This window comes from Equus quagga, chromosome 6, assembly GCF_021613505.1.
Source record: "Equus quagga isolate Etosha38 chromosome 6, UCLA_HA_Equagga_1.0, whole genome shotgun sequence".
Taxonomy (NCBI): domain Eukaryota; kingdom Metazoa; phylum Chordata; class Mammalia; order Perissodactyla; family Equidae; genus Equus; species Equus quagga.
The window spans coordinates 101,337,379-101,459,274 of record NC_060272.1 but is presented as its reverse complement, the minus strand read 5'-3'; the positions used below and the strand labels follow the sequence as shown (position 1 = coordinate 101,459,274).

Genomic DNA, 121,896 nt, shown 5'->3' with positions numbered 1-121,896 from the left:
AGGATTGGCAGCAGTTAACTCAGGGCTAATCTTCCTCAAAAAAAAAAAAAGTAGATAATAGAAAAAAAGACAGTGAAATCATGCCCAATTGTTAACAGTGTTAATTCTTGATTGTAGGGATATGGATGAACGGTTGCTAAGTTCTGCTTTGTGCCTTTGGGGTTTTCAGACTTCCAAAAATAATAACAAAAATACAAATACAATTTTAATTATAAAAAAAGCTTTATGGCTCCCAATCAAAGCTGTGGAAGGAAACTTAAACCAACAGGTTTATGGGGGAGTTCAGCAGTACCACAGCTTGTTGAGAGGCTGGCATGAAATGTCACTCTTGGTGACCAATGCCAAAGAACTCACTTATTTTATAATTTACGTAGCAGATTTCGACAGATTTTAACACAATTCTGACAATTCCCAACTTTCTTTCCGTTGGGAAGTAACGGTGTGAGGGGAACACTGGCCCTCCCGGCAGATCCTCCCAAAGCTCTGCTCCGCACCCGCCCTCGCCTGGGCCGGGAGGACTGTCAGTTCACTTTGCAAGGACTGGCAGAAAAGGAGATCGCACACAGCCCCTTAGCGCCTTGTTCGTGATCTTTCTGAAATTGAAGGTAAAATCCTTCTGGAACAATTTAATACTGTTTTCTCATTTTATATCCTCAAAAGGAATGAAAGCCTGTTTAGCTCTAGGCTTTCTATCACGACAAATCACAAAGATATTAATTCTTGACGATTTTTAAAATCTCTTAAAATCTTTTGGGATGGAAATTTTGGGAAGAGGCAAATCTGTTGAGACATTGATCCAGAAGATAAAAATGAAATATGAAAAAGGGCTTAGAACAGTAGCTGGCATATGGTAAATGCTGTTAGTATTAGCTATTTCTACTAATACAGAGCTATTGCTACAACCAGTTCCAATACTCACATTGGATCCAATACTCATATTTTGATTGTTTTAAACATTTGTGTGATGTTTGAAAAATATTTTTTAAAATTAAAAACTTTAAAGCGCCCTTAGCTCTAGCAGAAGCTTGCTGTAGGGGTTTTAGTTCCCCTGTGGGAGGGGCGATGGTTCTCCTCAGAACCCCTCATCCCTGCTTAGATCTTCCCCAACAGTTCTTGAACTAGGTTGATTACAAAGTGGCGGGGGTGGGGGGGGGGGGGGGTGGGGAGGGGAAGGTCTGGGGGAGAGGCATTGTTCCCGAATGCCAAGGACTTAGGTTTTAGCATCTGACTTCTTCCCTTCCTTTCAAGCCATGAGGGTTCACTTTGCCACTTTCTGAATTTGCCAGAAGCAAAAGCAATATTCCCTCTCACGTGTTATGTAAACCAGAGGAGATTATTCGTGTTAGCCTGTGAGGGTTCTTGTTAGAACTGTAATAGTAAAACTGTCAGAGATGGTTTCAGCTGAGTCCCATTGCATGCATCTTGCCCCACCTTCCTGCTATCGTGGCATCTTTATCAAGGGCTTGGGGTGAAGTCAAGAAAGAGAACACAGAAGATGGTATTCTGATGGTGAGGTGAAACATATTTATAACCCTTGACTCTGCCCCTTTCTGCCAACCTTTTGTTTGTGTCAGTTTTAATGTTTCTGCAGAATTAGAAGGCTGTCACTGAAAATGGCCGTCACTCACTTACTCCTTGGTCAGTATAAAGTTAAATACAATTGCTTTGCCACATCTATTAGCTAGCAAAGATGGCATGATGAACTCAGCTGACTGGACTTAAAACCCTAAGAAGCATAGGATTAGCTCTTGTGGCTCATTCATTAGCATCAGATCCTGGTTAATTGATATTCTGCTCCCAAAACCGTCTCCCTCTGCCTCTTGAACAGCACCCTTTTCAAGGCAGTTTTCACCAGTGGAATTAAAGAATCCAGAAGTAGCAAGACAAATGTCTGAACTAGAGTAGTCTGCCAGAGGATCCTCAGTTCATGCAAACTTCCAGTCATACAGTCCAACAAAAAAAGAAGTATTTAAATCAATTGTAGTATATCTGTTTAATGGAATACTATATAGTTACTTAAAACTATGTCACAGAAAAATATGTAATGGCATAGAAAGACATTCATAATATATCCAGTGAGAAAAAGAGGGTTAAATAACAGTATATATAATACAATTTGTACAGTATGATACTTTTTTTTTAACAAAAGGAGCATACCACACATATACAAGGAAAAATACATAAAACATACCCCAAAATCTTAACAGTGATTAGTCTGGTTAGAGGAATTATGAGTAAATTTTCCCTTTGTGTATGTTTGTTTTTCTGTGCGTATTCCCCAAATTTCTGAATTTAACATGTATTGTTTTCATAATTAGAAGCAAAACCAGTAATATTTTCCTTTTTAAAGGATGGTGATAGAGTGTGACTGTCTGGCTGTTTAGACTGGCTGTGTGCATCTGTGGGGTCATCACAAGTTCAGGGGTTCATTCTAAACTTTCAAGTTTATACGCACAATTTGATTAGTTCAGTAAAGAACTGATGATGGTACAGAAATGATCAGACTGGTTCCCTGCCCTTAACTCCCATTACTACTGCCTATATTCTTATTTTTCCACTAGGATAGATTCCCCCAAATGTAATCACTTCCTCAAAGAATTTGACTCTTCTAATGCTCTTCAAGCAGAGTACCAAATTACTTTGCAAAAAATCTGTACTAGCAATGTTGGGAATGACAGCATCATGCACTCCTAAGCACTGACTATTTTTGTTATTTACCACCATGTGAACAGTTTTAAAGCTGTTCATTTGCATTTGCATTTTTAAAAATTTCTAGTAACCACGCCAAGTTCACACGCTTTTTACTTATTCTATTTTCTTTGGTTATAACTTTTAGAGACAAAGGATTCCATTTGTGTGAAAGGAAGAAGCAGACACCTGGGGCAGGAGCAGTGGTCCAGGAGTCAGGAATCCAGGTCCTACTGCAATAGTTTCCTGACTGGCCCCCCCACTTCCAAGCTTGACCCCTGCAAATAGCAACCAGAGAGGTCATTTTAGAACTTCAATCAGATCATGTCCCTCTCCTGCTTCAAACCATCCAAAGGCTTCCCATCGCTGAAAAATAAAATCCAGCTCTGCCATGACGGGCAAGGCTCTGCTGTGCAACCTGGGTCACTTCACCGCAGCCACACTGGCCTTCCCTTTGTTCCTCAAACATCCCACTTGTTCCACCTCAGAGCCTCTGTCCTTGCCCGGCAGGCATGCTCTTTTGTCATTTATGCGCGTGGCTCCTTCTCCTTCAGGGTTTAGCTCAAACAACCCCTCCTCGACAGGCCTTCCATGCCTCCCCCATCGCGCTCATTCTGTTTTATTTTCATAGCACCTATCACAGCCCGAAATGATCCTGAGCAATTGCCGCTCCACTTGTTCTTTTTCTGCCTCCCACATCAGAAAATAAGCTCCAAGACAGGCAACCCTGCCTGGCTCTTTTCCTGCCGCGGCCCCAGCCTCCTGCAGACGAGACATTAACTATTGAGTGAATGAAGATCTACGTGGACCTCAGGGCGCGGCATCTTTAACGAGGGGGCTATCCTGATGAATGTGAGCAGATTTAAGGGGAAGCACCCACTCAATGAAGCCAGCGCACTCTAGCTCGGGGATTTCTAGAAACCCCAGAGGAGGAAGTCTTAATAGGGAATCAGGGAGCGAGGGCGTGGAGAGTCACTGAGGGTCCGCGCGGCGTCCTCTTTTCCCAGGTTGGAGAGCGCGGGAGACCTCGCGCGACGCTCTAAGGGGAACACGGGCGTAGAGCGATTTGGAAGAGTTTTCATTTTTTAGGCACGGGGACCTGATGGGAAGCAAACGGGAAGCAAGCTGAGGAGACGATGAGCCAAAGAGCGGCGAGCGCCGGCGCACTTGGGCGGGCCCGCGGGTGGAGCGCGAGCGAGGCTGGCCAGACGTCGCTCGCCCCGTGTCCCCGGCCCGCCCCAGGTGCCACCACAAACGCCTCCTTCCGCCCCCTTGCGGGTCTGCTTTCTCGGAGCAGTTAAAGGGCTTTCAAAATACTAAATGCAACTGACATCTTTTCCTGAGTTAAACTCTGAACCACGCAGAAACAGAGACAGCAGTCCCAGCGCCCACACCACGAGACGCCCCACCACCTGCATTCTCACCCGCTCAGGCCACCGAGGCGCGGGGCGGGGCCTGCCCGCTGACGTCAGCGGGCCGGGACTGCGCAGGCGCGGGGCGGGCTCGCAGGCGCTGTCGCGCGCGGGGCAGTTCGCGCGGGAGCGGGGCGCCTGGGCGCCCGTGCTGCAGGTCGGTGGAAACGGAAGCTGCTGCGGGGCGGAGAGGAAGCCAGGATGGCGACTCCGAGTAGGAAGACGTCGACCCCAGGCCCCCTGGCCTCCAAGAGACCTCTCCCGAGAGATCCTTCATCCGAGGTCCCGAGCAAGAGAAAGAGTTCGGCCCCGCCGGCGCCACGGCCACTGCAGTCGTCCGGGCCTTTCGTGGAAGGCTCCATCGTCCGCATCGCGATGGAGAACTTCCTGTGAGTGGCTGGAGGCCGCGCCGCGGCCGGGGGCTCGGACTGCGTGCGTGGGGGGTGGGCGGAAGTGTGCCTGGCTTGTGGGGCTGGCCGTGAATTCGTGCCGGGGCTACCGGGAGGATGTTTACTCGTAGGCCGTGGAGATTGACGTGTGTGGTGCGGTAGGAGTGGGTCTTGAGTGATGCGGGTTTTTTTATTCATTCCACTAACGTTTTTTGAAGGCGTCATATGGCGGGCAGTGGAGGCAGTAGGGATTAGATCTCTGCTGGCCGGGAGTCAGGGCCTATAGAGGGAGAACATAATCTGTAATTCACAAAACTGTGGGCCCTGGGAACTCAGGAAGCAACAGTTAAAGCAGAGTGGCAGCGATGCTGTGGCAGGTTCGTAAACAGTAGGCAGTCGCCAGGTAGACAAAGATGGTGAAGGTTGTTCTGGATGGAGGTTGAAGTGTGCAAGAAAAGTAAGCCTTACTCTCAATTGTTGGGCCTCCCAACATGCTCTTGACCCCTCCAAACCCAGCTTTCTTCTCTGGTTTCCTTTCTTTCTCTTCGGACAACTCATAATGGTAATAATCACTTTAGAATTTAGTAAATATATTTTGACAGAAATACCTTGTGTCTGTCTAACACCTTACAGTTCATTTGGTCAACGTCTTTTTTTTTTAAAGCTTGCACATAGTGTCGTAGGGGAAACAGAATCTCAATGACAACCCCAATATTTTTTTTCAAGTATCTATCGTGTGCCAGGTGTAGAAGTAGGTACTTTAGTTACACGATGCTCTCTTACTGTTCTCATAACAACTCTGTATATTATCTCTATTGATGAGATAAGCTCAGAGATGTTGATTTGCCCACATATACACAGGTAATAAGTAGCTGAACTGCTGTTTGAATCTCGATCAGGAAAGATAAATATAATCAAATAAGGTATCTATCATGATAACGTATATATCAGGATGCCATGGGGGGCACAAAGGATGAAGTGGTTAATTTTGTCCACAACTGTGAGAAAGGGCTTTGTACAAGAGGTTATGAAAGTCTTAAGAGAAGAGCGTTGTAGACAGAAGGAACAGCCTGATGCAGTTTATTTTTAGGAAGTGTCCAGTATTTCAGTAGGGCTAGAACGTAGGATGTGTGTCAGTAGGTGGACAGAGCTGATACTGAACAGGTAGGGAACTGTTGAGGGTCTATTTTTTCTGTGCTGAGGAATTCCAGCTTCATCCTGTAGGCAACCAGGATGCATTTGAAGCAGGGAACAACATGTGATTTATATTACTCTGAAGGCAATGTGAAGGATGGTTTAGAAAGAGTGCAGGATTGGAGGCAAGAAGACGTTTACAGTGTCAAGGCAGGAGATGATCAGGGTTTGAACCTAGGAGTAGCAGTGGGGAGTAGGAGCAGAAACAGATTTGACAGCATCTGGCTACAAATTGTGAGGGATGAGGATAAGAGAGAAATGCAGTATTTTTCTCAACTCTCCCTTGACTGATTGGTGAGATATGGTGCCATTCAGAAGAGGGAGCAATTTGGGGAGAATAGTTTTAAATGCCTTTTGGATTGTGTGACTTGAGGTTTCCTGTGGGGCATCTACAAGAGATCTTCTGTAGACAGTATTTATAAGGGTCTGGAGCTTACAGGAAGATGTGAACAGGTGAGAGATTTGGGAATCATGCATACAGGTGGTTTGTTGAAGTTGCAGAAATGATTGAGATTGCTCAAAAGGAAATCTAAATAGAAGGAATAAAACATTGAAGGATGAGCAGAAGAGGAACTCACAGATTGAGAAGAAACTGTTCAGGGAGGTAAGAGGAGAACCGTGCGAGAGTATTATTTAAGAAGCGAGGGAAAAAGAGTGTTTCAAAGATATCATCTGCTACATTGGGGTCAGATAACAGGACTGAAAAGAGCCCATTGCATTTAGCATTTAGGAAGTCTGACCCTTAGATGAAGCAGTGGAAGCAGGAAACTTTGCAAGTCATAGAAGAATGAATGAGTGTGAGGGAGTAAAGCTTGGACAGGAACAGGAGAAAGAAAAGATGGCTGGAAGTGCAGCACTGGGTGAGGTTTGGTTTATTTTCATGGTGAGAGGACTTTGAGTTTAGGAATGAAGTAGGAGGAGTAGGCTTAGAGCACTGAAATGGCCTGGAAGAGAGCAGTCAAGGGAAAGATTTCTGAGTGAACCAAGTTGAATGGGATTGGGAGTGGAGGGAGAGAGTTCTTGGCAGAAGGAATAGCATATGCAAAGGCTTGGAGAAAGAAGGAAGTATAAGATCGTCAAGAAGCTGAAAGAAATTCATTATTGGTAGAATTTAGAGGTCTGATTAGAGAATAGGGGAAGGAGACAGAAAGCAGAAAAAGGTGAAGCTAGAGCTGAATTATGAAGGGTCCTATTTTTTTCTTAGTTATTCTTTTTCTTTCTTTCTTCTTTTAACAAGTCAGGTTGCATGTCTACTTACATGATTTGGTGATTGATTGGATGACTGGGTAGCGTGGGTAGAGGTGAAGGAGATGGTAGAATCAAGGATGATGCAAAACTAATGCCTTGGTTTCTGATTTGGGCAATGCGATGAATGATGGTATGATTCACTAAGAGACCACAAGGGTGGTTTTGGATGGGAAAGATGGTGGATTTAGTTTTGAATGTGTTAACTTTGAAGTGACTGTTGTGGGAGATCCAAATAGAGTTATTGAGGTGGTAATTGTGTCTATAGGTCATTTGGGCCTGCTTTTAGCATGTAGATGGTACCTGAGGCCATGGAGAATGCTTGAGATACCAGGCAAAGTGTGTAGACTGAGAAAAGGGTGGGCATTTGACAATAGCCCTTTCATGGGGAGCTCAGAGAAAAAGAAACTCACAAAAAGAGAATTCTCAATAAACGTATTATAGAATCAGAACAATTAATATTTTTAATGCAGAGGCTTTGTTTTGTTTTTGGCAACTCTTCCTGTTTATAATATCTATGTGTATGTTGTAGGCCAGAAATTCTCATGCTTTTTCTTGTTGTTTTGATTGTTTTCTTAAATACCAATTGCATCACTATTTTAGTAAGACAGTTGTGCAGAGCTTTCACAGCAGGAAGTTCAAGTGTTAAAAGAATGAGGCTTCATGTGTTGAGATTAAGAAGTTCCGAGTCAGGTAATTTTCTAGATGTCTGACGTTCCCAAACTGGTTTTATTTTAGTGGTTGTAAAGGGTTTCTTTAAGACCCAGCTGTTAACAAAACAAAGCATCTGAAGAGATCAAGTAGATAGTTGCTGTGTAGAGCTGTGAGGTTGGAAAGCTGCCAGAAAGTATTTCTCCCTTACCATCTGTATTTATTTTTATTACCACCTGGAATTTCAAAATTATTGATTTTTTTCAGTATTAAAGTTGAAGTATGCTTGGTTACATTATTTATATACTTAGCAGGTTAGTAGCAAGCTAAGCTTTTATTCTTGGGAAATTAGTTGGCCCCTAACTGAAACCCTATGGGAACAGGACATTATTTCTGGGTTCCAGTTAAGGGTATTCAAAGACAAGGCGGAAGAATATCCGAGCGAGAGTTTGCTTCCCATTTTGCCATAGCTGTCCCGGCAGCTAATAAGGATTAGATGCTCCTGGTGCAGGTAGGTAGAGTGCTGGGTACCATGCAGCTTTCTGGTGTGAGATCTTACTAAAGTGCTTGGTGGTAAGGCATTCTTGTTTCCTTCCATAGGAATAAAGTTTATTTGAACATGGACTAACAGTAGATCCTTTGGTGAATCTCTGGCAGCATGTTAAAGGAAATGGATGTTATTTTTAAAAATTAATAATAAAATGAAACCATGGAGTTGATATATATCTTCAGTTTGCTGATTAGAATGAAAATAATTTGGATTGTTTCAAATATTAAAATATGAAAGGTTGCTATTAAGCATTTTAATTCAAGAGAAATGTAAATGTAAAATCCACAGATTTAACATGAGCCATTGCTTCTCTTAAATATAATTTGTTTTAAAATTGTTTTATTTATACAGTAGGTTTAATATGTTCTCGCATGTATTATAATTATTAAAAAAGAATAAATAATATCAAACTTTGCTTTATTCCACAGACAATATTTGGAAAAAGCATATGAAATCTTATTTTCTCACTGATGTTCTTATTTTAGATACACATTATCACTCTTTCATTTCTTCTACCGATAGATTTTTATAACGACCTATAAATAACATAAAACTTGTAAGGTTAGCTAGTTTTTAAAGGAATTTGAGGAAGCCTATAGATAATGATAATGTAAAGCAAGAAAAAGTGCTTTTGTAAAAAGAATATTCTTCATTTCTTATCTCTGCTTAGTAATTTCCCTTCTTTATAATTCAGAACATATGATGTCTGTGAAGTAGCTCCTGGACCCCACTTGAATATGATTATTGGAGCTAATGGAACAGGGAAGTCCAGCATCGTGTGTGCCATTTGCCTTGGACTAGCAGGCAAACCTGCTTTCATGGGACGGGCAGATAAGGTGAGTTAACATAGTGCTTTTTAAAAAAATTCAAAGCTGTGAATTGCTTTTAGTAGCAGATCAGTTTCTGTTTCTCAGTTGCTTGGGTATAGCAAATGTGTAGTGCTTGAATATAAAGAATGAAGTTGGCAAGTGGAGACGCTGGGAGATTGCCATTTCTAGAAGTATTTTGGACTGTATACCTAGGGAATTCTCCAAGTACTTAACACCTGCAATCTTAGAAATGATGTAAAATATATCTTTTTAAATGTATTGCTGGACTTGTGGAAAGGTGAAGTAAATTTACCAAGGGCAGAACAAAATAGTGTGAATCTGAAGACATAAGCAAGCTCTTCAGTTGTTTCCCGAGGAGAATTTGCTCACCTTCCACCCTATAACTTGGCTTTGAATTGGTTGCACAGGATTGGGGTCCTGAAGATGGGGAAGGATTAGAAGATGAAACTAGAAGACAAATATTGTGTGTAACAGAAAAAACAACATCACAGAATGAGAAAGTGGGTTACTTACTTATCTCATTGTTAGCTCAGAATGCAGTGGAGATAAAAAGAGAATCTTCCAAAGAATTCCTAACCACAAACCTTAACACGTGTTTGGGGCCAGAATTCGTATTCCCTATGTGGCCTAAATATCATAAATTGTAATTTTAGTTTAAAGCAGTCCCAGTTAGTAATATTTCCAGGCACCTGGCAGAAGCAAATGCAAAGCATATGAAGGAAAATACCTTCAATCCAGTCCTCAAAAGGATTCTGACATAAAGTCCCAAGAAATTCGTGAATCCGTACCTAAAAAATCACAAAAGATAGGGGAAATAAATCACCAAAAATAAGAGCTAACAAAATCAGCAGACTGCACAATCAGAACTACAAAGCTTGTAGATGTAGAATGTAAACTAGGAAGATTTAATTTATTTAAGGAAATAAAGTAACAGGTATAACAAAGGAATAAGTAACAAAAAATCAGGTAAATTTGAAAAAGAATCAGAACTTCAATAAAAATATATTACTTAGAGAAAGTTGGCGGATGGGTAAAACAACAAAGCAGACACATTTGAGAAGAGAATTTCTGAACTAAAATACTTGAAAAATTTTCTTAAAATGCAATATAGAGTTAGAGAGCAAAAAATATAAAATCAAAGTTGAGACATGGTAAAGAAAGATAATCCAATATACATATAAGTATCTGCAAAGGGAGATAATGGACTGAGGAAGAGGCAATATGTGAAAAAAGAATGACTAAGAATTTTCCAGATATGTTGAAAAACTTGAATCCTCAGATTCAAGAATCCTAATGTATCCTGTGCAGGATAAATGAAAAACATACACAAGTAGACACATTGTAGTGAATTCCAGGATACTAAACACAGTAGTAATATGTTCTCAGAATGGGAGCACAGGAAAAAAAAAAAAAAGAATAAAACCTGAAATCCTCACTAAAGAATCTTTGAAAGTATATAATTTAGGAGAAAGGAAAATGATTCCAGAAGGAAAGTCTGAGATAGAAGAAGAAATGGTGAGCAAAAAAATGGTAAAATAAACATATAGGGAAATTATATGCAAACTGTATAAAATAATACTGATGTCTAATTTGTGAAGTTTCAATCAAACAAGATAGAACTAACTTGTCCTTCTTGGGCAGCAAGAAGAAAGTGATCAGAGTTAAAATATTCTATGGATTTGTAATGTTGAGAGGAAGTTAAGGTAATTGGTTAACTTCAGAGTTTATTAAGTTAAATATGCATGTTAAAATTTCTAGGATAAGCCACTAAGAAAATTTAACTACATAATTCTCAAACAAGAGAGGTAAAAAAGTAGAATGAGAAAACTGAAGGAAAAAACAGCCACTACCCAAACAACCCAGAAGGGATCTTGAGAAAGGAGGAGGAGAAAAGAAACAGCAATACAGAAAATAAGATCATTAAAAAATGTAAAATAAGATGGTAGAAATACATGCAAATATAGTCACAATAATTATAAATGGTCTAAATTCTTGTTAAATGAGAAAGTCTGTTAGAGTAGATAAAGTTCAATTCTCTTTTGTTTACAAGCATATTGAAAGTAAAAGGCTACAGAAAAGTTGAAAGTAAAAGGATGAAAAAATACATACTAGGCAAATATATAAAAGAAAGTAGATGTAGCTGAATTAATACCAGGAAAAATAGAATTTAAAAAGTAGTTTTAGAGATAAAGATAGTTGTTAAATACTGATGAAAAGTTCAGTTCAGCAAGAAGATAATTTAGTTCTCAACTTGAATTCACATAATCTTGCTCCAAAATATGTAAGCAAAATTGCAGAACCCTTAATAAGAAGTTACAGATCCGTAATCATAGTAGGAGAGCTATCAGTAATCAGTAGATTAATCATGAAAAATTAGTAAGAATACAGAAGATATGAGCAACATGTTGAACAAATGGACATGTTGTAAACACCGCAGTCACCAGTTGGAGAGCGCACATTCTTTTTAAGCACAAATGGAACATTTCTAAAAATTAACCATATAGTGAGCCATTAAGCAAGTATGAAAAAATATCAAAGAATTGGTACGACACAGACCATATTCTCTGACCACAGTGCTATCGAGATAAAAATAGTAACAAAAAGATAACTAAAAATTTCCCATTTGTTCAGAATGAAAAGTATACTTCTATATTACACATAGGTCAAAGAAGACATCTTAATAGAATTGAAAAATAAGAGCAGAAAATAATAAGCAAAATAAATAAAATAATAAGCAGTGATACATAGGGACCACAAAACCAAAAATTGCTTTTCAAAAAGACTAATGAAATCAGTAACTTCTGAGAAGATAAAGGCAGTGGGGAGAAAAGAAGAAAAAAATATAAGGAATGAAAAAACTAATAGTTAAGATACATTATATTGTGATCCAGACAACCCTAAAATTTTAAGTGGTTTAAAAATACACAGGATTAATTCTTACTCTTGCTACTTATCCAGTGTAGGCCCTTTGTGGTCACTTAAGTATTTAGGCTGATGGAGTCTTCATTTCAATACATACTTCCATGATTGCCACCTTAGGGAAGGGAACTGGCTGTTAAAATTTCCTCCAAAAAGTGACACATAGATGTTCCACCCACATTTCATTGGACAAAGCAAGTCACCTTGCATCAGAGATAATGAGCAAGTGCAATCCAACTATAGGCTTGAAGGAGAATCAGAATATTCCTGAACTGCCCTAAATACTACCACTGGATCATTACCAGAATGCAGCAGAAGTTTAAAAGAATATGAGAGCATATTATGAACATCATAATAAAGTTTAACTTTTTTTAAATAATGCCAATAAAGTTTAAATTTTTAAAAAGTTGTAAATATATAGATTTCTACGACTATTGTAAATTATCAAAACTGACTCTAAGTAGAAAAGATAAATCATGTTACATTTTTTCTCCTAGAGCACATCAGACAACAACAACTATGGATTAGTTCTAGCAGCAATAATTTCCTATTTTACAGAGATGATGACTCTAGATTCCGAAATCAGTCAGGGATAGAATGAGAAAATTACAAGCCAGTCTCATGAGTATAGAAGCAAAAATCTCGAAAAGAGAAACTTTAGCATGCTGTGTCTAATAATATGTAATTTGCATAATACATCCTGCCCAAATTGAATTTATTCAAGGAATGAGAGATTGATTCAACACTAGAAAAAAATTAACATAATACATCACATTTTAAAGAAGAACTGCATGATCGTCCAAATAGAGAAAAAGCATTCAATTAAATTCCACAGTAATTTAAGATTTAAAACTCTTAGCAAATTAGGACTGTAAGGGACCTTTCTTAATTTCATAAAAGATACCTATGAAAATGTACAGCAAGTTAAGGAACAAGTCGAGGTTACCTACTGTTACTAGTATTCAACTTTGTACTGGAAGTTCTAGGTAGAAGGTAAAGTAAGACAGAAAAGATGAGTTGGAAAGAAAGAAAACTCATTCACACATTATGTGAGTGTCTGAGTAAAAACCACAAAGGAAACTCCAGATAGGCCTTCTGATGAATCAATATAGGAATTTATCAGATTGCTAGATATAATGTTATATAACAAAAATCCATTGCATTTCTATACACTAAAAATGAACAGAAAATGCAATTAGAAATGGATACCGTTTACAATAGCAGTGAAAGTACAAGTTACATAGCAATAAATTAACAAAAGATATGTAAGACCTATATATGCAGAAATTATAAAATTGTATTTAAAAATGTTAAAGTTTGGGTAAATGAGAGATGCACTATATTAATGGGCAAGAAGACCTAATATAAAAATGTCATTCCTCACATTGATTTACATATTCACTGTCATTCCAGTCAAAATCCCAATGCTGTATATAACAGATTAAAGCTAGTTGTGAAATTTAGATGGAAGAACAAGGGGCCAAGAATAGCTAAGATACTTCTAAAGAAATAGAACAAAATGGGAAATCTTGGCCTACCAGTTATCAAAACTTGTAATATGAAGTTATAGTAAATTAAGACATTTTGGTGTTGGTGTAGAAATACACGATAGACCAGTGTGATGTGACACAATAGAGTCCAGATATAAAGCCATCATTAATAGAAAGTTGATTTATGACAGAATTGACATTGTAGATGAGTGGGGAAAAGTTGGATAAATAGTACTGAGACGATTTGTTATCTGTATAGGAAAAAATGAAATTGAGCCCTATTCTTAGACTTTAGCAAAAATCAATTCCAGGTGGATTGAAGATCTGAATACGATTGACCAGAAAGTTTTTGGCAGATATAGGTAATAGAGGAGAATATCTTTGTGACTCAAGGTTAAAGAAAAATTTCTTAAATAAAAGTATAGACCGAAAAGGAAAATATTGATAAATTCAGCTGTAATACAATTAAGAAACTTTTGTTTTTCAAAAGACACTTTGCAGAGAAAAGACCATCCACAAATTGGGAGAAGGTATATATAACACATATAACAAAACAGCAGTATCTAGACTATATAATAAGGAAAACAGTAACAACTCAGAAGAAAAATGAGCAAAAGATATGCTCAGATGTCTCACAGAAGAAGCAACCCAGACACCCAGTAAATATATGAAAAGACACACAACCTCGTTAATTATCAGAGAAATGCAAGTTAACACTGGTAGGATATATTCGTCAGACTCACAAAAATTCTGGCAGTGCTGTGTGCTTATAAGGCACTTACTGAGCAATGGGAACTCTGATGTATTTTTGATGGGAATATAAATTTGTACAACCTCCTTGGAAAAATGATATGGCATTACCTAGTAAATCTGTAGATTTACTAGTTACTCAAAAGTTCTGCTCCTAGATACCCTAGTAAGCTCATATACATTTATACTAGGTGAAATTATGGAAATATTTCTGGCAGTATTGTTTACAGTAAATTCCGGTATAGCCAAAGAAAATTGAATGTTATATGGCAGTGAAAATAAACCTTAGCTCATTGGTTACATCTCAAAAACATAATTTTAAGGGAAAATGCCATCTTGGAAGACTACATGTAATGTGAATTTATTTATGGAATGGTCAAAAACATATTTAATGTTTAGAGATAATATATGTATATAGTAAAAATAAAAGCAAAAGAAGGACCAACAAGTGGGTTTATAGATTACATTTGTTGAGGAGAGAGAAGGATGCAATGGGGGTGAGTTACCCAAGGAATGTCAGATAGGAAGGTCTGATGTTGATAATGTTCAGTTCCTTAAATTGGAGGTAGATATGTGGTTTTATTATTCATTAAACAGTACATGAAGTTTGTATGTACTTCATGTACATATATATATATGCTATTTGGTATATATTTCACATAAAAACATATTGTGAAAAGAAAGAGTTGAGTTTTTACCCTATTGTAAAATATTTTTAAAACTTGAAATGATTCTTTTATTTTTCTAAAACTGTTATGAATATCACAATATTATCAAAATGATATTACAAGTTTCTTAGCTAGGCTTAAAATTTAATATAAAGTTACAAGACTGAAGCATATACCCCTTAAGATTATAAATAAACCTATTCAATTTTTTTTTAATGCCATATAGGTGCATTTGTGAAATAGAAAAGATACTGCTTTATTATTACTAATTAGCTTTGTGACCTTAGTAAATTGTGAGGACCTTAGTTTTTCTTTATTTCAAAGATAAAGGGGTTAGAGTGGATACCTTCCAAGGACAGAGTCAGATTTTTATAAATATTAATATAAAGTTTTTTAATTGTCAGAAATCATTTATTAAGTCTTTATCTTTCTGTAATGGTCTGCTGGATTGTACTCCAGGGACTGTACAGTCAGAGTGGATTGGGCTGTAACAATTTTCACCAGTCTTCCCATTTCTTTTGTCATAAAGAAGACGCATCTCTTCTCTTCCTTGAGTGGTAGGTTTCTTTACAGAGGCTGTGAAGTGCAGTGTTTGTTAGATGACAGATTTCAGACCTTTGGGTTATCCACAAATGTGTTTGGGGGATGCCCAAGTTCTCAGCAAAAATATTTTTAATATTCTATTTTTATTTAAATGCTAAAATGAAAATTTAACACAAGCATGTTCTGTACCACCTGCGTACCACCTGTATGGATACTATATAATAAAAACTGCCTCCTGATTTGTGTTTTCTTCTGATTGGTACCAAGTATTTTAATTGTTGCAAGCTAATGAGCAGATACTGCTCCTATACAAATGCCATTGTTTTCCCTATATATGAAGAACTTGAAACAGAGGTTAAGTAACCTGGTCAAGGTCAAACAACTTATGTGTGGCAGAGTTGAGATTTGGACCTAGACAGTGTATGTTAAAGCCTCTACTCTTCGTCATTAGGTTGTACTTTCTCATTACAAGAACAGGCTTTCTTTTTTATCTTTCTGGGCCTCTGCTTCATCATCTATAAAATGGATGTAATATATCCCTCATAAGGTTGCTCATGAGTATTAAGTGAGAAACTTATATATAAGGTGCTTAGCACAGCAGCATACAGTAATGCTTAATAAATGTTAGCTGTTGTGGTTATAATTGTTATCATCACTGCCGTTACCACTATTAGAAAGCTAATTATTTGCAAGGTGTATTTCCCACTTTTTTTAGTATTACTTACTTATGGCCTGATTTAAGATCCAGTCAGATTTTTTTAGACTCAGGATCTGTTTTCATGCTTATGCTCATGTACATATAGAAACTAGCTCAGATATGTCTATTTTACTATGTAAATTGTAGTGGGTAATATTAGAGTAGTTGTTAATAATATTTAATCTGTGCAACTTTATAGAAGTCTCCAGTGGTAATAAGGAGATTTGGTATAGTGCTTTATGATTGCATTCATGCGTCGCTTAATAACGTGGATGTGTTCTGAGAAATGCATCATTAGTCAATTTCATTGTTGCGTGAACATCATAGAGTGTACTTGCACAAACCTAGGTGGTGTAACCTATTATACGTCTAGGCTATATAGTACTAATCCTATGGGACCACCGTTGTATGTGCTCCATCGTTGACCAAAACCTTATGCAGCGCATGCTTGTGGGACCTATTTTCCTAATGGTTTTTTCTCCTTTTGAGCGTGTGTTTGGTATAGAGGCTAAGTACACAGGCTCTGGAGCCAGATATCCTGGGTTCAGATCCTTGCTCTGTACCACTTATGGCCTTTGTCATGAGCTTTCTAAGAGGCTCTCTGGCACATAGAAGATTCAGTAAATGGTAACTAATATTACTATTGTTATTTGTGTGTGGAAACAATGGAGGGGCCCAAATCTGGGAAGGATAACTTTAGAAACTGATGGGAATGGATATACAAAGTAGTTACTGAAAGAATCTTGATCTGAAAAATAATAATGACTTTGCTAAATCTCTTATTGTTAACCTGGGAATGTCACCGTACAGCTCACGTTGTCTTTTTTATGTCTTAGGTTGGCTTTTTTGTGAAGAGAGGATGTTCCAAAGGCATGGTTGAAATTGAATTGTAAGTGTTAAAAGTGCTGAAACCACTTTTCCCTGTATAATTTCTTAGTTTTTGGTCATGCTTCCCTGATGACTTTAGGAAAGAACAATATATAGTATTATGGCATAAATATTGGAAATAATATTTAAAGAATACTTTATTCAGACAAGTAAGTTTCTTTTAATGCATCTTTTAAAACCTAAATTGTAAGAATTTTCTTTTTGAAAAATTCTTAAGTAAATTATAAGTTTATGAGATAATTAAGTAGAAATATGCCACTGTTAAATATTCATTAAGTTGCAGTGTTTACAAATTTAAGATGTCTAATTTTTTTTTGTTGAATTTGAAAGTAATACTTGCTTGTTAAAAAAATGCAAACAGTATAGAAGTGTATAAAGTTGAAAGTGAAGCCCTTCTTCCCGTAATTCTACTTTTAGAAATAACCACTGTTAATAGTTGGTGAATCTCATGTATGGCAAATACTTGGCACTTACATCATCATGTTCTGTTCCCTCCCTCATGATAGAAATCAATAATTCATTATGGTATTCTTTTCTCTGAAGCCTAGAATGTTCTCACTTCTCCACTATTGGCAGCCATTTCTGATGGATCAGAGTTAATACAAGATGAAACCAGTTGACTATCCTTGGTGTATATGCTTTCAATCTTTTATACATGAATATGCACATTGTTTAGATGATTTTTAGAGAGTGTTACTTTTTGGAATTTTTGAGCTAAAATAGCTCTTAAAGATTATCTGATAGTCCTGTGATTTATAGGATATGAGGAAATAATCTTTTTACTCAAAAATTGTTGGGAAATTTTTTATTTATGTAGAGAAGAGAAATACACATGGAAGTAAAAAGAAAACAAGAAACTATACTCAACTTATTAAAATATAATGATAGTATTTTACTGAAGGATATAAAACCAAGACCTGAGTAAATGGAAAAGCGTATTGTATTCCTAGAAACATAAAGGTACTATCATTATTAACATGTCAACCCTTTCCAAATTAATGTATAAATTTGATACAATTCCAACGAGAGTCTCAACAGGTAAGTTTACAAGTTGATTCTAAAGTTCATCTGGAAGAATAAATGTGGCAGAAAACCCAAGAAAATTTTGAAAAAAGCAGAATCATGAATAAGATATTTGTGTACTGGATGTTGAAGTGTACTATAAAGCCATTGATAGTACGGTGTTGGTGCAGAAAATTAGAGCAGCAAAATGGAGAAAAAAGGAACAGATCTACTTGTATATGAGAATTTAATTTATTGTAAATGAGGCAGTTTAAGTGTGAGGTATAAATTACTCAAATGGAGTTGAAATAATTGGCTATTAATTTTTTAAAACAAATTTAGAGTTTTATCAAACCTCCATACATAAGTAAAATCTAGATGTGTCAAAGATTTAGTGAAAAAATATGTAACTTTGAAAATAATAGAAAAAATGTAGAATATTTTTTAAATCTTAGGAAAGAGGAAGGCCTTTCTAAGCAGAACAGGATACCCAGTAACCATCAAAAGGAGGATGGGAAATTTAGGTTCCATAAAAATTCAGCTAAAAATAATGGTACCGTAGTAAAAAATGAATGACCGATGGGAGAAAACATTTTCAGCACAGATAACATGTACACATCTTAAAATTACTAAAATACCAATATCTCATGCAAGTCAGTAAAAATTAGAAATAGCTTAATAGAAAATAAGCAAAGAAATTTAACACAAAGTAAAGCAAATGGCCAACAAATATAAAAAGAGGCTACACTTCACTAGTTATCAAGGAAATCAGAATGAGGATTTTTTTTCCCTCAGCGTAGAAAAGTTTAAAAATGAAATTCAGGGGTTGGCCCAGTGGGCAGTGGTTAAGTTCAGCGTGCTCTGCTTCAGTGGCCCAGGGTTTGAGGATTCAGATCCTGGATGTGGGCCTACATCACTCATCAAGCCATGCTGTGGCAGCATCTCACAGACAAGAAATACTGGAAGGTGGGCACAGATGTTAGCTCAGTGACAATCTTCCTCAAGCAAAAAGAGGAAGATTGGCAACAGGTGTTAGCTCAGGGCCAATCTTCCTCACTAAAAAAAAATTAAAAATCAGTATTATGAAGGTATAGGGAAGTGGATCCTGTGATGTACTTTTCGTGGGATTGTGGGCAGTATATCCTATTTGGCAGTATCTATCAGATTTTAAATATAAATATTCTTTGATCCAGTTACTATTCTAGAGAAAGTTTACTCATTTTCACAAAATTAGCTTTTTTCTAATTTTGATAGTAAAAAATTATGAATAACCCAAGTGTCCATCATCCGATAAGTGGCTAAACAAAATGTGATAATCCATACAATGACATATTATGCAGTCTTAAAAAGAGGTGAAGTCCTGATAGATCCTACAACGTGGGTGAGCCTTGAAGGCATTATGCTTAGTGAAAGAAGCCAGGCACTAAAGACTGCATATTGTATGACCATTTAAATGAAATGTCCAGAATATGCAAATCCATAGAGTCAGAAAATAGTGCTTTCTGGGGAATAAGGGGAGGAGAGAATGGGGAGTGACCGCTTAACAGCTGTGAGCTCCTTTTTTGAGTGATGAAAATATTCTGGAATTGTGGTGGTGATGGATGTACAATCCTATGAATATATTAAAAACCATTGTTGATACACATATTCTTTCAACCGTACACCTAAAAATGGTTAAAATGGTAAATTTTATATTATGTATATTTTACCACAATAAGAAAAACATTGAATTTATACACTTTAAAATGATGAATTATCTGATAAGTAAACTATCTCTCTATTAAAAAAAAATAATTGCCAAAGATACTCTTGGGTTAGCCTTGGTACCATTGATTGACCACAGTGGTTTCTTAGGTATTGAAAGTGAAACAAATATATTAAGCCAGGTATATTTATAAATACAGAGGGAGTAAAAGTCCATTGTGGGTGGTTGCAGGTCTTAAACACTCCTGACTTTCTCCTCGGAATCCCCAAGGCCTAGTTGTTTTCTTAGTTATCTAAAGAGGTAAACTTCTTGGTATGCAGTAGCTACTAGCTCTGATAGTCTAAACAGTGACTACTAACCAGAGTTCTGTTAACAAGTCTGGGACAAGGGAAGGTTTCCCTTTCCCCAGTCTTAGCATGGTTACATTGTGGTCACTTGTTCCACTAGGGTCCACATTGCCTTGAGAGTACCCAACAAAAAGCACCTCATCATTAGTTGAAGAAATTGCTATTGCTGTTGAACAAATGCATTAACTGGCCACGTACTCTTTGAGCGGAATGGTGGATAGAGTAATCTCTGGCATACATTTACGCAGTCATTTTTCAAATATTCATTGAATACCTATATGTTGGGGGGTACAGCATTCTGTTGTCATGGAATTTGTGGTTGGGGCATGAGGTTGGGGGACAGATAAATAAATAGGTTAAGTATGTTTTATATTAGATGGTGATAAGTGCTTTGTAAAAAAAATAAAGCAACAGAGGAGGATAGGGAGTGCCAGAGTGGAGTTTACAATATTAAATAGGATGATCAGGAAAGTTCTCACTGAGAAAGTAGTATTTGAGCAAAGATATGAAAGAGAGTGGGGGATGAACATGGAGATATTTGGGGAAACAGCATTTCAGGTAGAGGAGCCTGCAAATGCTAAGACTCTGAAGTGCACCCAATGTGACTGGATTAGGTTGAACAGGAAAGTAATAAAAGATACGGTCTGAAAATATCAGGGAGCCAGCTCTTAGGGTCTTGTAGGCCAATATAAAAACTTTGCATTTATTTTAAATGAGATATGAAGCCACCAGGATTTGGGCAGAGGAGTGGCATGATCTAACTTAAATTTTAACTAGATCATTTAAGTTGCCATGTGAAAACTAGACTGTAAGAGAACAGAGGCAAAAGCAAGGATATCAGTTAAGCGACTAATGTAATAACCGTAAGAGAGATGAAGATCACTTGGGATTTGCTCTCCAATTGGATACAGAGTATGGAAGAAAGAGAGGCATCGAGAAGGACTGCAAGGTGTCTGACATGCTTAAGAGTGGAGTTTCTGTTAACTGAGGTAGAGAAAGCTCCTACAGGAGATTTGGGGGTGAGATCAGAAGTTTGTTTTGGAATAAATCATATGTCATTAAATTAAGATGCCACCACTTTTAAAATGTAGCTTCCAATTTAACTGACACAGTTTGAAATGTGCATCCTTATTTCAGAAATGTTAAGATGTAAAAATATACCAACAACAGAAACAAATGCTTTTGAGAGTCAAAAAAACATAGGGTAAAGTTTGAGATGCCCAGTAGACATTCAGGTAGATATGTTCAATGGGCATTTACGTATATAAATCTGACTTTAGGAGAGAAGCGTGGGCCGAAGATAATGCATTTGGGGAGTTGTCAGTAGGGTGGATGAAATCACCAAGGAAGAAGATAGAGATGAAGGAAAGAAGTCTAGGAACTAAACCCTGTTGCACTGCAGCATTTAGAGGCTGAACGTAGGAAGAACTTGGAAAGAAAACTGAGAAGAATTTGCTAGTGAGTCAAAAGCGTGTACTAGCTGGAATGCAGTGCTTTCAGTAGTTTGAGGAGGAGGGAGTAAGGTGTGTCTGATGCTGCTGATAGGTCAAGTAAAGTGAGAACAAAGAACCTAATTACGTTAGCTCATCTTGGGCCTTGACAAGGTTTGGGGGCGCTGGTGCTTTTATTTATTCCTATTGAATATTCAGGAAAGGCCTGTTGAGAATATTTGTGAGCTGAGAACTGAATTATGAAAAGGAGCCAACCTTAAGAAGAACTGGGAGTAGAGTATTCCAGGCAGAGAGAATAGTTTGTGCAAAGGATCATAGGTGGAATTAAGTTTGTTGTTTCTGAGGAATAGAAAAATGTTATCCTGGCTGGAGTGAAGTGAAATATTTATTGTAGATTTTGGAATCCTCCACTCAGATTGTAGGGTTTGACTTTATCCCCAATTTGATCGGGGATATTCCCTTCTGTTCCTTATTGGGTGTGCTTTTAATTATGAAAAGCAAATTAATTTTATCAGCATGTATTGAATTGATCATATTATTTTAATTGATAAATCAATTAATTTCCTGATGTTCACCCAATTTTGCATTCTTAGAATAAACGCAGTATGCTTATAATTTTTTGGATACATTGCTAGATTTGGTTTTCTAATGTTTCATTTCGGATTTTTACGTCTGTATTTTGTGAAGTATTTGTTGTTTAAATATTTGGTTAAACTTACTGGTAAAATCATCTGGGCCTTAGAGTTTTTTCTTTTAATATTTTAACTATAGATTTAATTTATTTAATGGTAATGAAATTATTTGGTTTTTCTATTTCTTCTTGAATCGTGGTAATTTATACTTTTCTAAATTTTTCTTAGTTTTTAATTTTATTGGCCTAAAATATGTTTATCGTATTATATTGTATCGTATGTATATTATCTAAATATCTTTTGTAGTTGTAGTCCCCTCTTTCATTCATGTTTCTTTTCCTTGATTTGGAAAAATTGATTTGTCAGTTTTATTAGTCTTTCTCAATGAATTAACTTTTGCATTGTTGTTTCTGTCTTATATCACGGTTTTCTATTACATTAATTTCTTTCCTTTTTCTTTTAAGAGACACAGTGGTATGGGTGATAATACCACAGAGACTCGAGGAAGCTTAGTGTTATTTGTGGGGTTGGTTTTTTTTTTTTTTGGTGAAGAAGATTGGCCCTGAGCTAACATCTGTTGCCAATCTTGCTCTTTTTTCCTTCTCCCCAAAGCGCCAGTACATAGTTGTATCTCCTAGTTGTAGGTCATTCTAGTTCTTCTGTGGAGGATGCTGCCACAACATGGCTTGATGGGCTGTGCATAGGTCCGTGCCCAATATCAAAACCCGGCAAACTCTGGGCCCCCAAAGTGGAGTACATGAACTTAACCACACTATTTCATTAATTTCTATTCTTACCTCTACTAATTCTTCTTTAAACTTTTGGTTTCTTTTGCTTTTTCTAATTTCTTGAAATGGATATTTATTGTACTAATTTTCGTTGTTTGTTTTTCCTTAAGTGTTAGAGTTAAAAATTTCCCTCTCAGTATTGCTTTTAGCTCCATTCCCCCATTTTTGTATATAGTATTTTCCTGTTTTTCAATTCTGAGTATTTTCCTCGATTTCCTTTATGAGTTCGTAATTAGAAGTTGTTTCAAATTTGTATGTAGTGATTTTCTTGTTATATTTTAATATTGATTTCCACTTTGATAGTAGTGTGGTAAAAATGTGTGTGTGTGTGTGTGTGTGTATATGTGTGTATGGTCCTTATGTAACTGGCCCTTTGAAACTTGTTGAGGCTTACTTTTTGTAGTGAGCTTTTGTAATTGTTACTTGTTTGGTTGAAAGAATGAGTGTTCTGCTGTTGTATGTGCAGTAGTCTGTATTTGTCCTTTAGTTCAAGCTTATTAATTATATTGTGAAATCTTCTACATTTTTGATGATTTCAGTTGTCAGATCAATTCCTTAATTACTGAGAAAAGTGTACTACACTATCCCTCTGTGTAGATTTGTCATTTACCCCTCTCCTGTCAATTTTTGCTTTATGTATTATTAGTTGCAGCTAAGATTCAAATTGTTCTAGCCTCCTAGTGGATTGGATTTTTTATTGTTTTGTACTGACTTCTTTATCTTCTAAGTCTTTTTGCCTTAGAATCTATTTAATTTGCCATTAATGTAGTTAGCAGCTTTCTTTTTAAGTATTTTCCTAGTTATCTTTTTTCATTCATTTAATTAAAATTTTTTGTGTCTTTTGTATCTCATTTAAACAAGTATAGCTGGGTATTGTTTTTTATATAGTCTTTTTAAATGATACATATATTCCATTTACATTTATTGTAATTACTTATATGTTTGTACTTGTTTGTACTTATTTGTACTGCCTTATTCTGTACTTTTTATTTGTCCCACTTTTCAATATTTCTTTTCTCTCTTACCTTCATTGGATTTTTTTAGTCAATTTTTCTTTATTGTTTTGGAAATTATGCATTCTTCTCTTGTTTTAGTGGTTGTTAAAATTTTTAACATAAATAGTGTCTAGACTGAATTAAATATCTCTGTCTTCCTATTGAATAAAGACCTTGGAGTGCTTTTGATAACTTCTCAGAACTCCTATGCTGTTTTAATTCTATCTTGTTTTTTAAACAAGACATAACAACTATTATTAATTTATACTGTCAGTATTTAGACGTAGCCCACATATTTTGTTTGCCTTGCTTTTGATCCTTTCTTGCATTTCTGCTCTTCCCTGAGATCTTTGTTCTGCCAGAGGACATTCTTTGAAGTTTCCTTTAATGAAGATCTTCTAGTGGAGCACTCAGTTTTTGTCTCAAAAGATATTAATTTGCCCTAAATCTTGAAGGATATTTGGTAGATATCAAGTTCTACATTGATAGGTCTTTTCTCAGCACATGCAAAGTATAATTCATTGTCTTCTAATGTGAATCTAATCTTAGTCTCTTTGATAATAATTCTTTTTCTCAGGATTTTGAGATGGTATCTCTGTTTTTGGTGTTTTATAGTGTCACGTCACATCATTTATTTAGGTGTGGATTTGTTTATTTATTTATTTTGCTTGGGATTTAATGAGCTTTTTAAATCTATGGTTTGGAAAATTCTTATCTATTATCTCTTCAAACATCGCCACTGACCCATTCTCTGTCTCTGTTCTAGAACTCTTAACTACACAGGTTTAGGCTTTCTTACTCAGTCATCCATGTCTCTTAACATCTTTCGTATTTTTTATTATGTTTCTGTGCTGCATTCTAGATCATTTCTCTTTGGTTCTTTTTCAGATCTGCTTGTTTGCTTATATTTTCAATCTTTTATTTCTTAAAATGTAGTAAACATACCTATTTTATACTTGAGTCCATTGATTCCAGTGTGATTTTGCTTTGCTTTTTTTGCTAGTACTTACTCTTGATGGTTTGTTTGTTTGTGTGTGTGTGTTTCCAGTGAGCTGCTCCTTTCTCTTTGAACTTTATCTATGTTAATTCTTTGAGGATAAAGGTAGATTCCTGTGGAGGAAGTTTTTATTAGCTTCTGTCATAGACCAATGGAGGATACTTTCAATCTAGTGTCAAAATATATAGAATTCTCAGTTTGAGAATTTTTGAACCTCCTTAGGTATGTCATGTAACTTCAAGATATAAATGTGTTTGAGACTGACTTGTGGTTAGTAACTCTTAGGGGAGTATTTTTGTTTGTTTCATAGTTCAAGGCAATTTACCTACTGTCTCTAGTGGTGATGGTGGTGATGGAGTATTTCTGGTTCCCTTATACTGAGCATATAGCATTTTGGGGATGGTTTCTATTAGACTCTCCACTTTGGGCAGCTCTGGGCTTTGTCTGCAGCTCCCGTCTCCCAGGAGATCATGAAAATGAATGGGCAAGGTTGCCTGGTTGGCTAAGTGCCCTCAGAGTGAAAGCTGATTTCATTTTTCCATTTCTGGATTTCTGCCTGCACTGGGATTTTGGCCAGAATTCCTTACTTTCCTGCTAACTCATAAATGCATTTATGAAGATATTTTAATATTTTATTATTTTTTTAGTTTATAGCAAGAGTATCAAAAAGGGTACTTTATTAGTCATTCTGCTGGAAATGAAAATTTAAACTACTTTTTTTAAGTCTTAAAATTTTTACTGTTTGAAGTGTTCTTATTACGGTATAATCTATATATACAACATTTACAAATTATCCTTGTCATTTAGCTATTGGATACCAATAATTTATCTTTGTACCACATGCTCCTGATTCCCAAAGAAGAAGATCGATGAACAGATGGGAGGTGTGGAGCAGTAGTACTTCTAGAAGCAAGAAATAAGTAACTACCCTTCTTTCAGATTCTCTACTGTTTAATGTTCATTTTAGCCACATGATGCAGTCAGCACATGTGATTAGAGAATAGGATAATGATTAAAGAATAACTCCAGATATGGAAATCCTCTGGCAGTGTTTGGGAATTAGTATTGGCATTTGTTTTAATGTTACTTTAACAGTTTAAATAATTTTGAATGTTGAAAGAGTAGTAACTTACATGTGGTCAATTATGTATTATTACTCATAAAATGTCAAGGTTTCCTTCTTTGGAGGGGCCAAAAAATCAAAAGGAATCAAAATTATAATGCTCCTATCTGGCAACTTTTGGTACAAGAGAATTTGGGAAATTATTATTAAAATTATTTTTTAACTAGGTTCAGAACTTCTGGAAATCTTGTAATCACCCGTGAGATTGATGTGGCAAAAAATCAGTCCTTTTGGTTTATCAACAAAAAATCTACAACCCAGAAAGTAGTAGAAGAGCAAGTTGCAGCCTTAAATATTCAAGTGGGCAATCTTTGCCAGTTTTTACCTCAGGTATGTGAGAATTAGATGTAAAGATGGGTAAATTTTGTACATAATGTTTCCTTTTTATGCTATATGAGAATGTAAATTCTTTTCAAGAGATATTGTAATGGTTATTATTTAAGCTGAGCAATAGCAGTCAATAATCACTAATAGTTCTTTGTAAAATGTAGTGTCTCATCTCTTATAGCATGGTCTTATTAATTTGTGGTAATTTGAAAAATTTCAATTAAAAAGTCCAAGTTACAGAGTATTGTAAAGGAAATAAAGTTATATTATTTTTAAGTTCAGAGAGTAGCTTGAATAGCTATGTGCTTCCATTTGTAGGCTTTTAAAATTTCAATAAACAACTTCTTAATCAGTGTATTTATGTAAAATATTTGATATACTAAAACTCTTAAGTCTGTAGGTGTGCCTTCTAAAAATCTTGTTATATTTTAAGTTTGTTTAATAAAAATAAAACATCTTGGGGGCCAGCCCCGTGGCCTAGTGGTTAAGTTCAGCGTGCTCCACTTTGGCAGCCTGGGTTCAGTTCCCTGGTGCGGACCTACACCACTTGTTGGCAGCCATGCTGTGATGGTGACCCACATACAAAATAGAGGAAGATTGGCACAGATGTTAGCTCAGGGTGAATTTTCCTCAAGCAAAGGGGAAAGATTGGCAACAGATGTTAACTCAGGGCTTATCTTCCTCAGCAAAAAAAATAAAATAAAAAACAATTTTATAATACTGTTATGCTGATAATGCATGTTCAATATTAAAGTCAAATACCTTTTAAATTTGTCACTGAATGCCATCTGGTGACTGAATTATAGTTCATTTTCTTTCCTCAGAAACGATGATTTGATTACATATGTCCAAATTAAATAAAAATAAAAGTTTGAAAGCATTTATCAGCTGAAGTCAGACTTTTTTTTTTAAAGATTGGCACCTGAGCTAAGATTTGTTGCCAGTCTTCTTCCCCCCTCCCTCCCAATTCTTTTCCCCAAAGTCCCCCAGTACATAGTTGTATATTCTGGTTGTAAGTCTCTCTAGTTGTGCCATGTGGATGCTGTCTCAGCATAGCCTGATGAGTAGTGCCATGTCCGCCCCCAGGATCTGAACCATGAAACCCTGGGCCACCCAAACAGAGCGCACAAAATTTACTCTGCCATGGGGCCGATCCCTGACATTTTTTTTTAACTTTTAACATTCCAGCTGATGTGTGGTAGATAATGATCATTTCAATCCAGGGGACTATTTTTTTTTATTTCCAAACTCTTTATTATGTGTATATAAACATTTCAACCTGGAAATACTGACAGACATTTTTTAAACGTTCTCAGGCAGATGACAGTTTATACCCTAAGTTTATCTTTATTATTTTAAAGAGTAATATATGAAAGGACAGGGTATATATTAAAATTTACTTCTCAAAATACATTTTTTTTTTAAATGAGTTTCATCTTGACAGGTGTGATCATTGAGTGAAATATGTTTTGAAGATATTTATAAATGATGATAGTTGCTGATATTTAAGTTTTGTGCTCTAGGATAAAGTTGGAGAATTTGCTAAACTCAGTAAAATTGAACTCCTTGAAGCTACTGAGAAGTCAATTGGTCCTCCAGAAATGCACAGATACCACTGTGAACTTAAAAACTTCAGGGAGAAAGAAAAACAACTAGAGGTATTTATAAATAGATAACTCATTTTTTTTGTCCCTCATTGATTTCTGTGTCTCAAAATGTGGAAGTAGTTCTGATTCGTTGAGTGAATTCATATCTTTGTGATTTTTTTCACCCAGGATTCTATCGCTGACATTAATTAAATTAGGTGACAAAAAGTGAGAATGGATACGATAATGTAAAGTTTGAAAACATTGACTATTGTTTTGTTAAATAGATGTTATTAATTGAATTTCTAAGGAACCAATAATAGAATTATAAAGTATTTTTTTTTCTCAGGAAGTTTCATTATTATTATTTTATTCTTTCAGTATTTGTTAAACACCTACCATGTGCCAGGCACTCTGTAAGGCTTTTGGTAATGCAGCAGGTACCAATGTAGCTGTTAATATAACGTCTCTGTTGAACCAGTTCTCATATTTTTTCAGTTGCATGAGGGTAGACTTTAAGAGAACTATACATTTAGTTGCAGTGTTGAATTTTTATTGTCACCTTTAATAAACATATAAATTAAGATGTCCTTTTATAGCATATCATTTGAAAAGGTGTTTTATTTAATGAATCATTTTCCACATCTCAGCAACTAAAATAAATTCAGTAAATTTTTGTAATAAGAAATCTCGTGAACAAATGCTTTCTCTTAAACTCTGTCATACTTGATAATATGTTTTATAATTTAATATGTTTGTTATACTTATTCAGAGTGAATGACCAAAAGAGTTGTAATTATTTTGTCATACTTCAGATACTCCGTCAGTCCTTTTAGGCTTCCCCACATCAAACAATCTAATATTCCCCTCTGAAACCCTCATGGAAACTACCTGCCATCCTCTGAAAGCAAACAAGCACGTATTCTGCTAGGTTCTCACTGTGTATTTGCATTTGTTAATTCACAATATAAAGGCTGAATTTTAGCTTTCCCCTATCTCATTTCCTTAAGCCATGGGCCTTCATAACATGCTACATAACATAATCATAATCATACTACCTTGACTTGTATGTCATGGTATAGCTTCTGTTGAACTTTCATCTGCAGTAAGTTGAAGTGCTTCCACCCTGGAGGGGAATGGGGCAGGTATCTCTCTTGCTTTAAGCAAGAAGAGTCCAGGCTCAGAGAGGTGGGAGGCCTCCCTCACAGCCCTGTGATTAATAGATTGTCGAGCCTAGGCAGGAACTCAGGTGTGCACGTTAGTTTTACACAGTTCTTAAGAACTCCTATGGAATTCTTTATTGTGAAATTTTGCTAGCATTGTACATTTTTTATTAAAAGATTTGACCTGTTGTCTTTTTTCAGTTAAACTAATTATTAAATATTTATTTTAGACCTCATGCAAAGAGAAAACTGAATATCTGGAGAAAATGATTCAGAGGAATGAAAGATATAAACAAGATGTGGAGAGGTTCTATGAACGTAAGCGACATTTAGATTTGATTGAGATGCTTGAAGCAAAAAGGCCATGGGTGGTAAGTCTTAGTTATTAGAGGCAAAAATAGTAATTCTTTAAGTAGCGGAAAAGTTATAAAGAAGACATTAATTAGTTTGAATAGTAATTCAAATTAGCGCTTTTGTTCATTTTTCCTTTATATATCATACATAATAAAATTTATCTTTCTTACTTTTTATTGTCATATAGCTGTGCTGTTATTATTATTATTATATAACAAATAACACCTGATTAAGCCAGTGCTCTTAATTCTTCCAGATTTGAGTCCTCAACATATAGTTTTGTTTTATAAAATGTTAATGAACTAAAAATATTCGCACGTGTAAAAATTAAATCTTTGTTCTCAGGTCACTGAGAATTTGCTTGGAGTGTGCCACTGATATTGACTTCAGCTACAGATGTAGCTGAAGAATATTAACTGGAATCTTCTACTCATATGCGTTATAAGTTTACTGAGGCAACTGTTTTCTTTCTGATCACTGCATGATATATGTTTTATTATTTAAGACCACAGTTTGGGCCAAAGATTCACTTCCCTCAATGCATTACTTTACAATAGCTGCGACGAAATAAAACAGTTTTATAATGTTTGTTCCAAGGTTAGGATGGAAATAATTATTAGATTAGAAAAATAAGTGGCTATGTTTGTTGCCTTCTCCCACCCCCACTTTACCCTACCCTGTCCCATAATTCCATTATTCTTAAACTTTTTTCTTTCTTCAGTTTGTTTTGATTACATTTTTCCTTTATTCATTATTCTTGAACCTAATTTATCTTTGTCTTCTGAAGTCTTTCGTTTCCCCTAAGATTGATTTCAACTTTTTTCCTTTTTTTCGATTTATGCTAATGTTTGTGTTCTTTTCTCTTCATCCCTTCTGCTCTCTTAGCACTGCACTTGTTTTTTTTAGCAAATATTTATTAATTCCTCTGACATGACAAGCATCATTTTCATTGGCATACTTCTTTTTGACCCATTTTCCTTTTGTTGTGTTTTTTTCGTAACAGTTTCTTTTGCTTCTTGATACATTCTTGTGTCTCTTCTTTATTGGGAGACTAGAGGACAACCTCATTTTAGTAGCCATTAGGGTATAAGTTTTAGAAACAGGAAGAGATGGAAGTCAGAGAGTCCAGCTTAGTGATAGAGGTGAATGCTCTGTGAGTATCAATCAAGATTCTTAGTGAATCATTATGTTAGTGTTTACTCTTTCTGAAGTTGTTTCAGAGGACAGATTTTATGTTAATAGATTGCCAAAAGGATGTCAAAATAGTCTTTTCATAGGTTTGGTTTCTGACTGTACCTTGATTTTACTATACATGTTAGTTTAAGCTAGTAGTGCATTAACTTCTGTTTTTTGTGTTTGTTGCAAGGAATATGAAAATGTTCGTCAGGAATATGAAGAAGTAAAACTAGCTCGTGACCGAGTGAAGGAAGAGGTCAGAAAACTTAAAGAAGGGCAGATTCCTATGACACTTCGGATAGAAGAAATTGAAAAGCAGCGGCACAATTTGGAGGCTCGAATCAAAGAGAAGGTGCTTTTCTGGTTCAATTTTGGATTTCCTATATTTTATTTTAGCAAATACAGAAAATATTTTGCAGGTCTTTTAAAATATTTTGTAGATTTACTTCTAGTTTTGGCTCCTTAAATTCTTTAAGAATCCTACCAGCACAGGGCTTTCAAGGTGCTGGTTATTACTGTTCGAGCGTACTACTTTATAGAAATTGCAGGATATAAAAAGAGAAAAATGAAATGTGATTGTTTCAATTAAAAGAGGATTCAGAGTAGTATTCTTAGAAACATTGAACCTCACTTTTTGTGAATTTTTTTATCTGCTTTGTAATTATTTGCCCTTTCGGAGGAGGGTGATAGAGAAAGCCTGATGTTTCTTAGAATAAATAATACAATGGCATATAGAATATTCTCTCTATTTTGAAAATATAACTAAATTTTTTATGGTCATGGCTTTTCACCTTTAGGGGAGATTTTGGAGTCAGAGATTATTTTGAGAATGGTTTAAGTTATGGGCTCTGCTATCCTGGAGGATTGGTTTTATGATCAGATAAAATAACACAAGAAAATAAATGTGACCAGATAAACATATGTATGCATATTGCTGCAGCTATTTTTAATATCAATAGGAATAACTTTTTATAACAGTTTTAATACAGTTTAATAACAGTTTTGCAAATAACTGTTAGTATCTTTGGTGACAATTACCAAATTTAGTTATTGATGGTAACAAAACAAATATAATAGTTTGGTTTGAAAGAGATCATGGAAAAGCATGGGTGGGGCCACATCACTGGCTTGCTTGAGTTTTTAACTAACTTCCCCCTCTTCTGGTTCAATCTTACAGGCAACGGATATTAAGGAGACATCTCAAAAATGCAAACAAAGGCAAGATGTTATAGAAAGGAAAGATAAACATGTAAGGTTTTGTATTGAAATTTTTATTATGCTAATTTGTCCTAACTTTTGTGTTCAGGTCTGGATTACGAGGCAACTTCTTGTTTGGGAATTGTCTAAAATCCTCCTCATTCTTTATTTTTTTGTCTTTGTGAGAGAAACTAAGATTGGAAGTATAGCAGTTGCCCAGTGGATAATTGGGAAGAATTGCTCAAAACTACTCATAGATATGCCTTATGGTCATTGTAGCTGAGTAGCTGTAGTTTTTTAATAGGGTAATGGTAAAATTGGATTTAGTTATCTTAATAGCAGAAATTAAATTATAAGGGATTTTTTCTGTTTGTTTATGTTAAGAATAGGGTATTAAAAAGCTGATTACAAATTCTTTGTACATAGGTGGGGCTTGATGGCAAAATTATTTTAGGATGATTGGGCAAGAAAGTGGACTTTTTAACTAACCAATCCCCAAATTATGTGGGGTTCTATTCTCCAGGACCATTCAGAAACAATTTTGAATCACCTGTCTTGGGGTAGTTACGTAACGTGAGGCATTCCTTGGTGGTTGAAGCTTTGTGTTAATCTTCCAGTTGTCAGCCTCACTCCTTTTTTTTGTGTGTTTATCTTCAAGTCCCAGGCCCCTCTCATTTAAGATGAACCTTAAATTTCCATGGCAGAAGCTTGGCTGCCAGTGTTATGTGCTCAGGGTGTGTGTATAGAGGGGGCGTGGAGGCAGTGGGGTGGGAGGTAGGGTAGGGGTAAGTCTGTTATGTGATGTCTTCTTTTTTTTGAAGGCTCAACAATATTTTAATTTATTTATAGCAAAATCTTCCTTCTCCAGATCCCTGTAAAGTATGTACGGGGCAATCATCATTATATCCAAACTGCTGGTGGAGAAATAGCGGCTCAACAAAATTAAATGACTTAAGGAACTCAGAAGTAACTCCCAGTGCCACACTCTACTTCCTCCAACATAAAAAATTACTTTTTCTGCAAAAGTCTTACTAAATATGTACTGTCTTTTATACTTGACATTTGCTAGTTCTAAGAGTCTCTGGGATTAATTTTTTTTAGAAGAGTTAGCTCTTGTCCCTTACTCTTTGACCTCCCTTTTGCACCATAGTTCCTATAATATGCTGCTAAATTAGTTCTCCCTCTGCTGTCTTTTATCTTCTGAATATTTATTGAATTCTCCAGTTGCTGATGTCTCCTCCCTTATTTCTTTTGTCCTTGTGGGATTGAACCCATTTTACTCCATTTCTATTATTTAGTTAGAGTTTAGGAGGGAAAAGGCATAAAGATTCACCTTTAAAACCCCAGACAGGAATACCAGGTTGATAGGTTGTCTAAAGTTGAATCATCCTTGCTATCCTGTCATAAATCTTACTTGATATTTTAGTATATTGCTTGGATTCAAATAGAGAATCTCATGTTTAGAATTTTTTGCATCATGTGAGATTGGCCTAAAATTTTATTTTAGTCCATCTTTAGCTGGTTCTTTCAATGTTATGCTGATGTTTTAAGTAGTTTAATACTCCTTGGACCAATATTTTCTTTTTTTCCCTTATAATTGCCAGGGTTTATCACTTTTATAAATTTTTGAATTTTTAGCTTAATGTTTCTTTCTTTCATTTTTTTTTTTTTTTTTTTTTGGTGAGGAAGATTGGCCCTGATCTAACATCTGTGGCAATCTTCCTCTATTTTGTATATGGGACACCACTACAGCATGACTTGAGGAGCGGTGTGTAGGTCCAGGCCCAGAATCTGAACTTGTGAACCCTGGGCTGCTGAAGTGGAGCATGCTAACTTAACCACTACACCATTGAGCCAGCCCTCTAGCTTAATTTTTAGTAGGTAGATTTTAGGATATAAATTTTTTTCTGATTATCATTTAGCTACATCTCACATGTGTTGATATGTGCTTTTATTGTTTTTCAGGTCAAGATTTTATAATTCTCATTTTCATGCTTTTATTCATTTCAGGTTATATAGGAGTTCTTATTGTTTTAATTTCTATAGATAATGGAATTTTTAAGTTTTTTTAATGTAGAGTTCCAGTTATATTGCTTTATGGTTAATAAATGAGGACTTTATGATTATTTTAGAGTTTTTTAAGACCTCTTTTGGACTTTTATGTTTGGTTTTGTACACGTTTTACATATATTCAAAAAGAATGTGAATTCTGTCTTTAGGTGTAGTTTTATGTATATGTATAGCAGGCTTACTGTAATTATATTATCCGATGTTCTACTTCCTTATTTTTTTCCCTACTTGACTTAGCCATTCTTAAAGTGTCAGTAGCTCCTTCTGTGAGGATAGATTTGTCTATTTTTCCTTCTAATTATGTTCTTGCTTCCCAGGTTTTAAAGCTTTATTGTTTTGTACTACTTGTGTCATGTTTTGATTTATTTTATCTGCTGTAGATAATAGATCCTGGGTTTTGTTTTGTAATTTTTTTTTTCAATTTGGTGTGACACACTTTTTAATATAGTGAAGGAGCTTAACCAGTTCACTTTTACCGTTGTTTTCTGTTTACTATTGTTTTTGTTTGATTCCTCCTGCTTCCCTTTCTACTTTCCGTTGCTGTTGATCAAGGTTTTCTTAAGTTATATATTCTAAGCCTATTCTACTCATTACTCTTAAAGTTTAAATAACAAAAAAGTTAATCAGTGTTTTTTTCTTCCACTTAATTAAGATGAAAATCTTAGCAAGCTTTTATTTTCTGTTCCTCCATTCCATGTCAATGTCATCAGAAATTTTACTTGTCAGTTATTTAAAATGTATTTTTTACTGTCTGTCTTTATTTAGACTTAATAATATGTTTTATTGGCTTATTTGATCATATTACTTCTTATATTACACTTCTGGCTCCCTCTTTTGAGGAGGTACAGATTTTTTTTTTCTTCCTGGATATATTCTATAGGTGTTTTACACAGGTTCTTTGGGTGATGAACTTTCTGAGTCCTTGTATGTTGGAAAGTATCTTTTCTACTCTTCACTCTGGAATATTAACATGGCTGGATATTGAATTCTAAATTACAAATTATTTTTTCTCAACACTTTGACAATCCTGCCCCAGTGTCCTCTTGGGTTCCTGAGAAGTAGCAGCTATGAGAGGTAGGCAGAGACTATTTTGGATAGATCCTTGAAGAAAAAAGAAAGGAAATTGAATTTGATTTTAGCTGCAACGAGAATCTATGAGAGGAAGTTTTTAAGCCAGCGAGAAAAGTATTTCATATATATTTTTAAAGCACTCTGGACTGCCTTAAGAAGAATGGACTATATGGGGCAAAAATAAAAGCCAAGAGTTTAGTTAGGAGGCTGTTGCAGTAGTCTAGGCGAGAGAGAATGGTGGCTTGAACTAGGGTGGTAGCAGTTGATAAACAACTTTAGAAAATTAACCAACACAATTTGCTCAGGGAATAGATAATAAAGATTATGGGAAAATCAGACATCACATCCAACTCTTTGACTTCACAATTGATGGATAGTAGTGCCTTCTACTGACTTAAGGATTGCTAGGAAAGGGGAAATAAAGAGTTCTGTTTGATTATGTAAAGTTCCATTCTTTTACTTTAAACCTATTTATGTCTTCAAATCTAAAATATATTTCTTGTAAACTGTACAGCCATGCACTGCATAATTATGGTCTGGTCAACGATGGACCGCATAGACGACGGTGGTCCCATGAGATTAGTACCATACAGCCTAGGTGTGTAGTGAGCTATACCATCTAGGTTTAAGTACATTCTGTGATGTTCACACAACGATGAAATCACCTAATGACACATTTCTCAGAATGTATCTCTGTTGTTAAGCGATGCATGACTGTATATAGTTGGATCATAGTCTTTTTTCCATTCTGCCTATTTCTGCCTTTTAATTGGAGTGTTTAATCTATTTGTATTTGATGTAAATGCTAATAAGGTAGGATTTATATGTGCCATTTTGCTAATTTGTTTTTAGTATGTCCTATGACTTTTTTGTTCCTCCATTGTTGCCTTCTTTTGTGTTAAATGTTTTCTGTTGTACCATTTTAATTCCCTTGTTTCTTTTACTGTGTATTTTTTGAGCTATTTTCTTAGTGGTTGCCTTTAGAGTTATAATTAACATTATAAGTTATAATAATCTAGTTCATATTAATACCAACTTAATTTCAGTAGTGTGCAAAACTTTGCTCTCATATATCTCCATTCTCTTCTTCCTCCTTTGTGCTGTTATTATCTTGCAAATTATCTTTTTAATCAGTATAAGCCTATCAGCACAGTTTTATAATTATTTCTTTATACAGTTTTGTTTTTGTAACAGTAGTTGTTTGATTCTCTGACACATATGGAGTGTCCTACAATTCAATTCAATTTTGATACTACCCAGAATTAGAGCAGACTACAAGTTAAGGGCTCAGTCTCACGAGATAGCCCTTACTTCAGACACCAGTCTCAAGTCCCCAGGCTACTTGGACTTTTGTCTGACTTGGCTACACATTCAGGGGTTCCCACAACCCCTCCTTTCAGGTTCAGAATTTGTTAAAACAACTCACAGAACTCAGGAAGACGTTATACTTAACAGTTACCAGTTTATTATAAAGGATACAACTAAAGAACAACAAAATGGAAGAGGTGCATAGGACAAGATAGAGGGAGTGGAGCGACACAGAGCTTCCATTCCCTTCTGAGCACCTCACCTTCCCACCATATCAACATATTCCCTGACCCAGAAGCTCCATACCCTCATGGTTTAAGAGTTTTTATCGAAGTTTCATTTCATGGGCATGATTGATTAAATTCTTGGCTGTTGATGATTGAACTCAAATCTCCAGTCCCTCTCTCCTCCTGGAGGGCAGGGGTTGGGGTTAAAAGTTCCAACCCTCTAATAATTTGATTGATTCTTTGGGCAACCAGTCTCTATCCTGAAGCTATCTAGAGGCCCTGCCAGGAATCATATTAGCATGAAATCAGGTATTGTCAAAAAGGGCTTGATGTGAATAACAAAAGACGTTCCTGTCACTCAGGAAATTCTAAGAGTTTTAAGAACTCTGGGCCAGGAACTGGGGACAAAGACCAAATGTATATTTCTGTTATGCTACAACAGTTGTCTTTTATATCAGATAGGAGAAAAGAAGAGTTATAGACAACAAATACATTTTTACTATCTTTTATATTTACCTGTGTACAGGCGTACCTTGGAGATATTGCAGGTTGGGTTCCAGACCACTGCAATAAAGTGTCACATGAATCTTTTGGTTTTCTAGTGCATATAAAAGTTATATTTACACTATACTGTAGTCTAAGTGTGCAGTAACATTATGTCTAAATAAGTAATGTACATAACTTAATTAAAAATACTTTATTGCAAAAAAATGCTAATCATTATCTGAGCCTTCAGTGAATCATAATCTTTTTACTGGTAGAGGGTCTTGTGAAAGATGAAGTATCTGGAAAGTACAGTAAAGTGAAGCACAATAAAATAAGGTATACCTGTAGTTACCTTTACTGGTGCTTTTTATGTCTTTCTAGAGATTGAAGTTACTGTCTTGTGTCCTTTCATTTCGTCGTGAAAGACTTCTTTTAGTATTTCTTGTAGGGCAGGTCTTCTAGTGCCAAGTTCTCTCAGTTTTTGTTTATCTGGGAATGTCTTAAATTCTCCTTTGTTTTTGAAGGATAGTTTTGCTGCATATAGAAGTCTTGGTTTTCTTTCAGCACTTTGAATTTGAATATGACATCCCACTTCCTTCTGGCCTCCATGGTTTCTGATGAAGAATCAGCTGTTAATCTTATGAGGATCCCTTGTACATAATAAGCTACTTTTTTCTTGCTTTTGAAATTCTCTTTGTCTTTCAGAAGTTAACTGTGAAGTTTTTAGATGTGAATCTCCTTGAGTTTATCCTGCTTGGAATTAATTGAGCTTCTTGGATGTGCAGATTAATGTCTTTATAAAAGTTGAGATGCTTTTGGTCATTATTTCTTCAAATATTCTTCCTGCCGCTTTCTTTCTCTTCTCTCCTGAAACTCCTATTATGCGTGTTTTGACGTACTTGATGACGTCATGCATTCTCTTTATTTTTCTTCATTTTTTTTCCTTTTCTGTTCTTCAGACTAGATAATCTCAATTGACATATCTTCAGGTTTCCTTATTCTATATTTTGCCTGTTCAGATCTCCTGTTGAGCCCCAGTAGTGAATCTTTTATTTCAGTTATTGTACTTTTTAACTGCAGAATTCCTAGTTGGCGTTTTTTCATAATTTCTATCTCTATTGATATTCTCTATTCAATGAGACATCATTCTCTTCCTTTCCTTTGTTCTTTAGACGTAGTTTCCTTTAGTTCATGAACATTATAAATAGCTGTATTAAAATCTTTGTTTTTTAAGTCTATTACTCAGGTTCCTTGGGGACTTTTTCTTTCGACTGCTTTTTTTTCCTATTATGAGTCATACTTTCTCGTTTCATTGAATGTGTTGTAATTTTCTGTTAAAATTGGACAGTTTGAATAGCACGATGTGGCAACTCAGAAATCAGTCATTTTCCTCTCCCCTAGGCTTGTTGTTGCTGGTTTTTTTTTTTTTTCGTTACTTTCCTAATTAATTCTATGAAGTCTGTATTTGTTGTATGTGACTACTGAACTCTCTGCTTGGTTAGATTAGTGGTCAGCTAATTCGACAGATATTTCTTAAAATGACTGGAACCAGTCTGTCTCTCAGTTTTTGCTGAAGATGTCTGCATGCATGTTCAGTCACACCAACACAGCTGGACAGTGTTTTCACTTTCCACCAAGATTCAGTCATTTTTTTGTGAGTAAATGCTCTCTGAATTGTTGAACACTTTGGTTAATTTCCACTGCTAGTTCACAACTCTCTTTTGACCTTCACTTCCTGTTTGTACAGAGTGTCAAAGTGAAACAGTCTTTGCACAGAGGCTCTGTGAGAGCTTAAGACCTCCTTGAGTCTTTCTGGAGCATGTGCACGGCCCTGGGCATGTACACAGTCCTACTCATGCATGTGGCCTTTTAGAGTCCCAGGAGCTTCCAGAGCCTCCTGTGGGTTTCTTATTCTCCAGCTTTTCCTTTTAAGTTTTTTGGTTAGCTTATTGTTTGTCTCAGCCCTTATTCCTCAGCAGCTAGCTGTGGTGCTGAACAGTTGCCACTGATTGTTCTTTGACAGATGCCTCCAGGGAAAAGAGTGTTTTGCAGTGAGCAGGCTCTGGAGTCAGGTCAAATAAAGACAAGCCTTGCAAGTAAGATTTTCCAGGACACTGCTAAATAATGACAGTTCTCTGAGAATGAGAGTATGAAAGAGCCCTAACCCTGTTCTGACTTCTCCAGTGGCTGCTAGGCTGCTCATTTCACTATGATTGTGGGCTGTTGGTTTTCAAGGCTGCCATGGAACTGAGGAGAGGGGAGTGGGAATAGGGTGTATTAAAATGCCACAGAACTTGTTGATTTTACCAAGATTCACACATTTTTGTTAATAAACTCTCTGGGTTGTGGCAAGCCTTTGTTAAATTCCAGAGTTCTGAAAATATTAATTTTGACAATTTTTGTGATGTTTTCATTGCTTTTATGGTGGAGAGGATTTTCAGAGCTTCTTACTTTGCCATACCTCATAACATCCAAATATTTTCTGTATCTACAGAAAAATGTTGCTGGGATTTTTCATAAGAATTGCATTAAATGTGTATATCAATTTGGAGAGAATTGATACCTTTACCATGTTGAGTCTTCCAATCTATGAACATGACGTGTCTCATTTATTTAGATCTTTCATTTCTTTCACCAGCATTGTGTAGGTTTCAGTATACGCAATCTCTTTGTGTTTTGTTGGATTACAGCTTAGTATTTCTCTTTGATTCCTTCAGGTTTTCTGCATAGGTAATCATTGTCATCTACAAATGGGGACAGTTTTATTTCTTATTTCTGATTTGTATGCCTTTTATTTCCTTTCTTGCCTTATTGCACTGGCTAGAACTTCTAGCACTGTGTTGAATAAGAATGGTAAGAGTGGACATCCTTGCCTTGATCCTGATCGTAGGAGGAAAGCATTCAGTTTTTCACCACTAAGTATAATGTTAGCTGTAGGTTTTTTATAGATGGTCTTTATCAAGTTTAGGAAGTTATACTCTATTCCTATGTTTCTGAGAGTATTTATCATAAATGAGTGTTGGAATTTTGTTAAATGCTTTTTCTGCATCTATTAATATGATCCTGTACATGTTCATCTTTATTTTGTTAATTTGGTGGATTACATTGATTTTTGAATATCAAATCAAGTTTGCATCCCTGAAATAAACCCTGCTTGGTTTGGGTGTATAAATATACAATTCATTTTACATATTGTTGAATTCTATTTGCTAACAGTTAAAGGATTTTTGTATCTGTATTCATGAAGGATATTGTTCTGTAGTTTTCTTTTTTACTGTCTGCTTTTGCTATCAGTAATAACTAGCTTTATGAAAAAGCTAAGAGTGTTCTCTTCTGTTTTTTGGAAGAGATGTGTAGAATTGGTGTTAATTCTTCTTTAAACATTCTAAATAATTCTCACATAACACTGGGTCTGGAGATTTCTTTTTTGGGAAGTTTTAAAATTACACATTCAATTTATTTGATGGTTATAGGGCTAGTCAAATAATCTCTCATTTTGGATGAGTTGTGGTAGTGTTTCTTGAGAAATTGGACCATTTTTTCTAAGTTTCCAATATATGTGTACATAAATTCTCTTATTATCCTTTTGATGTCTGTAATTTCCTTCTCATCACTGCTATGGCTGTGTCCCACAAATTTTAATACATTTATTTTAATTTTTGTTCTGTTTAATGTATTTTTTTCACTATTCTTGAGATCATAATTTGTTTATCCACTCACCTGTTAATGAACATTTAAGTTTTTTCTGGTTTGGGGCTATTACCAGTAAAGCTTCCATGAGTATTCTTGTACAAGTTTTTGTATGAACACATGCTTTCATTTCTCTTGGATAATGATTATTAATATTTTATTGTAATTGATAAAAGTTGACTTGTTATGGCTTAGAATTTTTTGAAAAGTGGTTCTTCACCATATATAATTTGAGAAACACTGCTTGGAGTAGCCTTGGAGGTGTTAGATTTAGGTAGCTGCAAGGACTCTCCTTACATTGTACAAGATAAAGCAGAGTGAGTACACACGGAGGGAGAGGGATGGATTTGAAAGCTAGAAAAGTAGTCTTATCAGAGTACTCTGATTTTAACTGTGCTGTTAATGAGGTGTGAGACAGGGTCATTAGCTGAGTGTGTAGAGGGCCTGCAGCAATAAAGGACTGAGGAAGGAGGAAAAGATACGAGCTCATCTCAGAATGAGAGCACACATCTATTAGAGAAATGCAGTAAGTTTGCCTGGTAGTTCTGAGTGCCTGTTTAAGTTTTGTGGTTGTGAATTTAAAGTCATATCTATTTTTGAGAGTTTCTCCAATTAGTTCAGTTGCTTACGTATAGATAGATAGAAGGTGTATAATTAGGTTAAATAAGGACTGGGCTTTTTCCTAGCTAATGTGACATAGGAATGGTTGGAAGGTCAAGAGGTCTTTGTAGGGGAGTGGTTCTAGTGCTGGACTGTGAAACCTCACAGCAGGTTAAGGAAAGAAATGAAGGGGATGATGGTTTGTGAAGAAGGTAATAGGGTCAGTGGATGGCAGGACCCCATGGGGTCAAAAGATAGTTGGAATAGGATATCATATTAAGTAAAATGGAAGGGAAGGAAATGGTGATCAAAGAGTAGGATTGTGGAAATACAGTTTTCAAAGGTGGTATGACTTTTGGTGATTTACGTGATTAGAGTATAACCATAGTAAAGTGGCTAAGGAGGGGTTTAGGAAAAGATGGTTCAAGTTGAAGAAGTCAAGGAACACAGAGGCCAAAGAGGTAGATTGATTTTCAGTTTGTGTGTTGAAGTCCCATGATTACCGCATAATAATGGAGAGGAAGAGAGTGAGTCAGATGCTCAAGTCATCAATGAATAAAAAGGGTGAGGAAGGATTTGAGAGAGAGAGTTAACATAACAACAAAGATAATGGGTGGCAAAGTCTGATCCCATGGTCTTCAAAAGAACTGAAGTGGGGCTCAGTTAATGGAAGAAGTAGTACAGTGGGGACTAATGAGGACATCTTCCCCAGCTCTGAGTCCTGAAGTACTCTGAAGGATTATGGCAGGAAAAGGTCACCAACTTGAGAGGGCTCTAGTGAGAAGTGTCTTTCAGGAATAGCCAAGTTTTAGTTAGAACAAGAAGAGAGAACATTCAGAGAAATTGAAGATAGAGAGCAACATTGGGATGATATCCTAGTGAAGATGGGTGATCTAGGAAGCTTAGACTTACTGTGTTTGAGCTAAACATGGGTATGATGGGATTAGTTATAATAGTTTCATAGATGAAGATGGCAGATGAGTTAAAGTTAGAGCTCAGAAAACTTAGCTGGAAGGACAGGAACCATTGGGCTGTTTTTTAGTGTTTCAGGTCGATGTCAGACAAAGACTTTCTCTTGATATAAGTTTCTTCAGCAGTGCCATGATTTTTCGTAGCTTGGTGGTCTGTATTTTGCAAGGAGGGCAAATTCGTTAAATTTCCTGTCCTTTTTTGATGGATTTGGACTTCCTCATTTGTTTGGTGATTCTTAATTCTATACCTGTCTTCCCTGATATGCCTGTTTTCCTGAATGCTTTGGACTTCATGGGTCTCCTGGCTGCATACTGTGGCTTCTTGTCTGCTTCCTTCTTTTAGGCCTATTGAACATTGTTAATTTTTTTTTCCCCTGAGGAAGATTAGCCCTAAGCTAACATCTGTTGCCAGTCTTCCTCTTTGTTTTGCTTGAGGAAGATTAACCCTGAGCTAACATCTGTGCCAGTCTTCCTCCACTTTATATGTGGGATGCCTCCACAGCATGACTGACTGGTGGTATAGGCCTGAGCCCAGCATCCAAACCCATGAACCCAGGCTGCCAAAGTGGAGTGCACTGAACTTAACCACTATGTCATGGGGCTAGCCCCAAACATTGTTAATTTCTAATCACAGATATATATGTACCTTAATTTTTAAAAATTTTTTTTTGTCTCACTTTTACGTGTTTGGTATAGGAGAGGGAATTTTAGTATATGTTCAGTTCATTATCTTGACACCAACAAAGCTAAATTTTTAGAAAGGAAAAATTGTTACGAACCCAGATTTCCAACAGTAGAGAATGGAATAAATTGTTGTATATCCATATAACGGGATATTATACAAATATTCAGTTTTTGTTTTGCAAGGACATAGGGAATAATGAAAAACTTGTCAGTATGTTTTTAGTGATGTCATTTAGTAAAACGTATGTTCTATAGATAGGTAGAGGTAGGCATTAAAATGTAAATGTTAAAGGACATTAAGATTATAAGTGATTTTTGTTATAAGTTTGTGTATTTTCCATAATTTTTATAATAAATGTTATTTTTATAATGGAGAGGGGGAGGGAGTAAATGGGACTTGGAAAGAACGTGACCTAATGCAATAAGCAAATTAGATGATGTTAACCTTATCTAATTTAATAGAAAATTCTATTTTTGTAAAATAGAAATTGAGTCTATAAGTGTATATTTGTCTGTGTATGTGTGTATGTCTTAAAGAAAATCTTAACTCTGTCTTAGGTAGACTGTGTATGATTTTGATGAAAATTCCACTGGCAACTTATATGATCTGGGTTTTTTTTGAATAATTTACCCTGAATGTAAGTCAAGAAATCTAAATATACAGATTAAGGATTAAAATCTCACAATATTACTTTGAAGTATTAGTAGAAAATAATTTTATTGAAAGAAAGTAGTTTATTTTGGTTTAAAATTAATAGGGTGACATAATCTTCATCATCATTTCTATTATTACTACTGTATTGGAAGGCTATCATATATCATGTGACTATCTTAATTTCAGTCTTACGGTGTGTAGTATATATTTACTTTCTATAGGTATTTAGAAATCTGCTGATTGGCTTTATAAATATCTTGTATATTCAGTAAATAATGAGCACTAACTATATGCTAAGCACTGCTTTAGGTACTTGGGATATATTAGTGAACAAATAAAACAGAGATACAGGTAGTCTAGAAGGAGTAACAGTCTCATTCTGGCAGGATAGCTGTTAGTGAGGAAAGCACCCATGTTCTTGGATTGTTTGCATTGCTTATTTATTTATTTTTGGTGAGAAAGTTTGGCCTGGAGCTAACATCTCTGCCAGTCTTCCTCTACATTGTATGTGGGATGCCGCCACAGCGTAGCTTGATGAATGGTGTCTAGGTCTGTGCCCAGGATCTGAGCCCATGAACCCCAGGCTGCCAAGCGGAGCATGCAGACTTACCCACTATGCCATGGGGCTGGTCTCAGATTGTTTGCATTTTTAAAACTATATGACTGTAAAACTATATTACTTATAAACCAAGAGAAAAAGTAATTTCCAGTACTAACTTACTTTTGTTTTTTTAGATTGAGGAACTTCAGCAGGCTTTAACAGTAAAACGAAATGAAGAGCATGACCGGCAGCGGAGAATAAGTAATACCCGCAAAATGATAGAAGATCTGCAAAATGAACTGAAGACCACAGAAAACTGTGAGAATCTTCAACCCCAGATTGATGCCATTACAAATGATCTGAGACGAGTTCAAGATGAAAAGGCATTATGTGAAGGGGAGATAATTGATAAGCGAAGAGAGAAGGAAACTCTAGAGAAGGAAAAAAAGAGTAAGTTTTATTAAACTCAGGATGAAGAGATGTTTATAAAATGGAGATATACCTCTGTTAGTGGGCTTTCTTCTTCTCCTGATATTATGTCTCTAAATGTTCAAATCTCCTTATTGAGGAAGCTCAGCTCAGTTCTTCCAACTTAGTGCCTTAATTACCCATATCTGTCATGTACCATGATTTGCCATTAGCTGGCCATTGTCTTATGTCAGATTATGGGAATTGATTTAATTCTCTAAAAATGCTTTGCTAATATTTTCTTTACAAAGTCACTCACTGTTATTTCTTAAATCGAACTTAAGCTCTTTATTTGTAACCTTATAACCTTCTGTTAACTTTGCTCCTTGAAAACTGTCCAATTTCATCTTTGCTTTTCTTTCCTATAGACCTCATGGATAGATCTATAGCATTATTCAGAAAGAGGAAATCTTATATTCTGTCTGCTTAGTATATAACTAAGATCCATAAGAAAAAGAACCCACTTTTTATGTTTACCAAAGTACTGGGTGTGGTGGCCCAACCCTTTTCCAACTTCCCGACCCACTCTGAATAGTAAGCACTTTGAACTAGTTCAGCAGTTTTTTCAAATAGTCCTTCATGTATCTTCATATTCTTTCACCACAGCTTGAGTAATCAATTTTAGACATTATATCTTTTTTCCCCCCTCTTAAAGATTGGCACCTGAGCTAACGTCTGTTGTCAGTCTTCTTTTTTCTTTTTTTCCTTCTTCTTTTTCTCCCAAAACCCCCCATACATAGTTGTATATTCTAGTTGTAGGTCCTTGTTGTTGTGCTATGTGGGATGCCACCTCAGCATGGCTTAATGAGCAGTGGCATGTCTGTGCCCAGGATCTGAACCGGTGAAACCCTGGGCCGCCAAAGTGGAGCATGTGAACTTAACCACTTGGCCACAGGGCCAGCCCCTAGACATTACCTTTTGTGCTTTAGACATAGATTTAAGCTCATAACACCTCCTCTCCCTATTATTGTAATTCCTCAAATGGGATTATTATATTAATATTGGTTATTAATCATTAACATTTATTATAAGTACTATTTTTTTTTTTTTTTTTTTTTTGGTGAGGAAGATCGGCCATGAGCTAACATCTGTTGCCTATCTTCCTCTTTTTTTTTTGATTGAGGAAGATTGTCGCTGAGCCAATGTCTGTGCCATTCTTCCTCTAGTTTGTATGTGGGACGCCACCACATCATGGTTTGATAAGTGTTGTGTAGGTCTGTACCTGGCATCAAGACCCACAAAACCTGGGCCACCAAAGCAGAGCACACGAACTTCACCACTACACCACCGGGCTGGCCCTAGTACCATTCTTATATCTTTTTTTGTCGTTTAACAATTGTTAATGTTGCTTGAATGCTCGCTTTATAAGCTAAAAATATTAGTCTCTCATTGTTCTTTTTTACTTTCCTCCCTTGTCACATTCTAAATTCTTTAATCTGTACTCCTTTTTTATTTTCAAGGCTGAAAACGTACTTTATTGAGAACCATAATTAATTTTTATGTGATCTGTTTATAGGTTAATTCTAAAAGCTGGAAATACTAAGTATTATTTATGTTATTACAGCAATGCAACTTGTTCACAGCAGAGCCAAATAGTGCATTATCATCTAATTTCCTTTCATTGATAGCTTTTTTCAAAGGTTTTGATTTACCTTTTTTTAAAAAAACACTTGGTCTAGCATTTTCTTAAATTAAAAAAAAAACAAAAAGCTATCTTATCAGGCATTCCTTCGGGTTTTGGAGCCTTCCATCCTCCTCCTTCCATCGAAAGTGATTGTTCTTACGGCCTACAGCATGGCTGTCATCTGGGATTTGTCTCATACCTTTTCTGTGTTGGATAAAGTTATTCCTGAATTCTGTGTCTTCATTTTTCGTACATTACTTTCTCATTTTGTGAGAGTATTTCTTCAGGTAACCTCCTACGAAGAGATATTTGGAAATTAATTTCAAAGTCTTTGCATCCCTGAAAATATCTGTATTTCATTATCCCCTTTTCTCAGTGGTGCATATACAATTCTAGGTTGAAAATAATTTTTTCTCTCAGAATTTTGAAGCCCTATTGTGATTGTCTTCTGATAGGAAATCTAATGTTTTCTCATTCTTTTGTACATGACCTATTTATTTATTTGTTCTTGACATTCATTTATTCCAGCTTTATTGAGATGTAAGTGACACATAACATTGTGTAACTTTAAGGTATTCAACATGATGAGTGACCTATTTATTTTTGATATCTTAAAGATCATCATTTATCCCAGGTTTTTGAAAATTCGAGAATGATTTGTCCAGGGTGGGTCTTTTTCACTGTACTAAGTACTTGCTGAGTGGTGTTTTTGACTTTTAGATCTAAGATATTCTTTTATATTGCTAGTAGATTACTTCACTAATTAAAATTTTCGGAGAAACCATAGTTTGTTTTATTTTCCAATTTTAGACGTGGAGGAGCATATTGTACGTTTTGACAATCTTATGAATCAAAAAGAAGACAAGCTGAGACAGAGATACCGTGACACATACGATGCTGTTTTATGGCTAAGAAATAACAGAAACAAATTTAAGCAGAGAGTCTGTGAGCCCATAATGCTCACGGTAAGGAATTTGTTCATCTTGCTAGCATCTGTTAGTTTTATTATTGCAATCATTGTAGATTTTTATTGCTTTAAAAATTCTTAGTCTTCTTAACACACTGTTTTTCTTTTATCAAACTTGTGGCATCTTGTATATTGCTTAAGCCATACGTGAGCTTTTTAAAGGGCCCTTGATCAGTAAACCTGTGAGCTTTTCTAGAAAGGAATATGAAACTGGCAGCTTTTTGACTAAGCATCATGTGTAAAATTAGCATGGTTAGCTGGTTCCTTCTGGCAATTGCTATTCTTAGGTTATAGCAGGCAATAGAGTAAATGTTGCCGAAGGGGTGGAGAATGGCTGTAAACAATTATGTTGGTATGGGGCGCCTGACAGAGGATAGACAAGAAAATCACCTGCTACAAAAATAGGGCCTTCTGAGGATTCTAAGAATGAAGCCAGCAGTTTATTGACCTCATAAACATTTGATACCTCTTATTGATGATCATGAGTCATCAAGAATAGGATAGGCTGTATTTACTAAATCATTTAATGAAGTGTTTTACTAGGAAGATTTCCATCTAAAATATTTAATAAGTTTGGCCATGGAAAGGGGTGAAAAATTAAAAACCACATTTTTTGGTAATGGTATATTAGATATGCATATATAATATAAACTTAAAACTTACCCCAAAATGACATAAAGATTGTTTTTGCTAGATGATTTTTTACTTTAGAAATCACTATTGATCCTTGCAGGATTCATGAAAAGCTCTATTTTCTGTAACTCAAGTTTGTGTTATACTTTATTCAAAATCATTTTGTGTAGTTCTTTGTCTTTTATTATATCTGATATTGCATTGGCAAAATTAACATGCTTAATACTGTATTCTCTTCTTGCTCGGGTATGTATTATTAGAATTTTTTTGCGAGATCAAGAAGGAAATATCTATTTTGGATGCAAACACTATTGTTTTGATCAATCTGGTAAGGATTGAAAGAAAATAGAAGAAAAAATATTGTGATCCCTCATATAATAAGTTATAATGCAAATGTAATTGTCAACAGGTTTTTATTAAAATGCCAACCTCAGTACTTCATAACTTTATTAAATTCGCATCCTCTTGTCACTTGATTTCATAATAGAGGCCTATCACCAAGTTACTAGCTGGCATATATTTACATTTTGAATTATATTTGAATCTTTGACATAAAGGGATATACTCTGCTTTTTTTTTTTTTTTTTTGACCCTTCCTGGAGTAATCCTTCCCCTTTCCTACCACCTCCTTCCAGCTGAATCCCCTACACACTTACCTAACTCTTCAAAATCTAGTTGAAATGCTACCACTTCCATAGGTGAGTTAGCAACATATAAACTTCAAATTTTAGTCATGTAACTTGTCACTTAGCAGTCTATTTCCATGAGTTATTTCTAATAGTTCCAATCTAGAATTAAAGTGTGCAAATATTTATTTACAGTTATATCCTCAAAGTAGTGTTTATAATAGCAGAATGATGGGGCAAAGAACAAAATTTCCAAAGATATTGATTGGTTACGTAAATTATTCTATATCCTTATAATGGGATACTATGCAGCCGTTAAGAATGTTGCTGTAGGTGTCTATTTAAGAATATAAAAACATTTGTGACATGTTACTCAATCATAAAACAGGTAACAGGATAGGATGTATAGAAAGGTTTCATTTTAAAAAATTGTGAAACAGGAGTCTGCCATCAACCACTAGATCATCTGGAAGTGCTACCCTTCCTATGTCTACCTGTTTATGTCTTGCTATTTTGTGAAGATGTGGTTTTGAAGAACTTTGCCAAATAGTTTCTTGACCAATCTCATGAGGAGAAAGAGCATGCTAAGAAGCTGATGAAGCTGCAGAACCAACAAGGTGGCCAGATCTTTCTTCACAATGTCAGAAAACCAGATTGCAAATGCAATGGAGTGTGCACTACACTTGAAAGATTGTCAGTCGGTCACTGCTGGAAATACACAAACTAACCAGTGACAGAAATGACCCCTACTTGTGTGACTTCCTTGAGACTCATTACCTAAATGAGCAGATGAAAGTCATCAAAGAATTAAATGTCCATGTAACCAACTTATACAAGTTGGGGCCCCCAGAATCTGACATGTCAGAATATCTCTAACAAGTACACACTGGGGGAGAGTGACAATGAGAGCTAAGTCCTAGGCTGGCTTATCCATAGCTATAAAAAAGATGACTTCCTATGGTCATATTTGGGTTACTTTACCCTTTCTCTAAGTTGTAGCAAATACCCACTTAGGTTTTTCTTTCATTTGTATCATTCCTTCCCAATAAAGTAATTTGGTATAAAAAAATTACAAAACGGTAGATACTAAATGTCTGTAGTGTTTATGTCTGTTGGTATTTGATGTGGCTTTCATTTTTTGTTTGCTTATCTATCAGTTTTCCCATTTTTCTACAGTGATTGATATTCTGTAATTTAAAATAGAGTAATATTGGCCAACATTTATATGACAAACACTGTACTAATTTTTTTTTATTGTGTTATCTTTTTAATCCACATTTAGTCCCATGAGATATAAACTGTTTTACTATGCCCGTTTTATGGATGAATGTAACTAAAGCTTTCAGAGATTTAGGTAGTACTTGCTCAAGGTCAGATGTAGGATTTGAAGCAACATCTGTCTGACCCCAGAGCCCTAGCTGTTAACTAGTATGCTGCATTTTAGATATATAATACATAAATACCTTCTGTTTCATAAATCTTTATTTTTTCAAGAAAGCTGATTTCCATCTGCTAGAGGTGATGTATCAATCATCTAAAATTCCATAGATAGCATTTTTTATATAGCTCTGTTAAGGAGCTTTAACATGCTCTGCTTTTCAACATACTTATCATCTGCAATAAATAATAGAAGATACTCTTCTTGAAACGATTTGTTTTCTTGACCTATTACTACCTTCCATAGCGTTGAGCCTCACATGCAGAAACGCCTAATTAGTTAGTAATTTTAAAATAAATTATGTTCTAGTGGTGCAAACCTAGGGTTTTTCTTGAAAGCACTATTAGTTACAATTAATCCATGGCAAGTTTTTTCGTTAGTTTCATAAAGTTTTGTTCAATTCTTTGTGTTTTTGTACTGATCAGTTATTGCCATGTGTAGTATGACTTCCTCTTGAAGATTAAGGAGAAAATATTAAAAGTTTGGGGACAGATGAGAAATGTTTATACTCTACGTTACAGTCTAAGCCTATTTCAAATGTTTTCAGTGAGCTGACCAGAAGAGAACTTAAGTTATTTCTTAGATAGTATCAAAATTGTTATGTACCAGGTGCTATTCAAGTCTTGGCTTTTGTTTTACTGTGTTTTGGATGCTTCTGGGTAATAAATCGACGTTTTAAAATGTTGGCTCTTCAATACCAAGTTGTTCTTTTTTTGTCTTCGTTTTTCTCAAGTATTAAATTTAGTTAAATCTAGGTGTAAAGTATAATTATGTTCTAGTAATCACTTTGGGTTTCTTGAAAATCAACTTAAATTTTCTTTTTGTTTTGTTTAGATCAATATGAAAGATAATAAAAATGCCAAATATGTTGAAAATCATATTCCATTGAATGACTTGAGAGCTTTTGTATTTGAAAGTCAAGAAGATATGGAGGTTTTTCTCAGAGAGGCAAGTACTAACCACATAATACTTTGACTCACTTAGCACTTAGCTTCCAGTGCTTGAGTTTTAACCTCAAACTAGGGCAAAAAATGATAATGACTAATTTTACTAGCAGTAACGCTTGTGTAAAAATCATTTAATTTTGCCAATTTCTTTCCTATTTATGCCATTATTGGGGAATGAATTGGTTTTATAAGAGGAAGAACAGCCCATAATTCCATCTGTAACATATTTTGGAATTATCATTTGGAATTAATATGAATACTAATTCTGTCACATTATTTTAAGAGAAAGAAACATCGTAACGATGAGCCTTTGGTCTTGGACATCCTTTTTGGAAGTGTATTGAAATGAACTCAGTTTTTCTTTGGAGGGGAAATCAGTATGATGTTGTTTCTTATTATTATAAATAAAACCTCTTTAAGAAGAATGAGAATCCTACATCTGGCTAGAAAAACACCATGACCGAGAATCTAAGACCCTGAAAGGCAGCGTGGCTTCATAGTTAAGAGCAGAGACTCTGCAGATAGGCTGCCAAGATTTGAATTCCGACTTTGCTACTGACTTGTGCAAGTTGCCTAAGTGTTTTGTGCCTTAATTTCCTTGTCTGTAAAATGAAGATATATCTGCTTCAAAAGATGGTTTGAGGATTAAATCAGTTAATAAATGAAAAGGTATTTAGAACAGTGCTTGTTAGCTATTATTGTTTCTATCATTTACTGTGTGTCTATATAATACATATTATTAGCTATATATGTTGTTATTGTCAGTAAGATTTCTTTTTCCTTTTGCGTATGCCTTCTACTTCTTTAAAAGCCTCGTAAAGATTAGGCTTAGATTTGGTATTGTTTTGTTTAAACCTTTGCTAGTAAGTCTAAGTGAGGACAGGACCGTGAATCAGCTCAAGTCGTCCTCTGTTTCTCTGGTACACAGTGATTGGGAAGAATCCTTACTTTGTTTGTCTTTTACCATATTGCCCTACTTCTGGTTTGGGAGTTGGCAGGGAACGTGAATATAAGGTGACTGGATAGAATGGTTGGATGTATAAAATTATAAAATGGACTCCAAAGAGTTAAATATCTGTGTATGTTAGAATTGTTTAAGCCTAACCAGTGAGTTACTGATCTGGTGTGAAAGCTCACTGAAGAAGTAGGTTATTTAGACTGCAAGTCTGTGAGACATAGCACTGATTTCTGTTTTGCAAATGGCCAGTTTAGCCTATACCGAGTAGCTTGATTTGCCACAAAAAACTCACGCTTCCTTTGTGCTAGGGATTTGAACCATATATTGATGATGTGGCATAGGTTCCTAAACATTTGACCTTTATTTTTTTATTGTGCTGTATCAATGAACTTTTCATAGCTTCTCATCAGTAGGACCAGAACTTGCTCTTACATGTATGACTTTTTGTGTGCATATTTTAAATTATGATATTTGTTGTACGTAACTGCTCCTTATAATTGTATCTACTAGAATACCGTTGCCCATCTTTCAGTAACTTACAGACCATCGTCACAGTTTTCACCATTTCTGCATCTTCCATGCACTAGCACACCATTTCTGCTGTATCTGGGTACCAACTATACTATTATTTAATATATTTTTTTAAATCACTTCACTTTGTTATTCAAACAGAATATTCTAAAAGGAAGTATAATATCACTACTATTCTCGGGGGGGGGCATAATTTGCATAACAATAAAGACAATTAAAACAATTTTAGTAAATCCTGGATCCATACTGTTGCTTACTGAAAGCAGATAGCATGATTTTAAAGAAAGGAAATAATAAGGAGTTAAGGACATGCTGACACCATAGTGTAACTTTCTCCTTGGTATGAGTTATATTGAAAGGGAAATTACTTTCTCATTGTGTAATTCAGTTTTATTTAGTGTAACCACTGAAACAATAGATCTTAAAAACTTAAATCAACCCTACATACTAGTATCATTGATATATTCACCCATGGCCAATATTGTTTCATCTATACCTCCACTCCTCTTTTTCTTTTTTTAAATAATTTCTTATTTTGATGTAACTTCAAACTTTCAGAAAAGTCACAAGAGTCATATGTGTAACTTCTATATGCCTTTTACTTAGATTCTCTAATTGTTTACATTTTTCCCTATTTGCTTTATTTCTCCATTGTGAAGTAAAGTCAGTTTTGCTATAACCCAATATATACATTCCTAAAAATCACTATGCTATGCAAAATTGTGAAATAAAAACCCAAAGGGCCTGTGGGGGAAAAAATAGTAGCATTATTTTATACATGTTAAATTGTTAAATACACAAATAGAGTAAATATGGTGTTTTGTTTTTAAAAAGACCTGAAGTTGGGTTGTGGAAGTAGGCATTGGAAGGATTCAGTTTGTGAATTGTGTACTAGGTAAAGCAATTATAAAGCACTTACCTGAAATTGGATGGAAGATTGTAACACTAAATGTGGTTGAGTATCACACATGTGGTAAACTGAAGTAGCTGGTACATGTTTGAGAGAGGGGGTGTGTGTGTCTGTATTTGCACACAGATTGTATGTTTTCCTACACAGCTCAGTTCAATTCGGTGCAATTTTCTGCATTTACCTAGAGAAAACTTTGTGTTTCTTGTAGATGTAATTGTACATAAGCAATGTGAAATTCACGTAGTGTTTAAATTGTCCCCTAATATATCAATTGCTTGAAACAAATTTGTCTTCAAAACAAGCATTATAACAAAACTACTTCTGTCCTTGTAATTATGTGTATGGAAATACTTAGAGACTTTGAAAATATCCTGTTCTTTCATGAAACTTCGTAGTTGGTAAGAACCATTAATGATTCTAACTCAATCATTTCTTCTATATTTATTAGTTGGCATTCTACTAGAAGGGAGGGCTTTTTCTTCTCTATTTATTTGTTGATTCATAGAATTTTATTTTATTTTTGCTGAGGAACATTTGGCCTGAGCTAACATCTGTTCCAGTCTTCCTCTATTTTGTATGTGGGTCACCACTGCAGCACGGCTGCCACCGAGTAGTGTAGGTCTGTGCCCAGGAACTGAACCCAGGCCACTGAGGCAGAGCATGCTGAACTTAACCAGTAGGCCCTAGAATTTGTTTTTTTCATGGATTATAATCCATTACTATTATTATTTATTTTAATGCTCAAATTGTCCCAGATTTGGCCAGTGAGACCTTCTTCAAGTTGACTCCTGTATCCTGCTTGTATTTTGCCATTGTATTTTGAGCACTATATACTTTTTGGCAGAGCAAGATTATTGACTCATCTTGAATACTCTGTCTGGTCCTTACAATCTGCCTTTTTCCTAAAGAACCCTAGTTCCTTTTAGAAACCAAAATCTGGGTACCAGATGTATTCATTGCTGCTAGTGTCTCATTGCTTCTAAGCCTTCACATGCAAACCTTTGTATCCATTTCTATATTATCTAGAGAACAAGAGAGCATAAGTGCACCATCAGTTCACACTGATACTTCAGTTACAATCCAACACAATAGGGTTCCTTCTAGTCTTTCTCCCTTGCATATTTGTAATTTCCTTCTGTAGCAGTGAAAAATATAGCCCCCCTTGTCATCAATATATTTACTCATTTGTTTAAGCTTAGAATGCTGTGAAAGTAGTTTCAGAATTGCTAATTCATGCCACCCTGAGAATCTTCCATTCCACCATCCCATCATACCTCCATTAATTTCTCTCAGCATTGTTTGGGCTTTTTCAGTGTATTAAGTCTTGCTCATTTTTTGTTAACTATGTTCTTAGGTATTTCATGATTTTTTGACACTGTTATAAATGGATTTCTAAAATTTGTTTTCCGGTTGTTCATTGCTAGTGTATTGGCATACAGTTGATTTTTTTACATTGATCTTGTATCCAGTGAGACTGTTGAATTCACTTATTGAAATGTAGTATAGTCATACATTGTTTAATGATGGGGTTATGTTCTGAGAAATGCATCATTAGGTGATTTCATTGTTGTGCGAACGTGAGTTTACTTATACAAACTTAGATGGTATAACCTACCACGTACCTAGGCTATATGGTACTAATCTTATGAGACCACTGTTGTATATGTGGTCTGTCGTTGACCAAAACATTGTTATGCAGTGCGTGACTGTAGTTCCTTTGTTGATTCCATAGGATTTTCTTTGTAGAAAGTCTTATCTTTGTAAATAGACCTGTTTACTTGTTCCTTTCCAATCTTTTACCTCTTTGTTGTGCTTCGCTACAGTGGTTAGTGCCTCCAGGACATTGTTGAAGAGAAGTAGTAAGGTTAGAAGTGTTCCCAGTCTTAGGGGGAAAGCACTTAATATTTCACCATTAAGTATTATGTCTGCTGTACATTTATCATAGGTGCCCTTTATCGGGTTGAGGAAGTTTCCTTCTGTTGCCAGTTGGCTGACAATTTTTGTCATGAATGGCTGTTGAATTTTATCAGATATTTTTCCTGCATCTGAGATTGTAATATGGCTTTTGTACTTTATTCTGTTAATACGATAAATTAGATTGGTTGATTTTTGAATATTACATCAATCTTGAATTCCTGGGATAAGCTCTACATGGTCATGTATACCATTCATATATTGCTGGATTCTTTTTAGTAATATTTTGTTAAGAATTTTCACATGTGTGTTCATGAGGGATCTTGTAACATTTTTGTCAGGTCTTGGTATCAGGACTATGCTGGAATCGTGAAATGATTTGGGAGATGTCCCTTCCTCCTGTTTTCTGAAACAGTTTTGGTGTTACTGCTTTCTTAACTTTAATAGAATTTATCAGTGAAAATAACAAAAGAAATGTACTCTTTTGGTAAAAATACATAATTGCAATATAAAAACACAACTATTTTCTAAGTACATACCATTAAAATATCCACTCAGTGTTCAAATTACTGATCATCCCATGAATGCCAATAGGAATATGGTAACTTTAAAAATCATATTGAATGTTAGTATATGATAATTAAAATAGTATTTTTCACTTATATTCAGGTTCGTGACAATAAAAAATTAAGAGTAAATGCTGTTGTTGCTCCCAGGGTTTCACATGCAGACAGAGCACCTTCAAGATCTCTAAATGAACTAAAGTAAGTCTTCAAAATGTTATTAGAACTAACCTGTTACTTTGAATATTAAATGATCATTTCTTCTTAAATATATTTTAATTATTTCTGTCACATAAATGTTTTTGATATAAGCTGTATTATTCCCTTTTGAAGGATCTCTCCTTAAGTCTAAAGTAATGAACAGTCTAGGCCAGGAATGGATCGTGGTATACTAGTTTATGATGGTGATGTTTCAGATCAATGGAACAATATTTGATGAAAGATACTAAGATAGTTGGTTAGTTATTGGGAAAATAAAATGATAAATCATCACTTCATAATGCCAAAATAATTTCCAGAAGGACTAAATGGAAAAATTGCAATTATAAAATAGCTATAAGTAAACATCTTAACTCTGGATGTAAGTAGACATTCTAAATATAAAAGCAATGAAAGATACAACAAAACAACAGATTAATGAATTGTAATCATAAATATATTAATTTTAAACTTTCCTGACAAGGGATAAATCTCAATATTAGGTGATTTTAAAACAAAGAAAAAAGACTTTTCTTTTTCTGTACCGTTGTTAAATAATTTATATTTTATTGTTTATTGGCCATTTGTAACTATCAGATTTTTTAAAATGATATTTTAAGAAGAAAAATCTAGCAGGTGGTTTTCCTTTCAGACCATATGGGTTTTTCTCTTATTTACGCGAGTTATTTGATGCACCTGATCCTGTCATGAGTTACCTTTGCTGCCAGTATCATATTCATGAAGTTCCTGTAGGAACTGAGAGGACCAGAGAAAGAATTGAACGGGTAAGAGAGTACTGAATTAATACCAAAAACGTAGTTTTGTTAAACTTCCTAGCTTCAAGTCAAGGAAAAATTGTGAGGAATTTAAAAGAGTGTGTCATTCTGTTGTTTTTAACCACACGGAAATTATCTTTGTATTTTACATGTTTAATATGACATAAAACAGTGACTTTTGACTAATACTTTATGACGGGAGTGATGTGGGCTTACCTAGAGTAAATAAATACATAATCCCTGTAGGGTAATGGAATAAAGTTAAAACTTGAAAAGAGATACCTGGCATTGTTCTGCCTTGCTTGACAAACCTGTGTTCAGACATGGTATTAACTGTTTGATCATGTAAATTCTTGAATATCTTTCAGACAAATTATACTTTAGGATGGTAGGCTGGGATATAGAACCGATTTGGTCAGCCCTCCCCTCTAAAAGCTTCCATTTAAGATTATCCCGTGTATGAATGATCACCCTTAATAGGATCCCATTTTCCTGGCTAGTATAGCTACATAAACCCTTAGTTCCTGTATTCTGCTAGTGCTGCTTGGAGTTTTCTTCTCCTTACGAGTAACCTCCAAGACTGCAAACCACATTAGTTGCTTTTATCACAAGTAGAAACGGAAGAAATCTCTTCTAAAACAGGGTTTTCCATAACACCAAGTTGCCATATTAATACTGCTTGTGCACGTCTAGGACCTAGTTACAGACCTAACTGCTACTTATAATATTGAATTTACTAGGAAAGTTTTAAATTTTTAACAACCAGTGTACAAGTACCCCTAGGGTAATTGGTTTGTAATTTGGGGGCTTTAATGTATTTCATTAACAGAAAATAGAAATGGCTCATTAGCAACCGATTTTACAAAAACGAGCTAATTATTGTAAGTTGCCTGCGTCTTTGATTAAAAATTACATCCTCTTACAGTGATCATTTGGGGAAACCAAAAATAAAACTCTCCGTGTACCTCTCTTCTGTCTTAATTCACTGGGGTTTAGAAAAGACAAGACCATATGCATTGACCAAACCAATTTGTGTCATAACTTCAGGGGTAGGTAGGGCTATCTCTGAAAGTAAGGGTAGTAGGAGTTCTACTGTTGCAGAAAGTCTAGAAAATTTGGTGAGGGCTTTCATAACTTTACTTTGGGGCAGAAAGGAGTGATACTGCACTTAGAAAATCATTTTTACTTTTTGAATAGTGCTTCAAATTGAATTATTTTTGTGTACTTTTACCTTTAAACAAAGTGTTAAAGTCGCCTAGAAAGCTTTAATCCTACTGTTTGTACTAGAGAAAGAACATTGAATTCATATAATTTACATTAAAAGTGAGATGAATTCTTATGTTCCCCTTCATCTGTTTTCAGGTATTTTCTGTTAGCCTTAATCTTTCCGGTTTTATATAAGTGCTGATATTTTAAAAATGCTTGAACACATTGAATGTTTCTTATACTTTATTCTTCTGAAGCCCAGCTCAGTTATGTGTCATGTATAAATACTCTATAAATTATGATGAGACACTTAGATAGAGCAAAGTCAGGAAGTATTTTAGACACCTGGTATTATCTTGGCCACCTTTCAGAAGATATAAACCTTCGTTGAGGAAATTTCCTGCCTTTATATTCTCAGTCCTTCTGTAATGGCTGTATTTCTCCCTTAGAATAAAAATATATTCTTTACTGTAAGTTTTGCTTTATTATCGAACCCTAATATTTTAGGTTCTCTAACAATGATTATACCCTGTTTATGGCATTATTCTCTCGTAATTGCTGAGACTCTCCCCTTTGGTTAACTTTTCTGCTGACCTTAGCTTACGATGTTCTTTTTGCTGGGAGTGCCCTTTCCTCATCATCTCCAGCAGTTTAAATCAGTTTAAAATTTATTTTCATGAAGCTTGGGTAGGCTAAGCTTATCTAGGCTTTCCCTTCATTCCAAATTATTCAGCATTTATGGATGCCAGTTTATACCCTACTAAACTAAGTGTGCCTAAATATGTCTTACCTCTTCACTTAGACTGTAAACTTCTGGAGAGAAACAAGCCACAAGAATATTGGTAACGAACCTTTAGAGATTGGAAAAAGCTGCAATACTAAAAGCTATTCTTTATAAATATACAGAAATAGATCTAGTAATGTTAAGGTGTTTAGAATGTGCTTTAGTTTATGAAACTCCCTGTATAAGTCCCTGAGAGAAAAGATCTCAAAAAAAGTCTTTGAAATCCTTGAAAAGTGTTTCCATTTAAGTATTCCACCAAACATACAGGAATTAAATGTGAGATTAGGTGCCTTTGAACAATATAACTGAGGGGAGAGGAAATTAAATGACTTAGTGGAGACGACACAGTTCGGTCTCCTGGGCAGCTGGCTCCCGATACTTCTTCTGTAGAGAGAACAAGCTCCACAAGTCCCCTTACTTGGAGAGATTGTGGAGTGAAGCAGCAGCGTGGCTGACTTTGCTAGTTGTTTGGTTTTCTCCCAATTCTCTCTTCCTTAGTCTTTCTTACTGTTTTCCAAAATAATAACCTGAAATGGATCAGCCACTGTTTTAGAGATGTTGGATAAGTAAAAAAAAAAAAAAGAAAGTACATGTAGTATATTTTGATCTTCTAAAAGTCTCTTGATCTGTATTTAAAAATATTGTTAGATGTGTGCTAATACTTGTTTTACATTGTAGGTAATACAAGAAACCCGATTAAAACAAATTTATACAGCAGAAGAAAAGTATGTGGTGAAAACTTCTTTTTATTCAAACAAAGTTATTTCTATTAACACATCCCTAAAAGTAGCCCAGTTTCTCACAGTCACTGTAGATCTAGAGCAAAGACGACACTTAGAGGAACAGCTAAAGGTTGGTTATTTTGATTTGGATTTTAGAAAAGAATATTAACTGAATTTATAATACTTTAACTAGAACTGTTTTTAAGATACACTAACAATTTTGAATATTCCATAGGAAATTAATAAAAAATTGCAAGCAGTGGAATCAGACTTGATTGCCTTACATGAGACAAACAAACGTCTCGAACACAAAGACAATGAACTTAGACAAAAGAAGAAGGAGCTTCTTGAAAGGAAAACCAAGAAAAGACAACTGGAACAAAAAATTAGTTCCAAACTAGGAAGGTATCTTTTTAGCCTTTTCGGGTGGGGCTGGGGGTGGTACAAAGCGCTATGAGGATATTATTGGTTATACCCTATAATGACGACACCATCCCACAAGCAGGTTTTGTAATAATCTGTCCCTCAAACTTTAATCCTACTACCCAAAACGCAATTTTAGTCCACAGGGCAAAGGGAGGTGAGTCTTAAGTGTTGTGAGTTTTTCTCTTCCCTAATCAGCTATTCTTATCGCAGCCCCTGTCTGTGCTTAAGTATTATTGAGGACCCTGAAGAAGTTTGTTTATATGGATTATATCTACTGATATTTACCACATTAGAATTTAATTTCTAATTTTAATACTGAGAATGCTTAAAATATTTCTTGTCATTTAAAGGTGACAATAAGTCCATTATACTTAACATAAATCTTTATGAAAAACAGCTATTTTCCAAACGAGATACATTTAGCAAAAAGAACGGCATTATTTTACATTTTTATAAATCTCTTTAGATCAAGTCAGTTGTTTTTCATATCTGTTTCTGTATTCTCTTGGTTCTGAGATGTTGTTTTGGTTCAAGTATGTGGGGAAAACCTGGCCTCACATAGATACGTAGTTGGAAAAGGGAAGAGTACTTTATTAGACTTTTCAGATACTTGTGTATATTCTTCTTTAATACTGCATCAAAACTTGCCAAGGTGTGGTTTGTTAAAGTTTAATTGCAGTGTGGAATCTGAAATCTTAATTAAGTGCATCTTTTACCCATAAATGATCTTGCTACATCATTCATTGGTCATTTGGAAAATATTGGTTCACCGAGTCACATAGATCTTTGTTTATTGTATAATATCAGAAAATAGTGACAATCGACCTCCAGTCCCATCAGCCTGTAAGAATTGGGAAGCTCACAGTGGGGGATGCAGATTTGCCAAAATTCTAATTTTCACTTGAAAGCTTGAATTTTATCATTGGCAACAAATATTCTCAGTTATTTTCCTTGAAATGATAGGCTCACTTCATTCACTTTTGGGGGGAAAAAAATCTGCCAAATACCCAAGTCTGAATAATTATAGTTTGTCATTCTTTCAAGTAAAAATGGTATTCCATGAAGAGTGTCTAGTCCAGCTCCCACCTCAAACGAGTGTCTTTCCTTGACACAACTGTCATTCTTTGGTATACAGCAGAAGTGCTTTATAAGTGCTGTGTACTTCATATTTCATTTCACTGAATATTAAAAAGATATATACTTAAAGACTTGAGATTTAATAAAATTAATAATTTTTACTGTGTCATCAAGGACATTCTTCAGTGAATTTGCCATTTTTTAAGTTTTTGAGTGCACGGCAGTGAAGAATCTAATGACTGATGCACGCTGGTCTACTACCTTGATTCGTTCTAAAGCAGTAGCATTTTTACCCACTTGCTTTTGCACCGTCAGTGCAAATGTCCACACAGTGAGAGGGGCAAATCACGTCTTATTATAACCATGGTTTCAAGGATCCCCAGGAGTCTGTGGGCTACACTTTGAGAACCACTGACCTAGATGAATATCCAGAATAATAGGTGCATTGAATTTAGAATGGTGAGAGAGGGGAGGGGATGGTATACGCAGTAAGATTATCAAATTAGGCTATTTGTTTTCTCACCAATTCTGAAGGAGAGTAATGGGTAAGGAGGAAGTTATGCTGATTTTCCTGGAATAGAATGGGCACCTGGAGGTTTGTCTCACTGCCTCAGTTGTAATCTCCCTTGTTACAGGTAGGATTATGTCTGCTTGGCCTTAATGGTCATGTGTTCCACAGAATTCTGTACGAAATGTGAATAGGCTCAAATGTCTTTTCCAAAAGGAAAACTGCTAGTGTACTGTGAGAGCCCAGGCAACTATTCTCAGAACTGATTAAAAGTTTTATTTTGAATTTAGATATTTGTAGAAACTGGAATATCTAAGATGGGATGAAAGCTATTACAGTGTTCAGTCTAGGGGAAAGGAACATGGCTTCCAGTTTCAAGTTTTTTCCCATGTTCTACCATCACACAGCTCAGAACTTTTTGTTGTTATTATTCTTTTATGCTTTTTCTTGTAGAATAAAGGTAATAATGACATAGTCAGTTTTTAATAATAAATGATAGCTCATTGCCTTGAGTAGGATGTAAGTTTACGCTTACCTAATATATATAGTATGTTTCTAAACACATTCATAAATTAAATCATATTTGAAATGCATTAAGAAAATTTGTTCTTTATTGTTTTTTAAAGCAAACAATTGCCCATTAACTTCTGTTTAGAAAGTTAATAATGTACCTGGGTTGCTTAAAGCAAGATAGCTCTAAGTCTAGCTGTCTAGAATTTTTTCAACTTTAAGCCTTTTTACAACTTTAACCCTTCACTTCATTTCTATCCTTAGTCTTTTACAAGACACTTAACCTATATTGTTCAACTGCTGTATTGGACCCATGGTTTAAAACTAAACATTCTCCTCAGTATGTAGCATTGATTTTTCTAGTAACATGACCTTTCATACCCATTACCATCCTGCTGTCTCATACCTGCTGTTACTCACTTTGGAATACTGCAGTGGTGACCTGGTTCGTGATCTCTCCCTGACTAGTCCCCTCACCATTCAGGCATCCAGAATGCTGTTGTTAAATTTATCTTTTTTTCGTGTTCCTACCCCATTCAAGAATATCTCTTGTGGCTTCCTACTGTTACTATATGAAATTTAATTAAGCACTGCTTTCCCTTAGATTGACTTTCAAGTTTTTCAGAGTCTTGTTTCACTCTACTCATGCTAACTTATTTCCCTAGCCACCCCAACACTCTCTTCCATGTACAATTCAGGCTGCTCTGCAGTATCCACTGAACTTGTTCATTCTTGTATATTGTTGCTTCCATCCTTTGTTCTTGCTTTTTCTCTGGAGGCAACATAGTGTAGTGGAAAGCACTTTGGCTTTGGTGCCAACCACATCTTACCACTTAATATCTGTGTTCTTAAGTAACTTAATTAACTTCTGAGCCTTAGTTTCTTCATCTTAAAGTAAAGAGGAAAGTATTAACTTTCAGGATTGTTGTATTGTCTTTTCATTATGTTTTTTTACCTATTAATCAAATCTCCACAGTTAAGCTCCTTGAGGGAAGAGACTGTGTTTGTAAACAATGTTGATAACCACCGTAGCCCTAGAGAAGAAGTAGTACTATTGTTATTTCCACTTTGCACGTGAAGAAACTGAAGCTCAGAAGAGCAACTTGTCTGCTTATGCTGTTCATTAGTGGCAAAGAGGAAATTCAAATCCATCTTTTTTGACTCCAGATCCTATACCATTAGCATTACCTGGATTATGTTGGGCACATGATATGTCTCAACAAACATGTTTTGATTGCGAGTGGTTGCATAGCATGATGATTTAATCTAGAAGCTAGCAGTTTGGACTCTGAATGGTATTACTAAGTAGACCATAAAACAGTAGGGGACCTAAGGATTTGGGTTCAATTCTTGTGTTTAACTCTGATTTCTCCATCATTATTTGTTTCTTACAGTTTAAAGCTGATGGAACAGGATACTTGCAACCTCGAAGAGGAAGAGCGAAAAGCAAGTGCTAAAATCAAAGAAATACATGTTCAAAAAGCAAAACTTGTTACCGAATTAACAGACCTGATAAAGGTAAGGCATTTTTGTAATTTTAGTCTTTTTTTTATAGTAGGTAGATAGGATAGTAAAATCTTAGCAAGGCATTTTTATTAGTTTCAGCTTGCTGTATTGTTTGACATTTCTCCTTATAGGTCGATAAATTCGTTAAAAGCACTCATTAAGCTAAATTATTTTATTCCAGATGACTTGACTAAATACACAGGAAAACTAAAAATTCTCTTGTAAGAAATAGTTATAAAAAGAACTATTTGAGAGAAATATCAGTCACAGTAGAAAAATGTTATTTTTTTCATGGTGTATAATTTTGTCTTTTTAAAAAAACTATTATTTTTCTTAGTGTAAAATAAATTAAACTCTTAGGGGTTTTTGTTTCTAGAGTTGTACTTCTTTGCATATAAAAAAAGTAGATTTAATTCTTCAAAATACTACAGTGATCTCCGAGAAGAACAAATTAGAATCAGATTATATGGCTGCTTCATCACAACTACGTGTCACAGAGGTAAATTTTTTGCTTTTGTTTATCTTGGGGTTCCAGCCTTAGACCAGTTTGAAAACATACATCATCATTTGCAATATGCAGTTTGTTGTGTGTTCTTTAATTGACAAATTTAACGTATCCTACCGATGAGGAAGCAATATTTGAAACACTTTGTACTGTGCATTTTTTGTTGTTTGATTGGGGGAGAGGTAATCAAAAAAGAGAAATCAGAGTATCCGATTTAGTATCTGAAAACCAAAGTATCCTGTTTGCTTTCTTTCTTTCTTTTTCTTTGGTGAGGAAGATTGTCCTTGAGCTACCATCTGTGCCAGCCTTCCTCTAATATGTATGTGGGACACTGCCAGAGCCTAGCTTGATGAGTGGTGTATAGGTCCATGCCCAGGATCCAAACCTGTGAACCCCAGGCCACTGAAGCAGAGTGCACGAACTTAACCACTGCACCACCAGGCAGGCCCTCTGTCCTCTTTCTTTTTTTATTTTTTTATTTTTTTTTATTTTTTATTTTTTTTAAAGATTTTATTTTTTCCTTTTTCTCCCCAAAGCCCCCCAGTACATAGTTGTATATTTCTCGTTGTGGGTTCCTCTAGTTGTGGTATGTGGGATGCTGCCTCAGCGTGGTTTGATGAGCAGTGCCATGTCCGCGCCCAGGATTCGAACCAACGAAACACTGGGCCGCCTGCAGCGGAGCGCGTGAACTTAACCACTCGGCCACGGGGCCAGCCCCTCTGTCCTCTTTCTTAATCCATATAAGTTACAATCATTACTGTTAGCAAGCAGCAACTAGTAGCTTTTAATTTCAGTTTGTACATCCCATGAAGTAAACTACAGAAGAGTTCTCATCAACACTAGCAGTGGTCTTAGTGTATCTTCTTGGCAATTTAATCTTCTGTTAAAATCTGTGAAATAATGATAAGTATTGAAATAGCATGCAAGGTGGGAAACATGCTAACATACTAAGTTAACGTAAATCCCAAAGAAGAAATAGCAACAAAATTGTAGTGACAGTAGCATAGTTTTTGAGTCTTCCAAATCCTTTCCCCAAAATAGGAGAGCAACTAGGATAACATAACCACAGCAAAACCATGGGCAACATATACAACAAAACTAAGTTTCAAGGTATCGCCTTTGGTGTACTGCAGTATATTCTCACATTAACCACCCAGGGGTAGCATCAGACTGTACAAGTTAAGGGCACAGTCTACAGCAAGACTGCCCTTCAGATGTCAGCTGCAAGTTCAGGGGTCCTCAGGCTACCTGCACTTCTGACCAGCTGGCTACAAATTTGAGGGTTCCTTTAATCCCCTCAGGTTCAATAACTCACTAGAATGACTCACAGAACTCAAGGAAATACTCAACAATTACAGTTTTATTAAAGGATAAAAATCACTGCTAGTGAAATGAAAAACATACAGGGCGAGGTCTGGGAGGATCCTGAACACAGAGTCTCTGTACCCTTTTCCCATGAAATTAGGGTGCATCACCCTCCTGGCACATCAGTGTCTTCACTAATCAGGAATCTCTGCTGAGCTTCGGTGTTCAGAGTTTTTACTGGGGTTGCATTACCTCGGCATGATTGACTGAATCATTGGCCGCATGGTTGAACTCAGTCCCAGCCCCCTCCCCTGGAAGTCAAGAGATTGGGCTGGTAATCATGTGACTCAAAGCCCAGCCCTCTTAATCACATGATTTGTCTTTCTGGCATTGCCTGCCCCCATCTGCTTAAACTCAGGTGTAATCCAAAGGGCTCAGGAATAATGAAGACACTCTTATCACTCAGAAAATCCTTAGGGTTTTAGAGTCTCCGTCTCAAGAGCCAGGGTCAAAGGCCAGTCAAATTCTTTGTTATATAATACCTATAAACTCCAAAATAGAAGCAGGTAAGATCTAATCAGCAGTAGCATCAAGACTGGCATGGTATCAGTAAGTATATGGTAAGAAGCAGGAGGAAGGCTCGGAGAACCCAACAATCAAGTCACCAACAGCTACGCGTCTCTGAAGGAAGGAGGGTCCACTAGGTGCAGAAAGTTCAGCGGACCAACGTGGAGGCAGCTGAAACTAGGAGGGGACTTTGTAGACTCCAGAAAGGTCAGATGCTGCTGGGGCGGTCCAGTCCCTGTGAACGCTCCAACCAACTGAAACTACTTTGCACAACAAAGCTGCTCACTGAGGAGAACTCGAACCACATAGACTAAGGAGGCCATAAAATATATATGTTACAAGGCTGAGAGTGTAGCTGAAGCACAACACTCTAAAAATGGGAGAAGGGAGACGGTATCAGTAACAGAACATACTTGCTGATTGTCCTGTAGGTATTATCAGGAAATAAAAGGATATTACTTCAAATTAGGTGTTTTGGGAGAAAGAAATGAGAAATTTAGTCTTGTTTATAGCGGGGAACCAGCAGACAGTATCTCACAAAAGATATTAAGGACTTAAGGATATTATATAAGGTATTTTATTCAATGTAACATTTCGAATGAAAATATAAGCTTTCCTAAATACCAGAAGATATACAAAGAAAAGGAGAGGGGGACAATAAAACAGATCACATCATTAAAGACGAGATATTTGATTTATATACAAATATGACACAAATATAACAAACAATAGCAGAACTAAGGCCAAATGTCAATCCTACCATTAAATGTAATGGATATAATTTATCTTTAAAAAAAAAGATTTTTTGACATCCAATATTTTTCAAAATATAAGAGGTACATTTAAAAGAAGGACATTCAGAAAGGTTTAAAATAAAAGGACAGTGAGCACAAGTGATCTTTTTGGGTCAAAAAGATGCAAAGTATCAATCAAAAATATCTAAATCCGTGAATCCATAATAATACTTTAAAAATAATAATATTGGTCACCTTTGGAGGATATTAAGGAACCAGCTCATTATTTTTAAAAATGGCAAGGAAAGAATCTAACATTTATCCTGACTTTCTTATGTGAATTGTTATTTAGGATAAACAAATAAATGAAGAAGGGAAGTTTTTCTTTACAGAAGTATTTCAGATAATAAAATGCAGGAATTGTAGTATTAGAATATCACGATTTTACGGCGGCTAATGAGTCAGTGGATCACACTGGCTGCTAACTTCACCAAAAGATAGCCAGATATTTATGTGTATCCTGATAGAAGGACGTAACACCTGCTATGAAATAATCTTTTGAAAGAAATCAAATTTCAGTTTGATTAAGCCTCCAGAACAAGGTTTCTCAACCTCAACACTATTAACATTTTACACTGGATAATTCCTTTTGTGGGGGCCTGTCCAGTGCATTGTAGAATCTTTAGCCAGCATCCCTGGCTTCTACTTGCTAGATGCTATTAGTACAACCTTCTCCCCACCCTAGTTGTGACAACCAAAAATGTCTCCAGACATTGCCAGATGTACCCTGGGGAGCAAAATTGTCCCCATTTCAGAACCACGACTCTAAGACTACCAGTTTACAGGAAATAAAGGAGACTGAAAAATACTAAATGACACCATAGGAATACAGTCAGCAAAATCTAGCATGTGAGGAACTATATAGGACAAATCATTTATTTCAAGGCTGTCCAACAGAAATATAGTGCAAGCTATATATATAATTATAAACTTTCTAGTGACCAAACTTTTACAAGTAAAAAGATATAGATAAAATTGATTATAATAATATAGTATATTAAAATATTTCAACATGTGTTAAAATATTGAAAAATTGAGATATTGTACATCTTTTTTCATTCTAAGTCTTCAAAATATTTTATACTTACAGCATATCTCAATTCAGATGATAAATTTTAATCAGAAATATTTGATCATTGTTTTGATTTTATAAAACTTACAGTTGAAAAAGATCACATACCCAAGTTATTCTAAACATTTTCCAATAGCTGAGCTGAATATTGATTTTTAATATTAAATTAATTTAAAGTAAATTCAAAATTTAGTTTCCGGGTCACACTAGCCACATTTTAAATGCTTAATAGCCACACATGACTTGTGCCTTTTTTATTGGACAGTATAATATCTAAGGGAAAGGAAACCTATAATTTAAAAGGGGCTTAAAAAACATATTAGCCAGATAGAATGTGTGGGCATTATTCTGATCCTGATTTGAACAAAGCAACTTAAAAAAAAAAAATTCTAAGAAATGAAAATTTGAATACTAACTCAATATTTGATAGTATTAGAGTTTATTGATAATATTTTTAAGTTTGGTAATGAGACTATGATAAACAACTTTATGGCAATAAATTTGACGCTTTAGACATGGACAAATTCCTTTAAAGGTACAAACTGCCAAAGGTCACTGAATAAGAAATAGCTAACTAGAATAGCCCTATATTTACAAAAGAAATGAAATTTGTAGTTAAAAACCTCCCCTCAAAGAAAACTAGGCCCAGAGGCTTCACTGGTGAATTTTACCAAACATTTAAAGGAAGAATTAGTACCAGTTCCACTCAAAGTCTTCCAAAGGTGAAGAGGAGGGGAATGCTTCTTGACATGTTCTATGAGGCCATCATTACTGCATATCAAAACCAAACAAGGACAAGTAAGGAAACTACAGACCAATATCTCTCATGAACATAGGTGCAGAATTTCTTAATAGAATGTTAGCAAATTAAATCTAACAATATGTAAGAGAGTAATACATCCTAAGCAAGTGAGTTTATCCCAGAAATACGAGATTGATTTAACATTTGGAAATTTATCAGTGTAATTTGCCATGAGAACAACTAAAGAAAAACCAGATAATCATCTCAATATATATGGAAAAAACATTTGACAAAATCCAACATCCTTTTGTGATAAAAAACTGCATCTAGGAGTAGAGGGAAACTTCACCTGATAAAGGGCATCTGCCAAAAACTAACAGCTCATATCATATTCAATGGCAAAAGACTGAAAGCCTTACCCTACTGATTGGAAACAAGGAAAAGGCTCACTCTCACCTGTTCTATTCCACGTTGTACTGGAGCGTCTAGCTAGTGCAATAAGGCAAGAAAAAGAAAAAAAAGGCTTACAGATTGAAAAGGAAGAAGAAACTTACTATTTCAGACAAACGATCATTTCTGTAGATAATCTTAAGGAATCTACAAAAATGCTGCTGGAGCTATCAGTGAATTTAGCAAGGTTGCAGGAAGAAACAAGTTCAATATATAGGAATCAGTTGTGGCTCCATCTCTTAGCAATGAACAATTGGAAATTGACATTTAAAAATAATACTGTGGGGGCTGGCCCCGTGGCCGAGTGGTTAAGTTCACACGCTCCACTGCAGGCGGCCCAGTGTTTCGTTGGTTCGAATCCTGGGTGCGGACATGGCGCTGCTCATCAGTCCACGCTGAGGCAGCGTCCCACATGCCACAACTAGAAGGACCCACAATGAAGAACATACAACTATGTACTGGGGGGCTTTGGGGAGAAAAAGGAAAAAAAATTTTAAAAATCTTTAAAAAAAGTAATACTGTGTACAATAGCATCACACGTATGAAATACTTAGGGATATATTTATAAAATTTATACACTGAAAACTACAAACTTTACTGAAAAAAATTAAGGTAAGACATAAGTAAATGGAGAGATTGATTGTGTTCATGGAGCAGAGATTCAGGATTTGTTAAAATGTCAATTCTTCCCCAAATATATAGATTCAATAAAATTGCCAGCAGGGCTTTTAGCTTTTAGAAATTGCTGAGCTTATTCTAAAATGCAATGGAGTTAGAAGAACTTTGAAAAAGAGCAAATTGGATGACTCACACAACCTAATTTTAAGACATTATAAAGCTACAGTAACGAAGACACCATTGTATTGGTGTAAAATTAGATATATATGGATCAGCGGAACAGAATAGAGAATCCAAAAATAGACACACATATACAGTCATATTTTGGCAAAGATAAACAATTCAGTGCAATTCGAGGTAATTCAATGGAGAAAGAATAGTCTAACAAATAGTGCTGGGACAGTTGAATAGTCACATTTAAAAAATGAACCATAACCCTTATGTCATACTGTATACAAATGGGTCATAGACTAAATGTAAGAACTAAAGCTATGTAAAACTTCTTGAAGAAAACAAGAGAAGATCTTAGTGACCTTGGTTTGGGCAAAATAGAATGAATAGAACACAAAAAGTATGAACTGTAAGGAAAAGGAAATCTGAAGTTGTACTTCATCAGAATTATAAACTTCTACTTTTCAATAGACAGCTGTTAAGAAAAGGTAGGCTGCAAACTGGGAGAATACATTTGCAGAACATACACCTGACAGGGGACTTGGATCTAAATGACGGGCTATTACTGTGGGCCAAATCTAGCTTAAGGTCTGTTTATGTAACGTCCCTGCCAGCTAAGAATAATTTTTGCACTCTTAAAGGGTTAAAGAAGAGGAAGAAGAAGAGGAAGAATATGTGACAGACTGAATGTGGCCCTCAAAACCTAAAATTTTTATTACTGGCCTTGTGTAGAAAAAGTTTCCTGACCTTTGATGGATACTATAAAAAGAACTCTTACAACTGTCAATACAAAGAAAAAAAACCCAGTCAAAAAATGGGCAAAAGATTTAAAGAAAGTATACAGATAGCAGTTAAGCACGTGAAAAGTTGCCTAACCTTGTCATTCAGCAGGGAAATGTGAATTAAAACTACAGTGAGCTACCACCACACACCACTAGAATGAGTAAAATATTAAGACTGACCATACCAGAGTACTGGTGAGGGTGTGAAGCAACTGGAACTCGCATACATTACTGGTAGAGATTTAAGGTGAATAACCATGTTGGAAAACCATTTGAGGGATTTTTAAATGCTAAACATATACCTGCCATATGATCCAGCCATTTGTCTCCTAGTATATTTACCTAAGAGAAATGAAAGCATATGTCCGCAAAAGACTGGTATATGAATGTGTAGCATCTTTCTTTGTAATAGCTAAAAACTGGAAACAAATGTCTAGCAGCAAAATGGGTAAATAAATTATGGTATATCCATGCAATAGAATATTACTAAGCCATAAAAAGGAATGAATTGCTGATATACACAACATAATGTGGCTGTCAGTTACGCTGAGTGAAAGAGGCCAGACCAAAAAACTCTGTGATTCCATTTATATGAAATTCTACAAAATGCAGAATGCCTAGTGACAGAAATAAATCAGTAGTTGCCTGGGGGAGGGTACAGTGGGATGGATTACAGAGGGATACATAGCTATTGAAGGTGATAGATATGTTCATTATCTTGGTGGTGATAGTTTCACTGGTGTATATATTTGTGAAAATTTGTCAAGTTGTACACCTTAAATATGTGCTCTTTATTCATCAGTTACACTTCAAAGCTGAAAAAGTTTAAGAAAAAAGTTAGGATTTTGTCATTTGTTTCACTGAAGTCTTTTTTCCAATATTTCAAGTATGACATTTTAAACATACACAAGAGTAGAAAGAGTAACATAACATCCATTGTCCTCTATCCCTGTTTGACAAATGTAACACTTTGGCACATTTGTTGCAGATTTTAAAAACTTTTCCTGTATTCAAAGTCCCTTTGTGTACCCTTCCCCACCCTTTCTTCTACTTCCACACTCTACTACTCACTGGCAGTGGTCTGTACAGGATGCACTGTACGCTTAGCTTTTCAGAAACATACCTGTTGTGTAAGAGTGAACTGTAGTAGTATCTTTTTGTGGAAAGAGTCCTTAGAGGATAGGTTTTGGGAAATATAGGACTGCAGAGATGAATGGAAACGATTAAATCAGAGGAGAATAGCAGCTTCATTATTTTGAAGCAAGCTTCTTCAAACTCGGACTTCCTGGAAAAGCTTATGGCTAGAAGAATTGTGCTAGCAGATAAGCATCTTAGAGTATGCAAGCACAAATACACCTACCCGAAAGGAGCTGAAGGTCAGGTTGCTAGTATTGATTAGTTCATTTTGAGCAAAATCCAGAGGCTTGGAAGATGGAAAAGTTCCTTCCACATCCCCTCCCCACCAAAAAAAGGAGGGTAGCGGGGAGGAAGGCAGCAGGAGTAGCTGTAGTCATTCTGAAAATGTAGAAGGGATCCAGCAAAAAGAAACCGAAGATAGTACCCAAACTGGAGGGGAAGGGGGATGCTGGATGTGGAACTATCTGCCAGAGGAGAGCCTCATCAGTGTTTATTTCATGGGACAGTAGGGGGAGTCATCTGCTCATCATGTGTTCTGTTGGTAAGTACTGAGCCCATCAGTACAGGAAATGGTCTTACAGAAGAGATTTCATGCACACATTGACCCATCCTGCAGATACTCTGTGGAGCTCTAAGTCTACTCACATAATACGGTATTTGATCCTGGTGCCTGAAGTTTTATTTTTGAATTGTGTTAATGAGAACTTAAGAAAATTATGGGTTTGTGTCATGTTTACGGAAGTATGAAATCATGATGGCTTTGGAGTAAGCACTCTCCCAAACTTTAGCCCACTGTTGACGTAATGAGAGATGCTCTTCCGACAGCCTTAGTTCACATAGATGTACTAAGATAGGTGCAAACCAACTGGGCATTCTCTCACCCATTTTGTTGGTAATACCAGAAATATTAGTATTTTGAGTTGAGCTGACTACTCTAGATAGTAGAAAAGTTCTTGGGAGTAGGTTTTGTTTTCAATCTTTGAGTCACTAATTAATTTTTTACAAAGGCAGCCACATTATACTGACCAGAGAAATAATCTCTGGTTAGCTACTTGTCGCTCTAGATTTTGTTACCTGGAAATAATACCCGCTCAGTTCTCAGCCTGTTACCACACGTGCACGCACACGCGCATGCTCACACATGCACACACCTCCCTTGACAGGTTTTTCCATACTAGTCTAGATGCTACCCCTAACTTTATTTTGCATTTCCTTAGCAGTATTTTGCACCCTTCCATTTCCCTTTTTCATGTTGATCTGAAAGTTATTAAGTGCTTTTTATTTATAATTGCTTTACGGAACCCTTTGTAATGTTCTTTTGTCTCTTGCACTGTGTACTTTATGTGTGTGTTGCTGACTGCCCACAGTCACTAACCACACAGTCTAAGTAATCAGGAATGGCGAGTGGAAGAATATAGAGTAGAGGAGATGTATGGTAGTTCACTTTCTCTTTTATTTGCTCTCTTCTCATGTTTGTGGTCATTTACTCATACTTGCTCTGATCTATTCTTCTTGCTATCCTACTTCATTTGAAACAAGGAGAAATCATGTGTGTGTGTGTGTGCTTGTCCCTTTGAACACAGGGCAAGTCTACCACTTCTGGTTTTGTCCTTTGCTCTGATGGTGAAAACAAGTTCACAAAAGAAGATTGACACAAAATTTCATGGGATTGTATCCATGAGGGAACTCAGGGATAGCTAACCACTGTGGAGTTTGATAGTTCCTTAAGTTGTTGGAAGGCAGAGAGGGCAACAGGGTTCCAGACCTACACCACATCCCCAGAGAAAGGCAAATGGTTGTGAGCCTATTTGGTAATTATATCACTACCTTCTGGAATACTTTTAGGACAAGTTAGACAGCTGTAACTGCATGTGAATCCAGATGTGGAGGTATACCTGTTACTTGGTTTTTGACCTTGGGCAGGTATCCTAACCACTCCAAGCCTGTTGTCATCTTCGGTCATGGGTATTTTGATATCCCTAACTTTCAGGGATCTTGTGATAGTAAATTTAATAATATACTTATCAAGATCCTTAGTAGTGTCCTGCCTAGATGAAGCCAATGTTTCCTTAAAAAGTATATATTGGGGGCCAGCCCAGTGACGTAGTGGTAAGTTCACATGCTCCACTTTGGTGGCCCAGGATTCATGGGTTCAGATCCCGGGCATGGACCTACACACCACTCATCAAGCCATGCTGTGGCAGTATCCCACATACAAAATAGAGGAAGATTGGCACAGGTATTAGCTCAGGGACAGTCTTCTTCACAACCACACAAAAAGGATTTACATCAGGATTTACATCAGGATTAGTATTAATTATAAGAATAGGAAATTGTTAAATTTGTTTGTCCTAGTACTAAATTTAGAAATTCTGTGCTTTCATTTAACGTTCTCTGCATACCTGCTTACCACTCCTACAAAAAAGAACTGAGTTTCAGAGTTTTTTTTTTTTTCTTAAATGAGATATATATATTGTGAGGGGGAAAATTGTTTAGCAAGTAAATAGTATTATTGCCATTACTTCATTGTTTACTGTTAGATTGAAACAGGACTTTGTAATCTTGTATATTAAAATGTCAGTTAAGACCACTGGTTTCTAAATTTCAAATTTGACTTTAAAATTTCAAGTTAACATTTTTACAAAAGGATCATTAAATACTTTTCATGTTTCTAAAATATGTGTTCAGTCTGATGTGTACTAAAACTTATAATTAACATTTGAATTTGAAATCAGTTACGTTGGAATGAAATTTAGGAAAATTGAGGAAGAAGTGTTTTAATTGACAGCTGGTGTTTTAGTGAAAGTTCACGCTACCTAGAGCTTAGTTTAATTCCTTTCATACAGAAAATGGTTTTCATTTTGTTTGACTCTTATTTTAATAAATTGTTAAATAGAATACTGTGTTAGATAATTTTGTGTGCAATATGCTATTTAATAAATTATGTGGACAGTTCTGATTTGTTCCACTAGAGGGCTCTCTTAGAGAAGCTTTTCCTTGTTTAATGTCAAGATATTTCTGTACACCTTTAATGGCAATGGAACTTTCTCAAAGAGGATTTTAGAGAAAAGATACTACTTAGTAATTTCTTTCAGAATATATCCCTACACCGTAATCTTTTCTGAGATGTTTGTGGGGGATGTTTTGTAAATTGGCCTTCTTCTCTCCTTATGTCTTAAACAGATGAAATGTTTCTATTGTCTATTAACTGTTAAAGGCTAGACTCTAAGCAGAAATGTAAATAAAGCCTTTTTTCACTAGCCTGACTTTACCATATTACCTTATATATTATATATTCTCTTTCTTTCCACGCCCCCCACCACCAAAAAACAAAGCCTCAGCAAGAATTGTGGTTTCGGGGCAGTGGGCGGGGGCAGCAGGTGCTATGTGAAGAGGTATGTCACAGACATATGTATAGAAAGAACATTTTCTCTGATAAAGATTGTGTTAGACATGACACCAAGCAGAAGGGACTGTTGGATGAGGTTTTATCCTCCTAGGCCCAGAGCTCCAAATAGTCGACTCAATATTTGTTGAGTTGATACTCAGCAAGTGTTGGAATACTTCATTTTGGTGAGGTCCAGAGGAGTAGGAAGCAGGAATAGAAGGCTTAGGAGTGTTAGTTTCTATCCAGCTGTCCCTTGTTTTACATTTGCCTCAGTACGGTGGGCCCTGGGGAGCATAGTAGGGGTGACTGAATCTTTAACATTTTCTTTTATTTCTCTCGGGATGTAGGGACTGAGGAATTCCTTCAAGAAAACCGTAGTACTAAGTGATAAGCATAAAGGCTTGCTTGTATTTTAAGTTCAGTCTAATGCATTATCCTTTTACTTTTTATAACTACTGTCTTAGTTTAGTTTCTTTGCCATCAAATTTGTATCATAAAAATCACCTGAGGACCTTGTTAATAATACAGATATCCAGGCCTCAGCCCAGAGATCTTAAACAAATAGATGTGGCATGTGACTGTCCATCAGTACTGCTTTAAGACTCTACACCACCACCCTCTGCAACCACGTGGTTTTTTGTGTAGACTGAAGTTTGAGGTTTAGTGGAAAGAGCAAGATAGACATGTTTTCTTTCTCAGGAAACTGTTCACCTGATAGTTCCATTACCTTGAGCAAATTTCTTAATATCTCTGAGCCACACCTGAAAAAGGAGATAATACATTTCTTTAGGATCATAATGAGGATTAGATTAATTAACATATAGGATAGGATTATAACAGTGCCTGGCCCACTGAAGGTATTCCACGATGCCCTCCTCATCACACATGAAACTTTTGCCATCTGGCTCTTGCCCACCTTGCCACTCAGATCTTTCATATCCCTCCCTCTCCTCCTACCATGTTAGTTTTCTTGTTCCCTATTTAAGTGGGTCTCTGAGGCTTCCATGCCCTTACAGTTGTGATCACCTATCCTGGGAATGCCTTCTACTGCTTCGTCTTTAGTAATTTCTTACTCGTCCTTTAAGACTGTTCGCTTGTCCTAGCTTCTGTGGCTACTCTGACCTTCCTGCATCCCCTGCCCGCACCACACACGTAGCTTCTTTGCTTTCCTCTGTCCAGCCCTCACGCACTTAGAGGCAGCATGCTGTAATGAAAAGTGCGTGAGTTCTATAAGCAGGCCTGGGATGTGAATACTGACAGCCTCCAACTAAATGTATGAGCTTGGACAAGTTGCTTTAATTCCTCTAAGCTGGGTTTTTTCAATGTGCAAAATGGGGTAATATTACTGTACAGTGTTGTGAGAAATAGGGAATAATGTGTGTGAAGCACCTAGCACATAAGCTTTCAGTCAGTAGTAGCTGTTAATTTTATGATAATGATTTTATGTATTTTTCTCCCTATTCACCTTTGCTCAATGCATAATAAAATACTGACATTTAGGGGCCGGCCTGGTGGCGCAGCGGTTAAGTTCGCACATTCCGCTTCTCGGCAGCCTGGGGTTCACTAGTTCGGATCCCGGGTGCGGACATGGCACCACTTGGCACACCATGCTGTGGTAGGCGTCCCACATATAAAGTAGAGGAAGGTGGGCACGGATGTTAGCTCAGGGCCAGGCTTTCTCAGGGGAAAAAAAAAAAGAGGAGGACTGGCAGTAGTTAGCTCAGGGCTAATCTTCCTCAAAAAAAAATACTGACTTTTAATAGGTTCTCAGTAATTATTTGGTGAAAGAATGAATGGGTCTATGCATAAATGATAACTAAATGATAGTTTGGAAAACTGTCAAACACTATTTAAAGGTTCTGTTTATATTTGAGTGCTGAGTTTTGTGATATAAAGCCTGCATACTACGTATTTCAAATAGAGTATAGGTACAGAAAAAGGCAATTAAATTTAAACTTCAGAGTTTTATAGACTACAGAAATGCCATAGTATTAATGTGCAGATATAGTTTGAAGTTTAAGTTCAAATTTAGGCTTCACAGTAAAGAGCAGTCGTGATTTGAAACATGGTTTTCAGATGATTTGCTTATCACAATCGAATTCAATAATTTATTTGATATAATGTAGTTTAATAAAATAGCTCTCTGATTTAACAGTAATGTACAGATTTTCAAAATATTTCTTTTTTTTTTAACAGCAACATTTCATTGAGTTGGATGAAAACAGACAGAGATTATTGCAGAAATGCAAAGAACTTATGAAGAGAGCTAGGCAAGTATGCAACCTGGGTGCAGAGCAGACTGTTCCTCAAGAATATCAGACAGTAAGTATAAAAAGTATATAATGCTGCAAGTTAACGTATTTAACACATATTTAATTTAAGCTTAAAGTGTATTAGACATTGTAATGGACCATGAAAAACATCATAATTCCATAAAACATGAGATTTTTTTTCCCATTTTTAAACTGAGCATGTATGTAAAGTAATTTTGCTTAATGGATTTTCTCTACTATACTCAAACTTGGGCACCAATTAGTCTTGGCTCAATACTAAAGTTATTAAAACATGAGTATCATCTTGCAAAATCATTAGTATCATAACATTCGTTCTTCCAATAACAGGCTTTTTTCTCCAAGCTACTTTTAAGGGATAAGGTCAAGAGATGGGGTATAGTTTTTCGTGGAAATATAGTACCAGTAATTCGTATATAAGAAACAGTAAATAGAGGTGATAGTTGAAAAACAAAGGCAAAGTGAAAATGTTTTCCTAGAAATTAGGGTGTTTATTTAGGGAGCTGAATCTTTCAGGCTAACATCTATTGGTAAGGAAAAGAGAAAAGGGCCTTCTCTTTTTTCCATTATATTTTATCTGCTGACATATTCACTTAGTAAAATGAGGAGATGCTCCCCTTTGTCCAAGTTCCACCATTAATTATATAGCTCTATGACCCTCAGCTTTATCTGACAAGTAGGGATAATACCTTGCCTAACATACCTTAATGTCAAAGTAAAATAAGAGAATGAATTTTTAAATAGCTGGTATTTGTATGGCTTTTTTATCTTAATTTCAAATGTTATGTCAATAGATAATGAAATGTCTACTGAAGATATAAGTGAAACTGGGGGGAAAAACTAATTTGGATTATAATTTTCAAATCCCCAAGGATTTTACTGTATGACATCAAACACAGAAACCACAGAGAATAGATCTCTTTGGGTACATAGTAGGAATTTAGGAGATATTTGTAAGATACGTTGAGGAGCTTTTGTTTCTAAAAATATGCTGGAACTTCTCCAAAATACCTTGTGTCATCATGAAATAAGTAAACATTAGTACAGTGTCTATCCTTGATAAGTCGTACTGTTTTTGAAAGGAACAAAGTTAGAAGATAATTCATATATTCCTTAAAAATGTATTGATTACCTGCTATATATCAGGCACTGAACAAGACAGATATATTTCCTTCTCTACCAAAATTTATATTCTAGTCTGGAGAGTTGGACAGACAAAAAAACAAATGAAAAAGTAAGTAGGTAATGTTGGATAGGAGGAGGTGCTAAGAAGAAAAATAAAACAAGGTAAGAGAACAGAGTGTCAGGGAAGGCTCCTTTGAGGAGATGCTATTTTAGATGAGCCCTGAATGAAGAGGAGAAATCAGTCAAGTGAAGATTTGAGGGAAAAGTATTCCAGGTAGAGAAAACAGCTCATATAAAGCCACTGAGGCAGATTATGTGACGTATTTCAGAATAGAACGAATCTCAGTGGGGCTAAAAACTTATAATCCAAGCAGAAAGGCAGACAGAAGTCAGATCCTGCCGGGCCTTATAGACTGTAGAAGGAATTTGGGTTGTATTTTGAGGTGGAGTCCCCTGGAGGGTTTTAAGCAGAGGAGTGGTGTGACTGACTCCAGCTTGTAGAAGAGCACCCTGACTGCCCTGTGGAGAATAAAGGGGGGATGCGGGGATGGAAGCCAAGGAGACTATTGAGAAGATCATTGCTTTGGACCAGGCAAGAGGTGATAGTGGCATGGATTAGGGTGGAAGCACTGGAGAGAGAGAAGTGTAAAGATTTGAGGTTATCTTTTAATGACCGAGCCAGCAGGACTTGCTAATGGATTTGAGGTGAAGGGTAAGACAACCTCTAAATTTTGCCATTTACTGAGATGGAGAAGATTGAAGGAGAAATAGGTTTGCTCAAATTGGTGAGGAAGGTGGGTGAAATGCAGATTTCTGTTTCACCAGCTTAGGTTTGAGCTGCCTGTTAGAAAGGCAAGTAAGTGTTGGGCACATGAGTTCAAAGCTCAGTGGACAAGTCAGATTCAGCAAAATATTCTTAAATATCTGAAGGTCTGTAGAAGTTGGACTGCTTTCTAAAAGGTTAAAGAAAAAGACATAAGATTAAGATATTAGATTAATGTAACGTGTCAGGTTCTTTTTCCGAGTTTCAAGACTCGTTTTGTACCTTGTAGTATATGAACTTTGCAGGTTATGCTGGCAAGACAATGTACTCCTTGCCTCCCCTCCTAGGAAAGTATCTGTTCTAATTTGTCTCTGTGGCATGGACTCAGAACATAGTACTGTGGTGAAATTCTACTGTCAAAGTAATTGGATTCTTAGGATGCTTTTGTAGTTCTTCATAAGTACAGTATAAAGTTCTAACTTCTTGCTCTCTTTCAATGCCCCACATATTCTGGACCCATTCTACCAATTCAGCAAGTACCCACCATTCCAAATGGACACAACTCCTCACCCCCCATGGTATGCAGTGCTCATTCTTTTTTCCAAGCTCCTGTCTCCCCTCTGCTCTGCTGTTCTCTAGCCATTTGCTTTAAGGTCCAGAAATGAATTCTAGGCTTCTGAATTCTCTTAACTCTCTTGTAGCTCCTGTAGCATGAACTGATACTTCCTTTCTCTAAATTTCATAGCCTATATATGTCCTGCTTGTTTTAATACCCCCCATCAATACACTGCCTTAAGGTGTTATCCAGTGTTATTAAGTGTGTACATTTTGTTTTCTTTTAGAGTAAAGCGTAAGCTTTTTGAAGGCAAAAAACCCTGTTTATAATTCCTTTGATTCCTTGTTGTGTGCTAGCATGCTGTTGAACACATAGCATACTTAGCATAATATTTTTCTTTTAACTATTTGAATTGAACTGTTTTCACTGTACTATCTATATTGATGGACAATTTTTTTCTTCTCTAGGCTTTCCAAGATCTTCCAAACACATTGGATGAAATTGATGCTTTATTAACTGAAGAAAGATCAAGAGCTTCTTGCTTCACAGGACTGAACCCTACAGTATGCTTCTTTGCCTCTTGCTCACTGCAACTGCCACCCTCCGCGCGCGCGCACACATACGCGCACACACACACGCACACACACACACACACTTCCCTCCAGGACTTGCCTCCCACTCTGTACTAGAGCTCCTGGTAATAATAAGCTAGACAGCAGGAACAATGTGCTTTAAATGCCAGATTCTGAATCTATTAGAATTTTAAATAGATTTCCTAAGGAACACAGTGTTCTGTGCCTTTTCTTTATAAAAAGAATAGTTGGGCTAACCTGAAATACTGCACTGTCTGTTTTTTCAAGGCTAAAAAATGGCATTTTTCTATATGTTATAAGAACATAAATTGATTGCATACAAACAATGCAACACAATTGGCATTTTCAGTTAATGTTTCAATTTATGAAAAACTTCCTGTAATTTTATCCTTTGGTAGGTTTATCTTAAAGAAATATTTTTTTCCTGCCAGGTTGTTGAGGAATACACAAAAAGAGAAGAAGAAATAGAGCAATTAACTGAGGAACTAAAGATAAAGAAAGTTGAACTGGATCAATATAGGGAAAGCATTTCACAGGTAATTGTTTAATCTTTACCTTTTCTTTTTGTTGTTTGCTTACCATTAATCATATGGGAACGTAGAATAACGCAAAATAAAATGATAGGCTTCTAAGAAAAAATACAATATATGTTCTCCTGCCTAGATTGATATTGATATTAAATTTGTTTATGTAAAGGTTTGTATCACAATGTAATAATACTTCTTTTAAATCATGTTTTTATATTGCCTTTATTTGCAGGTAAAAGAAAGGTGGCTTAATCCTTTAAAAGAGTTGGTAGAAAAAATTAATGAGAAATTCAGCAATTTTTTTAGTTCCATGCAGTGTGCTGGTGAAGTTGATCTCCATACGGAAAACGAGGTAAAACTGCATTTGAAATGTTTCCTGGCAAGCTGAAAGTACATGTAAATTGTTTATTTGCTGTAAAGTCATGTCTGTGAAAATTTTGTTTACTAAAAAATTGTTCAAAGGAAGGAGACCACCTATGGGATTCCATCAGGGTGACCTTTTTTGTGTGTGTGCTATTTGAGATTAGTGCTATTTGAGATTAGTGACTAATACCTTACTAACTCTTTTTATAGCCATTTTAAGTAATGGTTATTCAGCTGTGATGAGCAAATGCATTGCTTTATAAATGCCTCTATCCCAGTTAGAAGAGTCATAAACAAATTGGCAAACATAACTGAAATATACCAGTGGTTTCCTTTTGATAAAGAATTTAAAAGTTCACAAGAATGGAAATTTGCTACTAATTTCTTGAGCTATAAGTTCATGCATTTCAGTTGTGGGTAAAATAAAATTTCCATTAAGAAATGTGTAAAGAGATGAACTGGAATTTGCTTTAAAATAATTGGGAAAGAGGAGTGGGTGGAGTTATAGATGATACAAGATTGGTCATGTATTGATCAGAGTTGACTAGTTGGTGATGCATTGAGCTTATTTTAGTGTTCTAATTTTGCGTATGTTGAAATTTTTCCCAAGTTTTTTAAGTAAGAAAGAAATGAAGATAATAAAAAATCCTTTTCCTTCACAGCTTAACAATTTTTAACTTTTACATTTTAAATTGTATACAATTTTTCCTGTATGTTACTTAGATAAATATGAAGCAAGGTAGCACCTTTTCCTCCCCTTAGGAACTTTGTCCCATCCCTCCTTCATCTGCTTAGTGTGAGGCATAAGGATAGCAAACATCATTGCATTGTTAAGTTCTTGTAAGATATCAGATCCTGCCACAGTAATTGTTGCCTACGCAGTCCTTGAGCTTGTTAGAATTGAGACGTATTGTAGTAACAAACATAATTTATAATATACTTTCTTTGTGCCAGGCACTGTGCAAGCACTTCTAAGTTTTTTATCTTGTTTAATCCTCACAACCATTCTATAAAGTTGGTACTTTTGTCGACCCTGTTTCACAAATAAAGAAACTGAAACAAAGTATTAAAGAACAGTTCCTGCTTTAAGGGTCTCCAAGGATCTGTTTAGATAAAACTAATATCAGTAAATTTTAAGTTCTTTATTCTTATAAATGATTTATTCAATCTATTTTCAAATAATAATATCAAATTACCAGAGAAAACTCACCTTTCATCATCTTTTTAAATGTTTTATAGGAAGACTATGATAAATATGGAATTCGAATTAGAGTCAAATTTCGCAGTAGTACTCAACTGCATGAACTAACTCCTCATCATCAAAGTGGAGGTGAAAGAAGTGTTTCTACTATGCTATACTTGATGGCACTTCAAGAGCTTAATAGATGTCCATTCAGAGTGGTTGATGAAATCAATCAGGTATAGTGCCTATTCTTTTACTTGGATTTTATTGTATCTTGTAATAGATTTAAATGTAATCATTATTATTGTCATTGTTTAGGGAATGGACCCGATCAATGAACGAAGAGTATTCGAAATGGTTGTAAATACTGCTTGTAAAGAAAACACATCTCAGTACTTCTTTATTACGCCAAAGGTAGGTAATAAGTAACCTAAAAGTGCTCATGTATTCAGAAGTTCCCTGTGACTTAATCGTATAGCAGATTTTGACCCAATATGTAAATGTGAGCAGGAACACTCCCAAAAAAGAAACTAAAAAGATTACAGTAATATTTATATTACTAAAGGGGACAAGTTCCAGTGACATACTTAATCAGAAACCTCATTATCAGAGGAAGAAACGTAGGAGGCATAGCATTATGTTCTAGAACCAAGATTTCCTCCCTGCTTTTGGCACATATTTCTCCTCTAGAGAAGTTCCTCTTGTAGCACTCAAAGAGGACAGGAGAATACAAACCCTGGAACTCTGGCTGTCCTCATTTCCCCAGAAAGGCCTGTCTCAGCATACTCTGCCTTTCTTTCTTCACTAGTACCACTGCCCTGGTCCAGGAAACATCATAAGTATCCCAGCGTCGTCTGTTCACAGATTAACTTTATGGAGAATTTTCCATAAGCTAGAACCATTGCAATGGGAAATTTCCTTTTGTTGCATCTTGTGCTGTGGGTAAATTATAAAACTGATTACTCAAAGATGTATTTCACTAATGTAATCAGTTTAAGAAGAAAAAAATCTTAAGTATTTATGAAAAATTTCATTGGAGAACCCATCTTAAATTCAAGTTTTTACTGAACAGTATAATCTGTCTTCTTTTTCTAGCAGATGCTCTATGGAATAGCCAAATCTGTTAATACCCTATTGTTTACCTAACACCTCGGCTTATAAACCAGACCCCCCATTACACACTTTCAGGCTACCAATCTATTACAGTGCCTGACCACAGAAGCTGCTTGAAGTGTTTGTGGATAAATGAGTGAAAGTATCTGTCCTAGGAAAATTCTGGAGGACACTCTTCTCCAGGGTCGACCTAAGAAGTTGTATGATCCCATTTGGCCTGTGAATGTAGAGCTCTCCCAAGGCATGTTGATTACTTAGGCCAGGCTTCAGGTGTGCTAATTCAGGTAAGGATCACAGTCTGGCAGGGTATACGTTGAGAACTTCATAAGAGTCTCATTAATATTATAAATAAAATAATATATTTGACTTACACATGTAAGGTTGGAAAATTATGCTTCTTAATGTAAAGCATTATATGACAGTTTGCTTTAACACTTACAGCTCCTGCAAAACCTTCCTTATTCTGAGAAGATGACGGTATTGTTCGTCTACAATGGCCCTCATATGCTGGAACCAAATAGATGGAATTTAAAGGCTTTCCAAAGGCGGCGGCGCCGAATTACATTCACTCAACCTTCTCAATAAAAGTAAAGGGCGAGAACTTTGGTATTTTTCTGTTAAATCCTGTTTATAAGTACAGCTCAACTGAATAAAAGGAGATTCAATAAGACTAAAAGATCGGTTATTTTTGAAAATCTGCTGTTAGGTATAAATGGGCTGATGAATGGAGATCATAATAACTTCTTTCTGTGGAATCGTCTGGTAGTAAAAGTTAAATCATCTTCAAGCGTTGTTGAACTTGAGTCCTTTTAGCGCTCTGACGGTGAGTCATTGGTTCCCACGTTAGAAGGTGTTCACTATTTCAAATCAAGGTACCGTGGAAGGGTTCTCAATCACAAGAAGTTTAGGTGACATAGTAACCCTGAGCTTGAATCACAGAGTAACTTTAATTACTTTTAGAGTCTAAAGATGACTGGACAGCTTGTCATAGTTTTCTCCTAGTGTTACATTTAATTTTTAAAAATTGATATGGAAATGTCTGGTCTAATGTATCGTAATAATTTATGACAAATATATTCATTTCTTCCTATTAAAAACGATTACCTTATCCCCACTAGGAAATGGAATTTTATGGGCATTCAAGAAATCTTATGGAACTTGATAATATAATTGCATTGGTATCTCAAAGGGAAAAAAAGTACTGAGGTTCAAAACTGGTAGCAGGACTTCTTTGAATGCCACAAGGTGGCCACTAAATGATGCAAAATGCAACCAAAAGATTGACAGAGAATAAAATCAAGTGACAAGGGTTTTTAAAGAATAACCCTGTAAACTGTATGGGACTTTTTTTTTAATTTAAAGTCAATTGTATTTTACATCTTAAATTTCTAAAAGCATTTTTATAATTATTTTTAGTAAGATTTTTCTTAAGATTTCATATGCTGGTTTCTACGATTTATATTTGAAATTTCTCAGTGTTAATGTAAAGAGTGAGGGAAAGCATTGATTTGTTTAAAACCATAATGTTTCTAGAACCTAACCGTATAGATCCTTTCTTACAGTGTTGATCCTATCCCATTATCTTAGAAAATCTAGTTTTAACTGTTTTCTTTTAGCATGAAAGAATTAGATGAGAAAATCATTTGTTTGTCTCTGAGATATACTAATTAACAGTGCCAAAACAAATTCTGTTCTTTTAAAAAACAAATCTTGTAAGATAATGGACTAGTCCATGAATAGTGGATTGGATCTGTGCCGGTAAAGACAAAGTTATTTTTTGACTTGGTAGCTTGAATAAATTGAAGAATTGCATTCAGTTTGGGTTTTGTATATTCTTAAATAGCCACTGAAATTTAGATTCTTATTAGGTCAAAAAATAATGAACCATAAGTTTATCGCCTCTCACTTGGACATTTTCTCTTTAAAAGGGTATTTTTTTCCTTGATAAAAATTTTAAAATAAAGAGCCTTCTCCTCTTAAACTGAGTCTAATGCCTGTACCATGAAAATATTTTAAAATAATTTTACCAGTGTGAACAACTCATGTAAACATTGAAAAACTTGGTAACATTAGTAAATGGTGGTGGTTACCAAATGTTTTTGTTGTTTAATACTTTAAAACGTTTTCCACCAAAATACCTTTACTAATATGTGTTTGGTGTAGTTTGTTTATTGTCTTGGTTTGTGCCAGTCGTCCTCTTTCTGCAAAATGAATATCAATGTGAAAAAGAAGCTTGAAGATTAGGTGTGTTTGAAAATAGAATGGTCAGTTGCATTTCAGTTTACATATGCCAACAATTATTCCATACCTTGTGTATAAACATTTTTATTTCTCTACTGGACAAAATTAGTATTTGATTTTACATTGAATTTTGAGCTGTGAAGGATAAATTATGTATCATTTTACATAGTAATAAAAGTCTATCACATTGTAGTCTCAGCCACTTAAAACTTTATATATTTTCTGCAAAAGTTGATTTTTAATTACATACAAATTGTAAAAACTTCAAGTAAAAGTCTGATTTGATGAGTGAAATATTTGAAACCTTAAAGTGACAAGCAAGTATTTTTAATGACGAAATCTTCATTGATTTGCCTAAGGAGAAAATCTCTATTAAAGGGTTTTTAATATTCAGAGTAAAAGAAAAGACTTCTTGCTGCTTTCTACTTGTCTTTTGGACATGTGCTTATTTTCTTTGAAGTCTGAATCTTTATTACGTGAAAAATGTAATTTTGTCCTGCTATTGTGTGTCTTCGTGTGTGTGTAACTGAAAAAACTCTTTGTGGGAAATGCTACTTTGTTGGTAATAAATGCATATTTTCATATTCTTTTACTGTGTGTTATTGTAAATGAGAACTGTTTTTATACTTTGAACCTTTTTAAGAGTCATTTTGGTTTTCAGATTTACTGAAAAACAAGTCTCTTGAGTGCCTCCATTTACAGAAACAGTGTTTGCCAGTCTGTCTGTGTTCCAAAGAATAGAAAATTTAGTCCTTTGTCTGCCCACAGGGAAATTACAGTCTAATAGAAGCAATAAACACATGAAAGAAAGGTTTAAACCATCTAAAGAAGCCAAATTACAAGGCAAGTATAAATATTTTTAGGTTGAAACCCTAGATTGCTAAAAAAAACATTCCCAATAGCAAATTTTGTCTTATTTCTTACATTAAACTGCTATCTAAAGTAACTTTTTAAAATGTATTTTTGAGTTAGGCAGACTTTATCGTTTACTTGCAGACAAGTTGCTTCACTCCGTTTCCTCTTTGGAGAAATGAGGTTGATGCCTAATTCACAGAGTCGCTGGGAGGATCAGGTGAGGTCAGGGGCCTAGTAGGGCTCCAGCTTCACTGTAGGCACTTTATAAATGTTTTCTTCTATTTTCTTTTCCTCCAGCTTTATTGAGATCTTATATTTTAAATCCTGAAAAATGTAATATACTATGTATTTTATACATCAAGGCCTGAGAATTCTCTTCTAAGTAAAGGTAATGTAAAGATTTTTATTCTATCTTATCGATAGCGTGAATTGTTCAAAGGGTGGGGATGCCTTTAGGCTTTGAGTGAGCTTTGGGCAATACAGATAAAATTATTTTCATACATCTTGTTACCTTCGTGAAATTTGAATGTGTTAGCCAAAGGAGCTGCCCTAAAGATACTTATACCAATCCATGTCATTACTTTATAGTCACACCACATATTTTGGAAAACTTAGAATTAATACAATTTGCACATTTGGGAGATTTGACTCTATTGACAATTTGGGCTTATTTTTTATTCCCAATGGAAAAGTTGGATGTAGGGGATTTTTTTTTTTTAATCTTGAGATATAACTGTTCACTCACTGCTCCAAAATAAGTTATTGGTGACTGGCTGGAAGATTTGGGTATTTTTTTAAAGCCACCTTTGTTTAACCCCAAAGAGAAAGAGCAGGGCTACTCTGCTAGCTTCATTCTAAGAACTCTGCTTGAGAGGACTCGGTAAGCTGAGAGTGGGCTAAAAACAGCTCTGGCTCTGTGGGTCCTGGCTTCATCTGAGAGGCTGTAACGTGGGCTGACTCTTCTTAGGCAGGTCGGAAACGTGAAAGATGTCCTCCCTCCACAAACATTATTACATTACCTTTCTGACCACCCTTTAGTTAGTAAGCTTTGATCTCATTTGCTCTCAGGAGCATGCTTACATACTCCCTTGGCATTCAGGTCTTGTGTTTAGGGTGGAGGCCAAGGGGATAGGGGTGCCAGGAAGTCAGTCAGTCATTCCTGCCGAATATTCAATGAGGAGTGGACTGAAATTGAATTATTCCTGTCTAAGGAAAGATTTGGGGCAAACTGTCCAAAGAATGTTAGGATAGCATGATAAATTTTAAATTCTCTTCGTATACTTAAAATCTTAATTTAGTCCCAGAGACCTCTGACATGTTGCATTATTTACCTTCAAAGATTAGATATTAGGCTTGGGAAGGATCTTCCAAGTGGCTTAGTTCATCCTCCTCTTTTCAGTTGTAAGTCATGAAAGGAATCATTTGAGTGATTAAGGCTAGCACTGATAAGCCTAAATAAGTTGTTTTGTGAACTAGATGCTATAATAATTTATCTATAAGCTGTATTATATTTTCAAAATGTTTTGATATATAGTATTATACACAACAACCCTGTACTGTAGATGGAGAAGCAGGAACTTAGCCATGTTATGACTTTTTTAAACTTTTACGATTGGTAAATGGCAGAGGTGGGGCTGAAAGAACAGGTTTAATTTTTTTCCAGAATACCATACTGCCTTTTTATCAAGAGACATTGCCTTTTGAATTGTTGGAGCTATACCATAAACACTTGCTGGTTATGTAATTAACTTCCTTGTCGGTAGCTTCCTTGCTTCTCCAATATGCCCCTGAATTAAGGTACAAGTTACTTCTGCTGTAATAAAAACCCAAATATAGCTTATACAAGATAGAAGTTTATTCCTTTCTTAACAGAGCATAAGCAGTTTGGGACTCTTCACCCAACTCCTGTTTTGTTGCTCTGCCATTTTCAAGAACCTCTGGGTTCCTGCTCATGGTTCATGATGGCTGCTTCAGCTGTTGCCAACATATATATCTGTGTCCAAATGATCAAGAAGAGAGAAACGGACAAGGGTGAGACATGACCACTTCTTTTAAGAGCACGATCTGCAAGACGCACAAATTATTTTTGCTTTTGTCCTGAACTTAGTCACATGACCTGCAAGAGAGACTTGAATATGTCATCTTTAGCTATGTGACTGTGTACCTAGTTATGCTCCAGCTGCTCTGTTACTCAAGAAAGGGGCGGTGAATATTGGGAGACAAGCAGGAGACTCTGCCACGGACTGAGAGAGATAACCCATTGTCCTATCTATGGCCTGCTGGCAGTGTTTTCAGAGAAAAGACTTGGTAGATTTCCCATTGCACTCATAAACACTCAGAGCTATCGTAGCCTTCAAGATTCCTGCATATCCCCGACTCTACCCTCATCTAAAGTAGCGTCCCTAAACCACTCTGCTATTCTCTTACCCTGTTTTCCCTCATAGCATTTACCACTACATATCACTATATATTATGTTTATTGTTTGTCTTCTGCCCTAGAATGAGTTCTCTGAAGGCAGAGACTTTGTTGTGTTGATTACTACCTCCCGTGAACCTAGAAAAATGCTTACTACTACGTGGTAAGCAGTCAGTAATTGCAGCATGAATGAATGTCCTTTCTCCCAACACTGACAGTGACTTGAGCATATTTATTCCATTATTCATGTATTCAGTCCTTATTTACATGTACTATGAGTAAACCACTATGCTACATAGTTTGAGGAGTAAAAAGTCTGGTTGCCTATGATTCCACTCTCAATCTTAGTCTAGCATGGGGATTCTGGTTCAAAATGGTGACAGGAAGATCTTGAACTCACCTCCTCCCATGGACACACTGAGCCTACAGCTACATGTGGAATAATTTCCTCTTTAGAAAACGGGAAGGCTGGCTGAGTGATGTCTACCCATTGGGTGAATGAGAAGAAAAGCACGTCAAAGAGGATAAGAGAGGCTGGGACACAGTTTCACCATAAAACCCACCCCCAGCGTGGTGACCCACAGTCGGGAGGGAACTCAAAGCCAGAGCTTCTCCCTGAGGAGCAAAGAGTTCAAACCCCACATAAGGCACCCCAACTTATAAGACCTGCTCTTGTGGGACAAGCCCCCAAAACATATAACTTTGAAAACGAACAGGGCTCACATCCCACTATCCACAAGATTATAGCTATCTGGGAATTGGTTCAGACTCACCTGCCCCAGGGTGCAGCTCAGAGGCAGCCGATCACGCCCAGACTTAAAGTGAAGGAGACTCACCTGCTTATATTAAAGCATCAGCCTGAGGGCCAGGCATGTAATTTACCACATACATCTAGGAGCCTGCTGGAGCACTCTCTGGGGCCTGGCTGGCACCATCTTTGCACTCTCCCTTTGCCATGCTCCAAAGCACCAGTATCTCCCAGAAGGGAGCTTTACAAGTGTCTGGTGCCCCAACTTTTACAGCTGCTGCCCAGGGGACGCCTCTTGATCACCTGGTTTTGGAGGCCAGGGGGACTTGCATCCCTAGCCCCATGGAACTGTAACAATCAGTGTCACCCAGAAAGAAGCTTATGTCCTTGTCTGGCACCCCGAATTTTATGGCTGCTGCCAGGGGACACCTACATCACCTTGGTCTGGTGGCCAGTGAGGCTTACGCCTGTGGGTCACACAGGATTGTAACCAGTGGAGAAAGCTACTCCCCCCAGGTAGACAGCTACTACCCCCAGGGCAGGGGGCAAGACACAAGAGCTCGGTCGGTCTCTCAAGGAGGCCTGTTAAACAGCTAATCATCCTGGCTGTAGCCTAAGGGAGAGGCTTCTAATTAAACACACATCTAGAGGCTGTCAGTAATTTTTTCCAGAGACCTCAGAAGACAGATGCTGTATTCACATTCCCTGTCTGCTGAGCTCCAGAGTGCCAGTGTCTCCTGTAGAGGAGCTTTACATGTGTCTGGTGTCCCAGTTTTTGAGGCTGCCGCCCAGGGAACACACCATGATCCCCTGGCTCTGGAGGCTGTGAGTTTGCATTCCTGGGTCCCACAGGACTGTGGCAATTGGAGAGACAGTTCTTGGCAAGCTACCACGTCCAGCGCACTGCACACACAGCAGACCGAGGCATACTCCCCAGTCTTTCTGTGAAGGAGGCCTCTTTACTAGTCCTGGAGCTTCCACTTGAAGAGGCATGCATCGGGTTTGGCACATATTTAGTGGCCTACACAGCTGCTCTCAAGGAACAGGTTATGGACACCATCTTGGCACTCTCTGCTTTGCTCCAGCTCAACATTATCTCCCAGAAAAGAGCTTATACACTCATCTGGAACCCCAATTTTTGTGACTGCTGCCCAGGGGACACCTCCAGATCACCTGGGTCTGGTGGCCAGTGGGGCTTATGCTTTTGGTCCCACAGGACTTATATATTTGCATACTTTTAAAAGCTGCTGTCTGAGGGTCTCCCAATCAGCCTGAATCTAGGTGCTGCAGTTCTCCCCTTAGGACACTGACAGGTCTTGGCACATCCTCAGCTACTGGGAGCTATTAAGAATATAATATGCTGCTTGTATAAGCACAAAGGTTTGAGAGACAACCAAGAGCTAGGGCAGAGTTGAAAGACAAGTTTATCACCTACATGAGGCTACTCTTTCAAGCCTGGGAGAGGTAGTTGTTTCATCTACTGTATAGAAACCAACACAGAGAGTCAAGCAACATGAAGAAACAAAGGAATATGTTTCAAATGAAAGAAAAAGGTAAAACTTCAGGAAAAAACCTTAATGAAACAAAGATAAGTAATGTACCTGACAGAGAGTTGAAAGTAACAGTTATGACGATGCTCACCAAACTGGGGAGACGAATGGATGAACACAATGAGAAAACAAAAAGATAGAAAACGTAAGACAGTACCAGATAGCCAGCCCTGGTGGTCTAGTGGTTAAGATTCGGCACTCTCACTGCCATGGCCTGGGTTTGTTTCGTGGTCAGAGAACCACACCACCTGTGTGTTGGTTCTCATACTATGGCAGCTGTCTGGTGCTGTGATGCTGGAAGCTATGCCACCAGTATTTCAAATACCAGCAGGGTCACCCATGGTGGACAGGTTTCAGTGGAGTTTCCAGAGTAAGACAGACTAGTAAGAAGGACCTGGCCATCCACTTCTGAAAACATTGGCCATGAAAACCTCATGAAAGGCAGCAGAGCATTGCCTGATACAGCACCAAAAAGTGAGAGGGTGGCACAAAGTCTGTCAGGGTTCTGCTCTGCTGTACGCAAGGTCACTAAGAGTCACAGTTGACTTGATGGCACTAACAACAAACCAAATAGAAGTCACAGAGCTGAAGAACACAATAACTGAACTGAAAAATACACTACAGAAGTTCAACAGCAGACTAGATGAAGCAGAAGAGTCAGTGAACTCAAAGACAAGGCAGTGGACCTCACCCAATCAGATCAGCAAAAAGAATAAAGTAAAGATAAAAGTGAACATAACTTAAGGGAATTATTGGACAACGTCAAATGGACTAACGTCTGCATTATAGGGCTCCCAGAAAGAGAAGAAAGAGAGAAAGGGGCAGAAATCTTATTTGAAGAAATAATGGCTAACAACTTCCCTAACCCAGGGAAGGAAACAGTCATCCAGATCCAGGAAACTCAGAGAGTTCCAAATAAGATGAACCCAAGAAACCCACACCAAGACAGATTATAATTAAGATGTCAAAAGTTAAAGACACAGAATCTTAAAAGCAACAAGAGAAAAACAACTTATTACATACAAGGGAACCTCCATAAGACTATCAGCAGATTTTTCAGCAGAACCTGCAGGCCAGAAGGGAGTGGCATGATACATTCAAACTGCTGAAAAGAAAAAATTTCCAACCAAAAATACTCTACTTGACAAAGTTATCATTAGGAATTGAAGGAGACAGAAAGACAGCTCTTTCTCTGAAAAGATAAACAAAACTGACAAACCTTTAGCTAAACTCACCAAGACAAAAGAGAGAGGACTCAAATAAATAAAATCAAAAGTAGAAGAAAACATGTTATAACTGATAACTACAGAAATACAAAGGATCATAAGAGACTACTATGAACAGTTATATGCCAATAAATTGGACAACCTAGAAGAAATGAACAAAATCCTAGAAACATACAACCTACCAAGGCTGAATTAATGAAGAAACAGAAAATCTGAGCAGACCGGATTATTAGTAAGATTGAGTCAGTACTCCAAACCTCCCAAAAAACTAAAGTCCAGGACCAGATGGCTTCTCTAGTGAATTCTACCAAACATTCAAAGAGGATTTCATACCTATTCTTCTCAAACTCTCCCAAAAAAAATTGAAGAGAAGGAGATAACTTCCTAACTCATTTTATGAGGCCAATATTACCCTGATACCAGACAAGGATAACACAAAAAAAGAAAATTACAGGCCAGTATCACTGATGAACATAGACGCAAAAATTCTCCAAAAGAAAAATAGCCATTCAAATACAACAATACTTTAAAAAAGTCATACACCATGAGCAAGTCAGGTTCCTCTGGAGATGCAAGGATGGTTCAACATCCACAAATCAATCAACATGACACACTGTGTTAACAATATGAAGAATAAAAATCGCATGATCCTCTCAGTAGATACAGAGAAAGTATTTAACAAGATTCAGAATCCATTTATGTTAAAAACTCTGAATAAAATGGGGACAAAATGAAAGTACATTAACATAATAAAGGCTGTATATGACAAACCCACAGCTAACATCATATTAAATGGTGAAGACCTGAAAGCTATCCCTCTCAGAATAGGAACAAGACAAGGATGCCCACTCTCACCACTTTTATTCAACATGGTATTGAAAGTCCTAGCCACAACAATTAGACAAGAAAAAGGAAATAAAAGTTATCCAAATTGAAAAGGAAGAGGTAAAACTGTCACTATTTGCAGATAACATCATTTTATATATAGAAAACCCTAAAGAAGCCACCAAAAAATTATTAGATGTAATTAACAAGTACAGTAAAGTTGCAGGGTACAAAATCAACACGTAAAAATCAGCTGCATTTTGGGGCTGGCCCGGTGGCAAGTGGTTAAGTTCGCACGCTCTGCTGCAGGCAGCCCAGTGTTTCGTTGGTTTGAATCCTGGGCGCGGACATGGCACTGCTTGTCAAACCACGCTGAGGCAGTGTCCCACATGCCACAACTAGAAGGACCCACAATGAAGAATATACAACTATGTACCAGGGGGCTTTGGGGAGAAAAAGGAGAAAAATTTTAAAAATCTTTAAAAAAAAAATCAGCTGCATTTCTATACACTAACAATGAACTGGCAGAAAGAAAAATCTAGAATACAATCTCATTTACAATTGCAACAAAAAGAAAATATCTAGGAATAAATTTGACCAAGGAGGTGAAAGACCCATATACTGAAAATTATCAGACATTGTTGAAAGAAATCAAAGCAGGCACAAAGAAATGGAAAGATATTCTGTGCTCAAGGATTAGAAGAATTAATATAGTTAAAATGTCCATAGTAGGGGCCAGCCCGGTTGTGTAGCAGTTAAGTTCTCGTGCTTCTTGTGCTTCACTTCAGCTGCCTGGGCTTTGCTGGTTCAGATCCTGGGCATGGACCTATACACTGCTTATCAAGCCATGCTGTGGCAGACATCCCACATATAAAATAGAGGAAGATGGGCACAGATGTTAGCTGAAGGCCAATCTTCCTCAGCAAAAGGAGGAGGATTGGTGGCAGATGTTAGCTCAGGGCTAATCTTTCTCAAAAAAAAAAAAAAAAAATTCCATATTACCTAAAGGAATCTACAGATTCAATGCAATCCCTACCAAAATCCCAAGAGCATTTTTCAGGGAAATAGAACAAAGAACCCTAAAATTTATACAGAACAAGAAAAGACCCCAAATAGCCAAAGCAATCCTGAGGAAAAAGAACAAACCCTGAGGTATCACACTCTCATTTCAAAATATACTATAAAGCTATAGCAACCAAAACAGCATGATACTGGCAGAAAAACAGACACACAGACTAATGGAACAGAATTGAGAGCCCAAAAATAAACCCATACATTTATGGACAGTTAATTTTGGAGAAGGAAGCCAAGAACATACAATGGAGAAAGAAGAGTCCCTTCCATAAATGATGCTGGAAAAACTGGACAGCCACATGCAACAAAATGAAAGTAGACCACTATCTGACACTACACACAAAAATTAACTCTAAATGGATTAAAGACTTGGGTGTAAGATCTGAAACCTGAAAACTCTTTCAAGAAAACATAGGCAGTACATATTTTGACATCGGTCTTAGAAATATTTTTTTGGATGTATCTCCTCAGGCAAGGGAAACAAAAGAAAAAATAAACGGGATTACATCATACTAAAAAGCTTATGCACAGCAAAAGAAACTATCAACAAAACAAAAAGACAACTACAAATTAGAGAAGATATTTGCAAATTGTATATTAGATAAGGGGTTAGTATCCAAAATATCTGAAGAACTCAGCATCCCATTTAAACAAACAAACATCCCAATTAAAAAATGGGCAGAGGATCTGAACAGGCATTTTTCCAAAGCAGATATACAGATGTCCAACAGGCACACACAAAGGTGTTCAACATCACCAATTATTAGGGAAATGCAAATCAAAACCACAAGGAAATACCGCTTTATGCCCATCAGAATGGCTATTATTAAAAAGACAAGAAATAACGTTAGTGTTGGAGAGGATGTGGAGAAAAGGGAACTTTCATATACTGCTGATGGGATTGTAAATTGGTGCAGCCACTATGGAAAACAGAATGGATATTTTTTTAAAAATTAAAAATAGAACTGTATATTCCAGCTATTCCACTTCATGATATTTATCCAAAGAACACAAAAACACTAATTTGAAAAGATAGATGCACCCCTATGTTCATTGCAGCATTATTTACAATAGCCAAGACTTGAATACAACCTAGTGCCCATAGACAGATAAATGGATAAAGATGTGTTATATATACACAATGGAATACTACTCAGCCATAAAAAAGATAAAATCTTGCTATTTGTGGCAACATGCATAGACCTTGAGGGTATTATGCTAAGCAAAATAAGTCAGAGAAAGACAAATTCTGTATGATTTTACTCGTATGTAGAAGATAACAACAACAGCAAACAAACAGATACAAAGAGCAGATTGGTGGTTACCAGAGGGGAAGGAGGGTGGGAAGAGGGTGAAAAGGATAAAGGAGGACATTTCTACAATGACAGATGGAAGCTAGACTTTTGCTGGTGAACACAATGTAGTCTATACAGAAGTTGAAATATGATGATGCACACCTGAAATTTATGTTATAAACCAATGTTATCTCAATTAAAAATAATAATAATAAAACCTCCCAACAAACAGAAGTCCAGGACCAGGTGGCTTCACTGGTGAATTCTTCCAAACATTCAAAGAAGAATTTGTACCAATCCTTCTCAAACTCTTCCAAAAAATAGAAGAGGTGAAACTCTTCCAAAGTCATTTTATGAGGCCAGCATTACCCTGATACCCAAATGAGACAAGAATGCCAGAAGAAAAGAAAATTACAGGCCAATATCCCTGATGAACACACTTGCAAAAATCCTCAAAAATATTAGCAAACCAAATTCAACAATACAATACATTAAAAGGATCATACATCGTGATCAAGTGGGATTTATACCAGGGATGCAAGGATGATTCAGCATCTGCAAATCAGTGTGATACACCACATTAACAAAATGCAGGATAAAGATCATACGATCATCTCAATAGATGCAGAAAAAGTGCTTGACAAAACTGAACATACATTTATGATAAAAACTCTCAACAAAGTGGGTATAGAGAGAACATACCTCAACATAATAAAGGCCGTATATGACAAGCCCTCAGCTAACATCATACTCAATGGTGAGAAGCTGAAAGCTTTTCCTCTAAGATCAGGAACAAGACAAGGAGACCCAGTCTCACAACTTTTATTCAATATAGTATTGGACGTCCTAACTAGAGCAATTAGGCAAAGAAAAGAAGTAAAAGACATCCAAATTGGAAAGGAAGAAGTGAAACTCACTATTTGCAGATGACGTGAAATGATATATAGACAACCCTAAAGACTCCATCAAAAACTATTGGAACTAATAAACAAATTCAGCAAAGTTGCAGGATACAAAATCAATACAAAAATCTGTTGGATTTCTATACACTAATAAACTATCATAAAGAGGGTTTAAGCAAACAATCTCATGTATAATTCATCAAAAAGAATAAAATACCAGGAATAAATTTAGCCAAGGAGGTGACAGACCTGTATACTGAAAACTACAAGACATTAATGAAAGAAATTGAAGAAGACACAAATAAATGGAAAGATATTCCATGGGCATGGATTGGAATAATTAATATTATTAAAATGTCCATAGTACCCAAAATGATCTACAGATTCAATGCAATCCCTATCAAAATTCCAGTGGCATTTTTCACAGGAATAGAACAAACAATCGTAAAATTTGTATGGGACCACAAAAAAAACCCCAAATAGCCAAAGCAATCTTGAGAAAGAAAAACAAAGTTGGAGGCTTCTTGCTCTCTGATTTCAAACTATATTACAAAGCTATAATAATTAAAACAGTGTAGTATTGGCATAAAAACAGACATGTAAATAGGGGAACAGAATGGATAGCCCAGAAATAAACCCATGCATATATGGTCAATTTATTTACAACAAAGGAGCCAAGAATATACAATGGGGAAAGGACAGTTTCTTCAATAAATAGTGTTGGGAAAACTGGACAGCCACATGCAAAGGAATGAAAGTAGACCACTATCTTACACCATACACAAAAATTAAGTCAAAGTGGATTAAAGACTTGAATGTAAGACCTGAAACCTTAAAACTCCTAGAAGAAAACCTAGGCAGTAAGCTCCTTGACACAGGCCTTGGCAATGATTTTTTGAATCTGACACCAAAAGCAAAAGCAACAAAAGCAAAAATAAACAAATGGAACTAAAACTAAAAAACTTGTGCACAGCAAAGAAAACCATCAACATATAAAAAGGCAACCTACAGAGTGGGAAAAATGTATGCAGATCATATATCTGATAAGAGGTTAGTATCCAAAATATATAAAGAACTCATAAAAGTAGCAGAAAAATAATCTGATTTAAAAATGGGCAGAAGATCTGAATAGACATTTTTCCAAAGAAGACATACAGATGGCCAATAGGTTGATGAAAAAATGCTCAACTCACTCAACATCATTAATCATCAGGGAAATGCAAATCACAACCACAATGAGATATCATCTCGTACCTGTTAGAATGGCTATTATCAAAAAGAGAAGAAATAACAAGTGTAGGCAAGAATGTGGAGAGGGGCCGGCTCCGTGGCCGAGTGGTTAAGTTCGCGCATTCTGCTGCGGCGGCCCAGGGTTCGGATCCTGGGCGCAGACATGGCACCTCTAGTCAGGCCACGTTGAGGCGGCTTCCCACATCCCACAACTAGAAGCACCTGCAACTAAGATATACAACTGTGTACAGGGGGGGTTGGGGGAGATAAAGCAGGAAAAAAACAAAAAAAAGATTGGCAACAGTTGTTAGCCCAGGTGCCAATCCTTAAAAAGAAAAAAAGATTGGCAATAGTTGTTAGCCCAGGTGCCAATCTAAAGAAAAAAAAAAAATGTGGAGAAAAGGAAATCCTTTTGCACTGTTAGTGGGAGTGTAAATTGGTGCAGCCACTGCAGAAAACATTATGGAGGTTAGTTAAAAAATTAAAAATTACAAAATTAAAGTTAAAATTACCATATGATCAGGGTCTGGCCCTGTGGCCAAGTAGTTAAGTTCGAGCGCTCCACTGCAGGCAGCCCAGTGTTTCGTTGGTTCGAATCCTGGGTGCGGACATGGCACTGCTTGTTGGGCCACGCTGAGGCAGCATCCCACATGCCACAACTAGAAGGACCCACGATGAAGAATATACAACTATGTACCAGGGGGCTTTGGAGAGAAAAAGGAAAAAAATAAAATCTTTAAAAAAAAAATTACCATATGATCCAACAATTCCACTTCTGGGTATTTATCTGAAGAAAATGAAAACACTAACTCAGAAAGATATATATACCCCCATGTTTATTGCAGCATTGTTTACAATAGCCAAGATATGGAAACAACCTAAGTGTCAACCAATGGATGAAGGAATAAAGAAACTGATATATATATATCTATATATAGGTCTATCTGTCTGTCTATCTTTGTATCTGTCTCTCTATCTGTCTGTCTATGTGTAATGGAATATTTTTCAGTCATAAAAAAGAATGAAATCTTGCCATTTGTGACAATATGGATGAAACTCGAAGGTGCTAGACTAAGTGAAATAAGTCAGAGAAAGACAAATAACATATTATCTCTCTTATATGTGGAATCTAAAAAAAGAAAAAGAAAAAACCCAACCTCATAGATAGAACAGATTGGTGGTTGCCAGAGGCAGAGAGTGGGGGCTGGGAAAATGGGTGAAGTGTGTCAGAGGGGGTCAAAAGATAAAAAAAATAAAAACAAATTGAAAAAAAGAAACACTCTATCAAGTGATAAAAAGTGGAAAGTGGACCACGAAGACAAATTTCGAAGTGCGTTAAGTGACATGCAGATTGAATACTATTACAATCGAAAGGGGATGGGATCTACCTGAAATCAGGTAAGGCTTCACGAGGATACTGAATTTGGGCATTCACAGTGGGCCTTTCAGAAATGGGGAACAGAACATGCAGGAAGCTGTCATATGGTGTTTTACAGGAAGTGAAAGGGTGTTCATGTTGTTAAAAATATACATCCAATTCTTCCCAGCTGATCCAAAGCAGTTTCATCATGCACAACTCTTAGGGATTTTGTTGGTAAAAAACTATGTATAACATGGATGAGAGTTGGCTATTCCCCCATAACCTTGATAACAGGATATAATGAAAGTAAGCCTTAGATCAGATTCTGCCGCTCATAGGCATTTGTTAAGCATTTATTATAAGCAAGTACAAAACTGTTCATGTAACTTGTTTTGTAAGCATGGTGAAGTTCTAGTTCTGTTCCTAATTTGGATGATTTGATTTTACTTTGCATGAAAGGTTCACTCATACCAGATGTGATAATGTTCCTTTAAATGGGCAGGAAACAACCAGAAATCATTAGACCCAATGTCTAATGGTCATGGGACTAGTGGGGTTCAAGCTTTGGGAACCACCTCTAAGGGTAAAGCATATAGAACTTGCCGGATTCTTATACCCAGTTCATGAAATAATGGGGAGTGTCTGAACACTTTAGCCAATCAACTAATACATATCTTGAACACCTTTAATTTCTAACATTCATCATGCTCATTACAAACCATCAACTTAATGAAAATCCATTTCTGACATTCAGTGTGCTAATTAAAAAAGCATCTGTCTAGTATTAATCAAAATATGGATAGTAGATGCTTTTGTGATAGCTACCTCTCTAGTATGGGTTTTCTGTTTAGAACGCTGAAGTGTAAACTACCGATTAGGGCAACTGACTGCACCAATAATTTAACCTGGCACATAATACCACTCTGCCTATGCAGGAATATTGAAAAGAAATTATAAATATAACAACGGCCAAAGGCAGTAGTGAGAAATCCCTTGGGAAGGTAGGGTTAGGCTTGATAATGGAAAATAAGTACAGAATTTCCTCTTAGTTATACAGCTTTTCTGTCTTCTTTTTCTAAACCAGGAGAGTAACACAACGAGAACTTGAATTCAGGAAGATTCATTTGACCATCAGATTTGGGGGTAGGGGGAAGGGCCTGTGAGAAAGATCCTGAAAGCAAGTAGATGAATAATAAAGCCTGAACACTTGCTGTGCTAAGAATAGAGGTGGAGAAGTGGAGGGGAAGTACAAGAACTATTTACATGTAGAATATATAAAAATATTGATTCTGCCTACCATTTGTGTAATGTTTGGTCTTTCACTTATCACCTTTAATTTTGATGGAAACTATAGAAAAATAATATTATTTCCATTGAGGAAGAAGGTTCAGAGAGATTAAATTGACTTGCCTCAAGTCACAAACCTGGTAAATGCTAGAATTAGGACTTCGAGTTAGGTAGTGTGCTACGCTGAAAAGAGAGTAGAGAAGGCAAAACCCCCAGTGGGCAGGCATATGGTGGAAGATACACATGCATCATGGGTGATGTAAAAGTCGGACACCCTCTGCAGTGAGCAATTTAGCCATATATTCTAAGTATCACCTTTAACCTAGCAAATCCACTTAGAGGAATGTATCCTACCTATATTCTCTTGCGTGTATTTCTAAGCATATGTGTAAAAATAGTAAGTTCAATATTATTTGAAACAGCAATAGATTGAGAACTGGTTAATAAATTATCATGCAAACATCCATTTAATAGAACACTGTACAGTTGTTAAAAAGAGCAAGGCTGATCTTTATGGACTGATATGATCAGATCTCCAGGCTGTATCAACAAAAACAGCAAAGTACTGAAGAGAATGTGTGCGTGTGTGTCTATTTACCATTTTTGTTTAAAAAGAAAACACACACACACACAAACATGTAGCTACATTTTCTGTCTCTTAAAGGATACAAAGAAACTAGCCTTGGTTGCCTCTGGGGAAAAGAACTAGATAACTGAAGATCGAGGTGGGAGACAGACTTCTTTTCACCATATGTCTTTTTGTATCTTTTCAATTATGTACCTTATACTACTTATTTTTTTAATCTTTTTTTTAAAAAAACAAGAGAGTATAGACTTTGGACTCAAAGAGCATTTGTTTCTACTGCTTAACTGGCTATGTGACCATGGCTGTGTGGCCAAGTTATTATTTTCTAATTTCATGTGACCACACTATAGAACATGTGAAAAACAAAAGAAAGTCTGTTATGAAACCAGCACTCAGAAATAATCACTGTAGAACTTTGGTGTAATTCTTCCTAGTCTTTTAAGAAATCTTTCTGATTACAAAGTAAATGATTTAATTTTAAAATGTATTACATAATTCATTGGCCCATGTAAGATAGTGATTTATTGATGAAGATTTAGAATAATGAGTAGAAATACTTAAATATTTGTTTATTGTTCGATAAGTACACCATATTCTCCTGTTCAGGTCCAGAAACCATCTCTTCTTTATTATCAAATGCACCCTTCCTGGCTAAGATCATATCCCACCGGGATAAAAAAAGTAGCAAGAGTGTTATTACTTTAAATACCATAGTTCTTGGGAATTTGTTTGTATTGAAACAACATAGGTTATCTTGCCTATGCAGTCCTAGTACCGTTTATTTAATGCTGGTTACGTCACTACTCCAGAGAGTGCATCATCCAGTGACTTCCAATGACTCTGTCCAAGGTTGTTACTGTGCCTCATTGATAATGAGGACAAATGCATGTCCTACTCAGAATATATGAACTGTAATTCATTTCCTAGTCCATTTTTTAACATTTTCTAGTCTAAATGTTAAATTTACCATTTGGAATTTTGTAGCAGAAATGTAGAAACATGAGCTTGTTAGGTCATAATCACTGCAATCCTGGACCATGTTCTCACTCTGTTGATCACACCCCTGCCTTCCATGTACTTCCAGGAGCGGGAAGATAAGCAAGGGGCACACATGCCAAGTGAGAATAGTAGCCCCATTCGTGTAAGTCATGTCTGTCTCTTTGTTGGGCATGATTTCGACCAGCCTGGGAGAGTACAATGTAGTTACATAGATCAGAGGCAGGGCAGGACATAAATTGGAAGGGCCTGTTGGCATTGTGGAGCAAAAGGCTCAAAAGCCCTCAGAAGAGGTAGCCAGGATACCCTGGACTGCCTGACACAGAGCACAGAGCCTGGGAAGGAGGCTGAGTCCTGGGGCCCCGGGCAAAGTCCCCACTTGCAGAGCTGTCCAAATTGACCTGGATCATTCACGTAGGGAGTGTCAAGTAGAAGAGAAATGAGCATCTTTGTCAAGCCACTTTATTGTTTGATCTCTGTTACAATAGTGCAGTCTTATAATTAATATGCTCCTGTATATTAGATATTGCAAATCTTTTTAATTTTCATGAAGCTGATAGGCAAAAGAAAGGTATTTTCTTTTTACTTTAAACTTTCATTATTTTAGTGAGGCTTAGCCTATATTTATGTTTCTCAATTCTTTGTGTTTCTTCTTTGAATTGCCTGTTCATGTTCTGTGCCCATTATTTTCTACTAGGGACTTTTTCATGTTGATTTTTAAGGGGTATACATATATATATTTGTGTATTTATATATGAAATATGTGCTATTATATATATATTTTATGAAACTAGCCACTTGCCCACGATGTAAGTTGCAAATATTTTTCCCAATATATCTTTTGACTGTTTATGGTGGTGTTTTTTTGTTGTTGTTCTAGATAAGATTTGTTGTTTTTGTGTTTATTTTTGGTTTTATTTTTAATTTTGCTTTAGTCAGATTTTTCAATCTGTGTTTTATGTGATTTTCAGGAAGGCTTTTCCCACTCTTAGATGATATGAATAATTTATTCATGTTTTCTTCAGTATTTTTATAGTTTTGTTTTTACATGTAAATCTTTGTTTTCCCTGTAATTTATTTTGATATAAGAATGAAGCAGATCAAGCTCTCCCCTGCCCCATATAATAAGCAGTTTTGCCAGTACCATATACTGAATAGTCCATCTTTTCTCCACTAGTTTAAAATTCTGTCTTTATCATATACTAATCCCCAATCTGTATTGGGTCACTTTGGTCTATTAACACATTGTTTGAATTACTATTGATTCACAGTACAAATGCTTACCTTGTAGAAGTAGTCCATTCTTCCTATTTCTCAGAATTTCCCCTCATTATTTTCCTATGGTTTACATTTCTAGGTGAACTTTAGAATCATTTTGGCATTCTGAGAATAGCCTATTGAGATTTTGTTTGGTATTGTAGTAATTTATAGACTAAATTAAAAGAACTGACATTTATATAATATTGAATCTTCTCATCCAAGAGTAAGATACGTCTCTCCATTTAGTCACATTTTGCATATTCCACAGAGATGTATGGGTTTCTTCACAAAAGTGCTGCATATTTCTTTTCAGGTGTGTTTCTAGGCACTTTACCAATTTTGGTGTTATTTTACTATTGTGAAAGGCAAAAATATCAAGATCATTATATTTTCTAACCATTTTTAAATCAATAAGAAAGTTCTTGCTTTCCTCCCTCAAATTATTATTCACTGACATATCTTATTAAAATGATAACATACACTAGAGCATACAATTTAAAAAAACCGAACTCATATGAGCTCATTTCCAGTAGTCTATTCATAAAATTTGATATGAAGCCACAAACCCTAGACTGAAATTGGTCAAAACTATGAAGATACTAAACTATGCATAAGTCACAAATGTTAAGTAACATGTAAAACATTACCATATTGCTGGAGTATTTTCAGGATATTGATACCTATTGCCATAAAATACGTAATTCTATTTTATGGATGAGTGTGGAAATATTTGTTACTATTATTTAAAAATTAAAGATTTCCGCATTTTGTGAAAACTAGAAACCCACAGATATAAGAGGTGTAATGAACCCCAAGCACTAGAAACATGAAGAAAACTATACCAAGTTATACCATTATAAAATTGTTCAAAACCAGTAATAAAGAGAAAAAAGCAGGAAGAGGAAGAAAGAGACATGACATACAGAACAAAGACAAGGTCCACAGCAGATTCCTCAGTGGATATGATGCAAATGAGAAGACAGGAGCAGCATATTTACAGTATTAAAAGAAAAAGTGGAACCTAGAATTGTATACGCACCAAAAATATCTTTCTAAAACAAAGGTAAAATACATTTTTAGACACAAAAGCCAAGAGAATTCATCACCAGCACACTGACACTACAATGAATGTTAAAGGAAGTCCTTCTAGTGAAAGGAAAATATCAGCTAGAAATCTAGATCTACAAAAGGAATGAAAAACAATGGAAGTGGTAGCTACATGGTTAAATATATAAGATTTTTAAATTAAATCTCTTTAAAAGATAATCGACCATTTAAACAATAATAGTAACAATATAGTTTTGAGTTTACAACATTTGTAAAAGTAAAATGTAGGACAATAGCACAAAGGTTGGGAAGTGAGAATTAGAAGCATTTTGTTATAAGGTTCTAATACTGTGCTTAAAGGGTGTAATATCACTTGAAGGTAGACTGTGATGAGTTATGGATGTAAATTAAAAGCCCTATGGCAATCACTAAAATAACAAAACGAAGAATTATAGCTAATAAGTGGAGGGTTGGGGTGGGTGAAATGGCTGAAGGTGGTCAAAAGGTACAGACTTCCAGTTATAAAATAAATAAGTCCTGAGGATGTAATGTACAGCATGGTTACCATAGTTGGTAATACTGTATTGTATATTTGAAAGTTGCTAAGAGAGAATAGATCTTGAAAGTTCTCTTGCAAGAAAAAAATTGCAACTATGTGTGGTGATGGATGTTAACTAGACATTGTAGTGATCATTTTGCAATATATACATATATTGAATCATTATGCTGTACACCTGAAACTAATACAATGTTACATGTCAATAATATCTCAATTTAAAAAAAAGAGTTCAATACCCCTCTCTCAATAATTGATAGAACACTTAAACGGAAAATCAGTAAAGACTTTGAAGACTTCAGCAACACTGTCAACTAACTGGTTCTATTTGACATTTGTAGAACACTTCACCTAATAAAAACAGAATATACATTCTTTACAAGTGCACATGGAACATTTAACAAGATATGTCATATCTGGGTGATAAAACAACTCAATGGGATCTCGTCAAGATGGCAGCATAAGCAGACTCTGAACTCATCTTCTCCCACGAACACAACCAGGTTACAATTTTTGGAAAAATTATCCTGCATAGAAAACTTAAAACTGGATTAAAAGAATCCTCACAACAAGGGACAGTCCTAAGGCGGAAGAGGCAGAAATTCCTGCTGGAGAGAAAAAACCGCCACCTTTGGGAGCAGTGGAACTTCTCAGCTGGCCAGGCAGGAGCCACCCTAAGGTATGCAGCCCTCCATCGTGGAGTGAGGTCAGGAGCCGGGGCCAATACTGCTGTAATCATATTTCAGACTCAGCCCAACTGAGACGAGGGTCTTACTGTCTGGCTTCGCTGGCTATTAACTACAGCAAGGATACCTCCAGAAAAGCTATTGGCCAAAAGCCAAAAGGACCCGGATCTTAAAGGGCCATGCACAAACTCACTCATTGCAGCAACCTAAAATCACCAGAGAGAAGGCTGACAGTCCTTTGGTGAAATGAGACTCACCTGGTGGGCTCTGGGGGCATCTTGGTGAGAGGAGGGACCAATTGAGACATTGGTGGAGGCCATTGTTCTGACCTGGTCCAGGCGTGCTGACACAGACCCCGGTGGACCAATGCCATTGAGGTTCTTCCCTTGGCCTGTTAGCCCAGGGGTCTGCCACACCCACTAGGGCACAGATTCTATCCAGTTCAGCCAGGGCAGGCAGCCTGCCCTAGGGACCAGCCCCACCCAACAGCAGGCCCTCAGGCTACTTTTTGGCCTGCATTGACTGAGTTCTTTGATCCTCTCCAGGCAGGCGAGTGTGTCTACCTCTGTGGGGCAGGGCCTGTGTGAGGACCAGGTGAACTTTGGGGGCATTGGTGGAGAGGTGGGGGCCTCTGCAGTGTGGTATTGGGATACACTCCAGAGGGTTGGGAAGTGTGCACAGACCAGGACTGTGTTGACAGTGTGTGTGGTCCTGTGGAGGTTGAGTCTTATCAGTGACAGAAGACCTGTGCTTCACAAATAACCATAAAAAGGATCAGCCCCACCTTCCAAAGCCTGAAACAATTGAGTGCCCACTGCCAAGGGTCAGCCCCACTCAGCTGCACTCCTAAGAGAACTGACAACACCCTTGTAGGCCTGAGGCCCATAGCAACTGTAAGCCACTGAGCCTAGCAACCAGCTACACTGGGTACCAACCCAATTAAGAGGAAAACTGCAACAGGAGTGCGCTGATAGACTTTGTAGCCAATGGTGCTGAGGCTCCCCAAACCAGATTTACAAACAGCGGGCCAGGGAAGGACAGACTAGACTCCCTGGGTACCTGCAGTAAGAGCAACCCTGCCACAGCAGAAAGACACAAGTAGCCCACAAAGGGGTCACTCCTAGATCATTTGGACTGGTGACGAGAGGGAATCACACTGCTGGGCCTTATAAGGCATCTCATACATAAGGCCACTTCTCCAAGATCAGGAGACATAGCCGACTCACCTAATTCATAGAGATAAGTACAGAGAAAGGGGCATAATGAGGAGACAAATGAATACTTTCCAAGCAAGGGAACAGGACAAAACCCATGAAAAAGGACTAAATGAAACAGAAATAAGCAACCTACTTGACAAAGAGTTCAAACAAAATTTCATAAGGATGCTCACAGATATTGGAGAAGACTGGATGAACACAGTGAGCTCATCAGCAAAGAACTGGAAAATATAAAAAAGAACCAATCAGAAATGAAGAATACAATATTGGAAGTGAAACCTTTACTAGAGGGACTCAATAGCAGAGTAGATACAGAAGAATGGATCAGCAAGCTGGATGAAAGACTAGAGGAAATCATGCAATCTGAACAGATAAACGAAAAAAACGAATTAAAAAAGAATGAGGGCAGTCTAAGTGACCTCTGGGACAACATCTAGCGTACTAATATCTATGTTATAAGTGTCCCAGGAGAAGAGAGAGGCAAAGGGGCAGAAAATCTATTTGAAGAAATAATAGCTGAAAACTTTCCTAACCTAAGGAAGGAAACAGACATCCAAGTACAGGAAGCACAGAGAGCTCCAAACAAGATAAGCCCAAAGAGGCCCACACCAAGACACATTATAATTAAAATGTCCAAAATTAAAGATAGAGAAGCCCAAAAGCAGCAAGAGAAAGGTCACAAGTGACATACAAAGGAAAGCCCATAAGGCTATCAGTGGACTTCTCAGCTGAGACCCTATAGGCGAGAAGAGAATGGCACAATGTATTTAAAGTGCTAAAAGGAAAAAACCTACAGCCAAGAATACTCTATCCATCAAGGTTGTCATTCAGAACGGAAGGAGAGATGAAGAGCTTCCCAGACAAGCAAAAATTAAAGGAGTTTATCACCAAGAAACCAATTCTACAAGAAATGCTGAAGGGACTTATTTAAGTGGGAATGTGATGACCACAAATAGAGATTAAAAAAATTATCAAAAAAACCAGGCAACAAAATCACTTGTAAAGGTAAAAATATAGTAAAGGTAGTGGATCAACTACCTGTGAAGATAATATGAAGGTTAAAAGACAAATGTACTAACATCACCTATTTCAATGATAAGAGGGTAATGGATAGACACGCACTAAACAAGAGACTGTATATGATTTCAAAAACATAAAATGTGGGAAGAGGAGAGTGAAAAAGTAGAGCTTTTAGAAAGAGGTCAAGCTAAAGTGTCTATCAACTTGACATAGACTGTTATATACATAGAATATTAAATAGGATCCTCATGGTAAACACAAATCAGAAACCTATAATAAGTAAGCAAAAAAGTAAGACAAATGAAATCAAACATATTACTAAAGAAAGCCATCAAACCGCAAGGGAAGAGAGCAAGAGAAAAAGAAAGGAACAGAAGAACTACTAAAACACCCAGAAAAAAAGGTAACAAAATGGCAATAAATACATATTTATCAATAGCTACTTTAAACGTCAATGGAATAAATGCGCCAATTGGATAAAAAAACAAGACCTATGTATATGCTGCATACAAGAGACACTCTTCAGACCTAAAAACGCTCACAAACTGAAAGTGAAAGGATGGAAAAAGATATTCCACACAAATGGCAAAGAAAAGAAAGTGGGGGTAACAATACTTATATCAGACAAAATAGACTTTAAAACAAAAACTGTAACAAGAGACAAAGATGGGCACTACATAATGATAAAGGGAACAATCCAACAAGAAAATATAACACTTGTAAATATCTATGCACCCAACATAGGAGCACCTAAATATGCAAAGCAATTATTAACAGATATAAAAGGAGAAATAGACGGTAACACAATAATACTAGGGGACTTTAACACTCCACTTACACCAATGGATAGATCATCCAAACAGAAGATCAATAAGGAAACACTGGCCTTAAATGATACATTAGAACAGATAGACTTAGTAGATATACATAGAACATTCCATCCAAAAACCACAGAATACACATTCTTTCCAAATGCACGTGGAACATTCTCCAGGATTGATCACATATTAGGCCACAAAACAAGTCTCAATAAATTTAAGAAGATTGAAATACTACCATGCACCTCTTCTGACCACAAAGGTATGAAACTAGAAATCAACTACGGGAAGAAAACCAGAAAACCCACAAAAATGTGAAGACTAAACAAAATGCTACTGAACAACGATTGGGTCAATGAAGAAATCAAAGGAGAAATCAAAACATTCCTGTAGACAAATGAAAATGAAAATACAACATGCCAAAATCTGTGGGATACAGCAAAAGCAGTTCTAAGAGGGAAGTTTATAGCAATTCAGGCCTACCTCAACAAAGAAGAAAAATCCCAAATAGACAATCTAAAAGCACATCTAAAGGTACTAGAAAAAGAAGAACAAACAAAGCCCAAAATCAGCAGAAGGAAGGAAATAATAAAAATCAGAGCAGAAATAAATGAAATAGAGACTAAAAAAACAATAGAAAACGTTAGTGAAACCAAGAGCTGGTTCTTTGAAAAGATAAACAAAATTGACAAAACCTTAGCTAGACTCACCAACAAAAAAAGAGAGAAGGCTCAAATAACAAAATCAGACATGAAAGAGGACAGATTACAACGGACACCTCAGAAATACAAAAGATAATAAGAGAATAATATGAAAAGCTATACGCCAACAAATTGGATATCTAGAAGAAATGGATAAATTCTTAGAAACATACAACCTTCTAAAACTAGACCAAGAAGAAGTAGAGAATTTGAATAGACCAATCACCAGTAAGGAGATTGAAACAGCAATCAAAAACCAAAAAATAAAAGTTCAGGATCAAATGGCTTCCCTGGTGAATTCTACCAAACATTCAAAGAAGAATTAACACCCATCCTTCTCAAACTCTTCAAAAAAATTGAAGAGGAGGGGAGGCTTCCTAACTCATTCTATGAAGCCAACATTATCCTGATACCAAAACCAGACAAAGACAACACAAAAAAAGAAAATTACAGGCCAATATCACTGAGGGAGATCGATGCAAAAATCCTCAACAAAATACTAGCAAATCGAATACAACAATACATTAAAAAGATCATACATCATGATCAAGTGGATTTCATTCCGGGGATGCAGGGATGGTTCAACATCTACAAATCTATCAATGTGATACACCACATTAACAAAATGAAGAATAAAAACCACATGATCATCTCAATAGATGCAGACAAAGCATTTGACAAGATACAGCATTCATTTATGATAAAAACTCTAAATAAAATGGGTATAGAAGGAAAATACCTCAACATAATAAAGGCCATATATGAAAAACCCACAGCAAATATCATTCTCAATGGAGAAAAACTAAAAGCTATCCCTCTAAGAACAGGAACCAGACAAGGATGTCCACTGTCACCACTCTTATTTAACATAGTATTGGAAGTCCCTGCCAGAGCAATCAAAAGCAGAAAAAGAGAGGAAGAAAAAGAGAGAAAAGGGATCCATATTGGAAAAGAAGAAGTGAAACTGTCACTCTTTGCAGATGACAGGATTTTATATCTAGAAAACCCTAAAGAATCCACTAAAAAGCTTTTAGAAACAATAAATGAATACAGTCAAGTCACGGGATACAAAATCAACATGCAAAAATCAGTTGCATTTCTATACACTAACAACGAAGTAGCAGAAAGAGAAATTAAGAATGCAATCCCATTTACAATTGCAACAAAAAGAATAAAACACCTAGGAATAAACTTAACCAAAGAGGTGGAAGATCTGTACACCGAAAACTATAAAACATTGTTGAAAGAAATTGAAGACACAAAGAAATGAAAAGATATTCTGTGCTCTTGAATTGGAAAAATTAACATTGTTAAAATGTCCATACTTCCTAAAGCAATCTACAGATTCAGCGCAATCCTTATCAAAGTTCCAACAACATTTTCCACAGAAGTAGAACAAAGAATCCTAAAATTTATATGGAACAACAAAAGACCCCGAATAGCCAAAGGATTCCCGAGGAAAAAGAGCAAAGCTGGAGGTATCACACTCCCTGATTTCAAAATATACTGCAAAGCCATAGAACCCAAAACAGCATGGTACTGGTGCAAAAACAGACATGCAGATCAATGGAACGGAATCAAGAGCCCAGAAATAAACCCACACATTTATGAACAGCTAATATGCAACAAGGGAGCCAAGAGCATACAATGGAGAAAGGAGAGTCTCTTCAATAAATGGTGTTGGGAAAATTGGACAGCCACATGCAAAAGAATGAAAGTAGACCATTCCCTTACACCACGCACAAAAATCAACTCAAAATGGATTAAAGACTTGAATGTAAGACCTGAAACCATGAAACTTCTAGAAGAAAACATAGGCAGTACGCTCTTTGACATCAGTCTTAGCAGCATATTTTCAAGTCCCATGTCTGTCCCGGCAAGGGAAACAAAAGAAAAAATGAACAAATGGGATTAAATCAAACTAAAAACCCTCTGCACAGCAAAGGAAACCATCAACAAAACGAAAAGACAGCCTAATAATTGGGAGAAGATATTTGCAAGCCATATATCAGTTAAGGGGTTAATATCCAAAATATATGAAGAACTCATACAGCTCAACAACAAGAAAACCAACAACCTAATTAAAAAATGAGCAAAAGATCTGAACAGAGATTTCTCCAAAGCAGATATACAAATGGCCAACAGGCATATGAAAGATGCTCAACATCATTAGCTATCAGGGAAATGCAAATCAAAACTACCATGAGGTATCACCTCACTCTGGTCAGAATGGCTATAATTAACAAGACAGGAAACAACAAGTGTCGGAGAGGATGTGGAGAGAAGGGAACCCTCGTACACTGCTGGTGGGAGTGCAAACTGGTGCAGCCACTATGGAATGGAGTATCCTCAGAAAATTAAGAATAGATCTACCATATGATCCAGCTATCCCACTCCTGGATATTTATCCAAAGAACTTGAAAATGCAAAGGCATAAAGATACATGCACCCCTATGTTCATTGCAGCATTATACACAATAGCCAAGACTTGGAAGCAACCTAGGTGCCCATCAAGGGACGAATGGATAAGATGTGGTATATATACACAATGGGATGCTACTCAGCCATAAGAAATGATGAAATCCAGCCATTTGTGACAACATGGATGGTCCTTGAAGGTATTATGCTGAGTGAAATTAGTCAGAGGGAGAAAAATACCGTATGGTCTCACTCATAAGTAGAACATAAGAACAATGACAAACAAACACATAGCAATGGAGATTGGGTTGGTGGTTACCATAGGGGAAGGGCAGAGGGAGAGCAAAAGGGGTGATTAGGCCCACATGTGAGGGGATGGACTATAATTAGTTTTTGGGTGGTGAACATGATATAATTTACACAGAATTTGAAATATATTACGATGTACATGTGAAAGCTATATTATGTTATAATCCAATGTTACTGAAGTTAAAAAAATAAAAAATTTTTAAAAAAAACAAAAAACAATGAAATTTTAAAAGATTCAAGTCATACAAAGTATCTTCTCTAACCACAATGGAATTAAATTATAAATTAATAACAGAAAGATCTATAGAAAATCTCCAAATATACAGAATCTGAAAAAAGGACTTTTAAATAACATGTGGGTGAAAGAAAAAGTCAAAAGGGAAAGTAGAAAAGATTTGGAACTGAATGAAAATAAAAACACAACTTACCAAAATTTTGTAGATGCCTATAAAGCAAGACTTAGGAAATTTATAGCAATAAAAGCCATGTTAGAAAACAAGAAAGATCTCAAATCAATGACCTCGGCTTCTACCTTAAGAAGCTAGAGAAAGAAGAGTAAATTAAATCCATGGTGAAGACAAGAAGGGAAATAATAAGGATCGGAGTGGAAATCTATGAAATAAAAACCTGAAACTGGATAAAAAGCAATGAAACTAAAAGCTAGTTGAACTGATTAGGAACAAATGTAAGAATAAACCAGTTACCAATATCAGGAATGAGAAGAATGGCATTACTAGAGATTCTACAGATATTAAAAGGCTAATAAGGGAATAATGTGAACAACTTTATGCCAATAAATTTGACAACTTAGATGAAATGGATAAACTTCATGAAAGACACAAATTAACAAAGCTTACCCAAGAAGAAATATATAACCTGAATAGCCCTATATCTATTAAATAAATTGAATTTGTAGTTTAAAACTTTCCCACAAAGAAAACTTCAGGCCTATAGGGCAGCACTGGTGAATTCTACTAAACATTTACAAATTCTTCAGAAACTCTTCCAGAGAATTGAAAAGTAGGGAATACTTTCCAACTCATTTTATGAGTCACAAATTGCCATGATACCAAAATGAGACAAAGACATTACAAAGAAATCGCAGACTAATATCCCTCTGTCATAAACATGGATGGCAAAAATCTTAAACAAAATTTTATCAAGTTCAATCCAAAATATGTACAAAGGATTTTTTCTAGTTTTATTGAGAAATAATTGAAAGATAATACATTTTGACCAAATGAAGTTTATCTCAAGAATGCAACATTGTTTTGACATTTGAAAATCCATCCATCCATCAGATTAACAAACTAAAAAATATGTATCTATAAATACATAAATATACAAATGATATATGATTACCTCCATAGATGTAGAAAATTATTTAAGGAAATCCAACATTCATTCCTTAATAGGAATAGAAGGAAAATTCCTCAACCTGATAAAGGGTATTTACTTAAAATCCTACAACTAGCATCATACTTAATGGTGAAAAACAGAATGATTTTTCCCTAAGATCAGGAACAAGACAAGGACGCCCACACTCAACATTGAAGATTCTAGCCAGTGCAATAAGGCAAGAAAAAATAAATAAAAAGCACCCATATTGGAAAAGAAACATGTAAAATTGTCTTTTTTTGCAAATGACATGATCCCTTATGTAGAAAATCTGATATCTATGAAAACCCTACTAGAACCACTAAGTGAGTTTAGTGAGTTTTCAGGATGCAAGATCAATATATAAGAATTAATTGTATACTAGCAATGAAGAATCAGAAATTGAAAGTAAACAGTATTGTTTATAATGGCATCAAAGAACATAAAATTCGGGGCTGGCCCTGTGGCCGAGTGGTTAAGTTCACCCGCTCTGCTTCAGCGGCCCAGGGTTTCACTGGTTCAGATCCCGGATGCGGACATGGCACCGCTCATCAGGCCATGTTGAGGTGGCATCCCACACAGCACAACCAGAGGGACCCACAACTAAAATATACAACTGGTTGGCAACAGATGTTAGCTCAGATGCCAATCCTTAAAAAAAACAACATAAAAGTCTTAGGAATAAATCTAACAAAAGATCTGAAAGACTTATACACTGAAAACTATGACATATTGCTGAGAAAAATTTAAAAAGACCTAAATAAATGGAGCTATACCTTGTTCATAAGTTGGAAACTTAATATTGTTAAGATAGCAGTTCTCCCAATTGATTTCTAGATTCAACACAACCCCAGTCAAAAAATCCTAGCAGGCATTTTTGCAGAAATCGAGAAGCTGATTCTAAAATTCATATGGAAATTCAAAAGACCAAGAATATGCAAAATAAGTTTTAAAAAGAAAACAAATTTTGACAGCTAACATTACCAAGTTTCAAGAATTATTATAAAGCTAAAGTAATCAAGACAGCCTGCTATTGGCATAGAAATAGACAGATCAATGGAACAGAATAAAGAGCCCAGAAATAGACATATGAACAATTAATTTTCAACAAAATTGCCAAGACAATTTAGTGGAGAAATGATAGCCTTTTTGTCTGGAACACTGGGTATCCATATGTGCAAAAAAAAAAAAAAAAAGAATTTTGATGCATGTTTTGCAACACATAAAAAATTAACTCAATATGGTTTATAGATCTAAATCTAAAACCTAAAACTATAAAACTTCTGGAAGAAAATGAGAAAAACTTTGTGATCTTGGGTTACGCAAAGATTTCTTAGTTATGACACCAAAAGCACAGTTCATAAAATAACAAATTGTTCACTTAGACTCCATCAAATTGTAAAATTCTGCTCATTGAAAGACACTGGTAAGAGAATAAAAAATAAAAATACAAGCCACAGACTGGCAGAAAATGATTTTACAGCATATATCTGATAAAAGACATATCCAGAATACATAAAGTACTCTCAAAGTCAATAATTAGATAATAACCTGGTTTTTCAAGTGGGAAAAATTTTCAACAGAAAATTCACCAAAGAGAGATCACAATTAGGCACATTAAGAAGTACTCAAGGGACCAGCCCAGTGGCGCAGCAGTGAAGTGCACATGCTCTGCTTCAGCGGCCCGGGGTTTGCCAGTTCGGATCCCGAGAGCGGACACGGCACCGGTTGGCAAGCCATGCTGTGGCAGGCGTCCCACATATAAAAAGCAGACGAAGATGGACACGGATGTTAGCTCAGGGCCAGTCTTCCTCAGTAAAAAGGGGAGGATTGGCAGCAGATGTTAGCTCAGGGCTAATCTTCCTAAAAAACAAACAAACAAACAAATAAAAAGGGACCGGCCTGGTGGCCGAGTGGTTAAGTTCGAGCGCTCCACTGCGGCGGCCCAGTATCTCATCGGTTTGAATCCTGGGCGCAGACATGCGGACATGGCACCGCTTGTCAGGCCACGTTGAGGTGGTGTCCCACATGCCACAACTAGAAGGACCTGCAACTAAGATATACAACTATGTACTGGGGGGATTTGGGGAGATAAAGCAGAAAAAAAAAAGTACTCAACATCATTAGTCATTAGGGAAATTCAAATTAAAACCATAATGTGATGCCATTACACACTCAGTAAAATGACTAAAATTAAAAAGATATTCAGTACCAAGTGTTGACAAAGACATGAAGGAGCTGGAACTCTCCTGCAAGGCTAGTGGGAATGTAGAATGGTACAACCCTTTTGGGAAACAGTTCTCTAGTTTCTTAAAAAGTCAAATATCCACGTACTATGTGATAAGCTATTCTACTGCCAAGTATTTACCCAAGAGAATTGAAAGCATATGTCCATGCAAAGAGTTTACATGAATGTTTATTAAACCTTTCTTTGTAACAGCCTCAAACCAAAACAATCCAAAAGCCCACCATTAGATGAATGGATAAGCCAACTGTGGCATATCCATGCAATGGAATACTGTGGATAAATCTCAAAATAATTATGCTGAGCAAGAGTAGCCAACCCCTCCCTCCAAAATAGAACACACTGTATTATTCTGTTTATATAAAGTTCTGGGAAATGAAAACTAATGTATAGTGTCAGGAAACAGATCAGTGGTTGCCTGAGTATGTGGCAGAAGGGGTGGAAAGGAACAGGAGGTAATTATAAAGGGCCGTGGATACGTTCATGATCTTGATTGTGATGGTTTTATGGCTGTAGACTTATGTTAAAACTTAAATTGTGCAGTTTCTTGTCCATCAATTATAACTCACCAAAGCTGCTAAAATCATTAATTTGATAAAATAGTTATCAGGAACTTTAAAAAACCAATCTTATCATCCCTATTAGTGGATAGAGAAAAAAGAAGACTTTGATAATAAAGAAACTCTTATTCCTTGATTTGACCGAACAAATCAAAGCATGAAGCCTGTTTCTTACAAAACTTTTCTTGTTTCTTTTACTGTTACTGGTTGTTTTGCCTTATCTTATGTTGATACTAGTTTCTGGGAATCTCCATGACTGTTTTGATACTGAGTAAGCAAGAACGGAGATCCAAAAACCCCCTAGAGAATATCCTGTCCTCTAAAATTCAAAATGACCCATTTGTCATCATTATAGAGGGAGGACAGTTTCTCAGCTGATTATAACCCAAACTTGTTATGAAGTTATAGCCAAAGTCTAGTCTTACAAATACCCTGAGTATTTACACCAGGGAAGTAGAAGGCCCAGCTTAATGAATTTATTACCTTGGGTCTCCTAACAGGAAGTAGGCCTGTTCCTTCTCCTCTTTCTTCTTCCAGTGTGGAAATATAAATCTACTCTGGATAAGGCTGTATTCGGTGTACAGATCTAAGCAGGAAGTCTTTAGAACTCACAGAGCCCAGGTGGAAAGATGCGGTTCATCATCCATCCTCCTGTCTCCGACCTCAGCTATGGCTTCCAAATGGGTGAAAGGCCTTCATGGAGAGGTTGTGTTACCACTGAGTACGGTATCTGTTGGATTTTAGTGGAGGGGGAACACAGGAGAGGAGGAGGGGGAGGGCTGAGTTACATTTCAGTGAGCATCACAAAAGGCAGGTGAACCAGTCAGAGGACAGGACACCAAAGGCTTGTTCTCTGGGACTTTGCTCTTTGCTCTTTGACTATTCTTTATATTATACTGGAATTGTTTTCTGTTTGTGAGATTCTCTTCACATTCTTTTTCTGCTCCTCAATTCCAGACATTGTGGCTCTTCCGAAACTAGATGTTGAGGAATTTAAAGCGAGAATACTGTAGCAACCAGTGAGATGCATGGAATATTTAACTGTAGAAAAATTGGCATTCGGATTAATTCCTATAGGCATAGTTTTTGTGTGTATATCCAAAGGATAATGCCATCCTTTGAGACTGTCTTGGAACAGTCATTTGAAGTGACTGTCAAGGCCAAAAAAAAAAAAAAGAAGAAGAATCAACAAAGACAACAAGAGTGGAGATGAAGTGACTCTGCTAGGTGGAGTTATTTAGCGAAGAGCATTCTCTCCCTTTATTATGCAGCTGCCTCTGCTTTAAAAACAGGTAACCGATTATGACCATAAAAACTGCCTTAGTTAAAATTTTATCAAAAAGCATTTAAAGAATACTTCATTTCTAATATTATCTTACTGGTAAAGTACTTTTTATTTTGCTAAAGAAATTTCATATCTCTTTCTCACAGGTTTTAATTATAAAAGCTATCTTAACATTTTACACATTTACACACAATTTCCCCCACCACCTAGCCAAGAAATTTCCCACAAACATTGCCTAGTTTTTTAGCATAATACACATATGGCCATTGTTTTTCCCTTTTCTATTTTTCCTTTCTATTCTCAAGTGTATTTTACATTCTGATTCCATTCTTCTAACTCATACACGTGTAGACTTCCACAGTTCTTTTCTTTCTAAGATCCATTGTTCTTCCTCTCTTCTCCCACTTGAAAAATATCCATTAATGAGCAGCTAAGAAAATCATCTTGGTACAGAACACCCCTGAGAGGCTTCAGAACCACGCGGACCTGCACTTGGATGCTGCCTTCAATGCTTATCCTGGACCAGTGACATTAACACCTCTGTGTTTCTATTTCAGTGTCTGTAAAGTAGGGATAGTCATAGTCCCTGCTTTGCAGCGTTGTTCTGGGGATTAAATGAGATAAAGTACGCTCCAAAACGGGGCTGCTCCCACTCCTCCCGTTTTTGTCAAGTAGTCTGAAAATCTTTATATATTTAATATGTTAATACCAACATTGGCTGAACTGCCAGGTCCTGTGTTCAGTAGAGATACTACCTCATTGAATCATTACAGTACTCTGTCAGCCCGGGTATTATCCCCAGCTTGTAGAGGGGGTAACTAAGGCTTACAAAAGTTGTCACATATTTACTCAAAGTTACACAGTGAGTAAGTGGCGGGACTGATGTTCAAACCCCCGCCATCTTGCTTCAGAGCCTGAGCCCTGGTACCCTGCCTGCCTTCTTGTTGAATTCCTGTAGCTGACCAGTATATCCTTCTTTTGGAGAGATCATACTTTCCTTCTTGTTCTTTTTAAGATACGTTTGCTAACTTTGACTTTATATTGGTCTTATCAACCTCAAATATTTTACCAAGCAAAATGGATATGAATAAAAATTTTAATACTCATATTAAAAGTCTTTTTTGTACAAAATCTTTCTTATGAGTTCCCATCTTTGCCTTAAACTTCAAGTTCTGTAGCCGTTTTCTGACATGTGGCAACCTTGCCTGCAGAGCCACTGACTCCTGACGTCACCTTGGAGATTGCCTGGCATTTTTAATTCATTCTGTCATCTCGCTCATGCCTTTTTTCACACTTGTCTGTTGGGTTTCTTTTTCTTTCCAGAGCAGTGCTCCCTCCTTACCAGTCTTAAAGCATAGGGAGTGGGAATTCAGAATTTTCACTCCAATTCAATCTTCTTCCCATGGAAATGGAATAATGGAAAATGATTCTGCATTCATCAGGCCTTGTATAATAGACACTGACTCCACTGTTGATGTCTGACTTCTGAGGCTTTTAAGCCTCTTCTGCTTGTGCCCCCCATGTGGGTGAACTTATAGAAAGCTCCAGCACTCCATCCTTTGATGCCAGCAGGAAGGTCAAACACCACCAGCCGCTGCTCACCTGCAGGAACTGCGCACCCTGGCCTCACCTCCACCACAATAAAAACCCACAGCTGTTTCCTCTCCTTGCTCTCTCAAGCCATTTTGGATAAACTTGGGGCTTGCCCTGCTCTCTCCAGAAAGACTCATTATGTGAGTAATAAACCTTTCACACCTCTTGGTGTGGGGGAGGCATCATTAGTCTCAACATCTGAACCGGATTGTGGGTGGAAGGTCCATCCTGTGCCTGCAGTCTCCATGGCACCCTGCACCGAAGAGCCCGTCCTGCTTCCTTTCAGGAGCTACCTTCTGAGTTTGCTCCCTTATAACATTTGCTGCCCGGAAAGTGCCGGAACTGCCTCACACTGTTCTAGGCTGACGTCTCAGTTTCCCTTGAGCTCATTACCTTTCCCGACTTTTTATTTTCCTTGTTTTCTTAGTATAGATCAAAAATTCTCACCGGCCCATCCTTTATTTGTCATTATGTGATATTATTGTTACTGTTCCCCCATTCTGCTGGGTTTATGCTTTTCCATTTTCGGTTGCCTCTTGCTCTGGTTTCTATAGTGTCCTCTTTGTCCAATTCAAGGAACTTTATCGAACACCAGTTGTGTGTCCTACAGAAGCAGACAGCTTTGCTGGGAAATGAGCATTTCCAGTCATGGTTTTGCAACTTTCCAGCTGACAGTGCCTCTTCTACTTTGATAAACGGTGGTTATCTATTTAAAGTGAAGGTTACAAATACCGCCTCTAATTATTGGAATGTTCATTCCAATATGTTCAATTGAAAAGATAGTACATGGGTGTGGTACACAAAGGGTAGACAGGGAAGTCTCCCTCTGACCTCAGACCCTCCAACCCCCTCCCCTGAGGCAATGGCTCGAACACTATTAGATATACTTCCAGAAATTTGCAAAATAAGATATACACACACATATGTGTACACATACATATACACAGAAACATTTTAAAATTAGACTTTTATGTATATTTATTTATACACTTAAAAAAACCCTCACAAATAGAAATATGCTAATATGAATGTAGGCGTGAGAAAATCAGACCTTGTCTGCCTTAAGTTGACAGCCTCTGACATTTGGAAGGTGCCCAATAGTTGTTAAATGAATGAATAATACTGTTCACAAAATATATCTTGGGAAGTATCCCACATCACACATATGTTCTAGTTCATTCTTTTCAACTGCACATTCTATTCCATTTTCTAGATTTGTCATTATTTAACTGAGGCCCTAAGATGGACATTTAGATCGTTTCCAACTGCTTCTCTATAGAAGATTAAATAAATGAGAAATAATCTAGGCAATGCTTCTCAGATATTGCTTTACACTCTGCTGTTTATAAAAAGTTTTTGGTTATTTCAGGAATGTGCCATAAAATTTGAACATCCTATTAGAAGTTTTAGTTTTTCTTTTTGAAGAAAAACTATTAAAACTATCTAAAGGTGAGAGAAATAACCCAACAGAAAATGTAGAAAGTGTTGACAAACAGGCAAAATGGCATCCATGACTGGGAAAAAAATTTTTAAGTAACTTAAGAGAACAAAGTGGCTGCTTTAAAAAAGAAAAGATTAAAACAATTTGTAAAAGCTCCCTGGAGTGAACAGATGTTATCTATCTGTGAATTAATTGTAGGAAACATTGTTTGTTTTTTCCAGTTTGCTCTTGGGCAATTTACTAGGAATTGAAGATTTAAAATTTTAAGCAATGAAAGTATTGCTTAAGTAGTAAAACAGGTATAAACAATTTAAAACAACTCAAATATTTCAGATTGAGAGGAACAAAAAGTCTGGGGGGAGAATCCCTGGTTCATCAAAATTATCACCAAAGTCCCCCACCCCCTCTCATCCTGGAAATACAGTCCTGAAAAAGACTATTGGTCAATGAAATATTGGAATGCTGTCTGATTTATCATAATAGATAAACTAAATATCACAGTCTAAAAAAAACGTGGCTAAGTATATTCCATTGTCTATACATACCATATCTCCTTTATCCATTCATCAATTGATGGGCACGTAGGTTGCTTCCATATCTTGGCTATTGTGAATAATGCTGCAATGAACTTAAGGGTGCATATATCTTTTTGAATACATGGATGGATGTAGAGAGTATTTTGTTAGGTGAATAAATCAGACAGAGAAAGACGAATACAGTATATTTCACTTATATGCGAAATATGAAAAACAAAACAAATGAACAAACAAAACAAAACAGAAACAGACTCGTAGATACTGGAAACAAATGTGGTTGCCAGAGGGGAAGGGTTAGGAGAACAGGCGAAATAGATGAAGGGGTTTAAGAGGTCCATACTTCCAGTTATAAAATAAATGAGTCACGGGGATGTGGTGTATGGCATGGAGAATGTTGTCAATAATATTGTAATAGCTTTGTGTGGTGACAGATAGTGGCTAGACTTATTATAGTAATAATTTCGTAATGCATAAAAATCTCTAGTCACTATGTTGTAAGCCAGAAACCAATATGGTATTGTATCTCAATTATAATTCAATAACAAATAAATTTAAAAAATAAAAATGAAAAGTAAAAACTTAAAGAATGAGAAATCAGAGATTTGAAAAATCTTTTTGTTGCTTTGTTGTTTGACAAACATTTTTTTCTGCCAACTTTGTGACAGAAACTTTTACAAGCTTTGTGGCAGAATTCTTGGTTGAAAGTTGTGAAAGGATTTTGATCTAAAATGGAACCAGAGGATGTGAAACGGAGAATCTCACGCAAGTGCCCTCAGAAGAACAGACCTTAAGAACTGAGAGACTGATTTCCTGTAAATGCCTGATTCACAGAAGACCGA

General features: G+C 36.2%; 1 protein-coding gene across 5 annotated transcripts; it reads left to right on the top strand.

Annotated features, from left to right (window-relative positions):
• The first annotated feature begins 2,159 nt into the window (after positions 1-2,159).
• On the top strand, positions 2,160-86,225 carry SMC5 (structural maintenance of chromosomes 5). Of its 5 annotated transcripts, XR_006889047.1 has the most exons (26): positions 2,160-4,489; positions 8,824-8,965; positions 16,863-16,915; positions 26,122-26,284; positions 27,805-27,939; positions 29,261-29,401; positions 30,751-30,912; positions 31,738-31,809; positions 44,255-44,510; positions 46,963-47,117; positions 50,651-50,764; positions 55,746-55,840; positions 56,490-56,622; positions 59,282-59,455; positions 59,561-59,730; positions 63,241-63,364; positions 63,729-63,851; positions 77,080-77,205; positions 79,596-79,640; positions 80,086-80,181; positions 80,643-80,747; positions 80,971-81,090; positions 82,341-82,520; positions 82,603-82,698; positions 83,553-83,681; positions 83,839-83,979. XR_006889047.1 is itself a non-coding variant. In XM_046664128.1 (25 exons), exons 1-25 carry the CDS (start codon positions 4,302-4,304, stop codon positions 83,428-83,430), a joined length of 3,216 nt encoding a protein of 1,071 aa, XP_046520084.1. In that variant the 5' UTR covers positions 2,160-4,301; the 3' UTR covers positions 83,431-83,543. The 5 variants fall into 5 exon arrangements, 4 of the variants coding, with proteins under 4 accessions (XP_046520084.1, XP_046520083.1, XP_046520081.1 ...); XM_046664128.1 differs by lacking the exons at positions 83,553-83,681; positions 83,839-83,979 and adding an exon at positions 83,383-83,543; XM_046664127.1 differs by lacking the exons at positions 83,553-83,681; positions 83,839-83,979 and adding an exon at positions 83,380-83,543.
• The last annotated feature ends 35,671 nt before the right edge of the window (positions 86,226-121,896 follow it).

Excerpts from the sequence above, each read along its gene's own strand:
- SMC5 (XM_046664125.1), top strand. The coding sequence starts at position 4,302 with ATGGCGACTCCGAGTAGGAAGACGTCGACCCCAGGCCCCCTGGCCTCC. Across the intron at positions 47,118-50,650 it reads GTGAGCCCATAATGCTCACG|ATCAATATGAAAGATAATAA; the intron begins GTAAGGAATTTG and ends TGTTTTGTTTAG. Across the intron at positions 81,091-82,340 it reads ATCTCCATACGGAAAACGAG|GAAGACTATGATAAATATGG; the intron begins GTAAAACTGCAT and ends AATGTTTTATAG.